This window comes from Salvia splendens, chromosome 18 (assembly GCF_004379255.2).
Source record: "Salvia splendens isolate huo1 chromosome 18, SspV2, whole genome shotgun sequence".
In the NCBI taxonomy this organism is placed as follows: domain Eukaryota; kingdom Viridiplantae; phylum Streptophyta; class Magnoliopsida; order Lamiales; family Lamiaceae; genus Salvia; species Salvia splendens.
Window position 1 is genome coordinate 332,949 of NC_056049.1, and position 108,106 is coordinate 441,054.

At 39.9% G+C, this 108,106-nt stretch overlaps 14 protein-coding genes, 1 long non-coding RNA gene, 1 other non-coding gene and 1 pseudogene across 21 annotated transcripts; 12 read left to right on the plus strand and 5 right to left on the minus strand.

Annotated features, from left to right (window-relative positions):
• Positions 1 to 19,201: 19,201 nt before the first annotated feature.
• Positions 19,202 to 19,304, plus strand: LOC121778021. The gene has a single exon (XR_006045594.1). It is a non-coding gene; the product is annotated as a U6 spliceosomal RNA (small nuclear RNA).
• A 1,475-nt stretch (positions 19,305 to 20,779) lies between these two features.
• Positions 20,780 to 22,261, minus strand: LOC121777007. Its single transcript, XR_006045345.1, has 2 exons — positions 21,922 to 22,261; positions 20,780 to 21,608 (listed from the first exon to the last, which is right to left on the minus strand). It is a non-coding gene; the product is annotated as an uncharacterized LOC121777007 (long non-coding RNA).
• Positions 22,262 to 23,522: 1,261 nt separating this feature from the next.
• Positions 23,523 to 25,053, plus strand: LOC121777791 (annotated as a pseudogene).
• Positions 25,054 to 25,901: 848 nt separating this feature from the next.
• LOC121775932 (transcription factor VOZ1-like) lies at positions 25,902 to 28,966 on the plus strand. 5 transcript variants are annotated; one of them, XM_042173030.1, is made up of 5 exons: positions 25,902 to 26,013; positions 26,560 to 26,812; positions 27,291 to 27,431; positions 27,620 to 28,148; positions 28,238 to 28,966. In XM_042173030.1, the coding sequence occupies exons 2-5, from the start codon at positions 26,594 to 26,596 to the stop codon at positions 28,792 to 28,794; spliced, it is 1,446 nt and encodes a 481-aa protein (XP_042028964.1). In that variant the 5' UTR covers positions 25,902 to 26,013; positions 26,560 to 26,593; the 3' UTR covers positions 28,795 to 28,966. The 5 variants fall into 5 exon arrangements, with proteins under 5 accessions (XP_042028964.1, XP_042028965.1, XP_042028967.1 ...); XM_042173031.1 differs by having other exon boundaries at positions 25,994 to 26,013; positions 26,548 to 26,812; XM_042173033.1 differs by lacking the exon at positions 25,902 to 26,013 and adding an exon at positions 26,100 to 26,122.
• Positions 28,967 to 29,106: 140 nt separating this feature from the next.
• Positions 29,107 to 30,908, plus strand: LOC121775934 (cyanidin 3-O-galactoside 2''-O-xylosyltransferase FGGT1-like). The gene is made up of 3 exons (XM_042173034.1): positions 29,107 to 29,139; positions 29,246 to 29,821; positions 30,025 to 30,908. Exons 2-3 carry the CDS (start codon positions 29,277 to 29,279, stop codon positions 30,794 to 30,796), a joined length of 1,317 nt encoding a protein of 438 aa, XP_042028968.1. The 5' UTR covers positions 29,107 to 29,139; positions 29,246 to 29,276; the 3' UTR covers positions 30,797 to 30,908.
• Positions 30,909 to 31,718: 810 nt separating this feature from the next.
• On the plus strand, positions 31,719 to 37,069 carry LOC121777111 (28 kDa heat- and acid-stable phosphoprotein-like). Its single transcript, XM_042174250.1, has 11 exons — positions 31,719 to 31,977; positions 32,339 to 32,360; positions 33,626 to 33,878; positions 34,643 to 34,740; positions 34,962 to 34,999; positions 35,549 to 35,620; positions 35,742 to 35,825; positions 35,954 to 35,988; positions 36,353 to 36,438; positions 36,690 to 36,755; positions 36,829 to 37,069. The coding sequence occupies exons 1-11, from the start codon at positions 31,870 to 31,872 to the stop codon at positions 36,861 to 36,863; spliced, it is 897 nt and encodes a 298-aa protein (XP_042030184.1). The 5' UTR covers positions 31,719 to 31,869; the 3' UTR covers positions 36,864 to 37,069.
• Positions 37,070 to 45,208: 8,139 nt separating this feature from the next.
• LOC121777792 (WUSCHEL-related homeobox 9-like) lies at positions 45,209 to 46,689 on the minus strand. The gene is made up of 3 exons (XM_042175150.1): positions 46,555 to 46,689; positions 45,927 to 46,469; positions 45,209 to 45,432 (listed from the first exon to the last, which is right to left on the minus strand). Exons 1-3 carry the CDS (start codon positions 46,643 to 46,645, stop codon positions 45,209 to 45,211), a joined length of 858 nt encoding a protein of 285 aa, XP_042031084.1. The 5' UTR covers positions 46,646 to 46,689.
• Positions 46,690 to 54,036: 7,347 nt separating this feature from the next.
• LOC121777747 (rac-like GTP-binding protein RAC13) lies at positions 54,037 to 55,488 on the minus strand. The gene is made up of 7 exons (XM_042175096.1): positions 55,329 to 55,488; positions 55,123 to 55,210; positions 54,854 to 54,963; positions 54,730 to 54,793; positions 54,561 to 54,625; positions 54,406 to 54,471; positions 54,037 to 54,308 (listed from the first exon to the last, which is right to left on the minus strand). Exons 1-7 carry the CDS (start codon positions 55,425 to 55,427, stop codon positions 54,210 to 54,212), a joined length of 591 nt encoding a protein of 196 aa, XP_042031030.1. The 5' UTR covers positions 55,428 to 55,488; the 3' UTR covers positions 54,037 to 54,209.
• Positions 55,489 to 59,310: 3,822 nt separating this feature from the next.
• On the plus strand, positions 59,311 to 63,734 carry LOC121776085 (GDSL esterase/lipase At5g45960-like). The gene is made up of 5 exons (XM_042173213.1): positions 59,311 to 59,604; positions 60,235 to 60,365; positions 60,445 to 60,681; positions 63,118 to 63,385; positions 63,475 to 63,734. Exons 1-5 carry the CDS (start codon positions 59,316 to 59,318, stop codon positions 63,666 to 63,668), a joined length of 1,119 nt encoding a protein of 372 aa, XP_042029147.1. The 5' UTR covers positions 59,311 to 59,315; the 3' UTR covers positions 63,669 to 63,734.
• Positions 63,735 to 64,597: 863 nt separating this feature from the next.
• LOC121776217 (GDSL esterase/lipase At5g45960-like) lies at positions 64,598 to 66,475 on the plus strand. Its single transcript, XM_042173378.1, has 5 exons — positions 64,598 to 64,938; positions 65,018 to 65,148; positions 65,464 to 65,697; positions 65,773 to 66,040; positions 66,143 to 66,475. The coding sequence occupies exons 1-5, from the start codon at positions 64,647 to 64,649 to the stop codon at positions 66,334 to 66,336; spliced, it is 1,119 nt and encodes a 372-aa protein (XP_042029312.1). The 5' UTR covers positions 64,598 to 64,646; the 3' UTR covers positions 66,337 to 66,475.
• An 8,367-nt stretch (positions 66,476 to 74,842) lies between these two features.
• Positions 74,843 to 78,633, plus strand: LOC121777599 (negative regulator of systemic acquired resistance SNI1-like). Of its 2 annotated transcripts, none has more exons than XM_042174902.1 (15): positions 74,843 to 75,070; positions 75,134 to 75,200; positions 75,298 to 75,391; positions 75,464 to 75,598; positions 75,682 to 75,768; positions 75,918 to 75,989; positions 76,216 to 76,297; positions 76,356 to 76,405; positions 76,523 to 76,732; positions 76,809 to 76,879; positions 76,956 to 77,025; positions 77,262 to 77,324; positions 77,826 to 77,978; positions 78,143 to 78,273; positions 78,361 to 78,633. In XM_042174902.1, exons 1-15 carry the CDS (start codon positions 74,947 to 74,949, stop codon positions 78,437 to 78,439), a joined length of 1,488 nt encoding a protein of 495 aa, XP_042030836.1. In that variant the 5' UTR covers positions 74,843 to 74,946; the 3' UTR covers positions 78,440 to 78,633. The 2 variants fall into 2 exon arrangements, with proteins under 2 accessions (XP_042030836.1, XP_042030838.1); XM_042174904.1 differs by having other exon boundaries at positions 74,846 to 75,070; positions 75,515 to 75,598.
• Positions 78,634 to 78,660: 27 nt separating this feature from the next.
• Positions 78,661 to 80,791, minus strand: LOC121777600 (peroxidase 19-like). The gene is made up of 3 exons (XM_042174905.1): positions 80,403 to 80,791; positions 80,133 to 80,333; positions 78,661 to 79,403 (listed from the first exon to the last, which is right to left on the minus strand). The coding sequence occupies exons 1-3, from the start codon at positions 80,625 to 80,627 to the stop codon at positions 78,822 to 78,824; spliced, it is 1,008 nt and encodes a 335-aa protein (XP_042030839.1). The 5' UTR covers positions 80,628 to 80,791; the 3' UTR covers positions 78,661 to 78,821.
• Positions 80,792 to 84,769: 3,978 nt separating this feature from the next.
• Positions 84,770 to 89,538, plus strand: LOC121777157 (apoptosis inhibitor 5-like protein API5). The gene is made up of 16 exons (XM_042174308.1): positions 84,770 to 84,971; positions 85,081 to 85,245; positions 85,381 to 85,480; positions 85,593 to 85,658; positions 86,026 to 86,123; positions 86,206 to 86,280; positions 86,485 to 86,634; positions 87,003 to 87,068; positions 87,151 to 87,216; positions 87,574 to 87,684; positions 88,006 to 88,095; positions 88,187 to 88,293; positions 88,488 to 88,602; positions 88,682 to 88,747; positions 88,820 to 88,923; positions 89,057 to 89,538. Exons 1-16 carry the CDS (start codon positions 84,885 to 84,887, stop codon positions 89,259 to 89,261), a joined length of 1,671 nt encoding a protein of 556 aa, XP_042030242.1. The 5' UTR covers positions 84,770 to 84,884; the 3' UTR covers positions 89,262 to 89,538.
• Positions 89,539 to 89,618: 80 nt separating this feature from the next.
• On the plus strand, positions 89,619 to 92,870 carry LOC121777158 (sodium/calcium exchanger NCL2-like). The gene is made up of 5 exons (XM_042174309.1): positions 89,619 to 90,144; positions 90,572 to 90,757; positions 90,830 to 91,130; positions 91,606 to 92,167; positions 92,440 to 92,870. Exons 1-5 carry the CDS (start codon positions 89,841 to 89,843, stop codon positions 92,686 to 92,688), a joined length of 1,602 nt encoding a protein of 533 aa, XP_042030243.1. The 5' UTR covers positions 89,619 to 89,840; the 3' UTR covers positions 92,689 to 92,870.
• Positions 92,871 to 93,799: 929 nt separating this feature from the next.
• On the plus strand, positions 93,800 to 97,130 carry LOC121775950 (sodium/calcium exchanger NCL-like). The gene is made up of 9 exons (XM_042173058.1): positions 93,800 to 94,238; positions 94,419 to 94,616; positions 94,698 to 94,879; positions 94,959 to 95,098; positions 95,240 to 95,501; positions 95,611 to 95,762; positions 95,843 to 96,104; positions 96,262 to 96,516; positions 96,752 to 97,130. The coding sequence occupies exons 1-9, from the start codon at positions 93,872 to 93,874 to the stop codon at positions 96,998 to 97,000; spliced, it is 2,067 nt and encodes a 688-aa protein (XP_042028992.1). The 5' UTR covers positions 93,800 to 93,871; the 3' UTR covers positions 97,001 to 97,130.
• A 124-nt stretch (positions 97,131 to 97,254) lies between these two features.
• Positions 97,255 to 100,151, plus strand: LOC121776339 (sodium/calcium exchanger NCL-like). The gene is made up of 9 exons (XM_042173514.1): positions 97,255 to 97,679; positions 97,759 to 97,932; positions 98,022 to 98,203; positions 98,284 to 98,423; positions 98,545 to 98,806; positions 98,875 to 99,026; positions 99,105 to 99,372; positions 99,470 to 99,730; positions 99,816 to 100,151. The coding sequence occupies exons 1-9, from the start codon at positions 97,337 to 97,339 to the stop codon at positions 100,062 to 100,064; spliced, it is 2,031 nt and encodes a 676-aa protein (XP_042029448.1). The 5' UTR covers positions 97,255 to 97,336; the 3' UTR covers positions 100,065 to 100,151.
• A 388-nt stretch (positions 100,152 to 100,539) lies between these two features.
• On the minus strand, positions 100,540 to 103,183 carry LOC121777587 (nudix hydrolase 15, mitochondrial-like). The gene is made up of 5 exons (XM_042174888.1): positions 102,737 to 103,183; positions 102,372 to 102,514; positions 101,546 to 101,665; positions 100,981 to 101,450; positions 100,540 to 100,890 (listed from the first exon to the last, which is right to left on the minus strand). Exons 1-4 carry the CDS (start codon positions 103,179 to 103,181, stop codon positions 101,226 to 101,228), a joined length of 933 nt encoding a protein of 310 aa, XP_042030822.1. The 5' UTR covers positions 103,182 to 103,183; the 3' UTR covers positions 100,540 to 100,890; positions 100,981 to 101,225.
• Positions 103,184 to 108,106: the final 4,923 nt, after the last annotated feature.

Consider the following 108,106-nt stretch of genomic DNA (forward strand, 5'->3'; position numbering starts at 1 on the left):
GACAGTAAAATCCGGCCGTTGAATCCTGAAAAGGTGGGATATGAAACGGTGCGATGATTTGAAATCTTTTCCAAATCTGATAAATACCGTCTTTCTTCATCATTTGAACACCTTCGCTATTGGCTTCTTCTGCACTCTCTATCTTCTGCGTGAAAAATTTCCTTCCGCTTTCAAAAATTTCTTCAGACTACCTTCACCTTCAAAAAGTAAGAAAAATGTCTTCTTCTTCTTCTTCGGAGTCGGGTAGCGTTAGGAAAGGGGGTAAGGGGTCTTCTAGCCGGAAAGAATCCGGGGAGAAGACCGTAGAGTATTTTCACAGTATCTTGAGTAAGGATACTGTGATATCCCTTTACGAAAAATACTCTTTTCCTGGGGGGAAGGCGGTGGTACCTGACGGTGATCACAGGGCTGACTCCCCGCCGGAGGGTTACGTCACCGTGTACGAGGCCTGCTTAGAATGCGGGCTTCGTTTCCCCCTCCCTTCTGCCTTTATAGATTTACTAGATTTTTTTCAGCTTCCTTTAGGCCAGGTGACTCCGAACTCTTGGAGGCACTTGTCGGCCTTCGCTGCCGAACTCCGTGGGTTAGGAAGGGATTTGTCTTTGAAGGCGATCCTTAAATTCTTTCAATTTAAGAGGAAGGGGTCTTGGTTTTACTTGATCCCTTTACAGCCCTTTAGGGCCTTTTGTAAAACGAAGTGGCCGAAGTGGCAAAATCGCTTCTTCTACTATGATAGGACCGCGGCTCCTAGTTTTCCCTGGAGAGGGCCGGAGTCCGTTATCCGTCACCCTCGGCCTGAACCGTTGGACGAGCTCGATGGCGAGCTCAACAAGATTCCCATAGTTAGGAAACAATACACGGAGTCTGAGCTCGTCAAGGGCGACGTCGTGTTCGACATCTCGTCTTCGGACGAAGAGGCCGAGGGTGAGGATTTCTCTTTATCTTTATGCTCTACTGCTTTAACGAAGAAAATCTGACTTTGCTTTCTTGCTTTTTGGCAGTGTTCATGTTGAATAAGGCTATCAGAAAGTCCTCCGAGCTTGTGGAGCCGGAGAGAGAGAAGGCTACCAGCTCGGCGCCTGATGCCGAGAAGAATCCGAAGAGGCAAAAGACCTCTTCGGGTCCAAAGAAGCCGGAGTCGACTTCGGCAAGCAAGAAGGGGAAGACCCAGAAGCCCCCAAGGGCGCCAGAGAAAGACGTGGTCTTGGCGCCTCCTTCGGAGCATATCTGTGAGCCATTTTTATGGCCCACGGACTTCGCCGAGGTGAATTGTCTTCTTGATTCCTTGGCTTGGCTTGTCTTGTATTTTTGGTGCCCTCTGTTAACTTTTTTCCTTATCCATTTTCAGAGGAATGATATGCTCTCCAAGCTCGTCGCCGTCGAACTCTCCAAAGCGTCCAACGACTATGCCGAGATGCAGAGGAAATTGGCGGCTGCTTGTCACCGGGCCGAGCAGGCTGAGGCAAACTTTGAGAAAGCCAGGGCTGCTAGGATTTCGGCCCAGGATGAAGCTCAGTTTGCCAAAAACCAGCTCGTCATCCAGCGAGAGCAGACGAAACGGAGGGATGCTGCCGCCGTGGTTGCCCAAGGAGAGGGTCTCCGTGCCTACACGGAGAGACTCTTTTTGAGCAGCCAGTTCTCGGCCTTTGTCGGTAGTCTGGTAAGGCTAATTGCCGATAAGGGCGAGCAGGGGCCCGACGTCGTGCTGCCTCTGTACAGCCGAGAGATAGCTGCTCGGCTTCAGAATCTGCCGCTCCTTGAGGAGCTCGCTTCATCCTCGGTCCTGCTTTCTGCAGACCGAGTCCGGAGTTGTCGAGCTGATCGGGACGAGAACCTGGAGGCTATCTTTGCCTCCGTGGGACCCGTTTCACCCGCTTCGACTTACAACGGAGAGGGTGAGGCCGAGCCGCTGGAGCCGGAGGCCGAAGTCGAGCGGGCCGGGCATCCGGAGGAGGAAGCCGATCAGGAGGCGGAGGCGAGGCCGGCAGGAAGCGAGGCCGAGGCTGAGGTAGCCCAAGAGAAAGAAGCTGTACCAGACCGAGGAGCCGGAGACGAAGCTGGCGGAGTATGATTTCGTCTCCCTTCTCTTAGTCTAGTTTCTTCCTTGTAAAATGGCCTTGAAGCCCTAGTGTAAAAAATTTTCCTTGTGAATGAAAAATTCTCTACACTTGTCTTCGTATAGCTTTGCGTACTCGCCTTTACTCCTGTTGTATTTTACTATCTGCTCGGTACAGCTGCCGAACTAATATAGCTGCTTTGTACTCAAGGAGATGGAGATACTTCACTGGAAACGGCTGTACTCTTCGGCTTTAGACGAAGCTGAGAGAAGAGCTATAGCCGATCAGACGAAGAATGACGAGCTTCTGGCTCGTTTAGTGAAGCTGGAGGCCGATAATAAGGACTTAGAGTCCGATAAGAAGGATCTGGAGGCCGAGCTGAATACGACCATTGCTGAGAGGACTGCGTACGAGGATTACATCCGTGTGCGCGGGGGATTGACCATCTCAGATGTTCAGAGTCGAGTTGACGAACTGTGGGAGGAATATCTTGTACTCCGGAGGAACAATGCGCTGGAGAGCTCGGCTTGCCAACAAGTTGTGAAATCATTACGGCGCTGGGCTTCTCGGTACGACATTGTTCTTTCTCGGCGCCCCTCCATAGAAAGATTCCTTCGGCATATCGTGCCAACAGATGCTCGCACTCCAGATCAAACCTCTGGTTCCCTTGTTCAAAATCCTACTCCCAGCCAACAACGAACTCCGGAACAGCCGGAAACGTCAAGACGAGAACGGGCTCAGGAGCAACCGGAATCGTCAAGACGGGGACGGACTGAAATTCGCCGAGGAGTTGTGACTATGAGCGAGCAAGATCAGCAGATGCTTATTGCAGAGACTCTTCATCGCCGAGGTGTTAGGACTTCTCGGGCTCGGGGAAGAGGCGTTGGGTCGAGGATAGCATCTCGTCGACCTGCTTATTCTTCATCTGCTCGGAACAACCGAACTCGGCTTCCAGAGGATTTTGCAGATAGGTGGCTTAACTTCAGCAACCCTGGACGGTAGAATAGTCCTTTGTAATAGCGTAACGCCATTTTGTAGGGTAGCGGAGTTGTATGCCGAACAAGATTTGATAAATGAAATTTTGTTTTCGCTTCTAACACTGTATTTACAGCTTAGCGAAAAAATTTCATCGTACTTGTCCTCGGTCTTATGAAGTAAACTTCTTTGACCGGACTTGGTCCTTGGTCTGATGAAATAAACATCTTTGACCGGACTCGTCTTTGGTCTGATGAAATAAACACCTTTGACCGAACTCGTCTTTGGTCTGATGAAATAAACATCTTCGACCGGACTCGTCTTTGGTCTGATGAAATAAACATCTTTGACCGGACTTGGTTTGTGTTCTAATTTTGCGATTTTTGTCGCCGGGATCGAACTTTCCCTTGTCCTAATTCGGCGAGTTTTATCGCGTGGATCGGACTTTCCCAGTTAACCGAAGTGGTCTTATGCAGTAAACCTCTTTGACTAGACATGGTCGTCCTCGGTCTTATGAGGTAAACTGCTTTGACCGAACTTGGTCGTCCTAATTCGGCGAGTTTTATCGCGTGGATTGGACTTTCCCTTGTCCTAATTCAGGCAAGTTTTATCGCGAGAATCGGACTTTTGTTGCAGTTCGTTTCAGACGAAGTGCTTGATTCTTAAGCAGAATTGTGGTCTTGTATCCTCTTTAGAAGCTTTGACACACAATCGTGGGCTTGTTGCAGCTCGTTTCAGACGAACTGCTTGTTTAAGCTGAATTGTGGTCTTGTATCCTCTTTAGAAGCTTTGACGCGCAATCGTGGGCTTGTTGCAGCTCGTTTCAGACGAACTGCTTGTTTAAGCTGAATTGTGGTCTTATATCCTCCTTGGAAGCTTGGACTCACAATCGTTGGCTTATTGCAGTTCGTTTCAGACGGACTGCTTGTTAAGCTGAATTGTGGTCTTATATCCTCCTTAGAAGCTTGGACTCACAATAGTCTTTAATAATCGATCTAAAAAGGGGATCAGTCTTTAAAGAACGATATACCTTGGTACCATTTGTAAGAGACGACAAGCACATAGGGACAAAACACATAGAGAAAAAATGAAAAAGACGAAAGAAAAAACTTTAAACTTTTTATAAAACGACAAGTAAAAGGTGCAAGTAAAAAACAAACAAATAAAAACACATACCCCTATGACCGAACTAGACACGAGACGGACTGACCGGACTTGTCTCTTACAAGTGGAACTTCTTGAGGTTGGAGACGTGCCATGTTCGGGGTACTTGTTCTCCTGACATGTGAGTCAATTTATAAGACCCTTTGCCGAGGACTTCTGACACCCGATATGGACCCTCCCATGTGGGTTCGAGTTTGCCCAGCTTTTCTGCTCGGCTTACTTCGTTGTTTCTCAAGACGAGATCTCCCACTTGAAATTGAAGCTTTTTCACCCTTTGGTTATAATACCGGGCTACTTGCTCCTTATACTTGGCTGCTTTTATGCACGCCAATTCTCTTCTTTCTTCGGCGAGATCTAGTTCTGCTCTCAGTCCGTCGTCATTCATTTCTGAGGAGAAATTTAGAGTTCGGGGACTGGGTACGCCGATCTCCACCGGAATTACGGCTTCAGTGCCGTACACCAGACTATACGGAGTTTCACCGTTGGAGGTTTTGGGTGTAGTTCGGTAGGACCATAGGACTTGAGGGAGATTTTCTACCCATTGTCCTTTGGCTTGTTCTAACCGAGCTTTCAACCCTTTCACCAGAATCCGGTTCGTTACTTCCGTTTGTCCGTTTGCTTGGGGATGGGAGACCGAAGTGAACCGCTGTTGTATGTTCAGCTCTTGGCACCAATTCTTGAACGTCTTGTCGGTGAACTGAGTCCCATTATCCGAGATGAGGATGTGGGGTATGCCAAATCGGCACACTATGTTCTTCCAGACGAAGTCCAATGCCTTTGAGCTCGTTATCGTAGCTAATGGTTCAGCCTCCACCCACTTCGTGAAGTAGTCCACGGCAACGATAAGGAATTTCATTTGCCGAGGAGCTTGAGGAAGTGGTCCCACTATGTCTATGCCCCATTGCATGAAAGGCCAAGGGCTTTGCATAGTGTATAGATCGGTCTGCGGCATCCTTGGGACATTTGCATGAATTTGGCACTTCGTACACTTCTTGACGAGCTGCACTGCCTCTTGTACCATGGTTGGCCAATAATATCCCCATCTCAGAACTTTTTTAGCTAAAGCTCTGGCTCCGATGTGGCTACCGCACGATCCTTCATGAACTTCTCTGAGGATGTAGTCCGTCTCTTCTGGTCCTACGCACCGCAATAACGGCTGGAGGTAAGACTTTCTAAAGAGGACTCCTTCATGAAGTTCGTACCGAAGAGCTCGGCACGTGATCTTCCGAGCTTCTCTCTTATCCTCGGGCAATTGTCCTTGATCCAGATACTGCAAGATCGGCGTCATCCAGTTCGGCGAGCTGGATACAGAATGTACCTCGGCTTCATCAATGCTTCGATGCATTAATTCTTCCGCCTTTGAGCTCGGATCTGAGGCCAACTTACTTAAGGTATCTGCTCGGCTATTTTCCGCTCTGGGAATGCGGATTATCCGAAAATAGGAGAAACTTCGGCTGATGCTTTGCGCTTTGTCCAAATACTTCTTCATTCTCTCGTCACGGGCTTCACTTGTACCCAACATGTGATTTACTATGACTTGTGAATCACAATGGACTTTGAGAGATTTGACGAGTAGACTTTGCGCTAACTGGAGTCCGGCCAGGAGGGCTTCGTACTCGGCTTCATTATTAGTAGTGGGGAATAGGAAACGAAGTGAGTAGGTTACCTCGTGTCCGTCGGGAGCGACAAGTAAAATACCAGCTCCACTTCCCCTCTTGTTTGAAGCTCCATCTACGAATCCGCTCCAGCAGTCCGGCGGCTCTACTTCGGATTCCAAGGGTTGTGCTAGTTCGGCATTGGCAGAATTCTTCTGTTCGGCAATAATAGGAATTGCTTGATCGAACTTCGCTTCTGCAAGAAAATCTGCCAAGGCTTGTCCCTTGATGGCTTTCCGAGGTAGATATTCAATTGTGTGCTCTCCCAACTCTATAGCCCACTTGGCGATTCTGCCCGATGCTTCTGGCTTGGTCAAAACTTGCCGAAGAGGTAGATCGGTTAAGACGCATACCTTGTGAGCATAGAAGTATGGCCGCAGTCTCCTTGCTGCATTTACTAACGCCAGAGCAATTTTTTCCAGAGGTTGATACCTTGTTTCTGGACCTCTTAATGCTCGGCTTGTAAAGTAGATGGGAAACTGCTTTAGGCCTTCTTCTCGTACAAGCACCGCGCTGATGGTTTGATCCGATGCCGCTAAGTATAAGAATAGTACTTCGGCTTCGGCTGGAGCAGAGAGAATAGGAAGCTCGGCTAGATAACTTTTGAGCTCGTCAAAGGCCTTTTTCTGCTCGGCTCCCCACTCGAACTTTGGTGCCTTTTTCAACACCTTGAAGAACGGCAGTTGCTTTTCGGCTGCTTGGGAAAGGAATCGACTCAGTGCGGCTAGACATCCGGTTAGCCTTTGCACGTCATGTATGGACTTCGGCATTGCCATGTTCTGAACGACTTGAACTTTTGAGGGGTTTGCCTTGAGTCCGTCTTTTGAAACCCAACAACCCAGAAACTTTCCCGAATCTACCAAAAAGGTACACTTTTGGGGATTAAGTTTGAGGTTGGCTTTCTTGAGCACGTTGAGAGTGGACTTGAGGTTGTGCTCGTACTCCGAGGTGCTTTTGCTCTTGACGACTATATCGTCAACATATACTTCGACTTCCTTTCCAATCAGGTGCCGAAAAAGCTTGTCTACCATCCTTTGATAAGTGGCTCCGGCATTCTTTAAACCGAATGGCATCTTTTTATAAGCGAAAATGCCGAAATCAGTAATGAAGGCCGTTTTTGAAGCGTCAATCTCATCCATTAAAACCTGATGGTATCCTTTGTATAGATCAAGAAAACAAAAAATTTCAAAGCCTATCAGAGCTTCTACTTTTTTATCTATGTTCGGAAGGGGATAGCAATCTTTGGGACAGTGCTTATTTAGATCGGTGAAATCTATGCACATCCGCCATCCTCCTTCCTTTTTCTTGATCATGACAGGATTGGCCACCCACGAAGGATACTTCACTTCGAATAACACATCCGCCTTCAATAATTGACGGACTTCGTCATGGATGACTTGACTTCGTTCTGCCGCAAAGAGTCTTTGCTTCTGTTTTATCGGCCGGACCGAAGGATCAATATTTAAACGATGAGTGATTACCTCGGGGGGCACTCCGGTCATGTCCAACGGAGACCATGCAAAGACGTCTTTGTACTCCTTGAGGAGCTGGATGGTTTTTTCCCGAAGTAGAGGCGTTCCCGCGAAGCCGATCTTAACCGTTCTGGATGGATCGTCTTCGTACAGCTGAACTGTCATCGAGTTCGGCTCCGGTATGACTTCGGTCATCGCCTCTGACTCCGGCTGCTGTGATTGCTATGCTTGGTGGTGCCGATCTGACTGCTCGGCACTTCTAAGCGCAATTTGCAGGCATTCCTTTGCTCTTTTTTGGTCACCTCGGATGACCGCTATCCCTCCTTTAGTAGGGATCTTGATGGTGAGGTGATAGGTGGAGCAAACGGCCCGAACTGTGTTGAGCCAGTCTCTTCCCAGGATGACGTTGTACGGGGACCGAGCTTTTACCACGAAAAACTCAATCATCGTACTGGAGCTAGTAGGCGCTTTCCCCACCGTGATCGGAAGGCTGATAATACCTTCAGGGCGGGTGTCCTCCTGGGCGAAGCTCTTCAGGGGAAGCGGAGCCGGGCTGAGCCGAGCTGGGTCCACTTCTAGTTTGTCGAAGCACTCTTTAAAAAGAATGCTGACTGACGCTCCTGTATCCACAAACACCCTGTGGATCAGTTTGTTTGCCACTCCGGCTTGGATGACAATGGCGTCTTGGTGAGGAGAGATGGCCGGGACGGGATCAGCATCCGAGAACGTAATCACTTCGTCCTGCTTCAGCCTTTTATGCGTTGGCTCCTCTCGATTGGAGCCCCTGCGCTCTGACTTCAGGGACGACTTGGTCTTCCCGGCAGGGAGAGCGTCAATAGTCAGGATTACTCCATCATATTGCGGCTCGTCATCGTCTTCGGGATCCGGCTGCCTTTTCGGATCCTGAGGAGCGCAGTTCGCACCTCTCTGCTTCTTATTCTTCTTTGACTGCTTGCTTTGGTATTTTTTCAATGTCCCTGCCCTCACAAGAACATCGATACCTGCAGCCAAGTTTCTGCACTCCTCGGTATCGTGACCGTGGTCTTGATGGTAGGAGCAGTAGTTATCCTGGGGTCGGCGCGCGGCAGATTTCGTCATCCGCTTTGGCTTTTCGAACAGGTCGGAGTGTAGTTCGAAAATTTCCGCTCTCGGCTTGTTCAGCGGTACGAACTGAGCGGGCGGCTTCTCGGGATTGAGACGGGGTCCCAATCTGTCTTGCACCGGAGTCCTTTGAATCCTTTCAAAAGGAGTTCGGCGAGGATGTCCCTGATCGCCAAAAGGAGTTCGGCGAGGATGTCCCTGATCGCTATGATCGGGCTTCCTCCTGTCTCCTCGGGACGATGAGCTGTCTAACGACCGTTTGCGACGGTCTGCCTCATCGGCTCGGGAGTACTGGTCCGCAATGTCCCACATTTCCTGAGCTGTCTGCGGACCGCACTCAACGAGCTTCCTGTAGAGAGCTCCGGGCAGGATTCCATTTTGGAATGCCGAGATGACAAGCAGATCGTTGAGATCGTCCACTTGCAGGCATTCCTTGTGGAATCTTGTCATAAAGTCGCTGATTTTTTCGTCGCGACCTTGACGAATGGAAAGCAGCTGAGCCGAAGTGATTCGGGCTTCCGCTTTCTGAAAGAACCTCCTGTGGAAGGCATCCATTAGATCTCGGTAAGATCTGATGCTGCCCTGGGGGAGGCTATCGAACCACCTTCTCGCGTTCCCGATGAGCAGCTCGGGAAATAGCTTGCACATGTGGACCTCGTTGAGACCCTGGTTCGCCATGTTATATTGATAGCGCCCCAGGAAATCGTGAGGGTCCACGAGCCCGTCGTAAGTCATCGACGGAGTTCGGTAGTTCTGTGGTAGGGGAGTTCGGGTGATGTCGTCCGAGAACGGAGTCTTCAGTGCTCCGTACACGGCGAATCCGATATCTCGTCGGTATGGAGGAGATTGAGTTCTCCTGTGATTCCGGTACCGAGGAAGATCAGGAATATGTCGGGGTTGAGGATTCTTCTTCCTGGAAGACACGGCACTACTGCGGTAGTGACTTTCATGTCTGGATGAGGAAGGAGAATCCTCCGTTTTCGTCTTCGGCTCTTGGCTCTTTTGCAGGAAGGCTAAGAACTCATCCTGCTTCTCAGCCAAGAACAGCTTGACAGCCTCATTCAGATCAGGCTGCTGGGAAGACTCAGTGGGACGATTTTTGGAGCGGCCTGTTCCTTCGCCATGAGAACTGGTGGTGGATTTATCCCTAGGCTGTTTTCCAGACCTATGGGATGGATTGGCTTCCTCCGGGTTCTCACGGGCAGGAATGCGGGTATTCTGCGATCTGGTATGCATTTTTTGGGTGGAAAAAATGGATCAAAAATTCGCTTTATCACAAATTTTGTTCTTCGTTTCCCACAGACGGCGCCAGTGATGATTCCGCGAATTATTGATGATGATAAATGCTCGTAAAAATAAATCACGACACAGAGAATTTAACGTGGTTCGATTTACTGAGGTAAATCTACGTCCACGGGGAGAAATGGGGGCAGGTTTGTATTGCTTGATCTGCCAAATACAGCTTACAACACAGACTTGCTATATGATTGTTTCTCTAGAGAGATTCTAACCTCTTCTATCAGATCTAAGTTCTATTTATATAATGAACTCAGATCATGGCTTGCGTCACCACCCTAAGTCGTGGATGTCGTGTAGGTTATGGCCTAAGATCGTGGGTGAAGCGTAGGTCATGGCCTACGATCGTGGCCTGAACTGACATCACGTGGTAGTGGGTGTGTTGGACATCCGGTATGGGTCCACTAACTCCTTGTTCGGTCGAATACCGAGACCGAACTGCTTTGGTTGCCGATCTGAGAGTAGAGCTTGATGCCGACCTGAGAGCAGAGCTTGATTGGTTGGCTTTTACCGAGCTGTAGGCTGAGGCCGAACTCTTTGGTAATGCCGAACTGAACTCTTGGGCTTTGGGCTGGCCGAGCTGTCACTGCTATTGGGCTTGTTTAGTACGTACCCCATCACTAAACAAACTCATCAAACTGAAATCTAGAGATCACAAGTACCAAAAAAAGAGAATTTAAGAATGAAAAGGAAAATGGAACATGCAACAACAGACATCCCAAAATTATAAAATTAGACATATAACGACGGATGAAGAGAAATTATACGTATATGCATTTGAAAATCGTCAAAGTTCTTTTTTATTAAAATGAAAAAAAGGTTCATAGAGCCTAAAATTGATGAGCAGCATGCAGTACGAACGTTGAAGATCCATTTAAGAACGTAGGGAAATAAGAAAATTTAAAGTTATAAAATAAGTAGAATTCACATCAAATTTAATGAGTAGAATTTATGACCATAATGCTGAGTTTCGAGCAACCACCAAAGGACAATTTAAATACAATACTGCAAAATTTACATCAAATTTATCAGAACTCTGTACAAAAGGCTTTTGCCTGTCGATATATTAATAAACAATTATATAGAGGAAAAAGAAACTGAAAAATGCAAAAGGCTTTTGCCTGTTTAAAAGTTGATATATTAATGTGGTGTCGCTAAAATAGGACCTAACTTTCAATGAACTTATTCAGAATATTAATTATAATTGTCCCCTCTATATCGATTGAAAATAGGTAGTAGGAGTTTTGGTAGAAGTTGTAAAAATCATGGATTAAATATGCCCGGTCAATGGATTTTGACCAAATAATAAATGTGACGAGACATTTAATTTTGTGAAATTAAATGACATAGCGTCGATCTACATTTTACGTAGGTAAATGTAGTATATTCACTTTCTCAAATCCGATTTCCGGTGAGTGAGAAATAGTGGATTAAAGTTGGGCATAATTAGCTTTTAATTAAAGCTTGGAGATGGAGATTAGGGAATAATTAACTAGTGTTAATTATCCCACATTGGAGGATTAACACATCTTTAATGTGTATAAATTAAGTGACTTTATGTTACTTAATAATTATAGTGGACCAAGATGGGTGAAAGAGCCCACACGCGCGCACACGCGCGCGCCGCCGCCGCCCGCCCGCCCGAGCCCGTGCCCGTGCTCGCGCTCGCGGGCCGCGGGCCCGAGCCCGAGCCCGATCCCGATCCCGATCCCGATCTTGATCTTGGCAATTGGTCTTTGGGCTTGGTGCTTGGCCCAAACTATTCTTTTTGGACCACCGCTAAGTCAGCAATCCAAGTGGCTTGACCGATCCCGATCTTGATCTTGATCTTGATCTTGGCAATTGGTCTTTGGGTGGTCTTTGGGCTTGGTGCTTGGCCCAAACTATTCTTTTTGGACCACCGCTAAGTCAGCAATCCAAGTGGCTTGACACGTCGTCAAGCGAGGCACAGTCACGGTTGCCACGTGAGAAATCCACACGCTCCACACACGGGTGGCACATTACAGCCACACGCCTGTAACCGACGTCGGTTACGGTTTTGCCATGATGAGCCTTCAATGGCTGGTTGACCCTGCATGGTGGTTGGCCTATAAATAGGCTAGCCATACCACTGCATTAGGACACACACCTACAAGCATTCTCTGCATAAGCTCTCTCCCTCTCCCTGCATTGTCTTTCTGTCGAAGCTCTGCCCTCTCCTCCATCCCGTTCGCCGGAGCTCTGCTGATTGCGGTGCTGCATCAGAAGAGACGTAGCCGTTTTACCTTTGGGGACGACACGCCAAACCGAGAGCACTACCGGGGCGTATCTCGTCTTGCGGGAAGAGGCCTCCTCGACTCGGCTGTCATAGCATACTGGTTTAGTTGTTTCATTTTCGTTGTAACTTCAGTTCTTTTTTGTATTCCTACTTTTGGGTTGTATTACGCCCGGTTTTGTTATCTTGTAATCCCAGAAACCAACAATCGCAAGACGAGATAACTTGCCTTTGAAGGAATTTGGACTTCTAAACTGAACTAAAACTTTCGAAATATTAAACACCTTTGCTGGAGATGTCTACCGACTCCAACACCGCCGCTGCCACCACCGCCGCCGCCATTCCCTCCACCATGGCGACCACTGGACCGGTCAACACTTCATCGGCTCCCTCGATGATGCCAACTCCCGGCTTCCCAGCTGCCTCATCCACCGTCCCTTGGGTTTGGGACAACCCCTTCGGGGCGTCCACTGGTTCCACCTTTGGTGGTTCGGTTGGTTCCACTTTTAGTGGTTCCTTCGGATCCTTTAATGGATCGAGTGTTGGTGCCTTCGGGCTCAATACTAGTGTTGGATCTTTCGGGATCAACACGAATGCTGGGGCCTTCGGGTCTCATGCGGGTGCTAGTCCCTTCGGGGCTGGTACGACCATGGCGGGCTCTATGCCCAACATGAATGGTGGGGGCTCTATGCCCAACCAAGTTGTTGGCTCCTTCGGGGGCAACGGAATTGGTTCCTTCCAAGGACCAACTGCGGCACCTTTGGCACCAAGAATGATGCCACCTGCCGAGAAACCACCCAAGTTTGGAGGATCAGACTTCAAGAGGTGGTATCAAAAGATGTTGTTCTATCTGACAACATTGGGCGTCGCCAACTTCCTCACGGAGAACGAGCCGCCCGCACCAAGCGACCAAGAGACTAGGCTCGAAGTCATGGCAGATTATGAAGCTTGGAGGAAAGGAGATTACCTTTGTAAAAATTTCATTCTAAGTGCTTTAGATGATAGTTTGTACAATGTATACTCCAATGTAACCACATCTAAACAAATGTGGGAAAACCTAGAAAAGAAGTATAGCATAGATAATGCTGCAGGGACGGAACAAGTTGTAGCATCCAAGTTTATGGACTACAAAATGGTCGACTCTCGACCCGTCATGGAGCAAGTCCAAGAGCTCCAAATGATCATCCACTCATTAGTGGCTGAAGGGATGACCTTGCCCGATAAATTCCTAAGGTGCACGATCATTGACAAGCTCCCTCCAAGTTGGAAGGACTTCAAGAGTTATCTCAAGCACAAGCGAAAGCAGATGACCCTTGAAGACTTGATCGTGAAGTTGCGCATTGAGGCCGACGTGCGCAAAAGTGATCAGAAGGCTAAAGGCTTCACCCCAAATGAAGCCAAAGCCAACCTGTTGGAGCGGGGCGGTCCCTCCAACAAACGCCCTCGCCCAAACCGTCCAAATGACAAAGGGAAGGGAAAGCAGCCTTCAAGGAAGTTTGAAGGCGACTGCTACAAATGTGGCAAACCGGGCCACTTTGCCAAAGACTGCCGCAGCAAGAAGAAGAAGCCGGCAGCCCACGTCGTTGAGAAGGAGTTCAAGGACTGGGATGAGAACGACCTCATTGCAGTGGTCACTGAAGAGGTTAACCTTGTTGATAACAAGGGAGGCTGGTACATCGACACCGGCGCTACTGCTCATGTTTGCTCCGACAGGAGCAAGTTTGCCTCCTACACTGCTGTTGAAGGGAGGAAGATCAACATGGGGAATCAAGCATCGTCAGAAGTCCTCGGCGTTGGCAACGTGATTCTCATGATGACGTCTGGCCTAACTATCACTTTGAAGGATGTGCTGCATGTCCCGGACATCCGCAAGAACCTAGTGTCAGGATCAATACTAGTTAATAAAGGGTTTAAACTTGTATTTGAGTCCGATAGGTTTGTCTTGTATAAGTTTGGAAAATCCATCGGAAAAGGTTATGTAACCGATGGGCTTTTCAAGCTTAGTGTAGCAACTCGAAGTGTTGCGAAGCCATTGGCCAATAAGAATAAAGCATCTACTTCCTCTTATTTGATTGAGTCTTCAAATTTGTGGCATTGTAGATTGGGACATGTAAATTCAAAAGCCATTAAAAGATTAGTAAATTTAGATTTACTAAAGGCTAATGAATTGGATATCCAAGATAAATGTGAAATTTGTCTTGAAGCAAAAATGACTAAGTTGCCGTTTCACTCGGTTGAACGAAGCACAAAACCCCTTGAATTAATTCACACGGATGTATGTGATTTAAAGATGTTGCAAACTAGAGGTGGTAAAAAGTACTTTATCACTTTCATAGATGATTGCACAAGATATTGCTACATTTATCTTTTAAGAAGCAAAGATGAAGCAATAGAGGCGTTCAAAAATTATAAGAACGAAGTTGAGAATCAACTTGGTTGTAAAATCAAAATGATTCGAAGCGATAGAGGAGGCGAATATGTAGCCCCGTTTGAGGAGTTATGCAACGCAAGTGGTATAATTCATCAAACAACTGCTCCATATTCACCACAATCTAATGGTGTTGCAGAACGCAAGAATCGAACTCTAAAAGAGATGATGAATGCACTGCTACTCAGTTCAGGATTACCACATAACATGTGGGGGGAAGCTGTTTTGACAGCAAACTATATCTTGAATAAAATCCCTCTCAAAGGAAAAGATGTTACTCCTTATGAGTTGTGGAAGGGAAGGAAGCCATCCTACAAATACCTCAAAGTGTGGGGGTGTTTGGCAAAGGTGATGGTTCCTCCGCCCAAAGAAGTTACAATCGGACCTAAGACGGTTGATTGCATCTTCATTGGATATGCACTTAACAGTAGTGCATATCGATTTGTTGTTCACAAGTCTGAAATATCGACTATCACAGTAGGAACAACAATTGAGTCGAGGAATGCTGTATTTCTCGAAAATACCTTTCCTTGCAAAGATAAGGAAAAGGTATCAACCAATTCTGAGACAAGAATTGAAGAAGCCACTAGTTCTAAACAAGTGGAAGAAGAAGCCACTAGTTCTAAATCAACAGATGCGGAACCTGAATCGCGCAAGCGTGCAAGGCCCGATCCAAAAGATACAGTACTAAGACGTGGTAATAGAGTCAGAACACCAAAAACTTTTGGTCCTGACTACATTGCTTTCATGTTGGATGAAGAACCAACATCGATAAAAGTAGCCTTTGCTGGCCCAGACGGGCTGCATTGGAGAGAAGCTGTTCAAAGCGAAATTGATTCAATTTTGCTAAACCACACATGGGTGTTGGTTGATTTGCCCGAAGGTGCTAAACCTTTAGGATGCAAATGGGTTCTTAAAAGAAAGTTTAAGGCCGATGGAACAGTTGATAAGTATAAAGCCCGATTAGTAGTAAAGGGTTTTAAACAAAAAGAAGGACATGACTTCTTCGATACCTATTCACCTGTAACAAGGATTACATCTATCCGGGTGCTTCTCGCTATTGCTGCATTGCACAATCTCGAGATTCATCAAATGGATGTAAAGACCGCGTTTCTGAATGGTGAACTAGAAGACGAAATCTACATGGAACAACCCGAAGGGTTTGTAGTACCTGGACAAGAGAAAAAGGTATGCAAGCTCGTGAAATCCCTATATGGATTGAAACAAGCGCCATTGCAATGGCACTTGAAGTTTGATAATGTGATGTTATCAAATGGGTTTAAAATCAACGAGTGCGACAAATGTGTCTACATCAAGAGCACTAATAACGGTCATGTTATAGTGTGTCTCTACGTTGATGATATGTTAATCTTGGGTAGCAACACTCAAGTAATTAACGATACAAAGGCCATGTTAAAGAGAAACTTTGACATGAAAGACATGGGTCTAGCCGATGTAATTCTTGGAATGAAGATTCTAAGAACGAATGATGGAATCATCTTAACACAATCACATTATGTTGAGAAGATATTGAATAAATTCAAAGCCTATGATGGCGCGCCGGTTAAGACTCCAATTGAACTCGACGTTCACTTGAGCAAAAACAAAGGCGAGCCCGTTGCACAAGAAGAGTATGCACGGGTCATCGGGTGCATTATGTACTTGACTAATTGCACTCGACCTGACATTGCTTGTGCCGTGAACAAGTTAAGTCGTTACACGAGCAATCCAAGCAAAGAGCATTGGAGAGCTCTTGTGAGGGTTTTGAGATATTTAAAACACACTCAAAATCTTGGGCTACACTTCTCGAGATACCCCCCGGTGCTTGAAGGGTACTGTGATGCCAATTGGATATCCGATAATAGAGACTCACTTTCAACAAGTGGATATGTCTTTACTATTGGGGGTGGTGCTGTATCGTGGAAATCCACAAAACAGACCTGTATAGCCCGATCAACAATGGAATCGGAGTTCATTGCCTTGGATAAGGCTGGTGAGGAAGCCGAGTGGCTTAAGAACTTCCTTGAAGACATTCCATGTTGGTCTAAGCCAGTGCCACCAGTGCTGATTCACTGCGATAGCCAAGCGGCTATTGGAAGGGCAAACAATGGTTTCTATAACGGTAAGTCTCGACATATACGTCGACGACATAACACCGTGAGACATTTGATCACAACAGGGGTGATTACAATTGACTATGTGAAGTCAATAGATAATCTAGCGGATCCGCTAACCAAAGGGTTAAACCGTGATCAAATGAATAAGTTGCTAGAGGGAATGGGTTTGAAATCCACAAACTAAAGAATTGTCATAGTGGTAACCCAACCATGATGACTGGAGATCCCAAGAACTTGGTTCAAAGGGACAACTAAGCTATGAGAGTTCATGGAAAAACACTCAAACTATATCTATTCCCTAGAGAGCAATAGAGTGTTGGAGAACTTGCCTCGTGGTAAAGGCTAAGTCTATGACTTTTAATGGTTCTTAAGGATCTCAAAGAGATGGAATTCTCAAAGAGACCAAGTATGGCAAGGTACTTGACTAAGAATCACCTACGTAAGTGCGAAGTGTGGTCGCTTCATAAAAAACGCACTTATGAATCCAAAGTGGTGTCCAAGACCGCAATGGACACAAAACGTGAGAACGGATGAGGTTGAGGTGTTTAAGTGTTAACACCATTGTCTCGGTGCACGCCGTGGGGGATTAGTTCAAAGCATCGCGCTACTAAGCCGCCTGTGTATCCGATGGTGTCGACTATGGAGGGTTCAAAGTCAACAACTACCTATCCTTATGCTTATATACCTCGCGAGGGTTGAGCTTGTGTCTGCATGCATATGCATTCGGCTATTTCCACTCATGTGGGGGATTGTAAAAATCATGGATTAAATATGCCCGGTCAATGGATTTTGACCAAATAATAAATGTGACGAGACATTTAATTTTGTGAAATTAAATGACATAGCGTCGATCTACATTTTACGTAGGTAAATGTAGTATATTCACTTTCTCAAATCCGATTTCCGGTGAGTGAGAAATAGTGGATTAAAGTTGGGCATAATTAGCTTTTAATTAAAGCTTGGAGATGGAGCTTAGGGAATAATTAATTAGTGTTAATTATCCCACATTGGAGGATTAACACATCTTTAATGTGTATAAATTAAGTGACTTTATGTTACTTAATAATTATAGTGGACCAAGATGGGTGAAAGAGCCCACACGCGCGCACACGCGCGCGCCGCCGCCGCCCGCCCGCCCGAGCCCGTGCCCGTGCCCGTGCACGTGCTCGTGCTCGTGCTCGCGCTCGCGGTCGCGGTCCGCGGGCCCGAGCCCGATCTCGATCTCGATCTCGATCTTGGACTTGGACTTGGACTTGGATCTTGGCAATTGGTCTTTGGGTGGTCTTTGGGCTTGGTGCTTGGCCCAAACTATTCTTTTTGGACCACCGCCAAGTCAGCAATCCAAGTGGCTTGACACGTCGTCAAGCGAGGCACAGTCACGGTTGCCACGTGAGAAATCCACACGCTCCACACACGGGTGGCACATTACAGCCACACGCCTGTAACCGACGTCGGTTACGGTTTTGCCATGATGAGCCTTCAATGGCTGGTTGACCCTGCATGGTGGTTGGCCTATAAATAGGCTAGCCATACCACTGCATTAGGACACACACCTACAAGCATTCTCTGCATAAGCTCTCTCCCTCTCCCTGCATTGTCTTTCTGTCGAAGCTCTGCCCTCTCCTCCATCCCGTTCGCCGGAGCTCTGCTGATTGCGGTGCTGCATCAGAAGAGACGTAGCCGTTTTACCTTTGGGGACGACACGCCAAACCGAGAGCACTACCGGGGCGTATCTCGTCTTGCGGGAAGAGGCCTCCTCGACTCGGCTGTCATAGCATACTGGTTTAGTTGTTTCATTTTCGTTGTAACTTCAGTTCTTTTTTGTATTCCTTCTTTTGGGTTGTATTACGCCCGGTTTTGTTATCTTGTAATCCCAGAAACCAACAGAAGTAACGAAGTTTATGTTCATAGAAATTGCTTCTGTCGTATATATTCACATAAAATTTAGGTTTGATTCCAGTCTTAACATATCCAAAAAGTTTTAGCAAGAACAAAAAATTTGATACAAAACAAAACACACTCAAACCATATTAGGACGAGCCAAGAATTCAACAGATAAGAGCAGCGAAATGACCAAATCAATTGCAACAAGACAAAACACAAAAAAAATATCTACACTTCAATCCATCACAACGGTATAAGCAAGACCAAACGGCTAAACAAATTTATACTAGAACAACACACACAAGCCCACTACCATCTCACGGCCCAACCAACGTCCCAATGGCTTGAACCTGCCCGCGTCACGAGATTAACCCTCTTCAGAGATTTCGTGATTATGTTTAGCTATTTAATTTAAGTTTACCCTTTTATTTTAGTAAACAATATATTTAAAATATCTTGGAATCAAGCCGATTAGATTATAATCTCATTTACGACTTCTCTTTGTCGGTTCTTCTTCGATTCACATAAGAGAGTCGAATCGCATGTATAAGATGTTAGAAACATATAGGCATATGTTGTCTTTTTTTTGACAAGTAGTGAAATAGAATGATTTTTTTTTATGAAATCCTGACCCTATCTTTTCTTCCATTTCTTTTGAAATCCTAAATATCAGGCATTTCTCATGTCCTTTCGTCGATATGCTATCATCCGCGACTCTCTAGCTCTATCACAAAAGCAATCAACATCACAAGAGAATGAAACATACACATTTCACACCAGCAACCGAAAGAGAGATCTGTCCCTTCGGGGACATCTGATAAAATTAGAACGACACGAAGAACATTAGCATGTCCCCTACCCAACGATAACACACATAAATCAAGCATAAGAGAGAATTGAGCAAAAGCCACATGAGACTATAAACTTATCTAAATTAATACATCTCCAATCTCCGCACTTACAGAATTTAGAAAATGAAAATACATATAGACTATATCTATAAATATAGTATATTTATATTTATAGGTATAGACCTAAGACTTTCCAAAGTGATAAAAGAACGACAACCTCAACCTTACCAACTGCTTAAAATGGCAATTTTGATTATAGCGCAGACTTTTATGTTGAATTTTCTCCCAAATAATATGTAAAATAGTGAAACTGTCGGAATTATGCAATTATCCAACAGAAAATTCACCTCGTTCTTTTTTTCTGAATTTTTTTTAAAAGGAAATGAAATTATATGTGATATCAGATTTGACACGAAAATGAAAACCTGGTTTAAAACAGAGGAGCATTGACTATAACTATAGTGTAGCTGGTGCATTCTGTAGGGAGTACACTTTTAGATTGGCCCCATTATCTAATATTCTAATTAATCATCAAGATTTTACGTACATTTCTATATTTGTTACTCCTTTAGTCCTTTTGTTTAATGTTTAATGACATACATTTTGTTTTAGTAATGATATTTAGGAGAGTTTTAAGTGGTGCAAGCGCAAAATATTAAGAATATGGCATACTTATAAATTTTATAAGTGCAGTTAGAAAATCCACAGAGTTTGATTTTGTTCTCAGTGAGTACATGGTAAAAAATTCGGTCATGTATAATGAAGTGTAGACATGTAGTAATTGGATATTTTCTTTTTTAGAGGTTGATTTTTTTTACCGTTCACCCCCGAGATGGAAAGTTCAAAATTTACCGAGTTAGTTAAGAATTAAGATTGTGATGTTGTAAATTGTACAACTTGTAGTATTTATTATTAGTAGTACTACTTTTCCAGTACTGATATTATTACGACAGAGAAAGATATGACAACTTCACAACTAGTCAACTCAAGAAACAAAATCACAACTATTTTTAGCTAGCTATTTTGACTGTCTCAGTTATAAAGAAGTAATTTAGAATACTAGGTTCTTAAGTTAAAAAAAGTACTCCTAGTGCTACAGAAATGAAACTGTTACTACTAATGTAAATTTAATGAATAGTTATTTTGTTTTAAAAATTGAAGTGTTTATAGGCAATATGATTTTTGTGAATTGAAAAGGATAAAAATAAAGTTTTAAATTAGAGAATCATTGTTAAAGGACGTTGATATTTTTATACTACTTCACTTATTTGGCCCAACTTTGATGATATCATGCCTCTATACAAACCATCCCAATTAATAGTGAAAATTGGAATTGATGAGGTCTTTCTATAAGTAGAGTCCATTTTCTTCGCTATTATAGCTCTCTATTTAAAATAAATATTAAGAAAAATTATAAATTTGAAGTTGGATTTGTTCATTTTTATCTTTAACTTCACAACAAAATTAATGATTTAAACGGTAACCAATGCTTGGCATGAAGAATAAATATCTGCGCATAAACAAATTGAGTAATTAATAGTATATGATTATAAAAATGATTATACATGTTACAAAACTTAGTCTTAGGCAGACACATTAATCTGTCTTCTCAGAAAAGAAAAGAAAAGAAAAGGATAAAGCATGCACCAATATACTCTACCCTAATTTAAACAAACAAAAAAAACCTCATTGCTAATTCAGTAATCACTCAACTGCCCACCTATTACATCTTAAACCTTACATTGCACCCTTTCGAGTTCGCCCTTCTCAGTTTCTGACTCAGCGGCGACGGCGACGGCGACAACGGTGTTAACGATCTACACGACCCGCTCCGATTCAACGTCGTCGACGGACACTTCAGGATCCCCTTGATAGGCTTCTTCGACTCATCGTCGTCGCCAGAGTTCTCGCCTTTCTCGTTGTCTCCTCCCGAACTTGAATATCGGCGAATCATCCCCGCTCGTGACGTCAACGTCGTTGGCGTCCGCGAAAGGATCTCCTCGGCTCCGGGCCCGGATTTCAATGTCGTTGTCTTCCTCGTCTCCGGTTTGGCGGTTTTTGCTCCTAGGGAGCTTAAACCATCCCTCGGCGAGGAGTTGTAGAGAATTGAAATTTTTTAGGAAAGAGGAACTGCTTTACGAACAGCGGGCAGATCATCTGCGCGTGCCGGTCGAAGGAGGCGGAATCGGTGAGCCCGGTCATCCTCTTGATCCCCACTACCTTGCGAGCCCGAGATCGTACCGTCGGGTCCTTGTAAACCCTAGCCGCGATGTGGCCGATGTCGACTTTCGCCCTAAATTGTTGAAGGGGGGGGAGCTCGGTTTTCTCGGTCATGTCGTTTGTCGGCTAGGAACCTGCTCCAATTATTCAATCATCGCTTTAATCAAATTTTAAAAAACATCAAGTTTGGGATTTCTTTGTAATTATTAAATAAATAAGTGTTAGATAAAATTGAATCTGATATGTACACCCGTGAAATTATATGTTGATGTCATGATGAGCTAAACGACGATGTTGTTTAGTCATGAAGAAAAGAAAATAAAAGAGGTAGGTGTTTGGGAGTGATTCCCCCGAGGATGACGCAAACGACGCCGAAGGATGATGGGAGTGATCCCACGTCTTTCCCTCGGGGAAAAGGAAGTCCATTTCACATAAAGATTCAAACACCTTCAAGATCCCCAGCCGCCATTGACGGAGAAACACGAGCAATGTGGAGAAGAAATCGCAATCCGCCAAAGACTATGAGATGAGCCAGCCGTGTGCGGTTGATCGATCAAAAGCAAAACTCCAAACTCAGGGATTCGGAGGGAAAATATAGGCAAGAGTATGATCTAGATTTGGTTGGGAAATGAGGGTAAATCCTTTTTTAGGAACTGCTCCACCCCCCTTGGTTTTTTACTTCTATTTTTAAGGAATGAGCTTCGTCTCTACCTATTATTTTGTTTTGATCATTCTCCATCAATATACTGTTTTGTTTCTACTTAGTTTTATGAAAATTACCAAATTCAATACTCTTGTTGAAATTCGCAAACAAATTAAATACTAGCTTGGTAGTAGACTTTTACTAAAAAAAGAACATACTTAATTAAATGTAAACATAATTAATTGTTGAGAAAATATGATATTTAATTAATTTTTAAAGACGGATGCTTAACAACGATTTATAGTAGTAATAGAAAAGTGAAAACGCGTTTGATTGAGAGCATCGCCATCTTTGCCATTGCTCTGCAATCTTCCTCACTCTAGCTTGAATTTTTCATTATTGCCTTGCTTTTCAAGAAACTCTCAAGTAGTCAACCATTTCCCCTCCGATTATCTATCCAGAAGCGAAGATTTAGATTCTGTTCATGTTGTTATAAACTCAAAAGGCTGGAGTTCCGTTTTCGTGAAGAATAGCGATCAGTAGTAATGCTCCCTCTATTGAAGCTCGGAACGCTTGCTCTAAAAACTGTCAGCAAACCCATTGCCGCTAGACTCAAAAAGCAGGCTGGGATTCACCCCAAATTCAGAAATATCATAGTTGATTTTGTTCAAATGTTTTAATGGTATTTACTAATCATCGATAATGGCATCGTTTGTCTGATTTTGCCTCTCGATTGATTAAGACCGATGCCTTGATTCGATTTTGGGCAATGGGTGCAATTCATCTAAACCCCATGATTTAGGTCATTGCTGAGAGCCTTTACATATTTAGTGCATATATGAAAGTGAAAATGGGTGGAGTGTGTTTGGAAAGAGGGAATTGATTGGTGCAATCTGAGTAATACTACTTGTTATTGAGCCCTCATTTCGATGAATTAGTTTCTGCATACAACAATTTCTTCCAGCTATCTTGTTTGGCTTTATTGGTGCATTGACTAATGAGGATTAGGGAAGAACTGTGGCTCTTGGATGTTCATATTCCTATTGTCTTGTAGTTTTAGCTTTGCTCCGGAATCTGTAGAATTTTCTTTAATAGACGTCACTCGACTTGTCAGTTGTATTCTCTTCTGCTGGAGCCTGGATACCTTAGTTGTTGCATCATATTGGTGATGGTTTTTTAATAGACGTCACTCGACTTGTCACTGATTGACTTTTGTCTCACTCATATCATCTTCTCTTTTTTGGTTTCGCCTGCTTTCTGAATTTCCTTCTTTGTTTTCTCTTGTATCTGTTGAATTATAGTCTTGGAGCTCTCTAGTAGCTGACCTAGCAAGTGTCGAACAATGTGCTTGACCATCACTGCATTTTTAACTGGTTTATTCCGTTTCCTGCTTGAACCAGGCTAATCACAGGATCACAACAAGTCCATGCAAAGGCGCATATATGGTCATGCAACAGCCGTGGAAATCCGACCTCTGAATGAAGAAAAGGCTGTTCAAGCTGCAGTTGATCTCATGGGGGAACTTTTTGTCTTCTCGGTATTTTTCTTCCAGCTTCAAGTTTCCTTCAGCTACTTATTTGTGTTGAATTATGCACTTCTTTGTTATGTTGGGACATGAACAATTGGCAACTGTAACATTTCCCGACCGTGCAAGAACATTTGGTAATTCAACTGTAACAGACTTGTTCATGAAAAATATAAAAAGAACACAAATTTGGCACTGATATTGTGCCTGTAACATTTTCGTGAAATTCTTGGTTTCCACGGAAAACCACCAAATCCCTTTAGCAAGAAGCATCCTTTGTCATATTTGGAGCTGTATCCTTTTTAACTGTATATTCTACGGACTTGATATTCTATCAAATAAGTAAATGGATTGAGTCTCGCTTTGGAAAAAAGGTCTTTTCCCATTCTAAATTGTAAATGGATTGAGTCATGCTCTAGAAACTTTTAGTTCTGTTACTGCATTCAAAGGTGTTACTGGTTGAACTTCTTCTATGAAATCAGTGCTGGTGACCTTATTTTGAGTGAATTTATAGTACCTCGAAAAATCTCCAAAGATTGGTAAATTGCAAACTTGTTTGTAGTGTAAATAATTTATGCTGGCAAGAAGCCATTTACTACAAATGACTCTTCTCTACATTCCCTTAGTTTCAGAGTACTAGTTTCATTATTTTGATAACTCTGGAATTGAAAAACATATTCTGTTTCTACCTCATGACTAACTTTGTACCCATCTTTAAAAAGCAATAATTCATACTACATGACTCATTCTTGTTTTCTGAAGATGTTTGGAATTACGTGATCAGGTGGCAGTGGCTGATTTGTTTTTCGAGGTACAGAGAAGTGCTCGATCAGAAGCAAAAAAAGGAGGAAATTCGCAGGCAGGAAATGGAAGTAAATTACTTCAACTTTGAGCTTCTTTTTACCCTAGCTGAGTTTGCATCCATTATATGTGCATTGAGTTTCTGTTAATTGGACTAAACCCGGTGTTGCTGCCGACACATAATTCAAAACTAAACTGCTTTCAGGGAATGAGACAACGGGATGAAGAGTTAGCTCAGGAGGTAGAGCTTCTGAAGCAAAAGCTAGCAGAGATCGAGAAAATGGCCAACGCACGAGGCCTTGCCGGAGTGTTTAACTTCAGACAGGCTCAAGCTGAAGAAGCCAGGCCAACACCTGCAGCTTGATCTACTGGAATCACCAATTAATCTAGTATTAGATGAACCAGCTTGACCCTGATTCACCTCATCCTATTCTTTTACCCATTTTTTAAAAGAAAGCTGTAAAAAAATAATATAAATCAATTTCTTGTCAAATTTTTGGTGAGTTTTTGGCATGGGTTTTTAGTTGATGGAATCTTGAAAAATAATTGAAGAATTGATCTTGTTTAGTGATGATGATGGAAAGTGATTCCATTCATTTGGTTAGTGATATTTGATGTCTAAAACAGGATAAAAAGCCTTTTGAAGGTGCTTTATAAAACTTTTGTCAAATTCTGATTTTGCATATACGCTTTATATTGATCGCATGGTTTGTGAATTCTGAGATTTCTGCGACTTTAAAATCTATTTGTAAATTATTAAATTACTGATTTATTTTTGGTTTTGCAATTGTTAAGAGTACCGTGCTAACATGTCTTGACAGCTTCAACTAAGATGTCATATATTCCAGTAAATTATTTAGTACTATCATATTTTCTGATTTATTATTTAGTACTATCAAACATCAACTAAGATGTCATATATTCCAGTAAATTATTTTTAGTGGTGATCTTGAATCTTGAGGTCACAAATTCAAACCCCGGCATCCGCTGTGAGACTTTCGACCTTAATCAGTAAGTCTAGTCGAATATGATTAGTCGGATACGCCCAGAGACGAGTTTGGTACACATGTGATCAAAAAAAAAAAATATCAAATACTTTCATTTGTTATATTCTTTTTATATCGTTTCCTCTCTTCCATGTAATTCTTTTTTAATATAAAATTATTTGTTCAGTATATATCATAATGTCCATTCATTATCTGCAACATGTCATTTTTATTGACGTTCGATACATCTACATAAAAAAGTACTACTATCAAGCTATATTATAATCAAAATTTAGAATAATTACAAAATCAGAATGCATCAATAAGTAATTTATAATTTAATATTTATTGAGAGATTTTAAAATGACGAAACTATAGGAATTTATAATAATGGTAAATAAAATAAAGGGATAAATTTGGAAGGAATGGTATCGCAACATAAACCAAATATACAGTGAAATTGCATAAAACAGAAAATCACAGCTAAAAAAGATAGGAAAATAAAAACATTAACTCTGAATTTCACCATCTTCGACTCAGTCATTACGAAGGAGCCCACTCTTCTCTCTCGCCACTTCGAACCGGTAAAATTCGACCCCTCTCCTCTCTCTCTCTCTCTCTCTCTCTCTATCCGACACACACGCACATAGGCAGGTGTACAATATGGTGCTTCATATGGGTTGCCCTTTAGCTGTATGGCATATGTTGCTTTACTTTTGTGCATAAGATTTTCCATGATTTTGTGGATGCCCTTTTGTTTTCCGGCTCTTGCTTTTTTGTGTCTCTCAATTTCGCTAGATTTCTCGGGACCATTGCGTGATTGGCGTGCAATTTAGGGTTTGTAGCTTCGATTGTTGTTCATTGCTTGCTGCCCTTTTTAATCTAAATTGGGTACCCCTTTAAGAGCTGAACATTACTGCACTAATTTTTGTGATCTGATTTGCAATTTGATTCTTCTATGCCGTTTAGGTAGAGAATTTTGTGGTTTTCTTGTTTAAATTGTTCGTTGTTAGAATTGAAGGGTCTAGATTTTTATTTGCTGAGATGGGGTTGGGGATTTTGCCTTCACTTTTACTAGTTCATCTGGGTGGGTCTTTATACTTGCTCTGATCTGTTAGTGACGTATTCAGACTGCTGGTGACATTTTCTGGTCGTATTACTTGGATGGGGAAGGGTTCCAAGAGCGGTGCATCACACCAGCTCTTCAAGGACAGGGCGAAGAATCGGGTGGATGATCTGCAGGGGGTCTTTAGCGATCTCCAATCAGCTAGGAAGGAGAGCCGTTCGGTTGATGTGGCTATGCTTGAAGAGCAAGTTAACCAGATGCTTCGTGAGTGGAAATCCGAGCTTAGTGAGTCATCCCCAGCTTCTTCTCTACAGCAGGTATTCCTTGGCAAGCGGGCCTAGATTTATCATTTATGGTTATACATGCATCGACATTTTGTGAAATCATTTCCTTGAGTTCTATGATATACACATCCTGGATTTGGACAGCTGAGTTCGAATGATGCCACCTTGAGGATAGTAAGTTATGCATTTCTTTCTTTGCAGTACTTGGGATGGCATATGGCCATCCATATCTGTCCCTTTGTCGATTCTTTCAGTTTTCTGCTTTTATGTGCATTTGGTTATCATGTATATTGTCACAAACTTTGGCCCTTTGATTAGCATACCATGGTTTGTGTTGGTAAGTGTTAAGAAGGTTTTCTTCTGCTTTTCATCCTCCAAATATGGTGTCTATGCAGAGCTATTTTAATGGTGGTCTTGGTTGTTTATCATGCAAATTTTTAAATATATGCATCCATCACCCCTACAATAAAACAGAACTTTGAGTTTGAATTGATGGATGATCATCGTACAGGGGGGAAGCCTGGATTTTTCGTCGGATATTTGCCGGCTGCTGCAGCTTTGTGAGGAGGAAGATGATGCTACTAGTGTGTTAGCTGCACCGAAACCGGATCCTGATGCACAGAAGGCTGTGGATCAATATACTTCTCAAGAGGTTAGTAAATGACTATTATATTTTGGTGTTAGATGTTTGTTTCTGATGCCTTATATTTATGTTGTAATTTGGAGTAAAATACACCTAAGATGCCACCTGTGCCCCGAGTCGCTGTGATTTTTCTTCAACTTTCGTTATGGTGAACTGGCTGTCCTTCTCACCCCACCTTGTTCGTTTCTTGATTGCAGAATTTTAATGTCCCCAAGGGCCCTGAAGAACCAGGCTTCCAGTTGGAGGAGCAATGCAAAAATGCTGCAGTGGGAGTTAACATGGGAATGAATAATATGAATGTTCCTTCACAGCTAGAATATCATTCATTTGATTTTCACCAGGATTTCGAACAACAGTATATAATAGGCTTTGATGGCACGGGGTTCACCGGGGAGGGTGTAATGCCTCAGATTCCTGGGTATCAGCCAAATATCAGCCCCCCACCTTCTGCTTTCTTGGGGCCTAAGTGTGCCCTTTGGGATTGCACCAGACCAGCATTGGGGTTAGAATGGTGTCAAAAGTCTGATGACTATTGCAGTATCTATCATGCTGGGCTTGCACCTAGTGAAGGCTATCCTGGTAGTCCTCCTGTTGTACGACCGAGAGGCATTGGCTTAAAGGACAATCTACTTTTCGCTGCTCTAGGTTCAAAGGCACAAGGAAAAGATGTAGGTATTCCTGAATGTGAGGGTGCTGCTACAGCAAAATCACCGTGGAATGCACCTGGTAAGTGGGCTGCTTTGATCATGTATCCTCTTCGTGTTTATGTTTATTACATATATGAATATGAATGTTTTACTTGTACTGTTGGGCAGAGCTCTTTGACCTCACTGTCCTGGATGGAGAAACAATCAGGGAGTGGCTGTTTTTTGATAAGCCACGCAGAGCCTTTGAGAGTGGTAACAGGAAGCAACGGTCACTTCCAGATTACAATGGGAGGGGTTGGCATGAGTCCCGGAAACAAGTCATGAATGAATTTGGAGGGTTGAAGAGATCGTACTACATGGATCCTCAGCCGATGGAGAATTTTGAGTGGCACCTTTATGAATATGAGATCAACAAGTATAACGTGTTTGCGTTATACAGACTGGAAGTCAAGCGTGCTGATGCAAAGAAGAGTCCGAAAGGGAAGTTGGGTAACGATTCTCTTGCTGATCTGCAAAAGCAGATGGGCAGGCTGAGTGCTGAGGTCCCAAATGAGAAGCAACGTGTTGTCAAAGGAAGGGGGAAGGGCAATGCAAAGGAGGGAAGTGGAAGAATTCACTCTGGTTCGAACGCATTGGCGGCTACACCAGGTGTAGGGATTGATTATCTTGTGGAAGATATCAATGGGTACTACATACATGATGATGGTTCTGGGAAAAGAGAATAGGCTTTATGCCCAAAGTATATATAATTGCTCTTTGATTTCACTCTTGCCTCCACTCTCCAGGCAAAGTGGTGAAGTTGTTTTCACCTTTTTTCTTATCTTTTTTTCCTGAATGGTCAAGTTATGTTGATAGGGATTACTGATGACACATACAAATGAGTTGGTTCATTTTGTCTTTGTTATGGTGAGTACTAATTGCACTCCTTGTGCAACTTTGTAGGGATAATTTGTTCAAGCCTGACAACCTGTAACTACCCAACCTCTTTTCACATTTTCTTCAAAGTATGTCGCATGGTTTAAAATGTATTGTGGATTCACAGTTCTTGTTCCAACCTTTACCTTATTTGGGTAAGACAAGCTGAATCTTTCGTGAAAACTAATGAAACTAACTAATTTCTGACATGAATTCTGTTACTATCCTGTCATGCATGTCTACCAATTCAAACTTATATAGTGGTTTCAAACTATTTCCATAATACAAAGAAATGGAAAGCTTGAAAATCATCATGTATCCATGGCTGGCAATGGGGCATCTGACCTCATTCCTTCACATCTCCAACAAATTAGCAGAAAGAGGCCACACAATCTTCTTCCTCCTCCCTCCCAAAACCCAACCTAAATTACAACAATTCAATCTCTACCCTCATCTCATAACCTTCCTCCCTCTCACCATCCCCCATCTCCAAGGCCTGCCTCACGGCGCCCAGACCACCGCCGACGTCCCATTCCATCTCCACAGCCTCCTGAGGCGCGCGATGGACCTCACACAGCCGTCCATCGAGCAGCTGCTCGACGAACTCAAACCCGAATTCATCTTCTTCGACTTCACCCCGTGGCTCCCTGCCTTGGCGCGGCGCTTCAAGGTGAAGTCTGTTCACTACTGCACCATCAGCCCGGCTGCGGTGGCGTACATGATCCGTGACGAGCCCTCGGCCGAGGCCTTCTTGGAGCCCCCGGCCGGGTTCCCTCCCTCGGCGATCAAGCTCCACACGCACGAGGCGCGTGCCCTTCTTCAAGTGAACAACAGCAGGCATGGCCAAATTACTATTCATAACATAAGACGACACTTTCCGATTTTTTCCATAAACTTGAATATAGTTGGTTGCCAAAATTATTGTGTCACGCGGGTTTCAGAACACCCTCAAGATTATGTCACTTTAGGTTCAAAACTAGAAAGTACAATAAGTTGGTGATATTAACAAGTATTTGGTCTTAATTTGTTCAACTTTGCAGGGAATACGAGAGCGCCACCACGTTCGTGCAGAGGATGCTGAGGTGTTTCGAAGATTGTGACGGATTAGGATTCCGATCTTGTCGGGAGATGGAGGGGCCGTACTGCGATTTTGTGGAGACGAGATTCAAGAAGCCAGTTATGCTAACAGGTTTTTTCGCGGCGAAGGCAGAACCTTGGGCCCGACTAGACAATAAATGGAGGGAATGGTTGGATGAGTTTGAAACCAAAAGCGTTGTATACTGTGCATTCGGCAGCGAAGCTAGATTAACAAAGGATGAGTTTGAAGAAGTGGTCCTTGGTCTGGAGCTTACGGGGCTCCCGTTTCTGGCGGCGCTGAAGCCGCTGGGGGCGGAGGAAGGTCTGGCGTTAGTTGTGAGAGAGAGTAAAGGTGTGGTGGTGGATGATTGGGTGCAGCAGCAGTTGATCTTGCAGCATCCCTCGGTGGGGTGCTTCGTGACGCACTGCGGGTCGGGGTCGTTGTCGGAGGCGATGGTGAGTGAGTGTGTGATGGTGGCGGCGCCGCATGCGGGGGATCAGGTGATCAATGCGAGAGTGGCCGCGGGGGAGCTGAGGGTGGCGGTGGAGGTTGAGAGAGATGGGGATGGATTGTTGACCAAGGAAGGGGTGGCGGAGGCGGTGAGGATGGTGATGGGAGATGGGAGGGAAGTCAGGGAGAATCATGCCAAGTTGAGGGAGCTGTTGTTGGGACAAGGGTTTGAGGATTCTTACATGGATGCCTTTGTTACCAATCTATTTCTTCTTCTCCACTAATTTGCTTACATCTAAATATCTAATCTTCGGTTTGATGGACAAAATAAATACCGACTCTTATGAATGTTGGTTCGTTGATTTCAAAGTAATCGAAGGCCTCTTTATGTATTTATGTGCTATTAGTTTAATAGTGTTAATTACAAATAAAAGGGTTGTGTCACTAATATTATTGTCAATTCTGGATTTTTTCATGAACTTAAAATTTGATCATAAAAATTATGAATTCTTATAGGATTTGAAATTTACAAGTTTAGCACCAGACACCCAACCCTAAATTGCGTTCAAGAACAAGAACCGATTTGGACGTACACCCAAATTTTATTTGGTTGAGGTTTAAACGGAGTGTGAACAACATCGTTTACATCTATCCAAATGTCGTCGTTGCTTTTCTCGTTTGATTAGTCTATTCAGGTTATTCGACAAACTACACATGATTCGATTTTGTTGGAACTATCCATTGTAAACAATCCTAAACACAATCAATGTTAATGAAAAAAATTTAATATGTAGGAAAATCCGTAATTTATACTAATAGTCCCAAAATGTTACTAGGGCTTTTGGAGATGAAATATATTTTGATATAAAATTCGTAAAGAACGAAAATGTTACTAGGGCTTTTGGAGATGAAACATATTTTAATATAAAATTAGTAAAGAATGGGAGAAATAGAATGAAAATATGGTAGAACATTGCTAATAAAGAATGAGATCCATCTCAAAAGATTTTATTTGTTTTTTTAATGAAAATGATAGAAGACTATTTTTTATAAGAGAAATAGAAATGATTTTTATAGGACATATGGAATAATTAGCTGGGATGGTGTTCAATAATCAAATTAAAATAGAATAAGTTGCTAAGAAAGCAAAATTCAAGATTAGATTTTTTATAAGATGTATAAATTCTGTCTGGATATTCTTAATTTTACTACCTAGAAAATAAAGAAAAAAGAGATTCTCGCACAGCCAAATGGAAATCAAACTACCTAGCTTTCAATTTCAATTGCGGAACCCTGCACGTTCATCGAATTCGTTTTGTCAATTTGTTATTTAATCAGCATTCGAAAGATTTTTGTCATGCAAATTTTACAGATATGGAGAAACATATTGATCCTCAGCAACACCTTTACTGAATCGACGAGACTAGCAGCGGCAGCAACACATTTGGCTTCATTTCATTCCACTGTAAGATTCTTCATTTCTCCTTCTGGGCTTTTGTTTTAGTTAAGTTTGGCTTCATTAGCATATGCTTACTCTTTTTAGTCCTATTTTTCTGAATTTATTGTTTCTGTTGGATACTTTGGGTAGATTTAGGGCTTAATTATGTTTGAATAAATTAGGGCTCAAATATGTTTGAAGCAGCGTGTGTGTCATCCTTCAAATCTCAATTTGTCTTTGTTTGTTTTTTCTTTCTGGAAATGGTCTGTAACGTTGTGATGTCAATGAAATGTTCATGCCTTTTCATTTATGTGATCATTTGCTAGTTCTAGCTGTCATAGATTTATATACTGAAATGCTGTGTTTTGATAATTGGAATGTGGTGCAGGGTGTAACAAGACCAATCAAAGGTAGAGAAGTTATATCCCATTTCTTGTTAAAGATATTGCATTCAGTCAAACACCATCACCATCCTTGTCTGTGAAGTTTTTTGCTACGACTATAACTAATTATCAATTTACCATGCCTAATCCCATCTCTCTTATGTCTGTGTGTGCATTCAAGTGGAAAAGAGTCTTGATATGCTCGTTCTAGCTCCTACAAGTTCAAATATAGTTTTTGTAAATAGAATTTCAGTTTGAAAACTTTTTTCTTCTGGATTTATCCAACAGAGCATCCTTGGCAGATTATGGAAGGCCTAGTCTTTCTGACAGTTTGTGCTTCATTATCATTGCCTTATGCATGAATGTAAAACCTGCTCTTGTTCTAGTTCTCTCTGTCAACAGCTCACAAAGTTTCATCTTACAAACCATTACCCGTAGCTTGATATCTTCGTAGTGGGGGGAGTTGTAAAGATAATGACGCATTTAGAGACGGACAGTTTTAATGTTTGTCCTGGGCTGGCACTTGTGTAATTAAATTGCATTTCCATCTTTTCCAACCACCTCCTTCATAATTGCTGACACTTTGCTGGATACCGGAGATTTCTCTACAATCTTAACCTCAGCATTATATCTAACTTAAACTCATCCTGTCAATATCAGGGAAAGTCTCATTCCTTCGTTTGGATGACTGATGGATACCTTTTATCAGCTAACAAGGAGTACTTTTTGTTTCATGCATTAAGATATACTATGCTGCACTTTCTTTTCAGACTTATATAAGATATACAGTACGGCAGAAGCGGCCCAACACAACAAAGAAAGATCTTTAAAGTATTCTATATAATGGGGGGTGCTCAACATCAAGACATGAGGTCTGCATTTTTCATTCGCATATACTTGGATACATGGCTGGCCTCATATGGAATTATAGTTTCCGGTTCCTTTTTTTTCATTCTCTCATTTTCAAAGGTAGCGGGAGACTATGCAGATCGATTAAACAAGAAATCTCGAATAAAGGCTGCTCATCATTCTAAGAGAGCTGCTGAAAGAAAGTTGAAACTTAAGTTTCACCTAGCAGTTCTTCTCGTATTAGTGCAAGTGCAACTGATCTATTTGAATTTTCTTTCAAAATGTGCTAAAATATTAGAGGTTTAATCTTTTTCCCAAGTGAATTAAAGATATTCTTGACATTCTTGTAATGCAACTGATTTTATTAGAATTTTCTTTCAAAATATATCTATAGATTACAGAGTAAACAATCTTCTAATTCATTTACTTGTTTCTATATTTAGGGAAGCATCAGAGAGAAAACCCGTTTGATGATTGTGATGACGACCCTGCAAAAGCATTTTTTGCTGCTTTCGGAAGAGACGGTTCAAACTGGAACTTCAGACACCGGGAGCCGAGATCCGAGTGGACGGAATACTCCAACCAGAGTAACAGTAGATTCAGTGAACATGCAGCTAAAAGCGTGACATACGCTGATCGGAAAATCCTTGGTTTGCCAGAAACTGGTCCTCTGAAAATCGAAGATGTCAAAACTGCGTAAGCACTTCAATTGTGTCACATTTCTCAAGCATGTTGTGTTGGTTTGAAATTGCGACTCGAATCCTCGATCTACTTGTTAAAAAAGCAATCGCTTATCCACTAGTTTCCTTTCATCATCTAACTATTATGATTCATTGATGCAATGGAGTGTAAATGTGTCTAGATAGAAACTTGAGGGAAACAGCCAAACCAAAATATACTTTTGCCAAAATTGAATATCAATATGATAGTAGTATCTATGTAGAACGGGTGCTATTGTACTATACATTAAATTTTTTTATAGATTTTATAACAAGTTTGGCAAAATATAATAAAAATAGCAAATTGTCTGGGTAATATATTGATTATTGATCAAATTTTTTAAATTAAATAACACCATTTTATTTAAAATTTGATGATACCATTTAACTCATTGGTAGTCACACGTACAATTTATTAGCGTCTCAGATCAAATACAATTTCACCTAATCTTTGTCATTAGAAAATTGTGAACTTAGTAAACCTAATGATTTTTCTATACTAGTAATTTTTAAAATTATGGGATATATCACAATATACTAAATTTCATGTTTTTTAATTTGCTCTAAATCATATAATAGGGATATTATACATTTAATTCGAATTATATATATATTATACATTTAATTAGAATATTTTAGCAATTATTAAATTTAATTTTTCCATACCTAGGGTTTATGACAAGCAGTCCCTCAAAAATCAAATTTATTGAGTCTGATTCCTCCTCCGATTATTATAAGCAGAAGACGACTGCATAGAGAAAGATACGGAAACATGGGTAGAGGGAAGTTCAAGGGCAAGCCGACTGGCCGCCGCCAGTTTTCCACCCCCGAAGAGATGAGTAAGCTTTCTTCATATACGATTTGATTTTGACTGGTGGTGTTGCGTATATTCCTTGTGGGAAAAAAAACTTGATTTTGATCCATGTTTCGTTTGCTATTTTGTCTGTGAATTCCTGGAGAAATAAATTTGATTTCTGTTTCGGAATTTTCTGTGTTTCCATGTTTTGCCGATCTACGAAAATTTCACCACCCCTTTGTTCTGACTCTCTTCATTGTGCAGTTGCTGGTAGCTCTGCTCGTCCTCGCACTTTCAGAAAGGTAGTTTTCACAAGTTTGTTAGTATCTGAGCTTCACTCCTGTAAATGTGCAATGTTATAGATTTGGAGTTGTATTATGAAATTTATTTGCACAGGAAGCATGTCTGTAGAGAAGAGATTGGATATTATATTAGCGATCGGTTGAATGATTTGTATGGTTTCCGATTAATATGTGGGCATAATGTTGTAAGGAGCTGATAAGGTGGCTCTAATTGGTTTTAATAAATTAATTTGGAAATTCTTGTTAAAAAATAGTTGTCATATAATCATATTGCTGTGAATTGGATCACGGATCCTTATGAGTTAAACCAAAATTCGTAGATTTTTCTGTTCAATAAGTATTTTACTAGCTTAGATTTTGATTTATTGGTGGCCACTATGTTGTACTCCCTCCGTCCCACAAAAGATGTCACACTTGTGGGGCGGCACATGATTTTAGGAGGTTTTGTTTTGTGTGTTCGGAGTCTAGTTCCTACTTTGTTATACAATTGTCATTATAGTAAGGGCTTCATATTTTCTCATTGTATAATAAGTCTTTCCTCACTACCAGGAAGTAGCTGATATTGTGGAGGATGAGACGTCTGATGTAGAGTCGGAAGAGGAATCTGATGATGAACCTGAAGTGAGTATAATCATGCCTCTCCTTTCCTGCAAAGCCATTTATTTATGTAGCCCTATTGATTTCGATAGATGAGTTGACAAGTAAGCATGCTCACCTCATCTCTGTTAAATGCTTCTAACAGAAAGTGAAAGGTGCTGAGGGGGTCATTCAGATTGAGAATCCCAACATGGTGAAGCCAAAGAACATGAAAGCACGCGATGCTGATGTAAGTTACTCAGGAAAGCTATTTTCTGGGATGTACTTATGAAATCTGTTTCTCTTATTTTTTTTTTCTTCGGCTATTATTACTTCCCCCATCAACCCCTAAATTGTTTTTGCTTTGTGCTTGCTCAGTTGGAGAAAACAACAGAGCTCTCAAGGCGTGAAAGGTTAGTGTGTGCTTACTGATGTTAGTTTCTTGAATTGTAGTATATCTTACTGATGACTTCAAAATCTTATTCCAGCCAGTTCCATCCTCATTTTGGTATTTTATTCGAGTATTACGATATTCATGTGAGTGTATGTGCATTATATATATGGAGTGTGCGCTAGTATTTATACAATTAGAAGTTATGTTGCTCGAGAGCCACTTTGAGCTACCCATGGGTTAACAATTTGATGATTGAGTTTTTAAAAGTATATCGCACTATTATTCCTTTGTGGCCTACCACTCTTAATTCAGCTCTTATCGATGGGTTGACATTGGGATTCTGTTTACATGAATGAAGATTTGTTCTTTCTCTATTGTTTTAGGGAGGAGATTGAGAAACAGAAAGCTCATGAAAGATATATGAAGCTGCAAGAACAAGGGAAGACCGATCAAGCTAAGAAGGATTTGGGTAATGTTTACTTCTCATCAAGAATATGGTTCATTGCTTGCTCTTTACACCTTATAGTAGGGGGCAAGTTCGAACTCCACTAGACTTTTAACTTGATTTCTTATCGACTGCATATGACCTTTGTCTCAAAATCTATTTTGGCATGTGTAAATCGTCAAAGTAATTCAAGCTTAGTTGAGCCCGGCTGAATTAATTTGGTATTGATTTTGAATTTTTTTCTCAAGTTGATATCTTCTTTTCTGAATATACAGAACGTTTGGCTCTTATACGACAGCAAAGAGCAGATGCTGCTAAGAAACGTGAAGAGGAGAAAGCTGGTAACTCATTATTCCAAATTTCGTTTGCTTTCGCCATAGTTTTACATGTAGCTAATAATGGTTTGTTGTGCAGCCAAAGAACAGAAGAAAGTTGAAGGACGCAAATAATTTTGCTGCTGCGTTAGTAAATCGTAAATGATATGATTCAAGTACTAGTTTGGTATATGGAAACAGTTATCAACTTTGATTGAAGCAGTATGTATGTATTCTGCTGTTTCCCTTTTCTTAAATTCACTCACATCATCTGCAAAGTACACTATAAATCTTGGTGCTACACTTTATTTATATTATTCTCTAGTGACAACTTCAGTTCATTTGTTTGACTTATTACAACTATTACTTTCTAAATCTTGTTACAACAAGACTTCGTTTCAAGAGTTTTGGATTCTTAATCATGTTTTAACAACTTTTCCATGACTACAGTTTTTCATGATTAAATTAACCCGAGATCACGTGATATATCCTTAAAATTCATAAGCCAAGACTAATTTTATATAGCTTCGTCCAATGCTTAAATTAAGATGGAGGCTATCATAATTTAATTAAGATGACATAAGAGAAAATTGTACTTCAGAAAATTAAAAAAATAACTAATTTTGTATTATTTGTGTTTTTAAATAGAGATCAATTTTGCTATATTTCACTACAGTTTTTCATGTATTATTTGTGTTTTTAAATAGAGATCAATTTTGCTATATTTCACTACACCTCATTCTTCTAGTATTTACAAATTTCCAACCTTTTCAACTTGTAGTATTTCATTTCATATAATTAAAATTATTATTATTATAATTAAAAATAATGAATTAGACTTTTGGTTAAACTTAAATTACTGGAGTGGATGAATATTTGTGACGTTAAAGAAAAAGAAATTAATATAAAATACTAAATACTATATTTAATAGATTGAATCGAAATGAAATTAGAGCATCCACGATGGAGGATGTCCCGCCGGAAGTCGGACTGGCGTGCCGGACATCCTCGCAGGACGTCCGCCATTAAGCGAGGGAGGGGTGGACGCGGACGTCGGCTGCGAACACCGCACATCCGCGGCTTTCCGGGACGTCCGTCGTGACGTCCGCCATTACTGTGCCACGACGGACGTCCCGATGGATGTCCCGATTTTTGATTCTTTTTGTGAATGTCCGTCATTGTGCAGTGGGATGTCCTTATGACGTGGCAGTGCAATGGGATGTCCTTATGACGTGACATAAGGTGTTTTTGGAAAGTTCGCCGGGACATCCGCACCATAGCGGATGCTCTTATTAAAAAAAACAGATTCACAAAGTATTTGTGTTAATATAGTAAGTAACCACACTCCGGTAAAGCAGAGCAAAACATGAGCGAGAGCGACCCCCAAATCGACCGCAATCAGAAACCCTCAGCTAGGCCGCCTAAAATCAGCAGCAACGGCGGCGGAGGCTCCAATCATCCCAATCCCCGGGAGACAGGGATCCCGGACGCCGCCACCCTCAGAGACCAATGGCGCTTCGCAATTAGACAGTACAGCAGGTGGTACTCTCAGGCCTGGGGAACCGCTATACTCGCCGGCGTCTCTTTTTTCGCCCTAGGTTGGATCATCAAAGGCTCAAATCCACTCCCTTCCTTGCAATCCGATCCCACTAGCTCTTCCCCATCCGCCGCCGCCGATAAAGATGAAGCCTTGAAGCAACCTCGCTGATTGACTGTAATAGGTAATCTACTAATCTCCATTTGTTTCCCTCCTCGAAATTTGATTGACCAATTGATTGCCTGTAATTCCTCGAATTTATGATTTCTATCTTTGCCGCTGCATATGTAAAACGTTGCTTCAGAAGGACTTGTCTCTCTGGCTTCCTATTCCAACTTGTTCTTGCATTTCTCAATGGATACAAGTCTATAAAAATGTATGTTATGCTGTGTGTATAATGATTAGGCTGTTTTTTCAATTGCTTAAACTGCTACTATTGACTCGTACTGTAAATGTTTATGGTTGTTCAGCTGAGGAATTGTTGTTAAACTGCTACTATTGATACATACTGTAAATAGCTATGGCTGTTCTTGCATTTCGTAACGGATACAAGTCTATAACAATGTCCACTATGCTGTGTGTATAGTGATTTGGCTGTTTCTCAATTGCTTAAACTGCTGCTACTGACTCATACTGTAAATGGTTATGGTTGTTCAGCCGAGGAATTGCATTTTGTAAATGTACCTTTGCAGCTGGTTTATATCATCGTTTTCAGCTTGTTCGATCTAGCGGGAACTAAGGCAGCAGGAGAGTGTATGATCCATGTTCTTGCTCAACTTTGGGAAGAAGAAACTAGGTGTTTTGATGATGCTGATAACTTAACATCTTTCAAACAAGATAGTTCCACTTTCCCATAGACAGAATGTAAGGTTTGCTTCCTTTTTCTGTATATATCTGTAATTAGAGGAAAAGGGTTAAGTTTGATCCAGAGTTGCATTTGCTGTTCATCACTTGCCTGCTGAAACTTCTTTTACCAGCGACTGAATAAAAATCTTTGTTTCTGTAATAAAACCCCCATTGAATGGTGTTCAACCTCTTCTATATCGCAAGTATAATTGACACCCACATTTATTAGATGATAATGATAAATACATTACTGCTTAAATATATGTTTTCTGGGGGTGTAAGTTTCACCTCCACGCTATTGCCTATGACGGAACTCAACTTAGTCGACAAATTGCTTCTTTTCCACCAATAGGCTAGAGGTTCCAATTAGCCATGAGGAAAATGAGGAACTTTAGAGCATCCACTATAACACGCCCGCGGCTAGGGATGTCAGTGTAGCCCGCAACCCGTGGGCTGGCCCGAATAGCCCGCCAAATTTATAGGGTTAGGGCCGGAAATTTCTAGCCCGATAAAATCAAAACCCGATTAGCCCGCACCCGATTAACCCGCAACCCGTTAGGGCCAGACCCGAAAATCCGATGGGCTGGCCCGATAACCCGATAAAATTTCTATTATTCAATATTTTTACTTATAATTCGACACTTCATTAATTAATTTTATAATATATATAACTAAAAAAATAACTTTCAATTTTATATTAAATATAAAAATTATATATTGAAATTTTTATTAATATAAAAATTGATAAATAAATTTAAAACTTCAAATTCACTAAAAAAATATTTAAATTTCTAAAACATACATTAAAATTTCACAAAATATCTCAAATATTAGTATTTGATCATGTTTATGATTGTGTTTAATCATATATCTCAAATATCTCATAATTAAATACTTTACATTTAATAAATATAACTATTTTTCATCATTATTTATTGGATTGATCGCATGTTAATTTTATCGGTAGCAACCCGATTAACCCGTTGGGCTAGCCCGAAACCCGAGCTTTTAGAGTTAGGGTTGAACTTTTATAACCCGAAAGAAATCACAACCCGACTAGCCCGCACCCGATTGGCCCGCAACCCGAGCGGGTTGGCCCGAAACCCGATGGGCCGGCCCGATTGACATCCCTACCCGCGGCTATAGCCGCGTTTGGGGCGGAAGCGGGGCGCCTTATAGTGGCGGAGTTGTCCGCCCCGGAGGTGGACGCGGCGAGGGGGGAGGGAGGCGGCGGACGCGGGATAGCCGCGTGCGGGGCGAGGACGCGGCGATGGAGCTATAGCCGCGCCTATAGGCGCGGCGCCTATAGTGTAACGAGGAAGAAGCCGCGGCTATTCGGCGCGAATTTTTTATTTTTTTTTTACATTTCAATTCACCTATAAATACACCCCACTCCATTCATTATTTTCACACCATTCAAACACAACATCTATACAAATTTCTCTCACTACAATTTGGGGTCGGAAATGAACAATTTGTGGAGAGACAACTGGAATGCTCTGATTCAACAGGTGCAACAGGATGTAGCGGCCCGTTTGGCGGAGGATGCGGAGGATCCGATCCCTCGCACCATTACTCATCGGCGGACAATCCCACGAGACCACGTCGGTGCTCACCAACGTTTAATGTATGATTACTTCGTGGATAACCCCCGTTATCCACCCGAGATATTCCGCCGGAGATTCAGGATGTCGCAGCGGCTATTCAACTATATAGCGACGAATTTGGCGGAGCGTTACCGGTGCTTCACCCTCCGGCGTGATGCGTCTGGCCGGATTGGGCTGTCCACACAACAGAAGTGCACGGCTGCAATCCGACAGCTTGCCTACGCTGGACCAGCGGACATGTTCGATGAATACCTACAGATGGGTGAGACGACTAGCCTCACGGTGCTTAGGCAATTCTGTAAGGGGATCCGAGAAATTTTCGGTGGGGAGTTTCTACGGAAGCCCAACCCGGATGAGTGTCAGCGCCTACTTGATATGCACGGGTCGGTGCACGGCTTCCCTGGAATGTTAGGAAGCATCGATTGCATGCATTGGGAGTGGAGGAACTGCCCTGTGGCATGGAAAGGCCAGTTCACTACTGGATTCAAAAGCAAACATCCAACGATGATACTGGAAGCCGTGGCAGACTACCGTATGAAGATCTGGCATGCGTATTTCGGCGTGGCAGGTTCGAACAACGACATCAATGTTCTTCAGTCGTCGCCTCTCTTCAACGAGGAGTGCCGGGGGGAGGGGCCAGAAATCAGCTTTGTAGCCAACGGTACGCAGTATAGTAGGGGCTACTATTTGGCAGATGGAATATATCCGCGGTGGCCCGTATTCGTGAAGACTGTCCGCCAACCGGTAGGACCGAAGAAACAATATTTTGCGCGCAAACAAGAGAGTGCTAGGAAGGACGTTGAGCGGGCTTTTGGTGTCCTCCAATCGCGGTGGGCTATTATACGGTGTCCGGCACGAGTTTGACACGAAGATGATGTCGCGAATATTATGTTAGCCTGTATCATATTGCATAATATGATAATAGAAGATGAAGGATTTGCGGCAGAGCGATGGGCGCCGGAAGAGGGTGCAAGTACAAGTCACGGTGTCGCCTCCGCGCCGATCCAGATGGGCGTACCACGAAGCAATGAATATTTGATCCAACGCTTCGCTGATATGCGCAGGACCACATCACATAACACACTGCAGGCCGATTTGATTGAAGAAGTATGGGCACGTAGGGGAGGTAGTGGCGTTGTGTAAACTTGGTAGTGATTTGTACTAGATTCAATGTAGTGTGTGATTTTAATTTTAATTTAGTGTGTAATTCTAATTTTAATTTGTATTGTATTTGTATTTGTATTTTTATTTTTATTTTTATTTTTATTTTTATTTTTATTTTTATTTTGAATTCGTATAGTCGGCCTTTCTTAATCCACTAATTAGAGCCCGATAAATTTGTTAATAATTACTTGATATATTATAAAATGAAAGTTGATTATAAAATTTTGGGGCTATTGGAGTTGTCCACTATAGTGGCGGAAATAGAATTTTGGGGCTATGGACAAAAAATTGGGGCTATGGACAAAAAACTGGGGCGGGGCTATTGGGCGTGTCCACCTTATAGTGGACACCCTTATTGATCCTATTGGGAAAAAAGTTTCACCTCCACACAGTTAAATGGATTTTTGAATCTGGGCTTTAACTAGAGGAGAACTAAAATGCTAGATCGATTTGGGCTGATGAATTGGGCGTAAGCTACGGCCCGAGCTGGTAAAGACTTATGATCTTAATGTGCTATTAAAGTTAAGATGTTGGATGGAACTATGAACCCTTTGATAATAATGTCATTAATTTGTTTTTTTTAAAAAAGAAGTCGAAGTTAAAACATATATACAATCCTAAGATTATAAACTAAAAATTCTTTGTTTGCAAAAAAACTAGTATTTTTTTGTATACTCAATTAATATGAAAATGAAACTAAGAGATGTTTGTGTAATTGATGTTGATATGTACATGTACTTCATTTTGAACAAAGTGGTATAAAAAAAAATTTACATACTTAGGGAATAACTTCATTTATTACCAATTAGTTTGGGGATAAAATCTTATCGAGGTCCCCTCTTTATGTACCACTCAATGAATTGGATCGTATATAGTTCCGTTAAAATTTAACATGGTATCTGTGCAGATATAATACTTGTGCCGAATGTGCCATAGGAGGTGACGTGACATAAGTGATCATGTTAAGATATTAACAATTATGCTTAGGCATAATAATTTAACATGGTATCTGAGCAGATATCATACTTGTGTCGAATGTGCCATAGGAGGTGACGTGACATAAGTGATCATGTTAAGATATTAACAATTATGCTTAGGCATAATGTGCAGTAAGAAGAGATAGGCATTGGTGATCCAACTAAAACATTAACTCTTAGGAGTTAAGGCCGCCGATCCTATGCGAGCACGAGATATGCTCGACAAATTGACACGCAGCGTACTCACACACCAACTGTTTGGTAAATTGCCACAATGAAATAACAAGAACCTTTGGGAATTGAACTCTCAGCTTTATTGAAAGAAACTGAATAGCAAAACAAGAAAGGGAAATCCTCCGCAGAGGCCTAATCTTCACGAAGGAGGCTTACGAGAAAAACTCGTCCAATAAACTGATCTCTCCAAGATAATCTATATCTCTAAGAGAACTCATATATATAGACTACAAGGAAATTCAAATAAAACAATTAAAACAAATCTGCAAAACAAAAAGTGCCGAGATATTGCCGAGATATTTGTGTCTTGCCATATCTTCCAATTCTTCCAACTCTCTTGCTAATCTTCCGGATTTGCTGGCCAAACCACCTCCCGATCTCCTCTCCTGTAGACCCGCCAGTTCGTATCATTAACATTTACGAAGATTTGAACCTTATTAGAGTTTTGAGATGGAATCCTACTAGGGCATGATTGATTATCTCGTTACATACTAGGTACGATTCCATGAATGAGATCAGTGAACTCCAGTAAAATTTGACAATCAATGTTCTACATAAGATTGGATGAAGAGTTGAATGAAAATGATAATAAATGAAATACTCCTACAAAGATTAGATCATTAGAAAACAATTTGATGAGGTGTGGCTGGCAGGGTGAATATAGGCAGGGTGAGGGGAGTTGTTCCTTTAATCAAATCCGAAAACACAAGTCATACTCATAGATTCAAAAGTCTTTGAGAAAGTAGCTTTCAAAATTGTCCCATTTACTCACATTGGGAAAATCGAAACCATATGTCACACCTTAAATTATCCATATCCCAACCCATTGCTCTACACCACTGCCCACACAGACATCCCGCTTCTTCTCTCGTACACTTGTCTATATCATACTATCATTTTTTCGAAATTATACTATTATTCAGGTAAAGTACAAAATTTGTCTATTATATGTGTGAGAATAGACTCATAATCATAGGAGTTTTAAATTTTTTAACAAATTACTTGTATGAAACCGACTTCACAAATTCTTGAATCCAAACCGTGCCTTCACCATAAATGTATTCGATTATTGATTGTATCTTCAAATACTAGTAGTAGTCGATTATTCAATACTTGTATTGATTGTAGTCGCACTTGATTAAAAACCCCAACACTTCAACTGACCTAGAAAAAGGAATTTTTCAGCTCTCATTGATTTATCAAACTCATCAATCAATCACAGAAATGTATTCGATTTTTTCGTATCTGTGTGTGCAAATTCACTGTTGCCATGACACCATTGCACGTAATCATTCTGCACCACTCAACCCCTATCCTACAAATTTAAACACTCTTCTTTCTTATGGTAGAAAACCCTAGTAAAGTTTACTTTTAGCTTGAATTTTACACAATTTAGATATGTATACTCCCCCTAGCTAGCTAGTTCTGTTAATAAGAAATGACAGTACCATCCATTAACCCAATTACACAAATAATCAATCATTATTTATTTGAGGAGGGGGAACAAAGATTAATTGATTAGTGGAGAAGGTAAAAAGACTGTCGACAGCAAGAAAAACTAAATTTTGTGTGACAACACATTGCATACTAAAACAGTAAATTCACTATTGAAATGAATAGTTCCATCAGGTTTTACATTTAACAATTATCAAACAGTAAAAAGAACATAGAATTGTCTCATTCAAATTAAATCAAATGCAATCCCCACACACATGAAATGATCAAGAGAGTCGAGACATTCTTGACCAAGCAACTGTCCCATTTTCAGATATTTTGATTTGAAAAGACAGACATAAAACGTACACAATAATACTTAGTGATGAATAGAAACAAATAGAACAACTTAGTAACTGTAGTTTCGTTCCTAAAATCATGTGGAGATTGTTCCCAACATTGAAGATCCAACAGTACATCTTAATTATGAAGAAAATGATAAGTAAAACATAACAAAACTAGAAATTCTTATCAGCCACCTTCTGCCACAGCCTTCCTCAGTCACTCCCAAATCTGTCACATACCACAAATAAATCACATGATCTATCGTTTTCTTTTCCATATATAAAAAAACCCTATGTCTATGTTAAGCTTAATTGAGTGAAAATATGAAAAATGGAGTTACCATATTTTCATGAAGGGGCGGAGGAGATAGTAGACGCCGCCGTGATGAAGGGGGTGGAGTGTCACCCCCCAGCCGTCGGTCATAACAGGCTGCCCGGAGGTGTGGAAGAGCACCGCATCATCTCCAAACGCCGCCCGCACGTTGAATGGCTCAACTGCAACCTCGAAGCACACATCGTTGATGAAAACCGTCGATTTTGTGGGGCCACGTTCCTCCACACCTGCACCTTATACAAATGACACCAAGATTTTACGTGCAAAACCCAGTATAGGAAAAAAACCAAGTGAGCACACACAAGCAACCAATATATGCACTAAAGAATGGTTCATAAAGAGATAAGGCCAATAACGATAATGACTTAACCCTAAGTCTAGAGAAAGTTAATTAACACTTATTAATTCCATTCTTTTTTAGATTAGAGCAACGCATAAACAAGTCAATATTATGTCAATTCATGTAAACATAGACAAATCTATCCTTGTCCCTTTCTATATGTGACATTATTATCCATCAACACAGTATCCAACATTCTAACACATGCCAAAAAGAGTAATTGGATATATATAAATGGAAACCACATTACTCACTTCTGTGAATGACATGAGTTTCTCATCTCTTGGAGATAAAGTTGAATGAATGGACATCTCTCACTAATTTTTAATTATATCAAACAAAGAAAACCCTAAAAAAAGATGAGATTTTTGGAATAAAAACCTTGAAGAAGATGATCATTCCTAGGAGAAGGGATGAAGAAAGACGCAGAAGGGTTTGGTTGGATGGTTTCGGTGTGTTCTTCATTCTTCTTGCTCATCACCACCAGCTCGTTTAGGAGGAAGCTCGAATTCTGCTCCGCCGCAGGGAAGCAAACCCCTTGACCGGCGGGAAAATGGAAGGGCTCGGCGAGGATCGGTTGGTTGACCGAAGCAGTTGGCGAGTTGATCAAGTCTGTCACAGAGACGGAGATGGATTTCTCACCAGAGGACTTGTCGGAGGAGGAAGACGACGGAGATGGTGCGGTGGAAGTTTGGAGGCGGCGCTGCTTGCGTTTGCTTCTCGATTTCCGGTTTTGGAACCAGTAGAAGACGTTGGCGTCTCCGACTTGGCCGTATTCCTGCAGCCGAGCCCTAATTTTGCGTATCTCATCTCGGGGAGGGTTCTCCATCCCGGAGTTGAAGATCGTTTCCAGGATCCGGATTTGCTCCGGCCGAGGGTTCCACCGAGCTTTTGGCTCGGGGGTCCTCTCATCACATCCATGCCCTAACAGAAAAATAAAATTGACATAATTAATTAATTGGGAAACATAGATTGTATATATGTAGTTAATTAGTACTTCTACTACCACCTTTGTTTGATTGAGTTAGGGAAGAGTTGATCATGTCTTGAGTGGGCTTGGATTTGAACATGCTAGGCCAATGCTTGTTTGATGAAGCCATGATTGGGGAAAAGAAGGTGAAGGGTTGTTTTTTTAGAGGGAGAAGCAAAGATAGGTATGGAAATGGAAGTGTTCTAACACAACATGTTATCTTATACTAGCATTGTTCCTCTTTGCATCATCGCCTACTACTGTGTGATCAATTGCTCAGCATTAAATATCAACTAAAGAAATGGGATTAATGAATAATTAAAAGAGACAAAACAGCAACAAGAATCGCCTGCAAGAATTGAAGCAAAAACGGAAAGGGAATTAAATAAAAAGTGATAGAAAAAGAGTAGAGGCCCATACTTAAAATCTAGAATGCTTGTTCTCTACTAATAATGCAAAGACAACATTGAAAGAAGCACATGCTATGGCTTATATTCAAACATTCATAGAGAGAGAGAGAGAGAGAGACCTTTACGGTATGTATGCGGAGTTTTGAATGGAGGGGTAAAATTATATTTTGAGGAAAATAAATAGTGGAAGAAATTAATGGTTTTAAAAAGATTAATTGTATGTGTGTAAGAATATTACTGTAATATAGAGAGATTTTTGGTTGTGCCTTTTGGAATTTGATTACAATATAATTAATAGTATTATATAACAACGTTGACAATTAGATATCAGATATTTAATTTAGAGATCATATAGTTTTAATTTAACCTTATCTTATGGTTACATTGAGTTGGTTATATGCATGGATTAGTGTAATCTATGGATAGATTACTCTAACCTTTTCTTTTTCTTTTATTTTTTTTGAAAATTGGTTATTAGATGGAATTGAATGCAAATAATTGCATATTTTGACTTAAGAGAAAATGCATTTATATAATTTGCCAAAGAAAGTTGGAAGGCCTTTTTATTCTTTTGACTTAATTGTGATTGGTTGGATTTTGTTGTGACGATATATGTGAATGTGTGTGCGTTTTAATTTTCCAAGATATTTGTTTGCACTTTTCAATTCCCTATGAATGTGAAACTATTAAAGTTAAGGATACTATTTTTTTGGTCAATTTGGTGCCCATGTAATTCAAATATTCGTTCAAATTAACACTAGTCCTATGCAAAATGTGAATTTTTTTGTTACTTTTTATGTTACTTTTTATGTTACTTTGGTAATGTTATATGCTTCTTATATATTGTTGTTTTACTTAGCCTGAGATTAAAGTATATAGTATAACATGCTTCTAAATGATATAATATTATAATATGAATTGTAAATGGATGCTGGATATTCATATATTCAATATTTGTAACAGTTTTTCCTCTTTCACAAGGATTGCTTCTTCCTATTAGAGCACCCGCAACGCGTGCCGCCGGCGTTCCGCGTGCCGTTCCGCCGGAACGGTTTCGCCGCGGAACGCGTTGCGGCGCTGCATTCCGCTCCCGTCCCGTTCCCATTCCGTGCCGGGTGCCGACGGCACGTAACGCGGCACGGAACAAGCCGCCACGCGCCTGGGCGACGTGGCCGATCCCCGTGCGTGCGTGCTTCCCACTCGCCGGCCCGCGAGTGGGACACGTCAGCAATGACGCAATAATTATTTTTTTTTATATAAAAATCGAATTTTTAAAAAAAAAAAATTTTTTTAAACGGTAACATTACCGTTTTTTTTAACTTTTTCTTAATTTTTTTAATTTTTATTTTTATTTTCTTATTCTATAAATACACCTAATTCATTCATTTTATACACAACTACACATCTATTCTTCCTACATCAACATCAATTTCTCTCCAATTTTCATATTCTATCTCTTCAAAAAATGTCCGGCGACGGCAATTACGGTGGTGGCGGCACCGGAGGGTGGGATCTCAACGCGTTCGGCGATTGGGAGACCATGTACAACACACTTGGCGGTTCTGGGTCATCGACGCCGGGCACGCAGGGGTCGGCGACGCCGGGTGGGTACCAACCACCCACTTTCGATGTGGATGCCTACGCTCGAGGCTCCCGCTCGCAGCTTTCCCAGGGTTTGTCCCAGATTCGGGAGGATATCCCCGTTGAACCCACTCAGGGAGGAGGCCGAGGCGGTGGAAGCTACAGGGCTGCGTCTGAGGCACCCGAGGAGGATGAGGAGGAGGAGCCGGAGGATCTGGGCCGGCATCCCTACACCAACGAAGAAACAAAGGCGGTGTACACCGCCTGGCTCACCGTCTCATATGATCCCATCGTCGGCAACCAACAAGCCGCCAAGTGCTTCTGGGAAAAGGTCCGTGATGTCTACCACGAGACTAAGCCGAAAGGGGCCCGGAAGCGCAAATATACAATGCTTCGTGCTCACTTTGGCCGAGTCGATTTACAGGTCAAAAAATTCTGCGGGATCTACTCCACCGAAGCGGCGCACTACCAAAGCGGAGCTTCGGGCGCCGACATACTGAGGGCGGCTTTGCGCGCCTTCCACCAGGACACCGGTGTACAGTTCAAATATGTTGATATTTGGCAGCTCGTCAAGGACGAGGAAAGGTGGGCCGGTGGTGTCCGCTCCAGCTCGGGATCAACCTCAAAGCGGACGAAGCACACGACGAGCGGCCAGTACTCGTCTGGTGACACCGATGCGCCCAGTGATCGTGGCACGCAGGAGGTTGGGGTTACGGCCGCCGAGTACGAGGGATCTAGCCGTGGGCGCCGTCGTCCGCAAGGGACGAAGGCGGCGAAAGCGGCTAGAGCGAGGAAGGGCCGAGGAGAATCAAGCCAGTCGGCCTCGGGATCGGGCTCACAAGGAGGCTCGAACACACTTATGGTGGCGTACATAACCGCCACAATGGCGGACACTTCCCGCTTCTCGTACGCCCAATACACGGCCTGGTGGAACGGAATTGTGCATATGGCAGGACTACTTGGTCTTCCCCCTCCCCCTAAACCTCGACCGCCTCCGGAGGATGATTCGCCGGCGGAGTAGTTTTTTTATTTTCCCACGTTTAATTGTGTGTTTTTTATTGTGTGTTTTTTATTTTTTTAGGATTTGAATTGTGTGTTTTTTTTAATTTTTTTAAGTTTAAGTTGTAATTTTTTTTAATATTGTGTGTTTTTTAATAAAGTATGTTTGTTTTTTAATAAAGTATGTTTGTTTTTTAATAAAGTGTGTTTATTTAATTTAATTTAGTTGGAAATAAAAATAAAAATTGAAATAGAATGAATAGTAATTTAAGGAACGGTTAAGGAACGGTTAAGGAACGGAGGGTTGCAGGTTCCGTTCCTTAGTTAAGGAATGGAGTAAAAAAGTACAGTGGGGCCCTCAAATAGTGGTTTAAGGAACGGTATAGGAACGGTATAAGAACAGCGTTGTGGATGGCCTTATTCCAATTTGTCTGCTACAAAAATAGAGTCTGAAATAATTAATAATCAACATTAACTTGTGGATTCGAGTCAAAAAAGTTTTACTTTTGTTCTTTTGTCTATATGGTATGCTACTGCCTATGTCCCTTCCCTACCCCTTCTTAATGCAACAAATTGACTATGCATCTTATCTTCCCATCATCCCTTCTTAATGCAACAAATAGAGATAATTAAATGATCATTTAAATCACAGTTTTTGTTAATTTTTGACAAATAATCAAAATTAAAATTAATATGGGATAAATGTCAATAAAATGATATTGTATTTGACAAAATAATGTCATTCGATTTCGAATATCAATTAAAACAATGCTGATTTATCTGAGATGAGGTAGTTTTGTTGCCACATTAGTGTCATATTGACCATCATGGGATAATTGCGAAATATTGAAAAGTTATGAATTTATATTCTAGTTTCAAAAGTTAAAAGACTGAGAATGAAAAATTGTGATTTTAAGCATAATAGTTATCCCTATAAAGTAACAAAGAATAAAATGTAATAAGAAGATGCCGGATTAGAGAATTCACAATCTCTAATGAATTACTCTTGATATTTTATAAAACGTGATACGAGTATATCTTCGGAAATATCTCTCATATCTTTATTATTATATTATCATATCTTTTCCATATAATTGTTATCTTATTCACCAAGTTAGGTTATTCATAGGAGTATTATAAATAGGACCTATTGTTATTCTCATAATTCAATCAATGAAATCATAATTATTGTCTTTTATCTTTATTTAGTTTTTCCGTTTATAATTTCTGATTGTCGACAGAGCACGGTTTCTCTGCGACTTTCTTTATCTTTTTCACTTGATAAGGGTCTTTCCCTTATCAAAACGCTTAAGCCAAAACATGACAAGCACCAACAAAGTAGTCCTACTGAAGCGATTTTAAACAGAAATGGCTACAAAAACCAATGAAAAAAAATCATAGAGACAAAAAGAAACGGATGAACACGAGAAACTCAATAGAACAAATTAACACAAGAATTGCTAATGATAATTGATTAATTTAATTGGATTATCGAAGTGAGGTAAAATCGTGCGTTGAAAGCGCGAAATGCGGCAACAGCCTTCACTAAATGCAAACGTGGTGTTAGTAAATGCTGAAACAGGTCTGATATAAGGCTTGAATTTGCTGCACATGCAACTCAGAAAAATATACTCTAGCTACTTAATTTGGGTTTTTATTAATTTAATAGTATATATTTGTTCTTGTTCATCTGTTGAAGCACCAAGTCCACATTAATTTGATCAAATTAAGCCGTGGCACTGAAAATATTGTTAGCGAGAAACAAGGATCATCCATTTTTGTTAAATTGTTCTGCGATTTTATGTGACAGAACTTGTCATTCTTCAATCAATTCTGTTTTCATCGATTTCATCTTCTACATGCTAAACATTTGTACTTAGTTCTTCTATTTCAATTTTTAATGCAGTATGTACTAAAAATTATTAAAAAATATTTATGACAGAAAATAAACATAATGAAAAAATGAATCTTTTACAATTGACGACTCCAACCTAACCTTTGTCTTTTGTTTACCAAATAATGGAGGACCAAAAGACCATCGGTTTCTACTCGAGTCCAAGCTTAAAAGATAACAGTAAATTAATGATTTAAATTCGTACAATAAATTTTGAAATTTAATTGTACTTCTCTTAATTATCAGGACTGAAGAAACTTTAGTACGACACTTAATTAATTTTGTTTTAAATGATGAATTTTTTCATATCTTCTAATTTAATTAATATATGATTTAAATACAAATGTAATTAAAATTTAAAAAGTTATATATAATTGAAACAAATAAATAAAATCCCAAATTACAATTAATTTTTTCTTTTTATCATATAATTTACATGACATATTTATCATATATCTTAATTAATTGATATATGTAAAAATTTATTAAAATTCAAAATATATGACGACGAAGAAGAATAAAATAAAATATTACAATAAAGAATAAAAATAAAACAAAATGCAAAATAATATAGTAAAAAATAAAATAATAAGAATTAGACAACACACAATAAACAAAGAAATTAGGTAACACATAAGCCTAATAGACAAAACACACACACAGACATGTGCGCCTTTTGGCTCACATTCCCTCTAGTCCAAGCCCTCGTCCTGCCACGACCCTTGCAGTGCTGGCTCATCTTGACGGAACAACAAAACAGTGAGTTGTGTCACTAATGTCCTTAATTGATCATCCTAAAATTTATATATTTTGAACCATTTTCCTAGTCTCCTTAAGGGGCTGTTCAAGTTGGCTGACATGATATATGCTCAATTTAATCTGATCCGGTTTTGGCACTGTTCCATCATGGTTTTAATCCTTGAGTTCATTGTGTTCAAGCTTATAGGAATGCTTCCGGAAATACTAATTTTATTTTGTTTGTCAATTTTTTTTAATAATACCCACCATATGCAATTCCAACTCTGCCCTCAATTGAAATGCGTCTCTCCATCGCTACCGGCCACCCCGGAATGGCCGGCATGCTGATAAGATATATCCTCAACATGTATTGCAGTTGGCCTTAGCTCCTTCAAAATCTCCTCCATCCTCCTTCCCCTACTACCCAATTCGCTATTACCCCCCAAATCCTCCCTCAAATCTCCACCAAGTTCACTTTCCCCTGCTCCACCATCACTAATTGTAGAATCCCCAATTCCTGAGACACCAGAGCTAGGGCTTGCACCTCTCTCGGCTGCAACATACAATTGCAAGGCCATCTTCTGCATCAATTTCAACATATTCAAGAATCCATTATTCCGAGATGGGGTTAAGCTCTGCTGCAACCCCAGAAGGGTTGCGAAATCGGGCGAAACCCTAACAATTGCAAGGGACGCGTTGCAGGGAGGAAGAGGAAGGAGGGGAGGGGAGGAGGGGTTGGTTTGAGGAAATTCTTTTGGTGATGGTCTTGGAGAAGATTTATCGATGAGGTGGTGTGGGGATTTTTGTGGGGTTGAAGAATGGAGCGGCGGAACGATGAAAGAGGGAAGAGATGGGTAAATTGGTAATCTCCATCCATTACTGGATCCGAATTTCGAGACATGAAATGATATAGCATCTCCTTCGGCTGAATTGGTTTAAGAGGATACCTGGAGTGAACAGTGCGGGCCCGAAAAATAACAACGGGCTTCAGTAGGCTTAAACAAGTATCTTGAACACCCATCAAGTCCAAGATATAAGCCCATTTCTGCTCATGTCAAGCAACTTGAACAGGCCCTAAATTTAATTGTATAACTATTACATTGATATCTTCACATTCACTTTATCCTATCCATCTTTGGAATTCATACTTCCAATATATAAATATTTTAGGAATTTATTGAGCTGCTATGATCCGAACAACACGGATACTCCCTTAATTAGATCTTCATATATTTTTCTAATTTTTGTCTAGGAAATTGAGGTTTTTTACCTACAGATATATTTTATTCCCATAATTTTTATTAATATGCTCCAACTAGATCAGATGGCCATACAATTTATAGAAAACCTAAAAATTTAAGAGACCTGTGAGTGTTTGATTAACAATCATCAGGGTATGCGTGTATATTGGTAATAACAAATGTTAGTTATAAACCATTGTAATCAGTTCCTTAGCAAATATACCTATTGATTAGAATATTTGTAACATAACATGTCCTTTACAATGAACTAAGTAAGTTGCGATATGAATTAATTAATTATTCCTTAAATAGACTATAATCTTAAATAGAGTAGGTTTTTGGTGTCCGAACGAAATTCCCGTTTCCTTTTGCTTTTACTTTTGATTTTTCCTTTAGTTTTTCTTCTTACTTTTCCTTTTTTTTAGGTTTAATATTATTTTTATTGTGTTTTAGCCCTATTTGAAAGAAAAAATAATTAAGGGAGTTTATTTTCATTATGTGATTTTCGAAAATATAATTATTTATTTTAATTTTTTTAAATATCACAAATTAAATAAATATATAAACTTAAATATCAATGAGGTTATCTTGGAAAAGCAAAATTACAATGGCTACTCTACTATTTAATACTCCTACAAATTACAATGAAAAGGTAAAATTTCAGCACAATATAAAAGATTTTGATTGAATTGAATCTGAAGAAAACGAAATGGACTAATATTACAACATATGAGTAAATCTAGGATATCTTGATTCTCCAAAGACAAAAAATAAAGAAATAGAATAAATCTTGTAACTATTATTAATGAGATACACAAATATAAAATTAATTCAAAGAAAATTGCATCTTCTGGACTTGTGTGCCTTTTTCTTCATTTTCGGAGGTCGCAAAACCACCTTTATTGCTGTGTCAAACACAGCCTTCACATTCTGCCACAAAATTACACCAAAATAGATAAAAATTGATTAATCACAAAATTAAACCAACTTACTAAATGGAAAATTAAATTAATATTTAATTAATTACCTGCTGAGTTTTGGCACTACACTCGATGTAAGCTACTGCCCCAATCATCTTCTTCAATTCATCTCCCTGTTTAAAATTTCACAAAATATAATTTTTTTTAAAAATAGAAAAAATATATGCAGAAAGCTAATGATATTATTTGACTAATAATATACCTGAGCGTTTGTTATAGGAACTGCAGCTGGATGATCGCTCAGAAACTGCTTATCTTCTCTCAGATCTGTTTCAACATTTCGCAGATTATGTGTTTGTCGAATTGTCTCAAAGAGAGAAACACTCTAAACAGAGACGCATTTCGAAAAAAAAGGCAAATTTATATCTTACCCATTTTGGTTCCGACAAGGACAATCGGCACATTTGGAGAATAATGCCTTAACTCTGGAATCCACTGTGATCAAAACAAAATCATCACAGAGTTGAAAAATATGACCAAAAAATAATATTAAACCTTCTTGTAGATGTTTTCATAGCTTGCTTTGCTGATGAGAGAGAATGCTAGTAGAAACACATCAGCTCCTCTATAACTTAGTGGGCGCAGCCTGTTGTAATCTTCTTGCCCTGTATGAAGCAAGTTACGTCACATTTCCTTTTTAGTTTGTCTTATTTAGAATAAAATTTATCTCTTCTTTCTCCTCTTTAGTTTACTCATTCTGTCTATTTAAGACGTTCACCTTTCCTTATTCCTATGTTCGTATTTCATACGTATCAATAACCAACCTGCGGTATCCCAAAGCCCAATATTCACAATGTTTCCATCGACGACGACATTGGCACTGAAGTTGTCAAACACCGTCGGAACATAGTCCTAGAACAAAAATCAAGAAAAGATCATAACTGTTAGGAATTTCTGTCGTCATCTAATGATATGTAGTAGAAATTACAGACAGGAAACAGATCTTGACTCATAATAGAAGTAACACTACCGTTGGAAAAGTATTGCTAGTGTAAGAAATGAGCATGCACGTCTTCCCGACGGCGCCATCGCCGACCGTCACACACTTGATGAATCTAGCGGTTGTCATTTTTTTTAAAAATTTTCTTTTTTGAATTTATTTTCTTCTAACTTGCTTATGCATCTAACTATATAACTCCCCCTTGTTTATATATCACAGCGGGTTTGTTTTTACGTATAAAGGGATAATGATTTGTGACATGACTTTTCGGTTACTTTGAGTTTAAGGACAGAGAGAGACAGCTTGGGTGTAACGAAATTAGGTGTGGTGGTGAGTGAGAGTTCGTTGGTTAAGTGTGTAAGAAGCGATGGAGGGAGAAATAAATGAGGAAAGATAGAAAGGTGATCAAAAGTGGAGGCTTGCTTACACTATAACTAATATGCCATCATTGTTATTTTTTATGATTTTTTAACAAAGATTCCAGATTTTCTACTTGTGACTTATCTGTTATTATCTTTTTGGGTGAGTCATGATGATTGATGACATTGACACCTAAATTTCGAAGATTGTTTTGTTGCCAATCAACTAGAAGTGGTTGGAAGATTCTTGGGCTAATCAAGGGAGCAAAGCCCATGCTATATTAGACGTTGTTGTCTTAATGGGCCTATTTTGGGCTTTTACAAGCCCATTATTAGCTAGTTCTTTATTCTAAGGTCCAATGTGTTTTCCCCCCTTTTTATTTTAGTTAGTACTTTTAAAACTCTCATTCACAGCCAATAACATTTCGAGTAATGTATAATAAAAACCTTCATTCAATATTTGATTTATCAGTCTATCATTGGTACCAAAAACTCTCATTCACAATCAGGTATGATTTCGAGTTAGTGAATAATAGTGAAAAAACTCTCATTCACGATATTGACTATTCAAGATATGAGAAATACTACTGATAACTATCAATGTATCATTCACAATTAAGATTATATTTTTGGGTGTGAATAAAAGACAAAACATTCATTTATAGTCAATGCTAATAATATGAATTGTTAATTTGGGTATAAAATAGTAAGAGTGAATATTATTAAAAAAAACGATTAGAGTTTGGTTGGCAGCGTCTTTACATATTGAGTACACTTTGTTAATGAGATCGTACGTAGTCCTAGTACAATTTCTAGATGGAATAACTTTCTTGTTCCTAATATAGGCTTACATAAGTCTCAAAGTCGCTAATTTTTTGCCTTAATTTACAATGTGTCTCTAGCTAAATCCATGTTTAAGAGATCATTTAGTTAAATTTACACGTTCATAACTCCTATGCATATATATCTAACTTGTATACAAACTCAATTTCCTAAAATTTGTAAGTCCTGCACGATTTAACGATAGACAAATCACTGTTTTTTGTGGAATTATGGCTACATGATACATCAGTTATTAAATTTGACAAATTACAAAGTGTATATAAAGAATTGAAGCTTCCAAAAAGCATCAAAACACATGACTAACTCATTTTAATTTCACGTGCAAATAGAAAATGGGCCGGGCTGGGACCCATACAATAAAAATATGATCCCTCAAAAGAGACAGTTGCTTTTATAGGCTGCGTAATTTATAGTTTTATACTACTACATTGTTAATTTGTTACTCAAAAATAATTTGTTACAATAATAAATTAATCTGAAATGATGTAAAATTAATTTTGTACTATCCAACTATTAAAAAAATGTTAGTAACACTAATCTTATTAATTTATAAATATTAGAATAATATATAGTAGAGTATCTTATGAATAGTTTAACTACTTCCAGCTGTTTTCCGCTGTCGCATTTATCTTCGTTTGAATTACAGAAACATATACTCCTTATTATGATTGGAAAATAAATACTGTACATTTGCCACATGCATATGTTCTTGCACGATATTAAAAATATGAAGAATAATTATTATTGGGGCACGAATTTATTGATTAATTAAATAATCAATTAATTATGAGTAAACTCTTTACGGTGTCTACTGATAAAATTTATTATTGATCATTTTCATCCATATTCAAAGTAAAAAAAAAAAATTAAAAATACCATCGTTTTGGCAATAATGAAAGAAATCATTTTTATACAGAATATTGACATAAATTGAATTTTTTTTAATAATTATTTTTAATTTGTAAGGAAAAAAAATTCAAAATTTACCAATTTCCATGATTTTATGAGCTATTACCCCTTTAAGAAATGCGGCATTTCCTAATTAATGGAGTAATAGGAAAACAGAAGGAGGTAAATAGCTTTAAATAAAGGTGGATCTTGTACAAAAATTATAGCCAATCTGACTTGCTGATAAATGAAATGGGACCATATTTCTGTGTGAAATTTAAATTGTATTGCAGTGGTGTTGAAGCATTGTAACAACTAACAAGTCATGTGGCCCTTCATTTATTGAATAATAGTATACGTGTATGAATTGGATAGGTGGCCTTGTTAAAATATTTTCCTTTTATTTATGTTATACTTATAAGGTGAGGCAGATAAATCACATTATTTAGCAATCATTAAATTTTGATTTTATAGCTCCATATGCAGATTTGACAATAAATACGTTATAGGCTGTGATATTATAATACAATAAAGACACATGTTATGAAATATTAAAAATATTTGATTCACTAATTAATGTGTTTTTAGTAGTATTCCTTTAGTATTGTATACCAGTAAAAAAATAACTGATTTAATATATATTTAAGGTCGCTAGCAATCCAGAAAAGAACTCCAATTTTAGTTTTGTAAATAATATATAAGTTAAAATAACATTTTGGAGGTAAAAGAAATATGAAGAGTATGAAAAAAGCAAGAATGTTATGATTGCTAGGATAGCATTGAATATGGTAGCTAGGTTCTTCACTATTTACATGAATTGAGAATGTTTGCTTTCCAATTAACTGTTTTGCTTGTTTCTTCTTTTGTGATGATAAAACTAGAATTCATGATGCACAATGTCTCTTTTTCAGAAATCAAGAGTAATCAAAGACTGAAATGTAAGATGTATACCAATTGATACTCTTCGAATTCAAATATATGCATCGTTTCAATTCTTCATAATCTTTCTTCTAAGGATCGATGGGGAATTGGGGATCACTGGTTAATTTGTAGGTAGGATTTTGAATAATGCCGTTGAAAAATTGCCCCTAACATAAGAGCAACACTAGGCATACAACAAATATAAATGACAATCATTTAGAAATCTTTTATAGTATAAAAATAGTGAAAATGAAGTACATCAATAGAGAGCGATTCCCATACAATCCTATCACATATTTCATGCAAATGTACATTTTTTCATTAAATCTAGTATATATGATATGACATAATATACCAAAAACGATAGTAGTAAAATATGTGTTGAAATCTACCACGTGCCCCTTCAGTCAAACAAATTAATAATCGATGCAGTAGAGCCTGTCGTCGGTTTCCAATATATGGATATATATTTATTTCTTCCTAAAAATTCACCTCCTACCTTATTCCATACATATGATAGATCCCCTTTTCTATTCAAAATAAAAGGGCCAAATTATATAAAAAAGCATGAAACTGGGTTAAATTCAACTTTGAAAATAAGCTAAAAAATCCATTAAATTTGGATTTACTCTCAATTATTGTACGGTGAAAAATTCTAATAGCCGATGAAAATCTCTTTATGATAGACAACATTTTTAATTTATTTGCGATGACGTCCACATATAATTTTTCGGTCACCATATTGCAAAAATATTTCTGCATGGGACAAATGACCAGAACAAATCCATACTTACCATAGATCGACAACATAGTTTTTCTAACTAATTTTTAATGTAGTAGGGATAGACCAGAATTTGAACAAAATCAATAATTTTTACGGCAATTTACCCAAATAAAAGAGTAGTATAATATACTACTCTTTAATTACTATTGACCTGCAACAGTTATTTAGGGTTTTATAAATAGATATAATTCGGAAAAGGCCGTTTTGTTTCCTTTTCACAGCATGTCTCCATCCCAAAATGTTTCACTACTCTTCTTTCTTCATTTTCTGGCTCTAATCGTGTTCGCACAGCAAACTGCAGAAGCAAAGAGGTTGGCTGAGAAAGAGATAACCAAGAAAAACAGTTCGATCTCTGCATTTTTTGTTTTTGGTGACTCTACTGTCGATGCCGGCAACAACAATTACATTCAAACCATTAGCCGGAGTAACTTCCCGCCCTACGGGAAGGATCTACCCGACCACATTGCCACCGGAAGGTTTACCAACGGCAAGCTCGTCACCGACTTTTTGTGTAAGTATTATCCTCAGTTGGTAAGACAATTCCTTGATATGCCAAATTGCATATATTTTTTGGTGGTATAACCCTATTTAGATTGTGTAACTAAGATATACTACTACTAAGTTCTTAATTATTATTAGTATACATTCAGTTTTTTTTATACTTGTAACAAATTATAGACATTAGAACAAAGTTATATAGAAATTAAAATACAATTTAGTTGTGTAAATGAAAATTTAAAAGTATAGTTAATCAGAATGTGCTCATGTGAGTGACTAAATTACCATGGTTTTTAATTTTACAGAATATATCATACATTATCTTTACCAAAAGAATAGGGCTTTGTTTGATATACTCTATCTAAGTATATGTAAAGTCCCTTTCATCTTATTTTTGCTAGAAAATTTTATATTTGTGGCAAGCTGTAGTAGTGCGTTCAAATCCGAACACATCTTTATTGCAAAACTAAAACTTATAGTAGCATTTATTCATCGAAATTCAAGATCTCGCGGATACCATTTTTACACGTGACATCATATTATTATTATTAATAATAATAATTATTAAATCAATTATGTTACTTCTACAATTTTTTGCTAATTTTGCAGTTTCCATAATTCATGCTAATTTGTTCAAGTGCAGCTTCTTATGCTGGAATCAAAGACCTCATACCACCCTACTTAGACCCCACTCTTACCGTCGACGACCTCGAAACAGGAGTTTGTTTCGCTTCTGCCGGCACTGGCTTCGATCCCCTCACTGCCCAAATCAATGTCTATCTCTCTCTCCCTCTCTCTCAAACACCTTTTTAATGATTTTAACTCAACTTGGTGGATTTGTGAATGCATGCAGGTTGTAATTCCTATACAGAATCAACTCAAAAATTTCAAAGAATACAAATCAAGAATGGAAGTGGAGATTGGAAAGGAGAAAACAAGAAGGTTGATAAGTAAGGCCTTGTTTGTAATAAGTGCAGGCACAAATGATTTTATGGTAAATTATTATGGGCCCATGCAAACTCGAAGCAGAACCTACAACATTTCAGGCTATCAAGATTACATATTGCAGCAAGGCCTTGAACTCACTCAGGTACATATATATATTTTTGAGTAAAGCCCAAAACTGGTCCTAAACATATGTTCATTTTACGATTTTGGTCATAAACTTTATCTTTTGATTTTTTGCATTGCGAACATTTCAACTTGGATCACAATTGGTCCTACACTAACAGTTCCGTCAATTTTTTAACGGTCAACGATTTTAACCTGATTTTAACCAATTAAAACAGTTAATTATGATTACTTACACCCTAATTATATCCTTAATAAATACAATCTTTAATTTAAGAATAGATATAGAAGTAGTTTTATATAATACTAGGTTAATAGGGGGCGGGGGAGCTAGTGACCGCCGGCGGCGAGGACGAGGAGGTCGGAGGGGCTGCCGCCTTCGGAGGGGAGGGCGCCGCGGCCGCCGTTGGGCGAAGGGTTTGTCTCAGTCACACAACCCTTGCGTCGGAGTGCCCGGGCAAGGGTGACGGCGCGGTTTCCTCTTAGTAAAGCCATGATTGTCGACAACGTGTTACCCCAGGGTTTTACCCCACACTGCTAAAAAAGACTAATTGTTACTTGAAACTTCTCACAATTGGGATTTTTATGATTTGTTGAAAGAGTGAGAGAAGAGAAAGGTGGGAATGGTTTTGAAATTGTAAAATCTGACAATTGGATTCTTGAATTTGTAATGGAATCGGGCAGCCTATGAGAGGCCTAGAAGTTTGCCGAAAATAGAGCGGGGCCGGTACCGGCTCCGGCACCAAGCAGATGCCGTTGAGATAGAGCAGAGCGAGCCGACGGGAGAAGACAGAGGCCATCATGAAGAGATCATAATTAAAGATTGTATTTATTAAGCATATAATTAGAGCGTAAGTAATCATAATTAACTGCTTTAATTGGTCAAAATTGGGTTTAAATCATTGACCGTTAAAAAATTGACCGAACTGTTAATGTAAGACCGATTGTGATCCGAGTTGAAATGTTCGGGATGCAAAAAATCAAAAGATAAAGTTTATGATCAAAATCGTAAAATATGTACTCCCTCCGTTCCATAGTAATGGAAGCGTTTCTTTTCGGCACGGAGATCAAGAAAAATTGTGTTAGGTGAGTTAAGTAAATGGAGAATAAAGTGGAAAATGGAAAAGGTAGAGAGATAAAGAGAGAAAAAAGTAAGAGAAAGTAAAGTAGCTATGGAAAAATGTGTTGACTTTTACTAAAAATGGAAATGACTCTATTACTATGGAACGTATCAAAATGGCAAAATGACTATATTACTATGGAACGGAACGGTGGGAGTATATGTTTAGGACCAATTTTAAACTTTACTCAAATTTTTTTTAATTTTAGCTACCAAACTAAAATAAATTAAAATTTTAGATACAAAAAGACTGTCAATGGCAGTATATTACTCGATAAAAGAGAGTGTACTATCTGTTGCCTTTGGGTAGGTTAATATTCATATTAATGAGGTGGGCCACTTGAAAAAACTTGGTAAATAATTTTGAGAAGGCAAACTTGCTGGAAAAATTATAAAGTTTGGTCACTTTTGGTCAATCCTTATTTTTCGTAAATGACTGATTATATGACATTTTTTTATAACTGTTCCATAATCAAAGTTGAGAGAAATTTTATATGATATGGCATGCATAAAATACTATGCGGAAAACTGTACTATTTTTTTTCTTCAAAGTTTTGTAAATTTTAATGACCATAATCTAGGGTGTGTATTAAATCAAATGAAATGAATAGAAACGGAAGAAAAGAATAAATACCAACTACGTGGAAACAAATCAGATTCAGGAAAAGAATACAACCAATGCATTAAATCAGAGAAAGTTTTAAATGACACTATACTTTTTGGGTAAAGGAAAAGATATCTTTTTGCCACTTAAATTAAAAAAATTTCTACATTTTCTTTGACTCTTTTTGTACACCTACACCTAATGATAGTACCCTAGTTTTACGAGGTTTTTATACCCAATGTTAAGAGAGAGAAAAATGTTGCCAAATGAGTAATAATATTCTCTTAAAGTAATGAAATCACTATACATTCATAATAAAAATAATATATAAAATACCTCAGCAATAACCAGAATTTATTAGTTATAACATATCATGTTGATATTAAACACAACATATCATGTTAAAGGATTCAAGATGGGTTAGGTGGGAAAATTTAAAATATAGTAGTAGTAGTAATGGATATTTTTGTAATAGTCATATGCAGCTAAGAATGTGTTTGACATTTTTTATTGCTATTATTTTGTTGATATTTTTCAACAGTATAGATCATGGTTTGAAGTTTATATAATATATAGAGTTTGCATATGATCACATCCCCTAGTAGTATATAAAAATATCCGGCAACTTCGAGCCGCGGAACGAAGATCTTTGGACTGGAACCGGAACCGGAACCGCGATTCACTATACTTGTATTATGGAGCATTGAGCAAGAAAATGGTATTGGTTGCAGGCGCTACTGAAGATGGGGGCGAAGAAGATTGCCTTCGTGGGATTACCACCATTCGGGTGCGTGCCAGCTGTCATCACACTCAACTCCGACAACGCTCTCACTCACCGCGCCTGCATCCAGCGCTTCTCCGACGTCGCCCGCCGTTACAACACCCTTCTCCAAATCAAATTAGCAGCTCTTCAAAAGAAGATCACTCCCGCCGCCAACGTCCTCTACATCGACATATATAACCCCATCGATCGCATGGTTCGAAACCCCCAACAATTCGGTAATTAATCATCGCATCTCGACTATACCTTGTTGTATTAATTAATTAATTAATGGTGTCAAATCTAAACTTCAAACTTTTTTTTACAGGATTTGAAAATGTGAACCTGGGATGCTGCGGGAGTGGAATGGTGGAGTTTTCGGTGTTGTGTAATTCATACTCTTCGGTTTGTTCGGATGATTCCAAGTATCTTTTCTGGGATTCCATACACCCGACTCAAGCTGCTTATTATTCTGTTTATCTCGGCCTTCGTCCGGTTATTGATCGCTTCATGAAGGATTAGCCATAACTTTTTCTAACACTTTGTTTCATACGGAGTATAATAAATCACTTAAATTCTCTTTGTTTCTGTATTGGGAGTTCATCATTCTTTATGTGCAAGGGCAATGGCATGGGGGTTGGGCCGAGATATGGGCGCGTCGAATTCGGGCCATGGACCGTAGAGTGGTTGGACCACGCGGCCTCGTCCAATGAGGTGCAACGGTTGCCAAGTACATTATTTTTTTTACTTTGTGGCTTATGGGATATGGGTGAATAAAAAGCTGATTTGACACATGAATAGTACAGTGTGTTTGTTTTCTCATTATAGGTCGGATAAGTTAGCTCTGCTGTGAGAGGGAAACACTTCCACTCTTATTGCTAGCTTCATGTTTAATATGTAGGCATATTCAAAATAATTAACATATATATTTAAGTAACAATGGAGTGTTTGGTCACTTGTCCAAAATGAATAATGGATAAATGAGACTTTAGCTGTGAACGTACTATGAATGAGACATATATTGTGGATGGAGGGATTAGTCGTTTGCATGTTCTTACATATTTGAACAAGAAGAGATGACTGAAACGCTTGATTAAACCCCAATTTGGTCTTTTGATGTGAAGTGTAACTAGTTAAAGCATTAAATTAAACCTTAGAGCTTAAACTACTATACGCTACACACGAATATTCAAAAGTTGGCCCTCGTCATCACCTACCCTAAAAAAATTAGTTCTCTAGAAACAATTTCATGGTTCAGTTTGGAAGCACCTAGATTCAGAAAAAGGGTGGTTGAGACTTGAGATAAAAAGTTTGGTTTTCCAACCATACCAATCTCATTTATTAAACCCACACGAAAATTCAAACAACCAAACAAACTAAGACACCAACAACTTATAAAACTCTTTACTTATTTACATGTGACATTGTCGCCTTTACTAAAGAGGCTTGTTTTGTATAAGTTAAACTCCATTATAAATTTGAAAAACCAGTATTCTTTATATGTTTCTATTGTGTTCTATGATGTCAACAAAATATTGGATTTTCTTCTTTCCCTTTCTCTTGATCGAACACAAAGCCATTTCAGCTCAAGAATTTGGTGGCGTGAAGACTGGGAGTTCGCCACCGTCGGTTTCGTCGATTCTGATCTTTGGTGATTCGACGGCGGACCCCGGGAACAATAACTACATCGGCACTCCGTTTAAGAGCGATTTCTCCCCTTATGGAAGAGATTTCTTTAACCACACACCAACAGGAAGGTTTACTAATGGACTCCTTGCCAATGATTTTATTGGTTAGTTAATTGTATTTATTTTGTGCATGTGTTTAATTGATTTGAAACGGTGTTAATGGTAATGAATCCATGCATGCAGCTAAGTACATTGGACTGAAAGAGATAGTGCCTGCATATCTTGATCCCTCTCTCACCATTGATGAACTGATAAGTGGAGTCAGTTTTGCTTCTGCTGGATCTGGATTTGATCCTCTTACTCCATCCATAAGCGTCTCTCTCTCTCTCTCTCACACACACACTTATTAGTGTTTATTAAGTTTGTAAGATACAATGAGATAAGCCTTTTTATCATGTCATTATGAAATAAGGGCATTTGCGTCTTATTTTCTACTCCCTAGCTAGCCACGAAATAATGTCTGTATTTGTCATTTTGGATCGTCCACGATTTAAAGTCTCAGTCAAAGTTTTGTTTCTCATTTTGGCCAAGTGGACTGTGGACCCCATGTTTTCTATCTCGAGTTACATATCTTGTTATATCCTATCCAGAAACAAACCTAGCCCTTAACGAATATGATATGATCTCAGAATGTGATCACTCTGTCGGATCAGATGAACCACCTGAAAGAATACCGACGAAAGGTGGAGGCCGCGGCCGGGGAGGCGAAGGCGAAGGAGGTGATAAGCAACGCCCTTTTTCTAGTGAGCGCGGGCACAAACGACTTCGTCGTCAACTACTTCGCCTTACCCGTTCGAAGAAGAAGTTACACAATCCCAAGCTACATAGATTTCGTCAGCAACGGAGCTACTCAGTTTTTGCAGGTTAATTAGTTTTCACATATTATAAACAATTAAAAATGCCTTTCAATGTTTGGCATATATATACATATTTTGCAGGAATTATTGGATGAAGGAGCTCGAAGGATCGGAGTGGTGGGGCTGCCGCCGATGGGTTGTCTTCCGGTGGTGATAACCCTCTTCACCAATCACCCCATCCTTGACCGCGGCTGCGACGACAACTTCACCTCCGTAGCTCGAGACTACAACCAGATTCTGCAAAAGGAGCTCGATGCGTTGCAAGTTCGTGTGCGATCTTCGGGAGCTAGAATTGCTTATTTGGATGCCTATACTCCACTCGAGGAGATGACTTTAGGCCATAAATACGGTAACATTTCTTCTTCTTTTTTTTATAAAATTTTTTCGATTCGTCTACTATTCTCGGTAAGTATTGTTCATTTTCCATCAACTTTGATAAAATCTGTCTCAGGTTTTGATGTGGTAAACAGTGGATGTTGTGGGACGGGCATGGTGGAAGCATCCTTTATGTGCAACCCCAAGTCTCCAGTTTGCGATGATGCATCCAAATATGTGTTTTGGGATGCGATTCATCCTACTCAAAAATCCTACGACCTTATCTTTCAATCCTTTCGCCCTGCACTCGATTATCTTGTCGGAAATTAGTTGACACAATAACATCGATCGTGTCCCTTAGCTTGGCCACGCACTACTGGAATGGGTTCATGCTCTTTTATTCATCATTGCCTTCGGTGGTTGTAATGTAAACCTTTTCTTCTTACTCACATTCGAATTTCAAGAGTTGATACAAAACTAGACATTACTGTTATACTACGGGATAATACACATGAAACCTATATTTTACTAATTTTTCAGTTCTCCACATCATAAAATTCGTATTCAAAATAATAGATCTTCTAATCGTATACGGATGAAATAATAAAATTAGTTACCAACCGGTCTAGTTATTTAACTTTTGGATCAGTTAATTAAGTAAATATATGGATAAACATAAAACCTTACATGTATATTCCGTTGTAGTCTAGTTGGTTAAGATACTCATCTCTCACCCGAGAGACCCGGCTTCAAGTCCCGGCATTTTTTAATAAAGGTCGGGGTTTGTTTCAAAAAATTTATGATAGTTTGGATATTTTTGTAATATGAAAAGTTATTATGTACTCCCCGTTTGATGGGGTACGGACTAAACAAGCCCAACAGCAGTGACGGCCCGTCAGCCCAAAGCCCAAGGAAGAGTATGAGTTCGGCATTACCAAAGAGTTCGGCCTCAGCCTACAGCTCGGTAAAAGCCAACCAATCAAGCTCTGCTCTCAAGTCGGCAGTTCGGTCTCAGTAAGAGTTCGGCCTCAGCCTACAGCTCGGCAAAAGCCAACCAATCAAGCTCTGCTCTTAGGTCGGCATCAAGCTCTACTCTCAGATCGGCAACCAAAGCAGTTCGGTCTCAGTTTTCGACCGAACAAGGAGTTAGTGGACCCATGCAGGATTTCCACGACTTCCAACATACCCACTACCACGTGGCGTCAACTCAGGCCACGATCTTAGGCCATGACCTACACGACCTCCACGACCTAGAGTGATGATGTAAGCCACGATCTTAGTTCAATGTATAAATAGAACTTAGATCTGGTAGAAAAGGGGTTAGAAGCTCTAGAAGAAAAATACCATATAGCAAGTCTGTGTTGTAAGCTGTAATTCCAGATCAAGCAATACAAACCTGCCCCCATTTCTCCCCGTGGACGTAGATTTACCTCAGTAAATCGAACCACGTAAATTCTGTGTCATAATCTTCATTCTCTACCAGCATTTATTAACATCAGAAATTCGCGGAACCATCACTGGCGCCGTCTGTGGGAAACAGAGAACCAAATTTGTGATAAAGCGAGTTTTTGATCCTCTTCCACCCAAAAAATGCATACCAGATCGCAGAGTACCCGTATTCCCGCCCGTGAGAACCAGGAGGAAGCCAATCCATCCCACAGGTCTGGAAAACAGCCTAGGGATAAATCCACCACCAGTTCTCATGGCGAAGGAACAAGCCGCTCCAAAAATCGTCCCACCGAGTCTTCCCAGCAGCCTGATTTGAATGAGGCTGTCAAGCTGTTCTTGGCTGAGAAGCAGGATGAGTTCTTAGCCTTCCTGCAAAAGAGCCGACAGACGAAGACGAAAACGGTAGATTCTCCTTCCTCGTCCAGACATGAAAGTCACTACCGCAGTAGTACCGTGTCTTCCAGGAAGAAGAATCCTCAACCCCGACACATTCCTGTTCCTCCTCGGTACCGGAATCACAGGAGATCTCCATCTCCTCCATACCGAAGAGATGTCGGGTTCGCCATGTACGGAGCATTGAAGACTCCGTTCTCGGACGATATCACCCGAACTCCCCTTCCACAGAACTACCGAACTCCGTCGATAACCTATGACGGACTCGTGGATCCTCATGACTTCCTGGGACGCTATCAGTATAATATGGCGAACCAAGGTCTCAATGAGGTCCATGTGTGCAAGCTGTTCCCCGAGCTGCTCATCGGGAACGCCAGAAGGTGGTTCGACAGCCTTCCTCAAGGCAGCATTAGATCCTACCGAGATCTGATGGATGCTTTCCACAGGAGGTTCTTTCAGAAAGCGGAAGCCCGGAATACTTCGGCTCAGCTGCTTTCTATACGTCAAGGTCGCGACGAAAAGATCAGCGATTTCCTGACGAGATTCCATAAGGAATGCCTACAAGTAGATAATCTCAATGATCTACTTGTCGTTTCGGCATTCCAAAATGGAATCCTGCCCGGAGCTCTCTACAGAAAGCTCGTGGAATGCAGTCCGCAAACAGCTCAAGAGATGTGGGACATTGCGGACCAGTTCTCCCGAGCCGATGAGGCAGACCGTCGAAAACGGTCTTTAGACAGCTCATCTAGAGGAGACGAAAAGAAGCCCGATCATAGCGATCAGAGGCTTCCTCGCCGAACACCTTCCCCATCAAAGGAGGGATAGCGGTCATCCGAGGTGATCGAAAAAGAGCAAGTGTGTTCGCAGATTGCGCTTAAAAGTGCCGAGCAATCAGTTCGGCACCATCAAGCATAGCAATCACAGCAGCCGGAGTCAGAGGCAGGCGGAATGACCGAAGTCACACCGGAGCCAAACTCAATGGTGTACGGCACTGAAGCTGTGATTTCGGTTTAGATCGGCATACCCAGTCCCCGAACTCAATTTCTCCTCAGAAATGAATGGTGACGGAATGAGAGCCGAACTAGATCTTGCCGAAGAAAGAAGAGAATTGGCCTGCATAAAAGCAGCCAAGTACAAGGAGCAAGTAGCCCGGTATTACAACCAAAGGGTGAAGAAGCTGCAATTTCAAGTGGGAGATCTCGTCTTGAGAAACAACGAAGTAAGCCGAGCAGAAAAGCTGGGCGAACTCGAACCCACATGGGAAGGTCCATATCGGGTGTCAGAAGTCCTCGGCAAAGGGTCTTACAAATTGACTCAAGTGTCAGGAGCACAAGTACCCCGAACATGGTACGTTTCCAACCTCAAAAAGTTCCATTTGTAAGAGACAGTCCGGTCAGTCGGTCTTGAGTCCTGTTCGGTCAATGTGCTTTATTTGGTTTGCTTGGTTTTTGTTCGTCTCTATGTGCTTTTTATTTGTCTATATGCGTCTTGTCTGTCTATGTGCGTGTCGTCTCTTACAAATGTTACTGAGGTATCTTGTTCTTCGAAGGCTGATCCCCTTCTTAGAACATATACAAGCCAACGATTGTGCGTCAAAGCTTCTAAAGAGGATACAAGACCACAATTCAGCTTAAACAAGCAGTTCGTCCGAAACGAGCTGCAACAAGCCAACGATTGTGCGTCAAAGCTTCTAAAGAGGATACAAGACCACAATTCAGCTTAAACAAGCAGTTCGTCCGAAACGAGCTGCAACAAGCCAACGATTGTGCGTCAAAGCTTCTAAAGAGGATACAAGACCACAATTCAGCTTAAACAAGCAGTTCGTCCGAAACGAGCTGCAACAAGCCAAAGATTGTGTCAAAGCTTCTAAAGAGGATACAAGACCACAATTCTGCTTAAAAATCAAGCACTTCGTCTGAAACGAACTGCAACAAAAGTCCGATTCTCGCGATAAAACTTGCCTGAATTAGGACAAGGGAAAGTCCAATCCATGCGATAAAACTCGCCGAATTAGGACGACCAAGTTCGGTCAAAGCAGTTTACCTCATAAGACCGAGGACGACCATGTCTAGTCAAAGAGGTTTACTGCATAAGACCACTTCGGTTAACTGGGAAAGTCCGATCCACGCGATAAAACTCGCCGAATTAGGACAAGGGAAAGTTCGATCCCGGCGACAAAAATCGCCAAATTAGAACACAGACCAAAGACGAGTCCGGTCAAAAGATGTTTATTTCATCAGACCAAAGACGAGTCCGGTCAAAGATGTTTATTTCATCAGACCAAAGACGAGTCCGGTCAAAGATGTTTATTTCATCAGACCAAAGACGAGTCCGGTCAAAGATGTTTATTTCATCAGACCAAAGACGAGTCCGGTCAAAGATGTTTATTTCATCAGACCAAAGACGAGTCCGGTCAAAGATGTTTATTTCATCAGACCAAAGACGAGTCCGGTCAAAGATGTTTATTTCATCAGACCAAAGACGAGTCCGGCCAAAGATGTTTATTTCATCAGACCAAGGACGAATCCGGTCAAAGATGTTTATTTCATCAGACCAAAGACAAGTCCGGTCAAAGAAGTCTACTTCATAAGACCGAGGACAAGTACGATGAAATTTTTTCGCTAAGCTGTAAATACACAGTGTTAGAAGCGAAAACAAAAACAAAATTTCATTTTCAAATCTTGTTCGGCACACAACTCCGCTACCCTACAAGATGGCGTTACGCTATTACAAAGGACTATTCTACTGTCCAGGGTTGCTAAAGTTGAGCCATCTATTCACAAAATCCTCGTGAAGCTGAGTTCGGGCGTTCCAGGCAGCTGCAGAATAAGCAGGTCGACGAGATGCTCTAATCGACCTGCCACCTCTTCTCTGAGCCCGGGAAGCCCTAGCACCTCGGCGGCGAAGAGTCTCTTCACGAAGCATTTGCCGATCTTGCTCACTCATAACCACAGCTCCTCTGCGAACTTCAGTCCGTCCTCGACTTGACGTCTCCGGTTGTCCCTGAGTTCGTTGCTGACTTGGAGTAGGGTTTTGAGCAAGTGAATCAGAGGTTTGAGCTGGAGTACTAGCATCTGTTGGCGGGAAATGCCGGAGGAATCTCTCAATTGAGGGACGCCGGGCAAGAACTATGTCGTACCGAGAGGCCCAGCGCCGCAATGATGTCACGACTTGTTGGCAAGCCGAGCTCTCCAGCGCATTGTTCCTCCGGAGTACATTATATTCCTCCCACAGTTCGTCAACTCGACTCTGAACATCTGATATGGTCATTCCCCCGCGCACACGGATGTAATCCTCGTACGCAGTCCTCTCAGCAATGGTCGTGTTCAGCTCGGCCTCCAGATCATTCTTATCGGACTCTAAGTCCTTATTATCGGCCTCCAGCTTCACTAAACGAGCCAGAAGCTCGTCATTCTTCGTCTGATCGGCTATAGCTCTTTTCTCAGCTTCGTCTAAAGCCGAAGAGTACAGCCGTTTCCAGTGAAGTATCTCCATCTCCTTGAGTACAAAGCAGCTACGTCAGTTCGGCATTTCAGCTTACCGAGCAGGTAGTAAACCACAACAGGAGTAAGAGAGTACGAAAGGCTAAACGAAGACACAAGAGCAGAAAGAAGAATTTTTTCATTCATAAGAAAAAAATTTTTCTATACAAGGAGGGCTTCAAGGCCATTTTACATAGAGGAAGAAACTAAACTAAGAGAAGGGAGACGAAATCATACTTCGCTAGCCTCGTCTCCGCCTTCTCGGTGAGGTTCAGCTTCCTTCTCCTTATCTGCTTCAGCTTCAGCCTCTGCCTCCTTGCTCTCCCCAGCCTGTTCGGCGCCACCGTAGCCGATCTGCTGCGCCTCCTGATCGGCCTGCTTATCGCCGGCCTCCAGCTCCAGCGGCTCGGCCTCACCCTCTCCGTTGTAAGTCGAAGCGGGTGAAACGGGTCCCACGGAGGCAAAGATAGCCTCAAGGTTCTCGTCCCGATCAGCTCGACAACTCCGGACTCGGTCTGCAGAAAGCAGGACCGAGGATGAAGCGAGCTCCTCAAGGAGCGGCAGATTCTGAAGCCGAGCTGCTATCTCTCGGCTGTACAGAGGCAGCACGACGTCGGCCCCCTGCTCGCCCTTATCGGCAATTAGCCTTACCAGACTACCGACAAAAGCCGAGAACTGGCTGCTCAAAAAGAGTTTCTCCGTGTAAACACGGAGAGCCTCCCCCTGGGCAACCACGGCGGCAGCACCACTCCGTTTCGTCTGCTCTCGCTGGATGACGAGCTGGTTTTTGGCAAACTGAGCTTCATCCTGGGCCGAAATCCTAGCAGCTCTGGCTTTCTCAAAGTTTGCCTCAGCCTGCTCGGCCCGGTGACAAGCAGCCGCCAATTTCCTCTGCATCTCAGCATAGTCGTTGGACGCTTTGGAGAGTTCGACGGCGACGAGCTTGGAGAGCATGTCGTTCCTCTGAAAATGGATAAAGAAAAAAGTCAACAGAGGGCACCAAAAATACAGGACAGAAGCAAAGCCAAAGAATCAAGAAGACAATTCACCTCGGCAAAGTCCGTGGGCCATAAAAATGGCTCACAGATATGCTCCGAAGGAGGCGCCAAGACCATGTCTTTCTCTGGCGCTCTCGGGGGTTTCTGGGTCTTCCCCTTCCTACTTGCCGAAGTCGACTCCGGTTTCTTTGGACCCGAAGAAGTCTTTTGCCTCTTCGGATTCTTCTCGGCATCAGGCGCCGAGCTGGTAGCCTTCTCTCTCTCCGGCTCCTTGGACTCCGAAGATTTTCGGGTAGCCTTGTTCAGCATGTACACTGCCAAAAAGCAAGAAAGCAAGGTTAGTTTTCTTCGTTAAAGCAGTAGAGCATAAAGATAAAGAGAAATCCTCACCCTCGGCCTCTTCGTCCGAAGACGAGATGTCGAACACGACGTCGCCCTTGACGAGCTCAGACTCCGTGTATTGTTTCCTAACTATGGGAATCTTGTTGAGCTCGCCATCGAGCTCGTCCAACGGTTCAGGCCGAGGATGACGGATAACGGACTTCGGCCCTCTCCAGGGAAAACTAGGAGCCGCAGTCCTATTATAAAAAAAGAAGCGATTTTGCCATTTCGGCCATTTGGTTTTACAAAAGGCCCTAAAAGGCTGTAAAGGGACCAAGTAAAACCAAGATCCCTTCCTTTTAAACTGGAAAAAATTAAGGATTGCCCTCAGAGACAGATCCTTATCTAGCCTACGCAGTTCGGCAGCAAAAGCCGATAAGTGCCTCCAAGAGTTCGGAGTCACCTGACCTAAAGGGAGTTGAAAAAAATCTAGCAACTCTACAAAGGCAAGGGGAAGGGGGAAACGAAGCCCGCATTCTAAGCTGGCTTCGTAGACGGTGGCGTAACCTTCCGGCGGCGAGTCCGCCCTATAGAGGTCGTCAGGAATCGCAACCTTCCCCCCAGGAAAAGAGTATTTTTCGTGAAGGGATATCACAGTATCCTTACTCAAGATACTGTGAAAATACTCTACGGTCTTCTCCCCGGATTCTTTCCGGCTAGAAGACCCCTTACCCCCTTCACCACCGCTACCAGACTCAGACGAAGAAGAAGCAGACATGGTCCTTACTCTTTGCAAAATCTGAGGAAATTTTTGAAAGCGGAAGAAAATCTTTCACGCAAAAGATAGAGAGTGCAGAAGAAGCCAATAGCAAAGGTGTTCAAACGATGAAGAAGGGAGGTATTTATCAGATTCGGCGAAGATTTCAAAATCGTCACACCGTTTCGAATCCCACCTTTTCAGGATTCAACGGCCGGATTTTACTGTCGCATTTAATGCAGTCACGTGCACGGCACGTCCCCTGACGTCAGCCTCCCCCGTAACTTTATCCAGAATGCCGAAGTGACTCGCTTCGCCGAAGTGATTCACTTCGTCTTTCGGGGGGGGTAGTGATGGGGTACGGACTAAACAAGCCCAACAGCAGTGACGGCCCGTCAGCCCAAAGCCCAAGGAAGAGTATGAGTTCGGCATTACCAAAGAGTTCGGCCTCAGCCTACAGCTCGGTAAAAGCCAACCAATCAAGCTCTGCTCTCAAGTCGGCAGTTCGGTCTCAGTAAGAGTTCGGCCTCAGCCTACAGCTCGGCAAAAGCCAACCAATCAAGCTCTGCTCTTAGGTCGGCATCAAGCTCTACTCTCAGATCGGCAACCAAAGCAGTTCGGTCTCAGTTTTCGACCGAACAAGGAGTTAGTGGACCCATGCAGGATTTCCACGACTTCCAACATACCCACTACCACGTGGCGTCAACTCAGGCCACGATCTTAGGCCATGACCTACACGACCTCCACGACCTAGAGTGATGATGTAAGCCACGATCTTAGTTCAATGTATAAATAGAACTTAGATCTGGTAGAAAAGGGGTTAGAAGCTCTAGAAGAAAAATACCATATAGCAAGTCTGTGTTGTAAGCTGTAATTCCAGATCAAGCAATACAAACCTGCCCCCATTTCTCCCCGTGGACGTAGATTTACCTCAGTAAATCGAACCACGTAAATTCTGTGTCATAATCTTCATTCTCTACCAGCATTTATTAACATCAGAAATTCGCGGAACCATCACCGTTCGTGATTAAATGTTTTATATTTGACCGGCACGGGTTTTAAGAAATTGTTTGACTTTATGTAGTAAAGTGGATAGAAAAGTTAGTAGAATGTGAGACCTACTTTTATATATTATTTTTATAATAAAATGTGAGTGAAATGAGTTAGTGGAATGTAGGGTCCACATACCAAATATAGTAAAAGTGAAATGAGACATTTATTGGCGGACGGATGAAAAAGGAAAAATGAGACATTTAATGGTGGACGGAGGGAATACTATTAAAAAACCATCTCTCATTAATACTAATTAACCATTTCTTAAATAAATTGTTTCTAATATTTTTTTTATTTTTTATTATTTATTTTTCTTAAATAAATTGTTAAATGATCCATGTTGAGACAACAGTGTAATGGCGGGAAAATGTAGTGTTAGTTCGTTACAGAATAAATCCCAATCCTTAGGGTTTCAAAATTGGGTTAAGTTGGAAGGAGTAAGATAAAAAAACGCAGGATAGAGGAGCGTGACAAGATTTGGAAGAACATGAAGAGGCGGACGAGGATCGCAGGCGATGGCGGCAACCAAGGATTGGAAGAGAACACATTGGCGCTTCTCGACACCTCTGGTTTCAATGCTTCCAAAGTTTCTCACCACCTCGACGACGATCGTGAGTAAATATACTTTGATACTTGCAAGGCTTTTCGCATTTTGATCAATCGTTTTGGTTTAGGGCTTGCTTTCCTTGAGGCTGTGCGAACTACTTCTCTTAAAATCGATGATGGAAACGCACCTACTCGGTACCTCCTGCAGCTCTCGTGCTCTTCTGTTTGTGTTTACGAGTTCAATTGGCCTAAATACCCTGCTGTGTGAGCTCAAGTATTGTTTTTGTTGCAGCAAAATGCTTGAGGCCATTTTTCATATCCTGATTGATGCGGATTCGCTTGATTTGGTGATTCAAAGTTACCAGCTTCTTGTTGAGCTAGACAAGGTACTTGCTTCTTCTTTTTTCCCATGTTAATTTTGATTATGTGCAATTCACTGTTTTCACATTTACGGGCAGTTCGTATTCGAGTTATGCTTTACCTCTGAGCATTATATAATTGACATACAGCGGTTTCCTCGACTGTACCTATCCGAAGGAGAACAATCAGATTCATCCTCACATAAAGTCTCCCCTTTTATTATGGTTGAAGAGGTGATTAAGTTATCTCATATTCCATTACCCTCTTTTTTTAATGGGATTTCAAATTTTCATGTCAATGAGCTGCTGTATGCCAGGCATGGTCACCTTTTAGTTTTACGATGGATGGTTACGACAAGAAGCGGGATGCTACAAATCATTCAAGAAGTTTAGTGGACTCCTCGGTCTGTCATCAGGCTACTTATGTTGTTTCTTTCGTTTACAAGTATTAGATGATAGATAGTCAGGGAAGAAAACCTTTTTCTTGATGATTCACTTAATTGCTATCTGCTGATAGTAGCTTATGTTTGAAAGTCCAAACTTATGTTTTTAGGGATTCCACACTCTTATAAAAGAGATAGCTGATGTGGCTGTGGAAATGAAGTCTGAAGCAGTAGATATAGGGGTAAGTCTTTTGTTTAACAAATTGCCTTTAAGATCGTTTCTCCTGTTTTCTTTGACAATTCAAACTTGATACTCCCAATTTTGGATGATATTATGCAGTTATTTCATATTTCTAATTGGCCACTAATGTCCACTGTATGTTTCATATATTTCAAAACTTTACGCATGAGTGAAGAGCCTCAACTTCTAGTTCATGCAACAATAATAATCCTAAGCCATTCTTGCAGTTCATGAAGAAAATGTTACTGCTTCAATATCTTGTCACTGTCCTTGAAGGGGATTTTTGGCCTCGTAACAGCACTTATCGAGGTAGAATTTCATTGTGATGGACTTAGTGAAACCATGGTTGATTCTTATGTTCTTGCAGAAAATCTGGACTGGACCATTTTGAGGGAGTCATTGCTGAGCATGCTTCTGGTATGCCTCCCTGGATTCCTAAATTGCATTTTTCAATAACTAAATTGTTTTTAGTGTGTATGGATATGCTTATATTTAAAGCTTATGCATCCCTGACTTTAGGAGTCCCTTTTGCAGGGATCAAGAAAGATAATATACAAAGGATTAATAAAGAGTTCTTTGTCTGTCTTGTACAACTTGTCTCAATCTACTGTATCTTCTGAAGAAGATAGCTGCAGTGATAAAACTCAAGGGGAGGAATTGCATGAAGTTGACAGGGCCATTGCATTAGCTTTACCAGAACTAGAAAAGTCTACTTGCAATGTTCTGAAGAAATTTTTCATAATGGTGAACTGTTTAGCACCTTTTTTCTTCGGTTATACTATAACTTAGATTCATTTTAACAATTTTTTATGTCATATAGATCATGGAGCTAGATTCTTCAAAGAGGACAGCTGATCAGCATGGCCTTACAACCAGGGCTGATGGTGTAAGGTACTCCTTGCTTATCTGTAGGTAAAATTTGTTATTTTAGAATTGAAGGAATTGTTGTGAATTACTCATATTTCAGGACACCAGCAGTGGAGATAATTTTGGATGAACTCATTAATGATAGTGATGTTCTTTCTTCATTCCTTAAGGTCCTCTCTTGTTTTACTTACAGATCCTATTTTTACGTTGTCCAATTACTTTATTTTTCTAGCCAAGCATCTTGACCTCATCGATAACATTTTTTTAATATTCTTATCTAATGCTTATACTGTTTGCAACTGCCATTTTCATTCTTTTTTGGCAATATTTTTGACATCACGTTAATTATTGTAATGTTATAACCTGGTTTCTGAATCTATTTGATTGACCTTCAAACTGCTTTCAGGTGTTTGACCCAAAATGGAGGCTTGAGATTATCGTTCAGTATTTTCAAAAGTACATTTCAAAGGTTCGCAACCTCATCTTTCCTCTAGGTTCTTCTTTTGTTAAGCCCTTCATCTTGATATTCTGCCAAAATATCATCAATTAGTGCTACCTTTTACTTGGCTAGGTTGCAAGCTTTGACCTGGTTTAAGTATACATTCCCTCATCACCACATGAAACATAGTCATTATAGGTATAATCAGAAAGGCATCTTCCTCATCTCAGTTTTGACACAAATTCCTTTTGAAGCAATTGAGTTCTGAGAAGTGGCTATAAAGTGATCCTCTATTTGAGCGTTCATGATTCAGATATATTGTGGTTTTTCTTTATATTTTTAGCTGCTGGAGTGTGAAATCTGGTTTGAGCTTCGAATGTACTAATTCTGAAAGCGTGTATACATAATATGCATTGTTTAAGCTGTATTCTAATGCATCTTAGTTCAGAAGCTGGTAAACGTGTTGCATGACGTTTAAAACTTTTACTCCTGAGACAATCATTCATTGATCCTTTTTAGTATATGTTGCAGAATTCCGTTCAAACTAGAAGTTCAACTGGTACAATCAACACTGAGAACTTTGATGGACTTCTAAAATATCTGTCCAACAGCAAGAGGACCAAAAGTATCATTAAAAAAATCACAACAGAAGCTATTCAGTTGCTGCTCGCCTATGGTTTCCAGGTGTCTCCTCCTGTCTTATAGCTTGATATACATATTATTAGGCACTACGCGCTCGTCCCACCCTTTACTCCAACCTCATGAGTACAAAAATGAGATATCAAGAGCTGTGTTGTAAAACAGAGGAAGTGCTCTGCTTTTTTGTCTGACCTCGATCTCTTTTCTAGGCATATGTGATGCTATTACACGCTGAATCTCAAGGCTTCTCTGATATGATGGAAGATGTCAAAAGTAATTCCGCTGTGGGTGTTTGCGAAGACCTTATTTCTGCTTTTACATGTCTCAGACGTGAAGATCCGTAAGATTTATTTGCCTAATATAATGCTCTCTATCATAAGTATAATAGTCATATATGCAATGTCCTAACAGTATATCTCTGGTGCAGGAACACTGGGATCTTATGCTGTGGCAAGCAAGCTCTAATTACTGCTGCTGCCACCATCTCAAACCTGCGCAGCATTTGAAGGAAGTTATGCAGCAGCTGATGTTCAAAGCCCACAATATTCAAGAATCCACGTTATGTATGTCGGTTTGATTCCCTAGCGCGTAATTAATGTCTGTCGAAGAACCATTATCTTAAAGAATGAGTAGAGCTTGTAGTATATGATCTCAACTATTTTTTGTCCCTAATCAATCAATTGTCTCTGCTTCCTGATAATGTGATCTAATTATGGAAGATTCATGATTTCAGTAGACAAATACCATGTCCCAAACATTTATAAATGCTTTTAGCGCCACAAATCTCCACAAGCCTAAAAAACAATGAAAAGGTGAATGAATTATGAGCAAAATACAAAAAAATATTTTCTCCAAACTACAGAAAAATGGTTGGTAATAAACAAGAAGTCATCCCACATGCAAAGAGCAAACTTTTCTTCTCTCTCCATGTTTAGTGCCTCTCTTGACACCAATAGATCCCATTTTGTCCATAGCCACACCAAATGACTGAAAAAACTTGTTTTTATCCTTAGCCATTTCCTGCACAAAAACCTTAGTCCTAGGATCCAAGGGCAGTGCTTGATCAGAAGCCAACAACCCCAATTTAGCCATCAAATTCCCATAATAAGCATTGTCGAATGCAAAAGGAGTTGTGACATCAAATGGTGCAACAATATCAGTGTTCCCTCCAAAGTGTGGGCATGACATCTTGAGGGCCTTCAGCAACCTTGGGTCCATTGATGGATCTGGCTGCTTTGTGCCCTTGTAGTCATACAACCGGCTCACGAACTGCTTGCAGTGCGCGAAGCCTATGGTGTGAGCCCCCGACAGGATGACCATGTCCTCGAGCGTTAGGCCCTTCGAGCTGAAGAGCCTAACGAGCTCATCCACGGTCGCGTTCGACCGTGGGAGATTGGATGCTACCCTTGAAGCCATGGATATCTTCCCATCCCATCTTCCTTTCTTCACTTGATAATATGGCCCTCCTGCCTAATCACATAAATTAACACAATCATTACAAGAATTTTTTGTCTTGTTATCATGTTGGTCTTCATAGACTTTTGTCACTGTCTCCCTAATGACAAAAATTATGCCTTCAAATATGATTATAAGATTCCTGATTAGTTTACTTTGGTCATGTAATGGACAAAATTTGCAGAGCTGTTTTCTTGTTATTTAAAATGTGACAAAAATTAGTGAAATTTTGGACTGTTTGAACTAATTGTGGACAGTTAACTCTAGATTTCAACGAACCCCTAATGATTATATTACATATATACTATAAGTCTCGTGATTTCTGACATGGTCAATCAAATCTTGTGAGATGATAGAGAAATATTGCATCGGAAACTAACACTTTATCTGTGTTTTGTGAAGCAGAAGTCACCATCAAGATAAGACGGCGGTTGCGGGAGAACAAACACAAGACAAGCTCTAAGTTTTCAAAAGCAGACACATAGCTCGTCTAATTGTAACATACTAACGAAGACACATACTTAAAAAAAGACTCGTGTGCGTGTGTTGACCTAATAGTAAAGTGGTTATTATTCGAGAACAGAGATTTTCTATTCAATTTTTACATAAAAAAGGACTCAGAACTGAAAAGAGAACATATAAGACTCCTAATAAAAAAAGAACCCTCTCTACATAATTATTTTCCATCTATCTCGTGTTGAAAAAGAAATGTTTCGCTTTGAATGAGACAGATGGATTACTGACCAGATGGACGAAATCTCGGGCCGCAATGGCGACAATGTCGGCGCAGGAGACGACACCGGGGCAGTTTCTCTCGACCAACGCCTTGGCCATATCAACGACGTCGAAAGCCTCTTGTGCCAGCTCCTTGTTATCATCCGCATCCCTCTCCGCCAGCTCCTTGCTTCCCGGTTTCGACGAAATGAGCACTGATGCATCACATCCCTTCACATAAGATAAAATACTATTCATTACTACTATCGATCGATTGATGAAGTTATGTTTGGGCATTACTTGTACGAAGCAGTCGTGGAAGAAGAGGCGGATGGTGGCGGGGCCGGAGACGGGGGCTTCCTTGAAGTGCTGGGAGGTGACGGAGGCGACGAGCTGATCGAGCTTGGGGCATGACTTGGCGTAGAAATCTACGGAGAGCTGGTACCGGGGCTTCCGGCTTCTGGTGGGGGCGGAGGAGGCGAGTAGAAAGATGATGAGAATGAGGAATTTGGAGGAGGGAGACATGAGAGATGGTTGTGGTTTTGTGAAAGGTTAGGACAATTTAGGAAACAGTGGTGGTGAGGAGATGTGTTGGAATCTATTTCTCTTGTCTTAAGGTGGAGAGGGAGTGTACTAAACTAAATACAAGAACTTCCGGTCTACACACACACACAACACCTACTAACTCTATTTCCTTTCCTTATTTGCATCATCAATAGTTGAATGGGATATACTACTATTTGGAATGGCATATTTTATAAACTTCTTCGAAGTTAAAGTTCATCTGTTAAATACTACTCCCTCCGTTCCACAGTAATGGAGGCGTTTCTTTTCGGAACGGAGATTAAGAAAATTGTGTTAGATGAGTTAAGTAAAGGGAGAATAAAGTGAAAAATGAAAATGATAGAGAGAATAAAGAGATGGTAAAGTAGGTATGATGAAATGTGTTGACTTTTACTAAAAAATGAAATAATTCTATTACTATGGAACGTATTAAAATGACAAAACGACTCTATTATTATGGAACGGAGGGAGTACTACTATTAATGAATTTTAAAAAGAAAACTATTTTATTGTTATTTCTTGATGTTCATGTTAAAATAAAGAGGAATAATAGAAATAGATATGCCTTCCAACACTTGGTTATGCTGTGTCGTTATTTTTTTTCCTATAATTGTTTTTTCAACTATAGTTGGAGGTCGATTTTTTCTCATATTTTTCTTTTTGTTCACAGTATTCAAGCCTTTGTATGTGTACCTTCTTCATTCTATATTGGTGTATCTTGTCAAATTTGTTGTTTTTTAATGTGAACACTTAACACGCTAGGGACATGACTTCGAACAATTTTTATTAGGTAAAATTGTGTCCCTATATCATTATTTAATTACATGCACATCAATTTAAGTGGGACAAAGTAGTTATGGATATATCTGGCTGGTGAAATCGAATGAAACACAAATGTGAGTATATTTATATTTTGGAGTATGTAGTATCTGATAGATAATTAATGCATTCACAAAAAGAGAAGTCATAAAGTGTTATTCCCACAAAAGTTCCTTAAATGCTGCGCATGTGCCATTTCAATAAGCCATCTTTCAACAAATGAAGCAACTTTTTATTAGTCTTTAAAGCTAGGAAAAAAATTAGAGCGGTACATCAGATATATACATTGTTACATTTGATGAAAATTGACTCTCTAATTTAAGAAGACGACATACGCTGTAGTTTTCGATAATTTAAACACCAGATAAATAAAACACGATTTCATAATACACCATAATACAAAATAAATAAATAGCAAGTCGCCTAACATAATGTTCGGTCAAATTCTGGTAAATCACACAAATCTCAAAATCATTCGTTAAAACCATGAAGTTTGTATCCGTGACAAATAATTTTGGTGAAATCGTATATAATTTGACAATCTAGAAATCATAAGTGGACGTCACCATCAATGAACTAAACAATGTTGAACAATTATACAGAAAACAGATTCGTTTAGTTGAAAATACACCAAAACCTCATTTTTGAGGCCGACTCTTAAAATTATGGGACAAACTAGAATTTGATTACATGTAACTACTTTTTCGACAATCTGTAAATAAAAAGTTTCCTAAAAGCTGTTTGGACCCCACCGTATTGATCACTCCTTAAAAGCAACTTTTATTCAATTTCTGTTTGCTACATTCTGAATTTGTTAAATGGCTATTGGGTGCAGGATAAGTAAAGCTGTGGACCATGGCTTATGTTATCTGTAGCAGATCTGTGTGGCCCTAAGTAACAGTGAAATTGCCCACAAAAATCCCGTGTGTTGAGACAAATTTTTTATGTATTTGTATTTATTCTTTGAATGAATATGAGATGATTTTAATGTTGTTGGGTTGTGAACTGTAAGTAGTGGGAGTTCCACTTTCTTTTGCAGAATTTGACTTGGTAGTTGTCACACATGCTTGTAACTAAGTGAGTGGTACACACTTTCTTCTCTATGTACATTTGTAATAAACAACTTTGTCTCCCATCTTCCATTTGTAGTGCACTCATATTATACTACATGCAAAAAAAACAAGCAACTGAGGAGAGACCAGGTGTTAGTAGATAAATTAGTCTCTTCCACATCTTCTATTTAGGTACGTTCACAAAAAATAGTTGATATTCGGATCATTTCTTTACTCATAAAACATGAACTATTTTCTAACCACTTGTTTTAAAACTCGTGCTACACCTTATTAGGACTATTTTAATCAACGGGAAGGGTAGGAAGGAGTTAGTTATAGCAACGTCGATTCAGTTCTTTGAACATCTCTAAATCAAAACCGAAAATGAAACTTTGATTTCAATTTAGTAGTATGGTATTACAGATGCACTCAAAGACTCCCATGAACTTTCTCCAAGCAAATAAATGATTATATATTCATATGAATTGCATATACTGATGTAGGGGTGTATTACCCTCCTTATCGCCCCTATATAAAATATATGACTAATATAATCCCGTGGATCTATTAATCTAATGGCTATGGTTAAAAGTATTGCCGTACATTATTATACCATTTTGGTGTACTACTGTTACATCATTTATATGAATTAGTACATTAACTTAATGTATACATTAATGTGTTTTAATGTATATGTCCCTTTTATGTAATGTAGATTATAATTTATTGAATGAGTGACGAAAATTATATCCATTTCCCAAGGGTCTAGCAATCCATGAGGCTATGGTGTAGTACCGACTCAGTAACACAACGTTCACTATGGTAATCTTGTGGATACTATACCCTAACCCTATGCATAAGTTAACCCTAGGGGACTGGATCTAACTTCCTCCGGTTAGTGAACGTTATGTTAATATGATGGTACTACACCCTAGCTCTATGGACTACTAAACCCTTGGTGAATGATGTTAACTTTCGGCCCTAAGGGAATTAATACGATGCTACATTACTGGATAAGTGTATGATAATGTACATTATCATGGGTATATCGTACATTATCGTCCGACTCATGCTTTTTTAGATGGAAGCTATACTATATAGCATCTACAAATTCACAAAAGCATGAGTCGGATAGTAATGTACGATATACCCGTGATAATGTACGGTAATGTGCATTATCATGGGTATATCGTACATTATCGTCCGACTCATGCTTTTTTGGATGGAAGCTATACTATATAACATCAACAAATTCACAAAAGCATGAGTCGGATAGAAATGTATGATATACCCATGATAATGTACCTAAAGCCTAAACCCTAATGTACATTATCATGGGTATATCGTACATTATCGTCTGACTCATGCTTCTGTGGATGGAAGCTATACTATATAACATCTACAAATTCACAAAAGCATGTGTCGGATAGTAATGTACGATATACCTATGATAATGTGTACATTATTCAGTCACCTTCGTACATTAATGTGTGAGATCGTACATTAAATTACCATTTTCATACATTAACATCATGTACTAATAGAACATGATGTACAAATATATCTACATCATGTAGCGAAGTCATGTACAATTGTACATTACCATTTTTACCCTTTTTTATTATTTTATTAATTTCTAAATTTCAAGTGGCTTCCATGTCAATCATCAGATCACACTTAATCAATGAATGAAATTAATTTTCTTTTTTAACAGTATTTTACACTTTAATCTGAATACATCTCTATCCCTATTCCTAGTGATGTACTTTATAATTGAGTTATTAATGATGATACGAATGAAGTTCTGGCTGGAAAAATTCATACAAACTGACATTGCTTTTCTGTATATAGATATAATTAAAGATATTCTTGATATACGAATGATACCAAAAAAGCATATTTTGCAATATTTTTAAAATATTATTCTGAAAAAACATATTAAAAAAATATAACGCTTTTTGCTTCCCATGTGATTTAAGCCCATTAATAATAACTGTATAATATTTGAAATCGAAGTCGCTACATGATTGATTTCGGCCCATGAATGGAATAGGCCAATTATGTCAAAAAATATGACATTAAAATTTTAAAACTAAAGTACGTAAATCAATTACATGGGTTAATATAGGCCCATGAATAAGTTGATTTAGGCCCATAAATCAACAAAATATTACCGTAATAGATTTAATGAATTAAATTCTCAATTTATACAACTCGATATAATTCCTCGCCGAGTCAACTCAGTCTCCTTTCCCAAACTTCTACTGTTGAACGTATCCACATATACATACAGGTATACTATATCTATAGGCAAGCTTTCACTACTCACAATTCCTCAGTGACAGCAATGGCGGAAGCTTCCGACGAGGCGAAGGACATTGAGAAGCTCTACGAGTATGGCGAACGCCTCAACGAAGTCAAAGACAAGTCTCAGGTGCCTGATTCAATTAATTTCCGCAGCCCTCTTTTTTTGAATTTTAGCTATTGATCAGTGGATTTATTATTGATAAGTGTTAATTTCTCGGTTTCGAAATTGCAATCAGCATACTGAAGATTACGAGAACATAATAAAAGCGGCGAAGAGCAGCAGTGTGAAATCCAGGCAATTAGCTGCGCAGCTTATCCCTCGGTTCTTCAAGCACTTTCCAGGGCTATCTGTTAATGCTGTCCACGCGCATCTTGATTTGTGTGAAGCTGAAGAGATCGGGGTAGGTCACCTTTTGTTGTTTGATTGCAACCTAATTTGTTCCCAATTTATCTGATAGAATTGTCTAATGTTAGAAGATATTGAGTTACTGAGCATCTAATGGAATGTTTAATACTGGTAATGCACATGATTTCAGATTCGGGTGCAAGCAATCCGTGGACTACCACTTTTCTGCAAGGACACGCCTGAGCATCTTTCTAAAATTGTTGACATTCTTGCACAGCTCCTTACAGCTGGTATTAAGTGCTCTGATTATCTTTCAAGAATGTTAATTTACTATGAAGATGCTATTTTGTTAACTGATAAGTAAAAACATGGCTTATGAAAGATTTCTCCTTTTCTGCGTAGAGGAAAATGTGGAGCGTGATGCTGTAAATAAAGCACTTTTGTCCTTACTGAGACAGGATGTTCGAGGTAATTCTGCTGATAGATTACATGTATAAGAGTGTCTGTCTACAAGTGCAATTTGGCATCTCAAAGAGGAGATTGGTCTTGAGATATGGAACAAAAGATGATATCACATGTTTCAGCAACTGTTGCATGCCCAAATCCTGAAGTTGCTGTTAGTGTTATACTGTTTCCTTCATGTTACATGAGTCTGCTACTTTGTCTGTTTTTTCATAAGAGCGTGAAGTGTAAAAAAAACTGGGCTATGTTAAACAATGAAGTAATATAGCAGTAATAATGGGTGGAAGATTAATCAGTTTAGAGATGGATTTTCTAGTTATAACTTTGCTTTCTTCATATATTGTTGAGACTTACATTTTCGTACATTGCTTAGCTTCCTTGACAGCCCTATTTAAGCATATTGAGAGTGTTGACGAGCAACTAACAGATGAAAATCTACGTGAAAGGACCTTACTTTTCATTAGAGACAAGGTATAAAGATTTCAAATTCCTTTATCACAGCTCATGCCTTGTAGTTGTCTTGGAAGAATCATTTCCACATTCTTTCATTTAGGTCTTTCCACTCAAAGCTGAGCTCCTAAGACCTGCTGAGCAAATGGAAAGGCACATTACTGATTTGATAAAAAAGGTTTGCCTAAATTCCCCCCCCCCCCCCCCCTTTTTTCCGTGGATGTTGACATATTCAAGTTTTTCGATGGTCCATGCCTTGTCAAGGTAATTGAGTACAGTTGTTTCAAACGGAATTTGAAGAATTGGACCAAAACATCACTTGTTTAGCTAATATGGTACTTAAACTATAAAATGCATGACTCTTTTGACTTTAAATATGCAGAGCCTACAAGATGTCACTGGAGCCGAATTTAATATGTTCATGGATTTCTTGAAAAGCTTGAACATGTTTGGTGAGAAAGCTCCTCCAGAGAGGATCCAGGAACTGATTGAAATTATAGAAAGCCAAGCTGATCTGGATGCACAATTCGATGTATATATTCTTTTCATATTGTCCTGGTAAAAGATACTATCAGTGGTGGATCCAATATTTTGAGGAGGAACTTGTTGGTATCTTGGAGTAGAAAGCAAAATATATGTACCTGCGTTAATTTGTTAAATGCTTTATGCTTACATCTCTCACATTGTGCTGTATAAATGTTTATCTTGGAATTTCGGAACAATAAGTTGAGTTTATCTCTATATTTGTTCTGCTTTGGAACTTTAAAATTTTGAAAACCAGAAAATGTGGTTTATTCCCAAGAAGGATGTGTATTTTTCAAACCTTCATTCTGCTTTCTTTATGGAGAAAGGCCATAGTTGAATCTCATTTTTTGTGTCTTGTGATGTGTCTAACTACAGGATGCAGATGGTGACCATATAGATCGACTGATTTCATGCCTGTTTATGGCACTTCCATTTTTTGAGGTTCATACTGAGCTCGTGAATTTTTCTCCTTCATTCGTACAGTAATTGATTTGATCTTAGCTAACTTTTTGTCTACTTGCAGAGGGGTGCATCCAATAGCAAGTTTTTCAAATATCTAAATAAGCACATTTTTCCAGTATTTGATAAGGTGCAAATTTCACACAACTTCTCTATTGATTATATGTAATAGACCAGATCTTCCCTATTTTTGCTGGTTAGAGATTATACATATTATTGTGTTCCACCCAAAATTTCTAAAGAACAATAATTTTTTATCTATATATTCCCTGGGAAGAGTCCTCACAATTTCCACTTTTATAGATGCATATATACTGGAGTAGTTTCTTTAGTCAATTTAGGGAGTTCTTGTACTTGAATAATTCTCTTGGATTATCTAGAACAAATTTTGGCTTTTCAAGGGAAACTGTAATTTTCGCTGAACTTAAAATTATCAGAAGAGCATACTAAGCAGTTTACTAAAGTATGTGACCCCTTTGTTTATCAGCTTCCTGAAGAACGAAAAGTGGACCTGCTTAAAAACCTTGCGGAGGGTTCACCTTACACCTCTCCACAGGACTCCAGACAAATTCTTCCTGCCGTGGTTCAGATCCTAAAGGCAACTCCCTGAACTATATATTGTGACGTGTTATGTTGTTGAATTTCTTCTTTCTTCTTTGTGTTGACTTTTAATTCTTACTTTAGAGCAGATTTACCATTTTAGTATAACCTGATCATAGTATATATGATGAAATCAAAGTGATTCCTACTTTAGTTCATTAGTTTTTGAATCACTATGATGAAATGAAAGTGATTCCTATTATTTCTTCTTTTCATTATATTCTCACAATGAAAATATGTCTCAGAGATTCCTAGACTTTGGCCGTGAATATGCTCAATGACCTTTTATGCCTTGTTCAATCTATTCATCTTATTTCAGAAGACCATGCCTCGGAGAAAATCAGGGGAAGAGATGAATTTTACTTATGTTGAGTGCTTGCTGTATACATTCCACCATCTAGCTCAAAAGGTCAACAGTGTTTCCTTATCTTACATGTTACTATTTGTCTTGCATCTCGGAATTTCATGTTAATAGCCACCATTCTTTCACTATTTAACAGGCACCTAATGCGACTAATGGTTTATGTGGTTACAAGATTGTGACTGGACAACCATCAGATAGGCTGGGGGAGGACTTCTCAGAGCAATATAAAGATTTCTTGGAGCGGTGAGACTTGATCTTGAGCTGTTAAAGTTTGTTTTATAATGAAGGATCCTAATAGAAGGAATCCATTGTTCATATGCTAAATTTTACTCTAATTTCTGCGAGTAGAATGAAGAATTCGAAATTCATTCGTAGTTAGTTCCTTTTATGTTTAAAGTCTCTTGAAATATGGTACAAAATTTTGTTTATTTCCACAGATTAAATTGTGTTGAAGACCTAGTTCGTGCCACCACAAAAAAGTTGAATCAGGGAATGGCAGAGCACAGCAAAGCACTGGCAGCTGCTACATCTGACGAGTCAAAGGCTAGCATTGTGAGTTGTCTGAATCACCATGTTCTCAAGTAAGCAAATGATCAATGGACTTACTTGATATTTCATATTTAATCTGCAGAAAGCAGAAAAGCAGAACACCTCAACTGGTTTAAGAACTTGCAATAATATCTTGGCTATGACACAGGTAAGTGGAACTGCTAAATTTTGGAGATACACTCAAGAGTTTTTTTAGCTGATTGCTTCTTATTCTTTTCAGCCGCTGCATGCAAAAACACCTTCATTTATAGGAGATAAGAGAATTAATTTATCTTGGAAGGAAGCGACAAAGCCTTCAGGCAATTCAACTGTTACCGCCACTGGGTACGTTTCTCGCGTAAGGGATAGAATTCCAAAAGAGATGTTTACAAATCAAACTTGTTCAAAATTCACTACACTACCCATACTTATCTCTGTTTCTATTCACTTATGTTTCAATACTCGTATTCGCCTGCAGTGGGAAGCGTCCTGGACAAAACGGCGCAGGTAATACTCCAAGCAAGAGAGGGCGTGGAGGAGGCAGTAGTCAAAACCAAAACCAGGTATCTAGCAGAGCATTTGAAGGATCATTTGGAGGAAGAACACCAGGGGGGCGAGGCAGAGGGAGAGGGAGAGGACGAGGTGGACGTGGCAGGTGGAGAGGAAGGGGACGAGGATTCTGATAGCTCTGTTTTGAGTACGAGTGTAAGATAGAAAAATGACATGATTTGACGCCAATGGTTTTGTTTTGGAGCAATTTTGACCAGAGGAGGAAGAGGTGTTGGTAGGATTTTGTTGGTCATGTGTTGGGTTGAGCCAGGAGTCTGCATGCTGAATTGATTGCTGGTGCTACATTTTTTTTTTAAATTTGTTTTTAATGTGTTTTCGTACAACACTACATGATCGCCATGGAAATAACAGTCGAATACGAAAAGTTATTTATTCACCGATTTAATTAAATGGACATATATTTCACTAATTAAATGATACAATTAATGCTGAAGCCTAAAAATTTGTCTACACATAAATAGGCTAGCAGCCTATCATCATTCATACTGAATATTCAAAATCAACGTTGGAGGCGAGGTTGACTCGTTAAATATTGGATTCATCTCTGTATAATTGTCTTCCCCTCCAATAAAAACGTGGCCTTATCTTATCTCATTCAAACAAGTCTTGTTTGACAGTTTCCTAACCAGGTCATATACATCCATATTGGTTGGAATCTGCAGCTCCCATAATTTACTACAACGGCGAAGAAGATGACCACAATTATATCTGCGTTGCTTCTTCTACTCGGGAGCCTGAGAGTGGGCGATGGGCGTCTGATTAGAGAGGTCTTGAGCACGACAGAGATGTGCGAGCCGACGTATGGATTCTTGCCGTGCTCCAGCAACGTGTGGGGTCTGCTGTTTCTGGTCATCGTCTTCGAGATAGTCCTTACCTTGGCTGGCCGGTACGTAGGGATGGGATCAGACATGTTTTTCCGTACTATCGGACCGGGCATCATTGGGGGCAGTGTGTTTCAGTTTCTTGGCACAATCCCACAGATTATCATGATTCTTGGTTAGTCTCTTCTTCTACTTCTACTTAACTTCTCTCTGTATCGGGATTTTCTGTTGTTTGTTTCACTATTTGCTATCTACAATCCATTTCTGAACATTTATTGCCAGCTTGTCTTGCACTAGCTAGCACTACTGTCTAGTATATATATATATATATATATATAAAATCTCAAAATTTCACTAGCGACTATCAACAGAAGAAATTATTGTACTCCGTAGTAAATGTTACTGGACAATGTAATGTAAGTGCTTAAGATTTAAATGATTTTCTACTATCAACGATACGTGAACACTAAAAATGCTTAAGATTTAAGTGTTTTTGCATGTACATCATTGCTGAAGCCCTAAGCTAATTTCACAACATTAATCCTCTTTAGTCTTAAAAATTGTACACAATCTAAATGTATATATGTGTGTTTTTGGATCAGCAACTGTGCTATCAGGATCCAAAGAGGCTGCTCAACAAAGGGCCACACTTGGAATGGGATTGGTTGCCGGATCAACAGTCATGACCCTCACGCTGATATGGGGCATCTCCGTCATCCTTGCTAGCTACGATCGCTCCATTTCTCCCACTATCGACAAATCCGGAAGCCAGAAAACCACACCAAAAGGTGCAACTTTGTTGATCTCTTGAAATGTTATTTTGATGATCTAAATGGTAAACTTGTATCTCTTTTGAACAGGTTATGGCGTTGTAACGGATGTTGAGACGAGCTACACTGCTCGGATAATGCTGATACCCTTGATTCCTTTCCTCATCCTTTTGCTAGCAGAGGCTTTCAGTTCGTCATCAGTGAAGAGAGTGTTTCTTCTCATTGCACTCATTGTCACAGTCATGTTGCTTTTCGGCTTCATTTTGTACCAGGCGTTCCGGCCTTGGATTCAGGCCCGTAGATTCGAGTATTTGATGAGTAAGTATGCAAAGGACAAGCTGCTGAGGCTCTTATCCAGCAATGGCAGACCCGATGAGACAAAAATACAACGGTAAGTAGCTCAACGTCAACATTTGCGTTTGGTACAATAGAATTGAGAGTGCGGATTTGGAATTTGAGCTTTCAATTCCAAATCTATTACTCTGTATTTGGTAGCAAACAATACACACGCTGCACGTGTACACGCACACACTACACCCAAATAAACACACTGCACTACAAGTGCACACACATTGCACGCACACAAATACACACAACACACACAAATACACATACTGCACGCACTTGCACACAACACACACTGCACGTACTCGCACACAACACGCGCTGCACGTACACACACTGCACACATTATACATATATTGTATACAACACACACACTACACAATACGTACACTGGACACGACAAACTCTAAATTCAATTCCATATAATTCCATGGTACCAAAGGGAGCATTTATATTTTGAGAATGCATAAATTTGATAACATTTCCAATACTCATTTGTACCATCTTGGTGTTGTTTGCAGCCTGTTTTCCCAAATCGACAAGGACAAAAGCACGTCCATATCAGCAGCAGAACTCCGAGTTCTGCTCTTAGGTGTGAGGATGGATGAAGGTGACTTGAGCACAGACAGGGACGTCGAGAACATCTTGGAGTCCTTCGATACCACTGGAGATGGACGTATCAACAGGGAAGAATTCGTCATAGGGATGACCAAATTACTCAACGAGCTAGCCAAAGAGAGGCTTGACCGCATAAAAAAGAGTAGAGACAATGATCCATTACAACAGGGCTTGTTGGGCGACAGCGACAACACGAATGAAAGGAGGGCCGGCCGAAGTGATCTAACCACTTGGCTGAACTATCTAAAAGCTCTTTCATTGGTGATTCTTGGGATTGCATTGATGTTGTCTTTTGCAGAGCCACTGATCACAAGTGTCGTGGGCTTTGCCACAGCTGCACATCTGCCTAATTTCTCCGTCCCGTACTTAGCCATACCCTTAGCCACGAACTACCGAGTAGCAGTTCAAGCATTCACTTCATCTCCAAGGAAAACACAGAACTCCATTTCTTTGACACTCTCTGCAGTAAGTCCACTTCTTCAGACAATGTTTGTCGTTGTTTTCCTGTTGGTACAAAAAGCTTGAAATTTTCTTATAATGACACAAAAGTTTCATTTGTGTTTTATTTTAATACACTCTACAACAAGAATGTATTAAAATGAAACGCAAATGAAACTATCTTATTTATACAAACTTCAAACTTGTACAAACATGAAACAGCGGTGAAACATCATGAATAGTATAATTACCCTCACTTTGTACATTTTCTGAATCTCTCCTTTTGATTTGTTGTGCAGCTGTACAGCGGTGTGTATATGAACAATGTGGTAAGCTTGATCGTGTTCCTCACCCCGGTTTATGCTCTGAATCTGTCCACAGATGTGCTTGTGGAAGTTCTCGTGGTTATCGTGATGAACACGGGGATGGCAGCTCTCACAGGCTTCCGGACCTCGTTCCCTCGCTGGTTGGGCTATGTTGTCGTGCTGTTGTATCCGGTTACTCTGGCGGTGACCTATTTACTCACTGATGTTCTAGGATTGCCTTAGGAAGACTGTGGCTAGTGATATGGTTTAAGAGATGTGTATTTACTTTTAGTTTTTATAGTTTGTTTCTTCATTGTAGCAATATCTTATTAGTGTCATTAAGTAGAAAACATTCTATATTTGATATGCATTGGCTAGCATCAATGTTTATTTAAAACCATAAATAATGGTTCTCGATTTTTCTATGATGACTTAAACCTTCAATCTATTGAAATGTCTAAATCAATTAAGTTGCACTTCATCTTGTTACCAACTAAGTTGTGCTTCATCGTCGTCATGACATCAGTTACATGCTGCTAATAATCTTTCTATGCAAGCTCTCTAGAACTGAGATAGATTATTTTGAATATCATCATCAATCACAATAACAGATTTAAGCATTCTTAATTTGCACAATGCTTGCTAAGAACTCAATTACAATAAGTATTTTCTTTGGTAATTGATGATACTACTTTTTTTGAATCTTTAAGCAATGAATATATAATTCGTAGTAGACATAAACGGACAATATATAAGAAACCAAACGCGAAACATTATTAAAACGGAAAGGGATTGGAGAAATAAAGATATGTCATAAATTTGGACAAGTTGTTTCGTCTACTCATTAAATTAAACAAAAACAATTACCTTTTGAAGCAACTGGCTTGTTATTTATATCATTAAGCTTCACCCAAAATTGGAAGTAAACTAATTTTTTTAATTATTCATACAACATTGTCGATTTTTTAGTAAGTCGTTGCACAAAAATATCTACAATAATTTTTTTTGTATCGAGATTTCAAATATATAGACACTACTACCTCAATAGTTATATTATGTCTGTATCGCGCTAAATTAATTAGTTAAAACGAACCTAGGAGTTGAGTTGACATTGTCATCTACACAGTTTTTCTCAGACTTTTCTAAATCATATAGTACTAGAAAAATTCCACTTGAATTATTAGATACCACTTTTTAAATAGGAGTATATAATAAATCCTCTGTCATGCATGTGCTTCTCACTTGCACATGTTAAAATATTGTTTTATTACGCCATAGTTGCGTTAAATATATATAGTGATGTAATGTTCTTGACGTGAGCATTTTTCGATAATCATTCAATCATAAATGTTTTACTATTACATATTTCCAGCTGTTTAATCTTGATTAGTTCAAGCAGCCTCTGGTTTCAGGTGGTTGACCAAAAATGTCTGTCTTTACTCATTACATGATTCTTACTCTCATGCTGATCATCACAGCCGACGCCCGGATTCTGAGTCTGGATTCCTCCGACGACCACCTGATCTCGGATGGAATCAGCGAACCAGATTCGTCGTGGTCTGCTGGGACCACGACGAATCTGAGCGGCTGCAGGCACCAGTACGGTTTCCTGCCGTGCGCGGAAAATGCCGCCGGCTACATTTTCCTCATAGTGGTGTACCAAGTGCTCCTCATCGTCGGAGACAAGCTCATCGCCAGCGGAAGCCACGTCTTCTTATTCGTCACCGGCCCCAGAATCGGGGGTATTATATTTCGTATTCTCAGAGCTCTGCCGTCGATGACGTTCATGATCAGTAAGATTCTTTCTCATCGGTTAAAGTTTCAGCCCACAGTCTGATAGTATTATAGTAGTAATATAGAAGTTTGCGAGGTTCCATCTTAAAACTAATCAGTTATAAGTGGAATAGCTCATCAGACTTATACAGTGGTTTCAGTTATGATATTTCATATTTGTTTGTTTCATTTGTCAACAGTATCCGGAGTTTTGGGCGATAAAAGGAACGCTCAATCACAAGTGTCCGCGGTCGTAGGTATATATGCCGGAATCACCGTCTTCAGCCTCACTGTTCAATGGTTTATGACCATGTTATCTGCTAGCAAGTCACTGAAGAAAGACGCGGACGAGCAAGAACATGGTTTACTGTCGAAAATAAAGCTCAGGAACTTGATAGGTTCGGTATACGAATCAATACAAAATCACAGATAAAACAAACCGAAGTTTTTCGTTGACAATGTTGTTGTTTTTGCTGCAGAGAACGGGGTTGATGTTGATGACGATACGTGTAGAACTGCTAAGATTATGCTCTTATCTTTGATTCCTTACGTCGTTCTTCAGCTGGTTTACGCCTTCGACACCTCCTCTGGGAAGCGTATCATAACTCTGATAGCTCTTGTCGTATCGTCCTTGTCTCTGTTTTCATATTTCGCCTACCAGGTTGATTCATCGAGAGCTCACATTTATGTCTTTGTTCTTGTTAAACATTTCTCGGTTGTAATGTTTCTTGGCTATTCAGATAAAGAATCCATGGATGCAGCAAAGAAGTTTAGATTATTCGAAAATTGATAGCGTGGAGAGAGGTTTAATACAGCATGTGGAACAGCTCGGGAAGCTTGTGAACGAAGACGGAACACCCAACACTGCTTTAATCAGAGGGTAGGAGTAATATATATGTTTGTGTGACGATTAACAACAACATTGTCAGGTTATTTAAAATTCCAGCTCATAGTCGGCGACCTGCTCTGCTCTGATCTGACATTTGTTTGTTTCATTTGCCAACCATTCGTATTTGTGCAGTTTCTTCGATAAAGAAGATAAAGATGATGACCAATGCATAGCGGTGGACGAATTAGAAAAAATGGTGCGCAAAGTCTTCAAGGCTGGTAAGGCGGATGTTAATCAAACCGAAGCCTTGAACGGTGTCCTGAATAAGCTCGACAGGGACAAGGATAAGAGAATCACTGAAGATGAGTTCGTCAACGGATTCATACAATGGATTCATGAAGCCAAAAGTTCATCTTCCAGTGATGATTTCAATACAACAGAAATGTTGCAAAAGGTAAGCAACTAAACCTTTCATCGAAATGTTAAGAGATTGAGTTTAATTATTGTTCTCTGCATTTATCTTTTACTTAACTTTTTCATAAAAATATTTTGGATTTTTGCAGGCCACTCAGCTGCTGAAAGAGAAGAACGAAAACAATTCCTCCGACATCGACAAAATTATGGCGAAGGTTTTGAAGCAAGCCGAAGGGCAACTGTTGAAGTCTGAAGCACTCATAGCAGATAATGGAGAGCCAAACGTTGAGCGCATTAAGAGGTAAACTTCTCCTATTTAAGTCCCAACTCTTAACCGATTCATCGTATAGAATAATACTTATACCATTTCTATTCCGGCAGTCTATTCAGGGAATTCGACACTGACAAAAGCGGATCCCTAACAGCAACAGAACTAAAGCAACTGATAGGCAGAGTGAAATTCGGAACGTATCAAATGAAAGACGAAGATGTGATAAAGGATATGTTTAAATGCTTTGATCAAGATGGGAATGAAGCAATTGATGAGAAAGAGTTCATGAAGGGAGTGCAAGACTATCTAGACAAGGCCATGAAAGCCGTTGGTTCATCACAAAAGACTAGAGCTCTTGAAGAATTTGAGAAGGTTATTACTCCTTCTGTTTCATTCAAGATGTCCATCTCATTTCATCTCAATCAAGATGTCCTCTACTTTAGTGCATTAAATAGTTCTACCTAAAATCCCATATCGTTCAAGAAAATGGGGTTTCACAATCTTTATATATATAATCTTAACCTTGTAGATTGTGTGGAATGAACAAGACTATGGCGTTGATGCTGTCTTGAAATCTCTTCTTCAAGTGATACTTGGGATAGGTATGCTTACCTTCTTGGCAGGACCTCTGATGGGTACCATTATGGAGTTATCTAATGCAATGAACTTCCCATCCTTCGTCGTTTCCTTTGTCGTTGTTCCATTAGCCATGAATGGCCGGGTCGCACTGACAGCACTCCTCCCATCTGCAAGACAGAGAAAGTCTTCTTTGACATTTTCCGAGGTCTCTTCTCTCCCTCTCATTACTCTTGAAAATGTGATGTGGATGTTAGGGAATAAACGCACAAGTAATCACGAATATAACAAAAACACATAATTTTATTTACCAGTTCGAAATAATGTGTTTATGTCTTGGGGCAATGTCAAACCAAAGAGGAACTAGATATAAGCACCATAGCGAGCCTTAATCCTAGTAAGAATAGTGTAGTCTAACACAATTGTATTGGTTTATGTAACAGATATACGGTGGAGTGATAATGAACAACATAGCGGGACTAACGACGCTACTGGCAATCGTGTATGCAAAAGAGTTGACCTGGGATTTCTCAGCAGAAGTGCTGACAATAATGATGGTGTGCACCATTGTCGGAACGCATGCATTCGTGAAGAAAACTTACCATCTTTGGACATGCATACCAGTGCTACTCCTCTATCCTCTTTCATTGGGGTTGTTTTATTTTTGCCAAGTTTTCCTTAGTTGGAATTAGCACCTCTATCAGTTTTTGTGTATCCTTGTTTTTATTTTTATTGGAAGCATGCTTTATAGCTGCTTTGCATTGTATAAAGTTTCTTTGAAAGCGCTTAAATAAAAAACTTCTTCCCCTATCAAGTGGGTAATAAAAAGGTATTCAACTCAAGGCAGCCATTGGCTTATCTGCTGGATCTTGTTTGTGCAGATTAAAAAACAAAAAGTAGAACTTTAAATAATGCATAAATTTATACAAATCAGAGGTAGTTAGCTTTGTATTTTGTGAGATACAGACAAACATAAGCCAAAACATTCAAGAACTCACATGTCCTCGAATTAACTAGCTTGATAGTCAATGGATTCAGTCCCGAAGCGCTTGATCTTGCTCATCTTACTGACCAGCATAGCCGAAGGCCGGATTCTGGAGCTGTCCACCTCTGAGAATGAGCTGATCTCAGACGGAATCGAGAAGCAAGAATCAGTAGGAGGTTGCAGTCACCAGTATGGCTTCCTGCCCTGTGCAGAAAATGCTGCCGGTTACATTTTTCTCATAGTGGTGTACCAGGTGCTACTGGTGATCGGAGGGAGGCTGATAAGCAGCGGGAGCGAGATGCTTTTACATATCACCGGAGCTGGAAAGTTTGGCGGCATCATCTTCCGAATCCTAATGGTGTTGCCTTCTATGATGCTCATGATCTGTAAGCATCCCATCGCTTTGTTTTCCTTTTCCCTAGTTTTTCTAATTTGTAGCGCGTTAATTTTGAGCTGTTCGTGTAGTATCCGGGATCTTCAGCAGCAAGGAGGGTGCTCAATCGCAGGTTGCAGTCGGTGTCAGCATTTACGCTGGAATCACTGTCTTCAGTCTTACAATCCAGTGGGGTGTGTGTATGATATATGGCAAGATTGACTTGAAGATGACACCGAATTCTTCTTCGTCAAAGATCTTGAAAGGTTCCGCACTTCACAAACTCACAGTTGCGATTATTCTCAACTCGTTAGCTGAGAAAATTTATGTGTTTTAAATTTTTTCCTTGCTGCAGATACTGGTGTGAAGATCGATAAAAGGACTAGTTACACCGCTGGGATTATGCTGCTGTCGTTGATCCCTTACGTCGTGCTGCAGCTGGTTTTTGTCATCGATAGCTTGTCTGGGGAGCGCGTCGTAACTTTGATAGCTTTTGTTATCTCATCCTTGTCTCTGCTGTCGTATTCCGGCTATCAGGTGGGTTAACTGAGAGCTAATCGCGATACAAGGCTTCGTGTTTTTGTCAGTTGTGACTAAATCCTTGCTTGTTTCTTCAGATTTGGGATCCTTGGATGCAGGAAAGAAGCTTGAAGTACTCCGAGTTTGATATTGTCCGGACAGGATTTCTGCAGCATGTGAAACAGTTAGGACAGCTTGTGAATCCAGACGGCAAACTCAACGTCCATCTCATCAAAGGGTGAGGCTGAAGAGGATCAATAATGGTTCCTCATTTACCCTTTGTTTGAGATGACTCGAACCTCTGACCTATTGGTTGGAGGGAAAGCCTCTTACCAACTAATGCGGTTATCCTTGGACAGATTATTTGATGCAACAGACAACGATGCTGACAAAGTCGTGGCAGTGAAAGAACTGAGGAAACTGGTGAGCAACATCTTTAGAGGTGGGAGGACGAGCACCGAGAAAAACGATGCAGTGGACAAAGTCATGGATTTTTTCGACAAGAACGATGATGACCAGATCACCGAGGCAGAGTTCATCAAAGGATTCGAGCAATGGGCTATTGAAGCCGAGAAATCTACTTCGGACAGTGATTTCTTTCCCAAAAATATGGGTGAACAGGTAACTAATCCTCTAAATATTGTTTGTCAATACTTGTCCAGATTTGATTGTTTCGGGTTTCTCTTTAGGTCCTTAACCTATTCAAAGAGAAGAAAGAAAACCGAGTACAGACGATGGACAGAATAATGGCAAAGATTTTGAAGCATGCTGAAGGCCACCTACTCAAATCCGAATCACTCATCACAGAGAACGGGAAGCCAAATATCGATCGTCTTAAGGAGTAAACTTCGACTTCTTTCAACATTTTTTTATCCCTTTTCAGGTCTAAATTTTACTGATACCGTCTGCATTTTGGCAGACTCTTCAAGGAATTTGACACTGATGGAAACAAGTCAATATCAGCACCTGAGCTGAAGCAGCTTATAACAAGAGTCAAGTTCCAATCCTACAAACTGAACGAGGACGAAGTGTTACGTGAGACCTTTCGAGAATTTGATCAGAATCACAGTGATTCGATCGATGAGCCAGAGTTTGTGAATGGAATGACCAAGTATCTGGATAAGGCCATTCATGCTGCACATACGTCCCAAATCGACGGGACGAAGATTATTCAAGATTTCGACAGGGCAAGTAGTGTTTATATTGAGGATTAGGAAACATTTTGATCATAAATTTTTATCTGAAAAGAATGTTTCTGTTTTTTTTTCTTGACAAACTTTACAGGTTATGTGGAAAGGAGCAGAATACGGGAAACGCAATTTCTTCAGATCAGTATTTCAAGTGTTGTTAGGGATTGGTATGTTAACCTTCCTGGGAAAGCCTCTGACCACTAACATTCTACAGTTGTCGAATGCAATGGGATTCCCATCCTTCGTCATCTCCTTTGTCGTCGTGCCACTGGCCATGAATGCTCGATCTGCTGTAGCAGCGATCCTCCCAGCCAGCAAGAAGAGTGAAGAAACTGCTTCTTGGACATTCTCCGAGGTTTCCTTCTCTCACTCCGTCTCTGTCTCTGTCTCGCACAAACACATACATCATGCTAATAGATGATTGTTTTCTTCCGTGGCAGATATATGGTGGGGTGATAATGAACAACATGGCTGGATTGACGACGTTGTTGGCGATTGTATATGCGAAAGAATTGAGATGGGATTTCACAGCAGAAGTGCTGGTTATCTTAGTGGTGTGTGGGACGATAGGCAGTCTCGCATTCTTCCGAACAACGTACCAACTATGGACGTGCATACTAGCATTCCTCCTTTATCCTCTCTCTTTGGGATTGTTTTATTTTGTTCAGATTTCCTATAGCTGGAACTGACGTTTTCTTCTACTTTCACTTTGCTGTGAATTGAAGGTTGCTAGTTTTATGGCATGCTATAAAATGTCAAGAATGTTGAATGTTGAATTGACTAGTTTTGTATCCAAGGAGGCCTCTCGTTTGGCATAGGCCTTTCGGTTCGCCTTAATCGCCAAGGTTATTATGATGTGTCACGATGTTTGCTCGATTCTCGGAACCCCATAAAGTTCATCACTGTTTCCCGCTTTATCATAATTCATCTACAGGAAAGAGGGATTCTTTGCCCCGGACTTGCATTTAGTTTTATTTATTTTTTTGTAATTTCAATTTCATCCTAAAACTGAAAGTAGCACAACTATGATGGTAGAAATTTAAGGTACAAGTGAAATTTCAATGACAACAACTCCACAGCATAACATGAGTGAATCTAACAAGTTGTGGATTTCCAAATGCGATTACGAGGGTCTATATCCATACGACATATAAAAGTTGCGAATAATCAAGAAAATTGCTTCATAACATAACTTCGATAACAGCTTACTTTACGCGAATTAAGCAGTTTTTGGTCCACAAATACAACAAAGCATACCTTTGTCATCAAATTTGCGATTTGCTAACAAATGGATGTTTTTAACTAGTCGTGCCACCCCAACACCTAAAACTAATCATTTCTCAACTTCTAACATCAATGTAAGAGGTACTGAGTTCTTCAAATTCAACAACAGAACAGTGATCAGCTGATTTGTATAGTGGTGCAAACCTCATAGTTCCAACCGGCTTCTCTGTAGCTAAAACCATTGTCACTCTACAAAGATCCATCATGTTCACGCAATTGCATAGGTTCGTTCTGCATAGGGTGAGCCAATGAGAAAATATCACAGAGACTAAAGCAGGGGGGGGGGGGGTGAAGATGAAAATAACATCAAAGAACACATACCTTATCAGAAGCATTCTGGTAAGTATGCTCCCAAACTTATTTAACCCGTGCTAGCATTGATTCCCTCAGTTTACAGCTCACCAATACATGATCAAAACTCTAGCTTGTTTCAGGTATATTATTTGAATGATGAAATAGGAATATTTGAGCGATTAAGAATACTGCTTAGTAGGAAATGTTTGTGAGAATCCAATCTAGATTGCTTTTTCACAACGGGGGGTAGTATATGAACATATCTGGCTATCTTAAGGCAAGGTAGTATCTTTCAGCACACCACTTGGAACTTTGAATTTGGGGTTTTGCTCTGTAAAAGCAGGTGGCTTCTGATACACGATCGAAGCTGCTCTAATCAAAATTCCGGCAGTTAAACCCCAAATGACATACTTCTTGTTGTCTATTTCATAATCAAAATAGTGGATCAGATACTTGTCGCTCATCCACACTCGTTCTTCACATCTTCTATTCTCATCCTAGGATGGCAATTTGCTATCATGTGTACAGCAGTTGCAATAGCTAAACAACTGTGGACGAAAAGAAAAGGAAAAAATAGAACTTGAGACAATACCTTGAGGAACATTTCCAAGGGAGCATCGAAAACAGCTTCCACTTCAGCGGCATTTGGGGAAGGATTAAAGTCTTTCTTGTTGGAAAGTATGCCGATAACAGGAATCACCCTGAGGAGGTGCTGCATTCATACTACCGGGTTAACAATTGAAGTTGTTCTCAGTCTGCTTACTACTTCTCAAAATAATCCACAAAACAATCTAATTAACATAATGCTACACTTATGTACAACCTCTTACAGAAGCATGGCCATTGGTCACACACCTCAAAACACCATAATCGACCATCATTCATTAATAAACACAAAACATAACGAGAAAGAAAAGACATTAGTTCTACACAACGATTTTCTTTGAGGGTGTACTCAACAGCATAGATATCTAAAGGCTGTGAAATAAGACCACATTCTTGCTTATACACTGTTATATCGATGATAAGTTCTCCATCCGTTCCATAGTAATAGAGTCATTTTACCATTTTGGTACGTTCCATAGTAATAGAGTCATTTCCCTTTTTAGTAAAAGCCAACACATTTCTTCACACCTACTTTACTCTCTCTTACTTTTTTCTCTCTTCATCTCTCTACCTTTTTCATTTTCCACTTTATTCTCCCTTTACTTTACTCACCTAACACAATTTTTCTTACTCTCTGTGCCGAAAAGAAACGTCTCCATTACTATGGAATGGAGGGAGTATATAGCAGCAATCAAATGGGCTTTACAAGAAAAACAGTTCGAACATAATCAACAGATCAAAACAAAATCACCAATATATTCAAGTGTATGATTCAGTATTCCGAGTTTCCATGAGAGGACAAGCACGTATACCTTGGATAAGAATGGTTCAAGGCAAGTAACCACATTAACAAGTGAAGGATCCAGCCCTATCTCCTCTTTTGCTTCCCTCGTTGCTGTCTCAGCATCATTAGCATCCGCCTCTTCCGCTTTCCCTCCGGGCAATGAGACTTCACCTGTGTCCAAACACCTCAGTCAAAATCCAGCAAACGCAGCATCACTATACAAATTAATTCCAGATTTCTCAATCAAAGCAGTGAATACCATCAGAACCCCTAATTTCCTACAATGCCCTAAAAGATCTTAGCTTTCTACCAAATTCACCACTATCAAGCTCTCAATTTCTGAAAAAACACTTGAATTAAGCACGAATTAAGTGAAGGCGCGATGAAACGAACCAGAATGAGTAGAGAGCTGCGACGATCGCTTAGTGAGAATAACCCTAAGCTCTCCAGCATCCCCTTCGAAGAGGCAGATCAGAACCGCCGCCCTTTTCGGGCTGAACCGCTCGGCAGGCGCCGCCGAAGTTGCGGATTCCGGGAATCCCACCTTCGCAACCACTTTCTCTGCGCTCTCCTCAATCCTCTGCTCCTCCTCCTCGTCATCATCCGATGTCGGCGGCGGCTTGTAGAGGCGCAACTGTTGGGCCAAAACCACGAGCCTCCCGGAAAGCCCCGAATTGGGGATTTCCATGAAGACGAGTTTAGAGAGAGAAAGTGGGAGTGGAGATGAGGAATGAGGGGTTAGGGAAGAGAAGATTGAGGGAAGTAGTGAGGAGGTTCTTCTGAGGAGTGGAAGCATGTGTGCTTGCTGCATTAATGGCCTTCCCAACCATTTTTCCATTCATCAATAATGTAACCATTTTTAATCGGAAAAAAGAGAAAAACAATAAAAATTACTCTAATAAAAAGAGAATTTTACTTAAATCTTTACGAATATATAATTAATTGACGGAAAATTTGTACAATACTCCCTCCATGTCCCAATTAAATGTCTATAAATGGTCTCTAATAAATGTCACCTTAAGTGAACCTTACATTTCAATAACATTTTCTACTCATTTCCTTTACAAATTTCCTTTACAAAGTCAAACAATTTATTAAAACTTGCATTGATTAAACATGAGACACTTAATAGGGACCGGATAGAGTAATAAATAGTGTGTGTGATTGTGAAGCCTTCCCGTGATGAGGCACTCCACGCCGTGCTGCCCTCCAGTGCATCTCGGTCCTCAGGCATGCATGTCGGGAACTGCATCTTTTAAATTGTGTGTTTGCTCTCTCTATTGAATGGAGTGTCTTAAATAAAGACTCGGCTATCGATATTGATCTCTTTTTGCTAGTTCTACTATATGTGTTTGATAGTTTGACTCAATTATTAGCAAATAGGTATAAGCATAAGATATAAATTATGTTACACTCTTTCACTCAGTTGCATCATAAGGGAAAAATGTTTTTTTTAGGCTATTTATCAATTAGAATTGAGGATTTCCTAGCTAGTGAGTATGGACTAAGGAAGGTGTAACGAATTTTTTATTTCATTCTCGTTTCGGGCCTTCCATAATGGGCCGTACAAATATAAACCAATCCTAGCTACTCTTTGTGGGGGGCCGTTTGAGGTTATTTGCTTTCAATTTTGGGTGGTGGATTTGTCTTTGAAACCCAAACATACTTCTAACCTATCAGACCATCCGCAGCGGTGCTCGCTGGGACGGACGGCGTCCGTGCCGCTGGCGCGGCAACGCGCTGTCCGCCGCTGGCACGGTGCTGTTCGATGCATCGAGCTCGTCCGTGCCGCTGAGCAGGTGACGTAGCGCGTTTCTATTCGCCAACGGATTCTATTCACCGACGTAGCGCGTTTCTATTCGCCAACGGATTATCCGTTGGATTTTCCTTTTATTAAAAAAAATCAAAAATAATACCAAAATCCCAAAATATAGTCGTTTTATTACAGTTTTTGAATTTTTTTTTATTTTTTTATAATTTTTTTAAATCCCAAAATCATCTATAAATACACACATTCATCATCCATTTTTCACATCAAATCATCTCTCATTCATATTTTTTCATACAACTCATCTACATCTTACTCTCTCACTCAAACCATCTCTAAAAAATTCAAAAATAGATTTCATCGATATCATTGCGAAAGCGGGGCGCGAAGAATAAGAATACTATGAACAATATCGTGCCCCCTATGTCGCCGCCACTACCCCCGCCCCTTCTTCTCGACCAACTAGATCAATTCATCGGTACATCCCTCGTGACCGGGAGGGAGCCAACGAAAGGCTCGTTGCCGACTATTTTTCCGACCAGCCGCGGTTTCCGAAAGATTACTTTTTGCGCCGTTTTCGCATGTCAAAACGGTTGTCTATGCCTATTGTCAATACATTGTCCGCCCGTGTTGAATACTTTCAATCAGTGGCGGATCCAGGACCCGAAAATGGTGGGGGCGGAACTTATATTTAAATATTAAATATTTAATTTAATATTATTTTTAATAATAAAATAAATAAAATATTATATTAATATTTAAGTAGCACTAGGTTCATTAATAAAATATAAACATGCTTCAGCTTGCAAATATGTATTATTCATTTTAAAATAAAAAAATATATAAATATAAACATGCTTTAGCTTGCATATTATTCATTTTAAAATATAAAATTATTGTAAATATATGTACATTTTAAATCACTGTAAATATTATATACAAAAGTGATATAAGTAGAGCACTAAATATTTATATTTCAAAAATATTTAAGATGTTTACTTTGTTACATAGAGAATAATTAAGATGCATGGATCAAATTATAAGTACTATAGGATAAAAAAGACTTTAACACAAGATTAAAAATGATTTTAACTAAAGAATAAATATAACAACATAATATATGCAACTTAGTAAAAGTTTAGATTACATAGAGTATTAAAAGGTATTATTTAGATAATAAGAATAAATATGAATGGATAAAATAAAAAACGAAAAATGAAAAAAAATATGTTTTTGTTAAGGATTGAACCCTAGACATCTTAGTTAAAAATCCAACAATCAAACCATTGAACTACTACATTTTATATGACATTTATTAAAAACAAAAATATTTCTACACTCTACGGAGGGGGCGGATATGCTATTTTCGGCTTGATTCAATGAAAAATTTAGGCTCTCCGGACGGTCGGGTAGGGGCGACCGCCCCCACCTGCCCCCTGGATCCGCCACTGCTTTCAATCACGTAGAGACGCAACCGGTCGACAAAGTCTCTCGACGTTGCAGAAGTGTACTTGTGTCATCCGACAACTTGCTACTAGGCAAACAGCTGACCTCTTCGACGAGTATTTGCATGTGGATGAGTCAGCTGGAATCCTATGCCTCAAAAATTTTTGCGACGACGTTTGTTCTGCTTTCGGTGAGGAATTCCTTCAGGCACCCACCACCGATGATTGTCAACGGTTGCTTTATCTTCACGAAACAGTCCACGGTTTTTCCGGTATGCTTGGCAGCATGCATTGGAAGTAGAAGAATTGCCCGACTGCTTGGAGGGGGCAATACTTAAGCAGCCCAAAGGCGGCGGCCCAACGCTTATCCTTGAAGCGGTCGCCGACTACCGCCTATGGATTTGGCATGCATATTTCGGTGTTGCCGGATCCAACAACGACTAGAACGTGCTCTATTCGAAACTACCTATGCTGAAGTGATCTACAATAGTTGTTTCTCAATTTTCTAGCGACGGCCAATACTAACCTCACAACTTGTGTTTTCTAGCATAATTCCATGTCATATTTTTGGGACGAATTCCTTTCAGTCGACAACAAGTTCTGACAATGCGAGCTTTATTTTCTAGATCCCTACATAATCTATTAATCCCTCCCTCTACATAGTCTCACACCATATTTTTAGCATAAGTATAGGCTTCCCCTTTACTTAATAACACCCCTACACAAAAAAAAAAAAGAAAGACATGGATAAAATGGGAGAACCAAAATTTCATCACATCAACAAGAGCCACCACCCCTCGCCAACAAAGCTAGGCCGCCTCGTCCGAGCCACTGGTAGAAAGGACCGCCACAGTAAAGTCTCGACGGCGGCGTGCGGCTCTCCCCCAAAACCGCCATTCTGTTCTACGACTTGCAGGACCGGCTCGGCTGCGACCGCCCCAGCAAGGCCATCGATTGGCTGATGGCGCAGGCCAAATCTGCCATCGAAGGTCCAGGAGGAGCACTTGTTCACCGGAAGGGAAGATCAGCTCTTTCTTGAATTGTTCGATGCAAATTGCTCACCGGAAGGGAAGAGGGAACCCCTTCAGTCCACTTATTACACTCAGTTCCAAGGCTTCCGATTTTCCGACCAGGAGCTGACCAACTTCTGCGCCGCCTTTGAGCATGTCTTCTTCGTTCTTGCAGCACTATTAAGCATTTACAGATTTACTTTTAACATTGTTTGTTCAATTTCATTTTCTTAGCTAATGTACACCATTTTCAAGATTGATTGATGGTTTTTAATTATAATTCTGTTTCAAAGAGATGATTAAATCACAGTATAATTAAACCTCATACACCAATTATACAGAAAGAACTGAGTTCAAGAGTTGCTAAACAACTTTATAGGTCCACTATTCATGTTCTTCATGGGGTACGTCAATTTTTCGGATCAGACCTCAAATAGTTACAATGTACAGGTCACGAATATAATTAGACCACACTTGTATTGGTTATGGTATTATCACTATTTTTTTAATTGATCATTTATTTTATTAATCTTTAATTTTATATTTTCTTTTAAATGGTGATATTTATGAGATTAAAAATATAAAAGTTTCATAATGGAAATACAAAAAATAATTACAAATCACATAAAATTCCTAATTAGAAATGAGTAGATTTGTTTTCAATTAAATTAGAATAATTAAAGAAAAGAAATGAACAAAATTGGATATATGGAAAAATAAAAGAAATTAAAGAACTCTTTCATCCCTCTCCCCGCTCACAAACGTGCTTCCTGATTGGGCGGTGAAAGGTAGGAGCGTGTGCAGCTTAGACCGCAATGTCGGCCGCACAGGCCCAAATCATGGTTTGCGGCCGACATTGCTCCACTGCAATAGGCGTTTCTCGGCTGCGCCTCAGGTCTAGCCCATTTTTTGAGTGCCCTTAATTTGGAGTTCTAAAGGGGTGTGAAAATAGCAAAAATGTAATCAGGCAATGACTCCCATGTGATATTGTAAGCTGGCATAATTATTAACAAGTGCAGCTAAGTACTGATGCAATAATTTTGCTTCATTTAGTAGTTAGTACTCAAAAGCTACTATTATACACAACCAATCCCTGTTATTCTTCTTAGGTATTTTAATCAATCAATTATCCACTTATCTTTTGACAGCTGTGCTTTTTCCACTATATAAGTTCAAAGGAGCCCATAATTACTCAGCTGTCAATTTGTCGTCTATAATTAGTTAAGAGGTGGGAAACTATATATAGATGGTGATAAATTGATTCAAAACTGATTAAGGTTACTTCCTCTGTCCCAACCTAATTATTAATTATTAATTGAGACATTTCTATTTTAGTATAAGAATTTAGATAATGGTGTTTAGTTAATTAAATTATTAATAGTAAAATAAAAAATAAAGAATAAAATAAAAGTAAGAATAAAAAAAAAATAGAAATAAATAATAAAGTATAAGAAAGGAGTAAGTTAATTATTATCAAAAAAGAAAAACGCCTCCATTAGGCTAGGACGGAGGGGGTGCTTGTTACTTGGAACAATTATGT

What these genes read in the sequence shown, in the direction of transcription:
- LOC121775932 (XM_042173029.1), top strand. An exon ending in CAGCTTCTTCTCTACAGCAG is followed by an intron (nt 26,813 to 27,290) that starts GTATTCCTTGGC and finishes ATCATCGTACAG; the next exon opens with GGGGGAAGCCTGGATTTTTC. An exon ending in ATCAATATACTTCTCAAGAG is followed by an intron (nt 27,432 to 27,619) that starts GTTAGTAAATGA and finishes TCTTGATTGCAG; the next exon opens with AATTTTAATGTCCCCAAGGG.
- LOC121775934 (XM_042173034.1), top strand. Translation starts at nt 29,277, where the DNA reads ATGGAAAGCTTGAAAATCATCATGTATCCATGGCTGGCAATGGGGCAT. An exon ending in CTTCAAGTGAACAACAGCAG is followed by an intron (nt 29,822 to 30,024) that starts GCATGGCCAAAT and finishes TCAACTTTGCAG; the next exon opens with GGAATACGAGAGCGCCACCA.
- LOC121777111 (XM_042174250.1), top strand. Translation starts at nt 31,870, where the DNA reads ATGCAAATTTTACAGATATGGAGAAACATATTGATCCTCAGCAACACC. An exon ending in TTCCACCCCCGAAGAGATGA is followed by an intron (nt 34,741 to 34,961) that starts GTAAGCTTTCTT and finishes TTCATTGTGCAG; the next exon opens with TTGCTGGTAGCTCTGCTCGT. An exon ending in TGAAAGCACGCGATGCTGAT is followed by an intron (nt 35,826 to 35,953) that starts GTAAGTTACTCA and finishes GTGCTTGCTCAG; the next exon opens with TTGGAGAAAACAACAGAGCT.
- LOC121777792 (XM_042175150.1), bottom strand. Translation starts at nt 46,645, where the DNA reads ATGGCTTCATCAAACAAGCATTGGCCTAGCATGTTCAAATCCAAGCCC. An exon ending in CCTAACTCAATCAAACAAAG is followed by an intron (nt 46,470 to 46,554) that starts GTGGTAGTAGAA and finishes TTTTTCTGTTAG; the next exon opens with GGCATGGATGTGATGAGAGG. An exon ending in GAATGATCATCTTCTTCAAG is followed by an intron (nt 45,433 to 45,926) that starts GTTTTTATTCCA and finishes TATAAGGTGCAG; the next exon opens with GTGTGGAGGAACGTGGCCCC.
- LOC121777747 (XM_042175096.1), bottom strand. Translation starts at nt 55,427, where the DNA reads ATGACAACCGCTAGATTCATCAAGTGTGTGACGGTCGGCGATGGCGCC. An exon ending in ATGAAAACATCTACAAGAAG is followed by an intron (nt 54,794 to 54,853) that starts GTTTAATATTAT and finishes TTTTGATCACAG; the next exon opens with TGGATTCCAGAGTTAAGGCA. An exon ending in TTCCTATAACAAACGCTCAG is followed by an intron (nt 54,472 to 54,560) that starts GTATATTATTAG and finishes AATTTTAAACAG; the next exon opens with GGAGATGAATTGAAGAAGAT.
- LOC121776085 (XM_042173213.1), top strand. Translation starts at nt 59,316, where the DNA reads ATGTCTCCATCCCAAAATGTTTCACTACTCTTCTTTCTTCATTTTCTG. An exon ending in GCTCGTCACCGACTTTTTGT is followed by an intron (nt 59,605 to 60,234) that starts GTAAGTATTATC and finishes GTTCAAGTGCAG; the next exon opens with CTTCTTATGCTGGAATCAAA. An exon ending in AAGGCCTTGAACTCACTCAG is followed by an intron (nt 60,682 to 63,117) that starts GTACATATATAT and finishes TATTGGTTGCAG; the next exon opens with GCGCTACTGAAGATGGGGGC.
- LOC121776217 (XM_042173378.1), top strand. Translation starts at nt 64,647, where the DNA reads ATGTTTCTATTGTGTTCTATGATGTCAACAAAATATTGGATTTTCTTC. An exon ending in GAGCTACTCAGTTTTTGCAG is followed by an intron (nt 65,698 to 65,772) that starts GTTAATTAGTTT and finishes CATATTTTGCAG; the next exon opens with GAATTATTGGATGAAGGAGC. An exon ending in GACTTTAGGCCATAAATACG is followed by an intron (nt 66,041 to 66,142) that starts GTAACATTTCTT and finishes AATCTGTCTCAG; the next exon opens with GTTTTGATGTGGTAAACAGT.
- LOC121777599 (XM_042174902.1), top strand. Translation starts at nt 74,947, where the DNA reads ATGAAGAGGCGGACGAGGATCGCAGGCGATGGCGGCAACCAAGGATTG. An exon ending in GAAGTTTAGTGGACTCCTCG is followed by an intron (nt 75,769 to 75,917) that starts GTCTGTCATCAG and finishes TTATGTTTTTAG; the next exon opens with GGATTCCACACTCTTATAAA. An exon ending in TGAAGAAATTTTTCATAATG is followed by an intron (nt 76,733 to 76,808) that starts GTGAACTGTTTA and finishes TATGTCATATAG; the next exon opens with ATCATGGAGCTAGATTCTTC.
- LOC121777600 (XM_042174905.1), bottom strand. Translation starts at nt 80,627, where the DNA reads ATGTCTCCCTCCTCCAAATTCCTCATTCTCATCATCTTTCTACTCGCC. An exon ending in TCCACGACTGCTTCGTACAA is followed by an intron (nt 80,334 to 80,402) that starts GTAATGCCCAAA and finishes TCTTATGTGAAG; the next exon opens with GGATGTGATGCATCAGTGCT. An exon ending in CCCGAGATTTCGTCCATCTG is followed by an intron (nt 79,404 to 80,132) that starts GTCAGTAATCCA and finishes TTATGTGATTAG; the next exon opens with GCAGGAGGGCCATATTATCA.
- LOC121777157 (XM_042174308.1), top strand. Translation starts at nt 84,885, where the DNA reads ATGGCGGAAGCTTCCGACGAGGCGAAGGACATTGAGAAGCTCTACGAG. An exon ending in TGCACAGCTCCTTACAGCTG is followed by an intron (nt 85,481 to 85,592) that starts GTATTAAGTGCT and finishes TTTTCTGCGTAG; the next exon opens with AGGAAAATGTGGAGCGTGAT. An exon ending in CCGTGGTTCAGATCCTAAAG is followed by an intron (nt 87,685 to 88,005) that starts GCAACTCCCTGA and finishes ATCTTATTTCAG; the next exon opens with AAGACCATGCCTCGGAGAAA.
- LOC121777158 (XM_042174309.1), top strand. Translation starts at nt 89,841, where the DNA reads ATGACCACAATTATATCTGCGTTGCTTCTTCTACTCGGGAGCCTGAGA. An exon ending in ACAGATTATCATGATTCTTG is followed by an intron (nt 90,145 to 90,571) that starts GTTAGTCTCTTC and finishes TTTTTGGATCAG; the next exon opens with CAACTGTGCTATCAGGATCC. An exon ending in CCAGAAAACCACACCAAAAG is followed by an intron (nt 90,758 to 90,829) that starts GTGCAACTTTGT and finishes TCTTTTGAACAG; the next exon opens with GTTATGGCGTTGTAACGGAT.
- LOC121775950 (XM_042173058.1), top strand. Translation starts at nt 93,872, where the DNA reads ATGTCTGTCTTTACTCATTACATGATTCTTACTCTCATGCTGATCATC. An exon ending in TTTCATATTTCGCCTACCAG is followed by an intron (nt 94,880 to 94,958) that starts GTTGATTCATCG and finishes TTGGCTATTCAG; the next exon opens with ATAAAGAATCCATGGATGCA. An exon ending in AACGTTGAGCGCATTAAGAG is followed by an intron (nt 95,763 to 95,842) that starts GTAAACTTCTCC and finishes CTATTCCGGCAG; the next exon opens with TCTATTCAGGGAATTCGACA.
- LOC121776339 (XM_042173514.1), top strand. Translation starts at nt 97,337, where the DNA reads ATGGATTCAGTCCCGAAGCGCTTGATCTTGCTCATCTTACTGACCAGC. An exon ending in TTCGTCAAAGATCTTGAAAG is followed by an intron (nt 97,933 to 98,021) that starts GTTCCGCACTTC and finishes TCCTTGCTGCAG; the next exon opens with ATACTGGTGTGAAGATCGAT. An exon ending in CCAAAAATATGGGTGAACAG is followed by an intron (nt 98,807 to 98,874) that starts GTAACTAATCCT and finishes GTTTCTCTTTAG; the next exon opens with GTCCTTAACCTATTCAAAGA.
- LOC121777587 (XM_042174888.1), bottom strand. Translation starts at nt 103,181, where the DNA reads ATGGAAAAATGGTTGGGAAGGCCATTAATGCAGCAAGCACACATGCTT. An exon ending in GCAGCTCTCTACTCATTCTG is followed by an intron (nt 102,515 to 102,736) that starts GTTCGTTTCATC and finishes GTTTGGACACAG; the next exon opens with GTGAAGTCTCATTGCCCGGA. An exon ending in TTGAACCATTCTTATCCAAG is followed by an intron (nt 101,666 to 102,371) that starts GTATACGTGCTT and finishes GTATGAATGCAG; the next exon opens with CACCTCCTCAGGGTGATTCC.